This window comes from Xiphophorus couchianus, chromosome 13, assembly GCF_001444195.1.
Source record: "Xiphophorus couchianus chromosome 13, X_couchianus-1.0, whole genome shotgun sequence".
NCBI lineage: Eukaryota > Metazoa > Chordata > Actinopteri > Cyprinodontiformes > Poeciliidae > Xiphophorus > Xiphophorus couchianus.
In genome coordinates, this window is record NC_040240.1 from 5,556,210 (window position 1) to 5,698,744 (window position 142,535).

At 40.7% G+C, this 142,535-nt stretch overlaps 8 protein-coding genes across 17 annotated transcripts in view; 5 read left to right on the forward strand and 3 right to left on the reverse strand.

Annotated features, from left to right (window-relative positions):
- Positions 1–9,338, reverse strand: part of trak1b (trafficking protein, kinesin binding 1b) — a 17,926-nt gene extending 8,588 nt beyond the window's left edge. For 2 of the 3 annotated variants that reach the window (XM_028035127.1, XM_028035126.1), the window contains exons 1-12: positions 9,158–9,338; positions 7,985–8,179; positions 3,986–4,062; positions 2,581–2,697; positions 2,395–2,495; positions 1,850–1,955; positions 1,689–1,767; positions 1,463–1,593; positions 1,301–1,375; positions 1,081–1,218; positions 934–1,010; positions 1–104 (exon numbers count right to left, since the gene is read on the reverse strand). The exon at positions 1–104 is cut by the window's left edge and continues 181 nt beyond it. In XM_028035127.1, coding sequence (XP_027890928.1) covers positions 1–104; positions 934–1,010; positions 1,081–1,218; positions 1,301–1,375; positions 1,463–1,593; positions 1,689–1,767; positions 1,850–1,955; positions 2,395–2,495; positions 2,581–2,697; positions 3,986–4,060 — 1,003 coding nt within the window. In that variant the 5' untranslated portion in view covers positions 4,061–4,062; positions 7,985–8,179; positions 9,158–9,338. The remainder of the gene's footprint in view (positions 105–933; positions 1,011–1,080; positions 1,219–1,300; positions 1,376–1,462; positions 1,594–1,688; positions 1,768–1,849; positions 1,956–2,394; positions 2,496–2,580; positions 2,698–3,985; positions 4,063–7,984; positions 8,180–9,157) is intronic. The other variant, XM_028035128.1, reaches the window with a different exon arrangement.
- A 5,582-nt stretch (positions 9,339–14,920) lies between these two features.
- Positions 14,921–29,859, forward strand: LOC114155308 (solute carrier family 22 member 13). Of its 2 annotated transcripts, XM_028035136.1 has the most exons (10): positions 14,922–16,026; positions 18,138–18,241; positions 20,104–20,258; positions 20,784–20,952; positions 21,067–21,181; positions 22,789–22,895; positions 22,976–23,187; positions 23,797–23,905; positions 23,991–24,203; positions 25,994–29,859. In XM_028035136.1, exons 1-10 carry the CDS (start codon positions 15,691–15,693, stop codon positions 26,064–26,066), a joined length of 1,593 nt encoding a protein of 530 aa, XP_027890937.1. In that variant the 5' UTR covers positions 14,922–15,690; the 3' UTR covers positions 26,067–29,859. The 2 variants fall into 2 exon arrangements, with proteins under 2 accessions (XP_027890938.1, XP_027890937.1); XM_028035137.1 differs by lacking the exon at positions 25,994–29,859 and having other exon boundaries at positions 14,921–16,026; positions 23,797–23,900; positions 23,991–24,188.
- LOC114155306 (digestive cysteine proteinase 1) lies at positions 29,708–37,694 on the reverse strand. Its single transcript, XM_028035134.1, has 11 exons — positions 37,525–37,694; positions 37,084–37,143; positions 36,909–37,001; positions 35,410–35,582; positions 34,572–34,833; positions 34,288–34,483; positions 33,687–33,880; positions 33,513–33,604; positions 31,149–31,310; positions 30,769–30,958; positions 29,708–30,687 (listed from the first exon to the last, which is right to left on the reverse strand). The coding sequence occupies exons 1-11, from the start codon at positions 37,568–37,570 to the stop codon at positions 30,500–30,502; spliced, it is 1,656 nt and encodes a 551-aa protein (XP_027890935.1). The 5' UTR covers positions 37,571–37,694; the 3' UTR covers positions 29,708–30,499.
- Positions 37,695–41,355: 3,661 nt separating this feature from the next.
- Positions 41,356–58,434, reverse strand: LOC114155313 (SH3 domain-binding protein 5-like). 2 transcript variants are annotated; one of them, XM_028035147.1, is made up of 10 exons: positions 58,254–58,434; positions 58,073–58,163; positions 57,784–57,846; positions 52,379–52,507; positions 46,551–46,715; positions 46,308–46,438; positions 45,989–46,031; positions 44,387–44,603; positions 43,914–44,267; positions 41,356–42,440 (listed from the first exon to the last, which is right to left on the reverse strand). In XM_028035147.1, the coding sequence occupies exons 2-10, from the start codon at positions 58,148–58,150 to the stop codon at positions 42,268–42,270; spliced, it is 1,353 nt and encodes a 450-aa protein (XP_027890948.1). In that variant the 5' UTR covers positions 58,151–58,163; positions 58,254–58,434; the 3' UTR covers positions 41,356–42,267. The 2 variants fall into 2 exon arrangements, with proteins under 2 accessions (XP_027890948.1, XP_027890947.1); XM_028035146.1 differs by having other exon boundaries at positions 58,073–58,434.
- Positions 58,435–61,449: 3,015 nt separating this feature from the next.
- On the forward strand, positions 61,450–73,290 carry mturn (maturin, neural progenitor differentiation regulator homolog (Xenopus)). 2 transcript variants are annotated; one of them, XM_028035166.1, is made up of 3 exons: positions 61,450–62,082; positions 68,409–68,531; positions 68,621–70,465. In XM_028035166.1, exons 1-3 carry the CDS (start codon positions 61,924–61,926, stop codon positions 68,660–68,662), a joined length of 324 nt encoding a protein of 107 aa, XP_027890967.1. In that variant the 5' UTR covers positions 61,450–61,923; the 3' UTR covers positions 68,663–70,465. The 2 variants fall into 2 exon arrangements, with proteins under 2 accessions (XP_027890967.1, XP_027890965.1); XM_028035164.1 differs by lacking the exon at positions 68,621–70,465 and adding an exon at positions 70,472–73,290 and having other exon boundaries at positions 61,467–62,082.
- A 1,245-nt stretch (positions 73,291–74,535) lies between these two features.
- Positions 74,536–84,998, forward strand: LOC114155319 (E3 ubiquitin-protein ligase znrf2-like). Its single transcript, XM_028035159.1, has 4 exons — positions 74,536–75,359; positions 79,051–79,146; positions 82,062–82,167; positions 84,010–84,998. The coding sequence occupies exons 1-4, from the start codon at positions 75,041–75,043 to the stop codon at positions 84,065–84,067; spliced, it is 579 nt and encodes a 192-aa protein (XP_027890960.1). The 5' UTR covers positions 74,536–75,040; the 3' UTR covers positions 84,068–84,998.
- A 2,575-nt stretch (positions 84,999–87,573) lies between these two features.
- On the forward strand, positions 87,574–90,204 carry txnl4a (thioredoxin-like 4A). Its single transcript, XM_028035160.1, has 4 exons — positions 87,574–87,735; positions 87,927–88,106; positions 89,468–89,571; positions 89,695–90,204. The coding sequence occupies exons 2-4, from the start codon at positions 87,954–87,956 to the stop codon at positions 89,864–89,866; spliced, it is 429 nt and encodes a 142-aa protein (XP_027890961.1). The 5' UTR covers positions 87,574–87,735; positions 87,927–87,953; the 3' UTR covers positions 89,867–90,204.
- Positions 90,205–102,054: 11,850 nt separating this feature from the next.
- fam49al (family with sequence similarity 49 member A, like) lies at positions 102,055–142,223 on the forward strand. 5 transcript variants are annotated; one of them, XM_028035150.1, is made up of 12 exons: positions 102,055–102,402; positions 117,442–117,535; positions 123,113–123,192; positions 128,107–128,228; positions 130,055–130,160; positions 133,691–133,827; positions 133,933–134,010; positions 134,144–134,260; positions 135,401–135,480; positions 138,049–138,175; positions 139,204–139,274; positions 140,537–142,223. In XM_028035150.1, exons 3-12 carry the CDS (start codon positions 123,120–123,122, stop codon positions 140,598–140,600), a joined length of 975 nt encoding a protein of 324 aa, XP_027890951.1. In that variant the 5' UTR covers positions 102,055–102,402; positions 117,442–117,535; positions 123,113–123,119; the 3' UTR covers positions 140,601–142,223. The 5 variants fall into 5 exon arrangements, with proteins under 5 accessions (XP_027890951.1, XP_027890954.1, XP_027890952.1 ...); XM_028035153.1 differs by lacking the exon at positions 123,113–123,192 and adding an exon at positions 121,209–121,288 and having other exon boundaries at positions 102,056–102,402; XM_028035151.1 differs by lacking the exons at positions 102,055–102,402; positions 117,442–117,535 and adding an exon at positions 117,941–118,787.
- The last annotated feature ends 312 nt before the right edge of the window (positions 142,224–142,535 follow it).

A 142,535-nucleotide genomic window follows, 5' to 3' on the forward strand; every position in this document is an offset into this window, starting at 1 on the left:
TGAGCGAGCGCTGGCGAACGGTTTGGTTCACACTCTTCACCGTCTCAAACACTCGCTTCCGGTGGATCCTGCACACACAAGAGTCTCGCTCTGTATGCTGAAGCCTTCACATGACAACAAAAGCAAGTCGAGTTTATTTGTATAGAACATTTTAGCAACAATGAGGTTCAAAGTGCTTTACCATATAGAAATCTAATACAGTAAGCAATTATAAAACAAGCAATAAACATAATGTTATCATCAAAATCATCAAGCAAATACACATCAACTATATTGATCAATGTTCCCGTTACTAGGAATCAAAGGCAACACAAAGCAAGAAGGGATTTTTAAGGAACTCAGTGTTTTGGCATCTTTGCAGTTATCTGGACATTTGTTCCAGATTTGTGGTGTATAGAAGCTGAATGCTGCTTCTCTATGTTTGGTTCTGGTACTAAGGATGCAGAGCAGACCAGATCCAGAAGACCTGAGTACTCTTGGAGGTTGGTACAACAACAACATATAAATATTTTGACGCTGAGTCGTTCAGTAATTCATAAACCAAAAGAAATATTTTAAAGTCTATTGTCTGAGCTCCAGGGAGTCAGTGTAAGGACTTTAGAACTGGGTGATGTGCTCCATCTTCCTGATTTTAGTGAGAACACAAGCAGTGGCATTCTGGATCAGCTGTCTAATTTATTTTTTTTAGCAAGACCCGTGAAGGCACTATTGCAGTAAACTAAAGATAAACGCATGGATGAGTTTCTGTAGATATTGCAGGGGCATTTCTAGGTCTTTAAAGCCTAGAAATGTTCTTCAGGTGATAGAAGGCCAACTTTGTAACTGTCTCTGAAGATTCAGGTCTGAGTCAATCACCACACCCAGTTACTGGGCCTGATCGCTACCAGCAGAGGGCAGAGAGATCATAGCGGGGAGAGCCCAAATCATACGTACTTCTGCTCTTCACACTCAGGATCGTCCAGACTCAACTCCTTCCTCATCGTTCCTTCGATCTCCGCCGCCAGAGAATCCTGAAAGACGGAGACTCTTTAAGCGAGAGATTCTCCTGTCGTCCGCCAATCTGAAGACGATGCCCCTCACCATTGGGTAGAGTCCCAGCGGGTGGTAGCGTCGGGGAGTTCCTGCAGGGTAGTTCCTGTTCCTCAGGTTCTTAAGCTCCTCCTGGGCTTCATGCAGCATCTCGATACACTCTGAGTATTTCTCCTGCAGCTCCTGCAGCTGTTGCGTTGCAGTTCTCACAATCAATTTTTGCAAGCTCTCTACAATAACTAAATTATGACTGCAAAAACCTGAAAGTTACCTCTGCTGTAAGCTGCCTCTGAGCGTCCTTTGCTGCCACTAGGTGCTGAGATAGCTCCTCATTTTCAACAGCCAGCTGCACGAACAGTTACAGGTTTGACTTGGCTCCACAGGAGTACAGTATTTAGAAAAGTAGTTTTAAACTTGAAACGTGTCTGCTCACAGATTTAGCCTTCTTTTGGAGATCCACTATCTGAGAGAGGAGGTGCGTGATCTCCTCCTGCTGACGGGAGGCATCCTCGGTTTTCCGAGCCAACTCCTCGGCGATAGCAGAGATCTGCAGACTGGACAGCCCTGGTAGGATAAGTTGTTAGAGAGAAAGATTTGTGCACAGAGTTGCAGAGCGGCCGTAACGTGAAAGTGTTACGGGGAGGAGACACAAAACTTACGGAGCTCTTTGACACAGTCACTGACAAGCTGCTGCTCCTTTTCTTCATACGTCTCCGTCTCTGACTTAAGATGGCTGGCCTGCGCAGAATCAGTGACCAGAGAAAGGTTTAGTAGCATATGTTGCATGTCTGTTGTGCAATTAGTGGGCCGTATGCTGCACCTCTGAGCGGAGTGACAGGTTCTCCTCTTCCAGCTCTTTGAGTTTCCTCTGGAGCGTGTCACTAAGAAAGACTCCCGAAGCTGTTTCTGCTTTACTCTTCTTGCCCCTTTTGGAGAAAGAAACAAGTAGACTGATTAATTCATAGGCAATATCCCTCGTTTCTCCTTCTCTTTCTACTTATACTTCTTTAAAACCCTCCTTTTCCCACTCATCCTCCTGAAAACTTGTTTCACTGTCTGTATTCTTCTCTTTATATTTGTTCCTCTTTACAGACATTTCTTTATCACACTCATCCCTCCTTCTGCCATCCTTCATTCCAACCTTCATTCATCCCTTTTTACAATCCTTCTTCATCCCACTCATCCCCTAAAGACCTTTTTCATCGTCTGCAATTCTTCTCTTTACATTTGTTCCCCTTTAGAACTCTTCCATATCCCACTCATCCCTCCTTTATCATCCTTCATTCCTAGTCGTTCATCTTTATAATAAATAGGGTCTAAATTCCTACTGCAGTTAAAAAGGGAAAGCAAATCGTTGATGCTGACGTGGGGGAAGCGGCGGACTCGTCCTCACACTCCTCCACTGCGTTGGTGTAAAACTGAAGCAGCTCGTCCTTCAGGTTGAGCTCATGGTGAAGCTGGGCCACCTGGAGGAGGGAAAATATTCTTCAGACCACTTGGCTCAACCCCATTACAGCTGATAAAGACCAGAGTGAGTTTTTAATACAGGACCTCCTCAGTGATCTGCCCCACTTGCTCCTCCAGGTAGTCATTCTGTTCAGTCAGAGTCCGGTTCTTCTTGAGAAGAGACTGGCCGATCTTTGCAGCCAGTTCCAGGTCTCTCTCTTTCTGTTAGATGGAGGGTAAATGATTTCATAGTTTAAGTCATTAAGTATATAAGCGATACACGATACATCTGCGCTAAGATCGGGTATCGGCCAATGTTAGTAATTTTTTAACATATCGTATCGGTCCGAAAAAACCCCCAAACTGGGCCGATATTAGCGATCAATATTTATTTCCATATTGTTGCTGTTTGTTTCTGAAGAGTAATAGAGGAGGTTGGTCGTATTGTATTTGTTTGGTCATGTGACAGTGATAGTGATGCAGCAAAGGATTATGGGGAGTTTCACTGAGGAAGAAAAGCAGTGGAGAAGTCAGTTTTTTCTAGGTGTTGAAAGGGAAATACACATAACATCGGTAAATATCGGTTATCGGTCACAAAGGAAATATTAATATTGGCCCAGATTTTCATAGCAGTGGATCCCTAAAATATGTCAATTCACAGAATGAAAAGACAAACACATATTTCTCACTGTCTGAAATGATATCAGGCTAAATATGTTCCTTCATAAACTTTTCAGGTTTATGAAAAGTTTTTTTTTCCTTCCAACAAATTGGGAAATGTCGATAATGTAGATACGACTGTGATGCTTTTGAGCAATTTTGGAAAAGCAAGTTCATAATGTCAAGGATTTGAAGGTTCTTATAGCTTACTCCACAACATTTGTGTGGCATCATGGGAAAATAAAATGGAATCATCTCAGATATTGGGAAGAGAACTGGTTTATTCTTAGATACAATTTCCAGATCAGTTAAGGTGCCATTCATCTATTTAAACAATTAAACAATGGTATTTTACAACATATATAAAGGCGTAAAACATTTCTATGCTTCAGAAACATACCGAAATACTAAAGAAAAGAAGCATAAATTTCAGAATTTTGAAAAATCATTATTATTGACCAAAAAGAAACAATTGTGGCAATCCAAACCAATCTGAAATAGGAAAAGAATAACCAGATTTAATGTCCTATTACAACATATTACGGACATTGTAGATAAAAAAAAGGAGTACATTTCTGCCAAAAAACACCAGTTTTTTTGTTTTTAGAAAAAACAAAGCAATTTCTGAGTTTCAAAGGTCAAATATTTTCTACTTTTTAAAATCAGAAATGTTCAAGTTTCCTTCTAGTACATTTTTTTTAGATCAGTGTAAGAATTTCAGAGTTTTTTGGCAGAAATTTACTCTTCCTTTTTGAGAAAAAAGTTATTTTAATACAGTCTGCAGCTCTAACCTTAACTATCAGTGCAACTATGACTCAACCGAGAAGAAGGAAAAAATCTGCTGCATTACCTCCTCCAACAGACGTGTGACAGCATCGATATCATTGTAGGTCTTTGTCATTTGGCCCACTCTGTCTGCGCACATCACTGTGGAGACACAAAACAGTGTGAAAATAACCGCGAACGCAACCGGATGAAAAAGAGCAGGAAGAAGGAGAAAGAAAATAAAACAATCTGCTAACTTCAGGAACATCTCCTCTGACCGCCTACAGTAAGCCAGGCTATGTGACAGGTTGCTCATACGCAGCCTGCTTTACGTAACGCACAAACGCACGAAGGCTGTGACTGATGCGTCATCTATAGGCTACAGCAGCTCCATCAGCTGTTTTATGGACGGGAATCAAAGCTAAAGTGGAGGGAGCTGTTTTCCATGGTGCACACTGCTGGCTGCGCTGCCCTGGGGGCGTCTCATCTTATCGACTCCAGAGCCGAGATCGATAACATGCTGAACAGAGATATTGAATGCATTATGGTAAGCCTCTGTAATACCGTCAGTATTAAATCTAGTTCATGAAAGCAGGTCTAGAAAGTTAAAAAAAATTTTTTTTAAAGAAATTAAAAATAGGAAACAAGGTTTTAAATGAATTCCTTATAAGGGTGGGCATTTATCGTATCGTTTATTATTTATCGCGATAAATTTCCTTTCACAATAAGAATTTAGATTTATCGTGACTCGTGTCCTAAAGAAGCGCACTACGAATGGGAATGTTTTTCAAGAGCAGTATTTGTGTTTGTGGGGCTGTTATTGCCGTGGCACACAGTCACGGCCATACAATTACCTAAACAAATACGTAAGAAATATTTTTTATCATCACTGTTATTGCAATCACAACAGTACAGCAAAATATCATGATAATATTTCAAATCCATATCCCCTAATTCCATGAGTAGTTTTGCTTAAATGAGCCAATGACCTTAAGAAAACCAAGGGTCACAATAGACTTTCGATGGATCTGGATGTCATAAACCATAAGATCCGTTTTACTCTTGCAAGTAAAATTCACACACAAAACTGGGAATATTATTATAAAAATACACTTTACCTTCCTTTTCCTCCTTACAGTACCAGCCCTTCCTTTCACATTCATCTCTAGCTAGTCCCTCTAGCCGGTTCCTGCTATCCAAGTCTTCCATTTGTTTCGCGGTGATCGATGGTGCCGTGACAACTGAGGGTTCAAATCCCATACACTTTCTACGTCTGTCTCAGCCCCAGTGCTCGGAAGCTGCTGTGGTTTCAGATACCCGATTAACCTCCGCCCACATGCGTGGGAGCGAACGTGACGGAGGCGGAGAGATGGCAGAATACAGTCTACTGGGGTCACACAGAGTTAGGCTGTGCTGTGGTGATTAGATGATGTTTTTTAAAGGTTTTATTGGGTCCAGTGGCCTTTGTTTGAAAGTAGTCAGACAGGAAAGTGGATCTACAGGTGTTTGTGTTTTGCTCATTCTCTTGTTGTTTTGTTTATGTTGTATAGGCCTTGTCATATTCAGTTCATTTCTCTGTCTTCATTGTAGTTGTAAAGGTGTTGCCATATACTGTATGTGAATTCCTTCCTGTTTAGTTTCTTAGTTTATTTCTATGTTTTGTTTCTTGTACGTTTGAATTGATCTATCTTAGACTTCTGTCAGGCATTTTCCCTCTTGGTTTTTAGATGTTAGGTTACACAACACGCCTTAATGCTCCAATTCGATTTTTTTCTGCTGAAATCCGATTTTTTTTTGTCGCATGGCCGTTCATACTATGAATTGAACCCAACCGCAATGAGACTTCTTTGAGCAGAAGAAGAATGTAGATGTCACACAGCAGCGCAAAGGCTTTGGAAGTAATATTGGATGGATGGATGTTAATGGATGGATTTTATAATTATTCAGCAACGAGAGCCGACATGTCGTCACAAGATTACAACAAAACAAAGGAAGCTAATAAAAAGAAAGTACAACTAAAGTAGTAGAGCATTGACTTCTACGGAGTCGTTTGGATGCGTACTCAGAGCTAAGAGTGGTGGGATTATAATGTGATGCACTTCAGTGACACAGACTTCTTTCATAATCATAACTTTCAGCCATTGCTTAAGTCCGGATTCACCATTTGGCTTTTCCGGTGAAGAATTACGACGCGTCTCACATCAGCAACATGAATGTCGGATAAAATACAACGTCATGACTGCAGACGCCCAGATGCATATTCAATTTACTCCCACAAACAGAAGTGGCAAAAACTGGATTTTTGTTTGGAGGGTGAATAAGGAATTAGGCCGTTCAGACTCGTGAAAACTCGGTTTATAAGTCATATATGGGCAAAAAAAAGGGATTTGGGTCACATTTGCCTGCTGTGTGAACATTGTCTTACTTCTTACTTTACTTCAGCTCTCTCTGTGCTTATTAGTCGTCTCCCTCGTTCAGTATTTAACTCCCCGTTTTTCATTTTTGGTAACTGATTTTTTCTGTTCACTACCTGCGGATTCCCCTGCAAGTTCATCTTATTTTATTAAAGTAATCTGCTCAGCCGTAGTTTTTGTTTTTTTTTCTCCGTGTTTAAGTTCTTAGTAACTGTCAAACATGACAGTTAGAGGCAGAGGAGCAGCTACATGCTCACTTCAGATTTCAAAACTTGGTTTCTTTTCCTTGAAGGAAAACAAATGCTAATAATTATTAGGGAGTTCAAAACGACATTAAATATTCTCAGAATGTGTCAGGAGAAATCTCTCTTGATGAAGTGGTCATACTGAATTGGTTCAGGCCCTCAGGCAGCTGCTGGAAACAGATACCACTACATATTGGAAATCTGTGCCACATTACTGTCTGTTTTACATTCCGTTAAACGTAAAGATTGTTCCTGGAAACATTCCCTGTTAGAAGTCATAGATGCTCTGTAACAGGGGGAAAACAGAGATCCAGATTTTTAGCGGTGTTGCTTCAACATTAGAATTTTTAAAGAAACAAGTGTATTTTTTATTTATATATATATTTCAACATTATTTTTGTTTATTTTTTAGATGTTCTTCTTTTTCAGTTTAAATGAAGTGGCATATTTTATAAAACTGTAGATAGAGATGGTCATTGGACGATGCTGGTATTGGTACAGATCAGCGGTCTGCAACCTGCAGTAAACATAAAGTTATAAAGATTTTTTTTTTTTTTTTTAATGGAATTAAATTTGAATCTCCACTACAGAATGACACTAAAATGATTTGCAGTCATTTTCTTTCGGTTATATTGGAAACTGTTTTTGTTTTGGTTGTTTGTTTTCCTAAGTTTTTTATAAGTCTCAACATCCCAAAGAAGAAACTGTAAGGCGTTTTATTTTAAAGTCTAAAAAGCGTAATAAAATAGTAGTTACATTGACAAAAGTGACAATAAGAACTGTTTCTTACATGTTTGTTAGGTAACTGTATGGCTGTGACTGGGTGCCACAGCAATAATAGCCCCACAAACACAAATGCTGCTCCTAAAAAACATTCCCATTTGTACTGCACTTCTCTAGGACACGAGTCACATCAGGAAATGTATGATTTTTACTACTAAACTGCACCTGTAACTGTATTTCTGAATTAATTGGTATTTATTGATGCTTTCATTGAACAAACAGTGCAGAAAATAGTAAAATCATCAATCCTGACAGTTTTGGGACTTTTTAAAGAACACTAGTTGGACTTTATTGTGATCTGGAAAGATCCAAAGAAATTTATCAAAAGTAAAGGAATTTATCACGATAAATGATAAACGATACAATAAGACAGCCTCTTATTTAGCTGTCTTTTCTTTAGCATCTGTGGAGCCAATGTATCAGCTGCAAGTACAATCGTTGTCATCTTTACTGTGAGCTGCCAGAAAGAAGGGCTTTGTCTTGAGTTTAAAAATTGTAATTTTCCACAATTCCGATAGATGCTCTACGCCCAGTTCTACTATTTATATCATTTCTCCCGTTCAAGGATATTGTGTCATCAGCCCACCTCTGTAAAACTGCGTCCATGCAGCATGACCTCGGCACACGCTCAGTGAGACTTACAGAAGTATTTGAGTGTCTCTTCGATCTGCTCGGTGGTCAGGTCGAGCCTGGCGTCCGGCGCCACCAGGGGCGTGTGGAGCCAGTCATCGTTGTCGTAGCCGTAGACGGTGTCGGCCCGCAGCCGGTAGACCGGCAGCTGCTCCTCCAGAAGGCTGATGATCTCGAACTCTGGCAGGTCGGTGCTGTTGCAGACATCTGAGCGACACCAAAATCACAAACCGTCGCCTGCTGCGAACCAGATTGCTTTGGATTTCTTTTTCTCATCATAAAAAAATAAAAGCCATCATTACAGAACTGAATGTTCTCAGTAAATCAAACAATCAGTAAATCTCTTATGATATAATAATATAGCGTGTCACGATAACTAATATATTGTCCCAATAATTATTGCGATACACTAATATTGCTGTTTTGAGACCACTTTGAAGTGATATGTTGATAATGGCATAACAATGCAAGTTCGCTCTCTCAGAATCCAATAAACTTCACATTAGAACTAGAAGAGATTTTAAATATCCAAAAATGAAACGCAACCAAAAACAATAAATAAAACAGAAATCAAAATCACTTACAATCAAAACCATTCATAAAATGTATCATGACATCTCTGTAAACAAAATTACCTTTCAAAGAAATATTAAAGGAAATTACTGAGCTCATTTTAACTAATCATCTAATCAAATGACCAGTTGATTAATTACTTATTTTGACAGGCTTATTAGTGACTGGTTAGAATCCATATCATGTTATTACAAACTTTTAATGCATACCAACTTATATTAAAATGGTAAAACATAAGCTCTGACACAACTGGAAACGCTACAACGCAGCGAACTTAATACACCAGCTCAATTCACCGGTGTTATTCTAAACTCTCAAATTCAAAAATATTTTATTAATCCCAAAGGGAAATTAATGTTGTATTTCTGAATATAATTTGAGAGCTTAGAATAATACCAGTGGATTGAGCTTGTATATTAAGTTCAATACATAAAAAACAGATTAAAACCATTATAGTTTCGAGTTAATATTGTATCGGCCAACACATAATATTGGTTATCGTATTGAAAGTGAAACGTTGTATCGGGACACTTCCAGCGCTGACACGATAATCTTTAAACAGCCCATTTTCACCTTGTGTCAGCCTCATGGCCGAGGCGTCACTAAATTCACCTGTGATGGTTTCAGCGTCCCTGCAGGAAGGAGGCGCGGGACCGGCGTCAAGCGGGCTGCACTCGCCCACGCTCACATACTGCTCTTCGTGAGCGAGACGCTCGACGGGCTCCGGGTCCGGATCGGGATCCAGGTCTGGGGCCGGGGTCAGCGGCGCGGCTGCCGGGGAGGCCAGCTTGGCTCAGAGTTGTGGAGGAGCAGGGGCCATGAGCCACTGGAGCCAGAGCCCCACGGGGGTCAGCTGCTCCACCACAGAGGCCGGAGACAAGGGTGGCGAGAGGGAAAGATTTCTGCCAGGGGACGAGCACAAGTAGAGACGTTAAGAGAGCTATTTAATGTACCTCAAAAGTCCACACTTATCCTTGTTTTCACTTGACAGAGTCTTTAATTTAAAGAAGTCTGCTGAGTCGGCAGTAGACCTCCTGCCAGCGTGACGCATCAGCAGCTCTCTGCAGACATCGATTTTTAACGGTTGGGAAACAAACATGGCGGCCAGAGGGAGTTCCGGAGAACCAACACCTTGAAAACATATTCATACCCTGTGGACTTTCCCACGTTTTGTCATGTTATAACCAAACACACCAATGGATTTAACTGGATTTTTATTCAAATTTCAACACACAAAAAAAAACTAAAATACTTTATTAATCTATTTATGTAACGGAACACAAAAATTAGACATGTTGTTCACATCCCTGGCAAGTGACACTCAGGCTACTGAGCAACATAAGCTTACACTCTGATCAGATGAGACCAAAAACTGTTTTTTTTTTTTGAGGGGGTTTTTTTGCCCACAAGCAAAACTTTTGTGGTGGAAAACTGGAAAACTAAAACTGCATAGCAACCTCTGTACACCATTTCTATGGTGAAACATGGTGGTAGATGCATCATACTGTGGGAAGAAGCAACAGAAAAGTAACGACGCTAGAAATCTGAGCAGACATGCAATGCAGGGGTTGAGATCAAAGGATGGTCATGACCTAAATCCAATGGAGAATCTGTGGCAGAACATGAAAATTGATTTCCGCTAATATGCTCCGTCCGATCCGACTGAGCTTGAGCTAGTTTATAAAGAACTGGTCAAAATGTGAGCCTCTAAATTTGCCAATTATTGGACGAAGTGAGCTGCAAGCTTCTGCAGTGTACTAAATCTGTGCAGCTGCAGAAAATTAGTCTAGGATACATTTAAAGGATTTTAAATAGCAATGAAGCTACCTCTGACCTTGCAGCCACCCCAGGAAGCCTCACACATCCACAGTGATATCAGTTTCAGTGACCTTGCAGCTCCGACTGAGTTCTGCAGGAATCACCATGTGGCTGCAGAAGTAAACACACAGTGGGCTGAAATCGTGACATCACTGCTGTGACAGATCAAACATCAAGCCCGCAAGCTTCAAAAACCAGAGGCTAATTTAAGCATCTGTTTATGTGTATGGGTTCTGGCACACCTCGTTGAGCTTGGGGGGCGGGGGGGTATTTTGTGCAGTAGAACAATAGAAACAAAGGTTGAGTTCATGTGTTTTGTAATGCTTAGCTCTGTTTTAGGTACAGCTTTCCTCGTGCAGCACTCTGTAGACTCAGCTTAACATCTCTGTTGTGTTTTCAAAATTATATTTCTATATTTGTTGAAATTTGTTGGGGGGGATAAGCCCACACCATGCAAGTACAAAACTAAGTCCCAAAAACAATGCATGCTAATAAAATACAAAACACATACAATGACATTAGCCCTCTAGTTCAGTGGTCCCCAACCCCCGGGGCCGCGGACCGGTACCGGTCCGTGGACCAATTGGTACCGGGCTGCGCAAGAAATAATTAAATATTTCCGTTTTATGTATTATTTGAGTCTGGAGGACCTTTTATTTTGAAAATCCTTTAGTCGGATTCTCTGGGTTACGTCTTGCGCCAACATTGAGCCACAAGCAGCAAAATGAGTCAGAAACAGATCAGATTCTATGGAAAGTTTCTTTATGAAGGGAAAAGGCCCAGAGAAGAGACAGGAGAATGGATTTATCCCGGTAGGTGATTCCCACAGTCCAAGCTCTGCATGATATGGTGACCGGATGTTAATGAGACAATGAGACCAGGCACCCTGTGCATAAGCAACGCTTCTGGTGTCATTGTCTCTCTTCACTCCCAGATGGACCGTCTGGTTGCAGAGAAACAAGCTCAGGGCTCCCATTAGTTGTTATCGTGAGTTAAAATTTTCATGAACGTAAAACGTTCGTTTTTGTGGCGCATCTGTATCTTATTTTGAAGGGATATGTAAACGTTACCATAGCGACCAGAGTCAGAGAGCGTTATGGCAGTGCTACAGACGAGATGAGTAAAGCTTATGAGTTTTAATTCTGGTTCACACGATACGATTTAAAGATTATCGGCCGATTTTCCAAACCTCTGTGACCACAGAACCGATAAAAGTCCAACAGGTTCGGTCGGTTCGTGTGTCCAGCAACACGGCAGGAGCAACACACCACAGAACCGGTTCCACTCACGAACATCCCAGAAGAAAATCCAGTAAAACCCCCAACATACCAAACATGAATTTAGAATAATCAAACACGGAATGAAGCAGCAGTGATAGTTTGTGGCTCATTTAAGCGATAAAAGACGTAAAAAGAAAAGGCTTTTGATAAAAGATGGCGGAGCAGCCGCTCTATTTGCTGCACTATGATTGGGAGGTGAGTTATGTTTGTTCGTAGTTAACATTTTTAACTGAATAAACATAACCACATATAATAAACATATATAAAAATGACCTTTATATATAGTAATAAACATTTCCACATATCACCTCTGATGTCCACCGGACTCTCAGTTGCCATGTCAACTGTTTGGGATTCCTCTCCGTTCTTACGTCACCGCGTTTTCTGATTGGCTACCTTTCACATTCAACAGGCTGTGTTCTCGCTCCCACTCAGTGAAAACCCCACAGGCTGAGATAATCGGGCCAAGACAATGTTGAATATGCCCGATTTTAGATCGGGCATATTCAACACACCACCACGTAACACAGCACACACTGCAGGAAAAAAAAAACCCCAAAAGGCTTTAGCGGGAACACCAACATGAAGAAGCATTACCTGACGGCCCCCTCACCCTGTCCCCCCGGGGCCGCATCAAAATTGCCAAGTCTTGACCGGTCCGCTGTAATAAAAAGTTTGGGGACCCCTGACCTATAATGTACAATGACTTCAGAAGTAACAACAAACTTCTTAAAAACAAACCAGCATAACATTTCAAACTGTGAAGACATTTATTACAACAAGCTGATATTAACTTTTTTTTTTAAGTTATAAGCTACGACAACTGCGATGTAAGATGTATGATGCATAAATATTTGAGTATGGATGCTAATGTTAGCCTAGCTGTTGTGATTGGTTAATAGGGACCCCTAGCTTGCTGACATTGGCCTTTTTCAAACCCTGTTGGTGTTAAAACCACCCAAACCAGGATTTATTATCAAAAATAACCTAAATTAATTTGTCGGTAGAAATGACAGTATGACACGAATCATGTAGTTAAAGCTGCCTCTGCAGTCGGTGTGGTTAGTGCCAGCAGGGTCCACAGAAACGAAGTTGTTTGAATGCTGTCTGAGGGGCGTGGCTTCACCTCCATCAGCAGGTCGCGTCATGGGTGAAAATCCTCGTTGTTCATGTGGAAATCATGTGTCCTCTCTCTCTCACACACACACAGCGGCACGACGAACGCGACCAGCTGACCTTATGGTGGATGACATTGGCAATAACGTGAGCTGCTCTCTACTTACTCTCCCAATGAAAGGATCCGGGTGTCCCGTCTCAGTGAGACATCCAAGAGGGGAAACTACAGGCAGCCAGGCGGGCCGGGATGATGATGATGATGATGCTGGGGTAATATTCCAGGGATGGGCAGGAACAGAGGCAGGCAGGCAGGCAGGCCGGCCGGGCGGAGCGATGGGAGATCTGGGACTCTGTCTCTCTCTGCGGCGCTGGCAACTCCGACTGGTTTCCAAACGATGCCCGGACCCGGTCCCCTCCTTCGGCCTCTCATCCATACATCGCGCCCCTCCCCCGCCCACCTGTCCGTCCTTTCCAGCGCTTCTCCTCCGAAGCTTGCGCTACATGCAGTCACAGCGTCAGAGGCAGAAACAGGACGACTTCTGGGCTCCGCTTTCAAAATAAAAGCTTCACGCACGAAAACACGAGACAAAAGCAACCGCGGTTGGTGAAGTGTACTGTTCAAAAAATAAATAAATAGACAATCTCAAACAGCATTAACATGCAACACGTTAGGAAAATGATTATTTTAAAGACAAAATATTGTTTGTATGGTATCTGTGACTTCATTTGTGGTCATTTCTGATATGTTTCTCTTTGAAACTGCTTGAAAAACTCCTCTTTTTTTCAATTAGTTCATCCGATTTGCGTAATGCACAAGTAACATCAACATCAAAACATCCACAAAGCATGATGCTGCCGCCACCATGCTCTGCAGTTATTCATGTTCTCAGATCTAGCCTAACTCTATCTTTCTTTGCCAGCTGACCACGAACCTTTCCTATGAACAAACCTATGAATTCAAAGAAAATTAAAAACAAAAAACAACAACAACAACAAAAACACAAACTAATGTTCTCGCTAGGTTTTCTGGCAATTTTGCAAATAGCAATAATTTTTGCAGTTCTAACCTAAAACAAGAGAAGTTTGGTCTGCTTTAACTTCGGAGAGTGAGAAAAAAGAAAGGTGTGTGCGTCTTTTTAATGCAGCGTATGTAAATATCTGGTTCAACTGAAGATATCAGTTGAAAAAATTCTGAACAATTTCTAACTTGTGCAGCCATTTACACAAGTTGTTCCACTCAGGAAAGAAACATTTTTTTTTTTTCAAATGAATAGTTAAAAATATTTAGATTATTCTCAATGGTTTTCTGGTGAGGTAGGAGTTTTTGTTCTGATTTTCGTGTGTCTGTTTTTAAAATTGTGTTTTGTTCTGCAAAGTGTCTCTTTCCTCTCTTTTGCTTTTGGAAATACTAAGCTGGGTTGCTGTGTGCTTTGTTTTTGTCTACTTCTAGAGCTGCGACTTAAAATGTTATTCAGAATTCACATTCTTGTTTTTCTGGATTCAGTGATCCAAGCCGTAATCAATCAATGTGCTTCAGTGCTTCACATTTCAGGACACCAGCATGTATCAGGTAACTCTAAGAAAAGCAGCCATTTCACATTCTGCATCACTGATTCGCCTATAATCTGTTTCACTCTCGAGACAGATCATAGCATTTTTATCTACATTAATGTGTATTTGCACAGTATCATAACAACAAATGTTTATAACAGTCATTGTTGATTAATTACATGCTGTTATGAAAGTTTAGTTGGTTCAGGGGTACATTTTAAATAAAAAGCGCCGAATCAAACAAAATCTTCAAAGGATTTATGGAGTAAAGAAACACACAATCAAAACGGAAAGCAGAAATATATAAACGGTCCATTAAATAAATCAACATGCTTCAAATGCACCACTTCATTTTTCAAAAAAGGACAAGTTTACCTCGTGTTTTATTATTCAATTGAACTTCATATTTATCTTTTCAGTTTAGTTTAAACAAATTATACATTTAAGCACACAAGTTAAATTTTACTGTTTTTGAAAGCATTTTTGAATGTTTTTTTTATTTATAGATGCATTTATGTCTCTTTATTTTTTTTTTATTTCTTAATTACTTAAAAAATATTTGTGAATTCATTTAAAACATTTATTTTAAAAAATTTAATTGATGTAAAATGTTCACATTTGTTCTTTTTACATTTTTCCTCTTATTTTTAATGACGTCAGTTTTGATCCTCCAAATATACAGCAAAAACACACCAGATTTATCTGAAATCTTCCACCGCCTGATCGAACAGCAGATGGCAGCAGAGAGCTGGCGTGAGCCAAAGGCACGCGCTCCACGACCATTTCATGCAAATGAGATGCTTATAAAACGGTAACTGCAATATTGAGTTATGAATTACGACGCGTCCTGTGCATCGTAATTCAGAAACCAAACATATTGAATATTATGTAATAAACGTGCCTTTAAATCAGCGCTTAAAATCCACACATATGGAGCGTGTTGTCTACGATCCTGCCTCGAGTGGGAAACCAGAAGCACGCGTGGGGGGGGGGGGATGCGAGTCTTCTCTCACTTCTTAAAACAACAGTGCCTCTGATTGTGGAGCGTTAATTGCATCCGGTTTCCCGCGCCTCCGGCTGGTGAACCTGGACGCGCTCCCGTGTTGGATTCGGAGAGAGAGAGAGAGAGAGAGAAACTTTCACGCGTGGATCAGGAGAACTCGGCTTTTGGAAAGAGCAAGAGCTCCGCTGCTGGAGGCATGGAGGGGGAAAGATGACCTGGGACTGGAATTGATTCAGATAGTTGCTGTGTTTTTTCCCCCCTGCTGCACATGGAGGAGTAGATACACCTTGTTTACATCCTGGTCTGACCCACTGCCTGGTGCTGCAGAGGAGCCGCTCTTCCACGTTGACCTGTAGATCCCCATAAAGTCCCACCCTATGAATTTCGACCAGATCCTCGCTGCCGTCGGCGGCTTTGGCAAATATCAGAAGATCTTGTACATCTGGATTTGTTTGCCTCAGATCCTTCTCGCCTTCCACATGATGGTGAGCATCTTCACCGGGGCCACGCCGCCCTACCGCTGCCGGGAAAGCTCCAGCCCAGGAGCGGGGAATCAGACTTCGCTCCCCGCAGAGAACGCCAGCCTCTCGGAGTCCTCCTGCTTCTCCTCGGAGGTGATGCTGCGGCCGCAGGGCAACCGGACGGAGCGCGTCCCGTGCGGCCGCGGCTGGGTCTACAGCATGGAGGTTTTCCACAGCACCACTGTGACCGAGGTACCGGAGGATGATGCGATGCGGAAATAAGAGCTCAGCTCAAGAATAAATTCATAAGTTTCGTAGGAACAGAATTTTAAATATATATATTTATAATAAGATAGACCACGTTGCTTAATAAGCAGTGGCGGTTCCTGCGTGAATGGTGTCCTGGGTAATCCCAGAGGGGAGCCCCCTGCACTCCACCACCTTCTGCAGCAGCTTAGCACATAACTATGGTAAAAAAAAAAAATTTAAAAAGGAAAAACATTTTTTTGTACATAGTCTATTTATTGAAACTGTCATTATGTTGTGACAGTATTGTATGAGACAGATAAACTGAAAAAAATCAAGCTCCTCTGCTAGCTAGAAACAACCAATCAGACTCAGGAGGAGGGTCTTAGCACTGTCAATCATGGTTGTATACGCTGCCTCTTCCCCTCTCATCTTGCTCTCTAGCTGCTACTCCACAGCTTCTTCCCGATAGCAGAGCCTCTCGTGGATGCTCAGGCTAGTTAGCATGGCCACCGATGACGGCAGATATTAGTTGTGTTTAGTCAACATAAACTGGTCCCAAAACAGTTTGTGGTGGTATGAGTCCGTTTCCACTTTTAGGGCCTCTCATTCCACGATGCGGAAAGGGCGGATCCGATCTCGGTATTTAGTAAACAAAATGGGATCCACAATAAATCACAGAGTTTCACAGAATTAGCTGACATTGGCTGGAAGGGAAGGCTAGCTGTTGGAAGGGAATAAAAGGAATCACATTTTAACACCTTATAAAACAAATGTTCTGTTGAACCACAGCAGTCTGTTACATCTGTGAAACAAAATAACAGTAAATGTTGGCCTTTAGCTATTGGTTTGTTAATTTTGTTTTATTCACACTTCATACTTCACACTTTTTGGGTTAATAAGGATAAAATGGGGGAAAAAAAGGAATTCAGAAAAATTAGAACGGAAAAAATGGAATTTGGAAAATACTAAAAAGGATTTCATGGGGGCCTACCTATCCTACAACACTTTAGTGTTTGCATTTATTTGTTAGATGAAGCTAGTTTTTTTTTTTTTTTTTTTAGTAATAGTAAACATTTTGAATAACACAAACACAAACACACCCAATTACAGTCGCGGCTCAGTTCCATTGTTTGTCCTGGGTTGGTAAAATAACTCTTGTGTTAAACTCCGGAGCGTACCAGCAGATGATGACATTTATGTTGTGCAGATGTTGTTGTCGAGCGATCTGAGAGTTATGACTAAGTCCTTGCATCGTTCACCTCCAGAGGGATTATCCACTCCCTATGGAACAGGTTTGCAAATAACCAATAGGAAGCTTGTTTCTAGCTGATAGACGCGCTAATGGAGGAGCCCTCTGGTTTGTGAGCCACGCCGAAAACAGCCACAGCTAAGCATTTATTATGGAACTAATTAAAGAGCGGATCATAACATGAGCAAGTCTTTAGGAGGAAAAAACACTTTTGTGTGCGATTCTGACGCACACTTGCACACATCGTGCAGCAGACCTCCTGACAGAGACCAAACAACCACAAACCACACTGATATGATGATTTGTGGTTGTTGTTTTTTCTTTTTCTTTTTGCTTCCATACGTTGGATGGACGTTCTGCTACAAATAGTTTGCAACATTTAGCACATTGTGGTTGTTTTGGCTGTGCTGCTTGTTAGCAGTTTCCTGAGCCTTGTTTTTTTTATTTTTTTTTTATTTTTAAAACACCTAACTGGTGTTTCCTACACAGCAGATGCTTTTGGCTCTAATTGTCGACACATTTACATTTTTCATTTCTTGCACGACCTCTGCGACATTTTGTATCTCCTTTCAGATGTTTTTCAATCTGTTTCTGTGTGTCTCGTCTTTCTTTCTGCGTGAAATCTGAAAAATCATGGGTGCAGAAACGCTCAAGTTAAAAAGAAAGAGACTTGATTAAAAATAAAAACCAAACATTTGTTTTAGCACCTTGAGAGGACTTTAGTAGGAAGCTAGAATATGGTACGTGGCAAAAATGTCAAACAACAAGTAAAAATTGTATCCCGCCTGGAGAAACCCATCTGTAAACGACAGAACAAATAGGATTCAGTAGCAACTTTTAACTATTTCCTTTCTTCTCCTCCCAGTGGGACCTGGTGTGCAGCAAAGCTGGACTGAACAGCCTCGGATCGTCCATCTACATGTTCGGCCTGTTGGTGGGATCTGTGCTGTTTGGAGCCATGGCTGATAGGTAAGGCTGGAATCTCGGACTTTGAGTCAAGACGCCAGACTCGGCCGATCCAGGCTGATCTTCAGCATCAAAGTGTGGTTAAAGGGGCGGGCGCTGCTGGAGGAGTCCTGCTGGCAAGTGGTTGTTATGTGTAAGTAGGGAGGCTGACAAACCGCGGTGAGTTAGTTCAACAGTTAAAAATACACAAGGGGGTTTGACTCAAACTGGTGACCTCTGCTTTGAGGTGGAATTTGTTTCAGACGTATGACATCCTCTGAGAAATGGTGGTGTCCTTCCCCAAGAAAAACAAAACAGAATCCAGGAGAGTTTAAAAGCAGGTGCCTCGGATTTAAAGGCACAGTTCAGTACACCTCGATCAAGAGAAACAAACAAAAAAATATATATATTTACTTTATTCAGCAGTGAAAAAAATATATATATATTTTTGTCGTGTCTTTGATTATTAAGTCTTAGACCTGGAAAGAGTTGCTAGTATAGAACTCTCAGAAGCTCTATTTTAATTATTTTCAGGGAATTAAAAATAATCTGATAAAGCCAAATCCTGGATAAATTATACAACAATAGAACCACCTGAAAATGACAGATGTTTTTGAATCAGTCAGCCTTGATAGTTGAGGATTTTTTAAAAAAAATGCTTACATCACCTTGGAGTTGTTTTGATATATACACAACCCAGTGAACAAATTATCCCTGAATGCACCTTAAAATTTCAGCTCTGGGGTTGAACTCTTCTTATAGGGAATCTTGTTGTGCATTGACATCAGGCTGGTTGAAGGCAGCTACAGACAGCACGACTCATATTTCACTCTGGCCTAGCTAAATATTCAGTTAGGTCTGAGCTAGCTAACTGTTTACAAACTTACTAATTAAATTTCTAGCCAATTAAATATTTTTGCTTCAAGCTAAATGTTTAGTTTGCTTACAAAATATTTGTTTTGGAGCCAAACATTTAGTATGCTAACGTAATACTTAAAGTTGTGTTGGGTGTATGAGTTGTAAATTTATAACATATTTAATAAAAATACTTTTTGTGAAAAAACTGAGCAATGTGAGAATGAAGATGTTCTGCATGGAACAATGGCTGAACCAATCCCAGCTATAGTTTAGCGAATCCCTGCCATAAACCCTTACCTTTAGGACGGAAGCTCGCTGCTTGTTCGCAAACCTTGAGTTGTCCATTAAGTGCAAAGAAAAAAAACAACCACAGCAAGAAACCACAGTGACCATTTTGTGAGTCAGGAATGAAAATGCTGATAATAGAGAAGATTTAATGGGGCAAGCTGTCAAGATTAGGGGCCATGAGGTCAAGCCACGGAGAACGGTAAGATATCAAGCTGCCTGTAATGTCCAGCTTCTTACTGAAATACAAGTCATCAAAAAAGAAATGAACAGCGTATTGATTGGGTGGTTGAGAAAAACTTTGACACTTTTAACAAGATTATTGCAAACATGGAGAAAAGGCGAATAGATTATGGGGAAGGCAACTCAGAAAACATCAGGAGGTAAATCCCAAACATAAAACTAGAAGCCACTTTACAAGTCATTTACAGTATCAATATGAAGCAATAGAAAAAACCTTTAGAGAGGAAAATTTAAATAGTATGACACCGTGGAAGGCACTAAGTTACCATAAGACATTCATGTGCTGAACACCTGCAACCAAGAATGTGTTATACAGTTTATCTTTTATAAAGACAGGTTTTGGTTAGGCTGCCTTATTTTGGAAGATGTCTCTGGTTCAACATTTAAATGTGTTATCCGGGCTGAAAGCTTAACATGAGCCCTAAAAACTACATCTTGAGCCATCTTGGAATTTTATGTGACAGACCATCACTATCTTAAGAGTGCTCTCTTTGTGAAAGGTACGGCCGACGTTTGGTCCTGCTGTTGTCCATCGCGCTGCAGACTGTGTTTGGAGTCGCTGTAGCTTTTGCGCCCAACTTCCCAGTCTACGCGATTCTTCGCTTCGCAGTTGGGACCACCGTATCTGGAGTCATTATCAACGCTTTTGTTCTTGGTACGAACTAAACGATCACACTCAAAGACAAACAAGACAAGGTGAACTATGAACGTTCCAGTTATAACCTCCGACTTCCTGTTTCCCTGTCATCGATGTGACATTGCGTATATTTCCATTCTCTTAAGGTGGATGTGTGTGTTGCTTTACGTTAGTCTGTATCAGAAAATAGCTGCTTGTCTAAACTTGCCCAAATCTACAGTTAGAGCTAGAGCTATAGAGTTAAAAACTGGAGCCAGAACAAACGAGGCTTAATGGGGAACCATATTTCCTTTGTAAAATATTTTTTCTTACTATTTTTTTTCTCTCCTACTGCAATTAAATATAAACTCAGGTTTTTCTGCCTGATGCATTACCGAAAACTATTATTAACGTTTTATTGATTTCCACTTCCACTTGTATGTTATTTTAATATTTTTATTAAAAAATATCAACTGTTTTTTTTGTAACCCTTGCCACTTTATCCTCCACCTCACAGCTCTTGTCCTCTTCTCTCCCAAAACCTCCTCAATCTTCCTACGCCAGGTACTGAGTGGACGTGTACCAAGAGACGCATGCTGGCGGGCATCATCACGGACTACGCCTTCGGCCTGGGATACATGCTGCTTGCAGGGGTGGCCTACCTGATACGAGACTGGAGAAAACTGCAGCTCGCCATATCAGCCCCAGGCTTCCTGCTTATCTTCTACATACGGTGGGAGGTTCAACCGGAAAATTGGATCTATGCGTGTTCATGCTATACAATGAATGCCCTCTGTGTGGCGCTGAGTTCCTCCTCTCCCCTTATATCTGCTGTGTCCTCCATCAGGGTTCTGCCCCAGTCTGCCCGGTGGCTACTGGCCAACGACAGGAGAGAGGAAGCCATCGCACTCCTCCGCAAAGCTGCGCTAGTTAACGGCCGGGTCTTACCTCCCGCTGTCCAGGTCTGCGTCTGTTGCATTCTTCCTTCCATCTGTCCATTCATGTGTCAGTCTGTCGGTCCAATCAACCAAGCCAACCGTTTGACCATTCATCAAGTCATCCATCTACACCAGGGGTGTCAAACTCCAGTCCTCAAGGGCCACTGTCCTGCAGCTTTTAGATGTGCCACAGGTACAAAACACTGGAATGAAATGGCTTAATTAGCTCCTTTTTGTGTAGACAAGTCCTCCAGAGCCTTAATGACCTAATTATTCTGTTCAGGTGTGGTGCAGCAGAGGCACGTCCAAAAGTTTCAGGGCAGTGGCCCTCCAGAACTGGAGTTTGACACCTGTGATCTACACATACAACTAACCAGTCTGTCCTTCCATCCAGGCAGATGGTGTAAAGTAAAAGGATGCCAGTCCAAAATTTAGGGGAATTTCCTGTAACTTAACAGTTTCATCTGTCTGTTCAACTAATCCAGCTGTTGCCGATCTGTCCTCCAGTCCATCCCTCCAAAAATCCATCCATTAATCAGTTCACCTGTCCAACAAATCCATCCGTCCATCTGGGCATCTATCATCTGTCTACCCATCCAGCCACCCTGTCCATCGAACTAACCAGTCAATCTGTCCGTCCATCCGTCTGGCTGTCCAACTAACCAGTGCATCCATCTGTCTAACCTATTGTCCATCCATCCACCAATCCAACCAACAATCGATTTTCATATATAATGCTTGGCCACTCTTAAATATCTCCCACAAAGTTATTGAAAATAAGTGGCCACAAATTTTCAACCCTAGGAATGTATGTTTGGAACAAGAATATAAGAAATTGACAGAAAGGATGTTAGGTTGTCTGTAATGTCCTTCCAACTGTTCCTAAATACAGATATTCCTGTTAGCATAAAACCTGAGTATTGTTCCTGTTCAGACAATCATGCCGGCTTTCAGCTGCTTATTGCACTTACTCAATTTCAGTCAAATTTCTTCTTGTGTTTTAATGTGCTCAGAAAACATTTTGATAATTGTAGACTTTTGATGCTATGAACAGACATTTAGTCATTTGATTGAAATTCAAAACAATCCTTATCACAGTGCTGAAACCAACTCGGCAAGCTTTAGACAAATCAGGAAATGGAACCTCTTTTATGTATTTAGTTCCTCCAGTTTCATAGACTCGAGGTCAACCGGAGAAAATGCATTTTTAAAAACTTCTTTACAGAAATTGGATGTAAACACACGATGGAAGAGGACCAGTCCAAGTCTGAAAGGCTTGGACAATTCCAGATACTATAGTTCTTCTCTGATGATGTTTGGACTGGCCTTTTAGTGCTGAGGATTTAACATGTTGTTTGTTTGTGGGTCTTTTATGTTCAACGTTCATTAAGTATAAAACACTCAGAGTTGCGGTAAGGTTAGATAACTTACTTAGTCATAATAGAACATTGCATTTCCTCGACTGCAGAGGATCTTCTTCAGTCATCTTCCATTTGTGGTGCTTTGCTTTCAGCTGCATACTGCTCCTGCTCTTTTGCTTAAAAACTCGTATGGTAAAACTTATGTGCTGAAGTAATTTTCTACCAACAAGTTTTTTATTTGCTTGTGTGTCGTGTTCATTTACACATCAGGCTGAAAAGTGGGAGTTTTTAGGCGGCTCAAAGCGAAGTCACTCAGCTATGGATCTAATCCGGACACCACAGATGAGAAAGAGAACCATCATTTTGTTCTACATCTGGTATGTTCTGTCTGCCTTTTTCAGCATTCCTCAACGTTATTTCTAGATCTTTCTTGATTCTTCTCTGTTTGCAATCACAGGTTTGTGAACGTGCTAGTGTACTATGGGCTGTCTCTGGGTGTGTCTCGGTTGGGGACGGACCTCTACCTGACCCAGTTTGTGTTTGGGTTGGTTGAGATCCCAGCTCGCTCTCTGGTCCTGGTCGTCCTGCCCTTCAGCCGACGCCTCTCCCAGAGTGGCTTCCTGGCGATTGGGGGTCTTGCCTGCTTGTTGATGCTCGCCGTCCCTGCAGGTATGGAGGATGGAGACCAGGGATTGGTTGCAGTGTCAGAAAATATCTTAAAATGATATGCGCTTTGCAGGATCTCGCAGCTAACTCTCAGGGAGTTGCTACACAGTCTGGAAAAGTTTGAAATTTGACTTAGTTGTCTTCCAAATATAGATAAATATGTAAAAAAGAAGAAAGAACGTGAAAATACGAATCCATCAATTCCACCTATTAATTTGTCCATCCAACTAGCAAGTCAATCCGACTGTCTATCTGTCCAACAAAGCAATCTATTCATCCATTTGTCCATTCATCCATCCAACTAATTCATCCACCCTTCCATCCATTTGTCCAACCAACCAGTCCATCAGTCTATCGTTAGTCTTTCCATACATCTGTCTGTCCACCTGTCCAACCAAACAAATAATCCATCTACTGTATCTATCCACCATTACATAGATGGAGGATAGATAGATGGTGGTTGGTTGACTTAACCAACCAACCAACAATCCTCTTTGTCCAACCAATCACTAATCTCATCCATCGGTCCATCCGACCAACAATTCCATCCATCAGCTACAAATACATATAAAATCTGCTGTCTAAAATGTCGATATTTTTCTTTGTCTGTAGATCATCCCAATGTCCTGACTGGGCTTGCCATGGTTGGGAAGTTTGGTATTACAGCCTCATTTGCTGTCATCTATGTGTACACTGCTGAGATTTTCCCTACTGTGGTAAGGTAGGACTTCTACGTTTTCTGCCAAGTAGTTTAAGGTTTCCTCAGGCATGCAGTCTTGCAGCTTCGGCACTTGGTGTATCTGCAGGCAAACAGGAATAGGCGTGTCCAGCATGTTTGCGAGGATGGGGGGCGTACTGGCGCCCATTATAAACATGCTGCACAACCATAACCCCGTCACGCCGCTTATCATCTTCGGCACTTCCCCGCTTCTGGGAGCCATTCTCGCCTTGGCGCTGCCTGAAACTGCTGACCGACCTCTGCCAGACACGCTGGAGGACGTAGAGAACTGGGACATCAGGTACTGTGGCTAGATAAAGAGCTAGTCCCTGTAAATAAAATCTGTTGCACTGCTGCGTGTTAGCCTAGCCATTGCCTTCCGACGCAATTCTGCTCGATTCTAATCTTGATCTTGGCTTTTTCCCACTGAAGGGGATTTCTCTGATACTCCTTCTGAGTGAGGGACACCAGAGAACAGTCTAGTGGAGGTGTTTTTGACGAATGAAAACCCTGAGGATTTTCTGAAGAAGGGTATGGGGGTACCATCATCAATATCTCCAGAGCCTGTAGACTGTCTGAGTCCACCTAGGGATACTCCTTCTGAGTTAGGGACATCGGAGAGCAGTCCAGGGGAGGTGTTTTTGACAAATAAAATCCTGAGGATTTTTCTGAATAATGGGTGTTAGTGGAACGTTTGCCAATCATTTTAGAGGAAGAACTTTCACCACAGCATTGGAGAGTCTATTCAAATGACCCAGGTGCTGGCGGTGACACGACGGATGACGAGGCTTGGGAACCTGTTTGGATACCTTTTTGGCAAACAAGTTATTATTCAGTCGTGGAAAGCAGCTCGGATTCAGACTCTTTCTCTGACTCAGATTCTGAAACGTCTACCCAGTTGAATGTGGTTAGATATTCCTCTTCCACAACAGAGGAAGTGTTGGTGGAAGAGAAAGATGCGTTTAACAACGAGTATTTGATTATCAAGGCAGCTATTGCAGTTTTAAAAAGAGTTAAAACCTCTGTACTTGGATTAATTGAAAGTTTGATTAATTTAGCTTTTTAAAAATCTACTGCCTTCCAGAGAGTATTGAATCCATGCAACAATACTATTTTGATCAAGTCTGGAGTGCACTTCAAGGACAGTTTGTCTCCAGAGAACGAGATTTTTCACAGGTTAACTAAAAAAGTAAATTGTAAATCAAAAGAGTTGATCTTTCTTTTAGCTGTATATGACCCAGTATCCCGGGAAACACTTGTGGAGTGTTTTAAAAACCACTTAGCTGGCAAATAATGTCCGTCACTGAAGCGGCCATTTCACCCCATGAGAGTAGGGCGACACGGGCCGTGGTGGGCGTCCCTTATTTTAATTTCTGAAAGGTGGGAACCCTAGTCATTGTACTTTTTTCATATTTTAATGTCGCTTTCTTACTTCTCTGGTATCGGACTTTCACTTACTTTTTAAGCTTCACAAGCTTTCTGTCGTAACCCAGGGTAGGAGAAGCGCTTAGAAAATATAACGACTAGCCGGTCTCCTTCCGCCTATTACGTCCGGTTACATTTCAAAATAAGAGCATTACCATAAATCGCATTTTTTTAAAAAAATAATTAAGTGATTTTTCATAGAGGTTTATGAGTAGGGTGGGCTAACTGTTGATACCTGACCATTACATTTAAAACAAAATCCGTTTTGGTTACTGAAGTAATGTGTATGGAAGCCCGTTTCCGCCACTTTGTTAAAAAATAAAATAAAATAATCTCATTATTTTGAGATACTATCTCATTATAATGAGATAATTTTTTTTTTTTTAACAGAGTGACGGAAACGGGCTTCCATAAATATGAAATAAGTAGTTAAAAAACAGTAGTAAAAAATATATTTTTAAATCATTAAAAACATTATGTTAATTAAACTGACCTTGAAATAAATAAATTGCACAATTAATTTCTTGTCTTCTTCTTCTTCTTCTTCAGTGTTTTTACCAGGCTAGCTTCGTTTAGATATATCAAATAAAATGCCAATAAAAGTTCAATTTATATGATTCAAGGTACTGTTAGGAATCGTTACATTTGTATTTTTATCTCTGGCAGGATGGCTCCCATTTTGGAAAACCTTGAGCCGTACCAAGACTTCGAACCACCAGAGAGCAGCTGCAACATCTAGCGAGCCAGAACTCAACATCTGTGTAACAGAGATGAGCCGATTCTGTCAACCAAACGTTTCGCTGCCTCGAAGCTCCGATATCTAACACACTCAATCATCTTCTATGCAACTGCAAGTCACAATGTGATCATGAGCTCTATCCAAGAAAGCAAGACATTCTCCACACACCAAATCAGCACAAGGTGTTCACACACAAACACACACAAAGAAGGCATTCAGCGCTCCTGCCAAGGCCAATGAAAACCTCCCTGTTTAATCAGACGCAGGTGAGAACCAACAGTCAGGAATAGTTGCAGTTTACGCTTCCGTATATCCGTCGTCCAGTTTGTACCTTTAACCCAGTTTTACAAAGCGAATTCATTTAGAGTGTCCTATACATGTAAGGAAGTAGAAAATAACTCACCTTAGGAGTTTGCAGACAATTTTTGCATATTTGTATACCTTTATAAATGTCTATATAAAACTGCCAGTCCAACACTAATGCAGCTTACAGGCCTGATAAACTCCGTAGGGTCTCGTTGAAAAGCAGAAGTACCTTTCAGATCTAGGATTTTATGTATAAGGACATTGAGATAAGTGGTTTAGCAATTTGGAAAGTACACCTCAGATGAACAACACATTTAACAGTTGTCATTATTTATTTATATGATTTACATATATAATATCCTAGCATTTCTGACTCTATGAAGATTTCTTTTCTTCAACGGATCAATTTACTTCAGTTCACCAAAGATTGCAGGCATCCATTTTGTCAACATTGCCAGGTTTGGTGCATCTCTTTCGATTGTTATCAAGTTGCGTGACACAGTTCCATGAACTAGTTTGCTCCCTTATGTTCAAATTAGACTGTTCCAGAAATCCTGCTTCTTTATCGACGCAACTCTGCAAATTTAAAGGTGTGGCATTTCGTACCCGTGTAGACTTTCATGTGTACGAAAAGGAGCTGTCAGTCATGAGGGGGCTTCATGCGCCATCCATACCCACCAGGTGTCCCTTTGGAATCAATAAAGTATTTTTGAACTGAATTGACATCTATGAATCTTACAAATAATACATTTTAGGTCAACTTGGAGTTATTTTGGTTTGATCAGAGGATCATACTCTACCTTATGATAAACTGTCCCTAAAAAGATTTTAGTATTTTGTAATTTCCTGAATAATTCAAAATACTAAATTAACAAGTAAAATAAGCTAATACGCAGTGATTTTTAGTGTACTGGTACAAAATCGCAAAGCTTGGGTAAAGAAATATAGTTGTTAGGGTGATAGTTATGGAGGTCTTAAATGTTTTCATGCCTGACCTCAGACAGGCATTTCTTGGTTGATCTGCAGCTACGTTCAATTGTTCAGTCTTTGTTGCCGCAGAATGATGGATAGTTCAGAAAAGACATCATAAATGACCCAAGTCATTTTGCTGACGACTTTTCACTCAGGATGCACCATCCAATATTGTTGTTCTGGCTGATAAATTCTATTTGCCGATATTATATATATATTTTTCTACCCTTTTGATATTATAAAATGACCACCATGTTGACGTTGCTTCTCCGCTTCAAGGTACACAATCCTTTGCTTCATCACATGACCAAACATTGCCTGCCGATAGCGAAACATAAATAGCAATAAAACGGAAATGAACATTAGTTGTTAACATCGCCATAGTTTTACTTATCGAAACAATCCGATAAAAAATGACCGTCATCGGCCGATACTTATGCGATATACTGGCATTAACATATCTCTACTTTTAAAATTGGAATATTCCATACTCTTTCACATGCTTAGAGCAGTCCACTCAATGTAAAGGTGCTGAGTCCTATGGATGATGACTGCACCTCTAACCCCTTCAACTGGCTTTCAAAGGTCTGCTTTCATTTTGCTACGCATTGCTTCTATCTGTCTTTACCATATGTCGTTCATATGAGTTTCCATCTTCCCAACTTTAAGGCCTTTAGTTTGTTTAAATCTGATACATTTAAACTTCACTGAACTGCAATGACTGTAAATCCTGGACAGGGTTCTTAAGCATTTTTACATTTCATACATTTTTCATACTTTTCCAAAGTATTTCATGTCTCCTGAGTTGTAATGTGAAGCATGATTGCTGTATTTTAATGCTGTTTTTTCAAGTAGCTGCAGCCGAGATTAGTTTGCATGCACTAGTTTCTTTTGTCATGCGCTGTGTAGCTTTTGTATGACTTCTATAGACTTGGTTTTGTATTGAAATCATGGGATGTAACAGATCAGCATGAATCAAGGTGCTCGACTTTAGTATTTTTCGTAGACATATGCTGTTTTGGATGAGTGAAACGTAATCACGTGTGAATCAATATATACTCTATTGAGTTGTATGATCTAGTAGGGTTAAGGACTGTAGTTGCATTTTGTAGAAGAAATGGTTGAGAAAAAGTGCAGGCATCAAGTTGCTGCAGATTTCTGCTGCGAAAAAAATGTTTTTAAAACAAAAATTGTCTACAGCCAAAAAAAAAAAAAGTTTATATAGATTCTTGCATATCTTGATATTCTTCGTATTTTCTTAAAGCACGACCACAAATTCTAGTGGATGTTATTGGGATTTTCTGTGATAGACCAACACAAAGTAGAAGATAATTACAAAGTGAAAGCGTGTTGGTTTGTTACAGGGGTCTGCAACCCGCGGCACTTTAGAAACTTCCACAATAACTTTGGATAAAATGATAAAGAACCACATAACCCTTCTAAATATAAACATAAGGGTGAAGCAGTACGCCTTAAAATGTCATCACAATATTTTGTGGTGTTTATAGCGATACCAATGGCAGTGAAAATACAGTTTTTACAACTCCGTTTGGTAATTTATTTAGGCAACTATTTTCTCTACTGACCGGTCCATTATGGCATCAATAAATATGAAAATATTAATCAGTAATGTGGTAATGTTTTCATATGTTACCACATATATTTCATACATACATATATATACTGTATATCAACATATATATATACATATATATATCAGATATAATTAATGGGATTTTGTAGTTATGATAAATCAAAAAATCTTTTAAGAAACAAGAAATGGATGTGTCCAATAGCTATAACACATTAATGTTTTAGCTGTTTTCTTCATCTCATGGAATAATTACATTGAATTTCCACAAAAGAATGACATCTGAAAGTGTATTTTTTTTGTAGATTAATATTCCTTGTCATGTAGAAAACTTTTTTTTCCCCAAAATATTTTCCACAAATAACATCTGATAGAGGAAAGTGAATCCATTTTGTTTTTCTTGAAGATTTTTGTTTTTCTTTATTTCAAAACTTAAAAACTGAAGTTAAATTGTGGTCATAAGGTGAATATGGCTCAGAAATTATAAGTTAAATTTTTTTCTAAAATGTTGTGTAACATTTGTGGCTCTAAACAAGTTTTATTTAGGTGAACTGCCGGTAAGAATGGCTCTTTGGGTTGCAAAGGTTGCAGACCCCTGCTCTATTTCATAAAAATCAATTTTCAATATTTTCAAGCTTGTGATTTTACCAAATGTTGGTGGGAATACTTCTGCAGGCATCGTGAATGTGGAAAGTTTTGACATTCGGCTGAATGAAGTGAAGAAAGCACGCCTTAGAGCCTGAGATGAAGCAGAAATGTCACTGCAAGCGGAGAACTTCCAGCGTTTTTATTGTCACGATTTTGTCAAATGTGTAACGATCAAGTGGAAATGAATCAAGTGTCATGAAATGTATTTTGTATAACTGAAATGAAGGCGTAGTGCCTTGGTGCCTCCAGCAATAAACATGTTTGAAACGAAACAAACATAAAGACGACATATTTGTGCAACTTTTGCAAAACAATACTTTTGGAGATGCACCGATCCGATATGATCTGTATCGCTTCCGATATTGAAATAAAATTCTAGATCATGAATCAATGGCAACGTGCTTGATCCACAAAGACAGATCTATTCAATACAATTCTATGCTTTGTGCTCTGAGTGATGTCATACTCCAGAATTGCTAGCTGAACTTCCTGAGCCATTCGAATAAATGTTTGCTGAAGTTTAATTTACACATGTTCGACCAAGATAGTCAACCCATTGCCTGTCAGTTTACATTGCCTGCTACACTCCTAATTACACTGACTTAACAAAAAAAGATTTGCAACGCTATTGGTGTTTTTAAGTGTGCTGTAGTGGTACAAAGTCATAAAATAATTTTGTAAGTCAGTACTTCAGTCTGTGTTTTAAAAAAAGAAAGTTCTACGTTAATTCAGCACTGCTTTTCTGTATCGGTATCGGACGATATTAAACCTTAGATATTGTGATTGGAAATGAAAAAAGTGGATCGGTACACCCCTAAATATCTTCAGGCTGCTTAGACGCTCACACCAAACATAAAGTGTCATTCAGACCCAGGCACTGACAACAGCGTAAACATCAACAACAAACAGGAAGTATCTAGGCCAGAGTGACGTATGTAGCGTCTGTAGTGACTCCGCAGTTGTTGTCCTTCATAGACATCAGGATGTAGCCGTCGTTGCCCCAGTACGTGGACCAAGAGTTCTTAACCAGCCAGTACGGCTCCCCGTTCAACGTGCCGTATCCCACCGCGAGCACGGCGTGGTCCAAATCGTCCGTGGTGTTCCCTGAATCGATAACGGAATGGAACGTTAGCTTGCAGACGGGAACAGAGACGTCCGCAACGTCCGGAGAGACGTAAAGCTCACCACAAGCCGGTTCGTAGTAAACGCCGTGGCTGTAAAAGACAAACGATCGGTGCGAGGCGTCGATGCTGACGGCGGCCGGGCCATTCTTGAAGAGGGCCAACCTGAGGGCGTCCGCGTCACCCGATGTCACGTTGGTGTAGCTTTTGACGTGGGCGGTGAGCTGCGACGAGTTCAGATGGCAGAATCCGTTCTGTTCAGGGAGGGGAAAAAAAAAAACCTGACTATGGAAGAATAAAAAAAATGTGACTGACCTCAGAGTGGAAAATCAGTCATCAGTTTTTTTCCCTATAACACCTCTGAACGTGTTTGAGGTTTTTCGGCGATATGAAACACCTCCGCAGCTGTTAAAAACCTCCGAGTTGTGATGAAATTCGGCTCACCATTCCCATGTAGGCGCCGTAGGTTTCTGTGGTGGCGATGCCTCCGTGTTTCATGATCCACTCGTACGCTCGCCACTCCTCCCCACCGTCGCAGCCGTTGTTGCCAAAGCCCCAGGAGCAGTCCACCAGCATCTGCTGGGACAGGACCTGCAGGGAGCCCGTCTGGAAGAACAGGGGTCAAAGGTCAGCTACCTGTTCTCACCACTACGGTTTGAGGGGACGGAAAAAAGGGATTATGCTAAAGATTAAAAACACGCATTTATTGTTGATTCTGTCAATAGAGAGAGAACATTAAGCCACACATTCTCTTCTGTTTTATTAGAGATATTCTAGTAGAACATTTTACATGTTTGATTCAAAGAGTAAAAAAAGTAGCTTGCAGCTGCACCGTTCTGGCTGCTGAACACTTTACTGCATCGCACAGATGAGATTCACCCATTTATTTAGAGACAAACATTTTTTCATTTCAAAGTTCCAGTTTTTTTTCCCAAACTGACATAAAAATTTACTTTATATTCATCTATGAAAGATAAATACAAAAGTTCCCCCATAAGTTTATTACTGTTTAATCAGTACAGACTGCTAAGGAAACATGGAAGGAAACACAGAAGAAAAAAAGGAAATAAACAAAAAAGGGAGGATAACTTCTAGGAAATATGAAATTCTTCAAAAGTTCCTCCTTTCTTATAATCAGTTCTTCAAACACTTCCGTAACGTTTATCCAGGGAAACATTTAAAGGTTGTACATCTGAGCCACTAATTAAGGAAACACACAAATCTGCCTAAAAGACTATGACTTGAGCTGAATGTAGGTAGTGGTGGACATTTCACTAAAAACAACCGTCTCAGCACTAGCTTTAATAATTCATACAAAAAAATCAGACAAAGTGGAAACAATTTCTCACTGAATTTTTTTAACTATCCAGCAACCCTGAACACGTGTTTAACAACCGATTTATAAACTTCTCTAGATAAAGTGAAACCGTCCTCAAACAGACAGAAACTTCCTTGGACCGGCTGTTCTTCCACAGATCTGCAGAGCGATGCTGTGAGACGGTCTGGAAGTGAAGCCGGCTGTGTTTGTGAAGCTGCCGGTGAGGACCGGGGTCACCGCTCTGCGCAGGTCACCGTCCCACTGCGGGAGGGGAGCGCCACATCCTGGCAGATGTACAAAGCCGAAGCCCTGGCGATACACACACACACACACACACACACACACACACACACGGCTCTCCCTCCGAGCCGGAACATTGTGTTCCTGCCACCGCTGCAGAACTATTAGGCAGCACCGACTCTAAGAAGCTCGCTGATCGAGCTCGACATCTGTCGCCCCTCCCACCCCGTTCCCGACACGTCTGATAAATGGGGAGAACTATGAAACAAAACACGTGAACGACTTCAACGTGTTCCGGTCGATAATTTATTACCTTAACTAAAGCGTCCTGAAAAGAAAAGCGCACACAGGCTCCTATGCAAAGCTAATACTGATTAGTCTGATGAAAACAACTGGAAATATAATCTGTAAAATGTGGTGTGCATTTGTATTCCTCCACATTTTACTCCAGTTACCCCTGAATAAAATCCAACAAACAACTAAATTAAATCCTAACAAAATGCATTCAAAATGTGAAAAAAAGGAGAAAAAGTCCAGCAGGTTTGATTACTTGCAAACCATTTGTCCTCTACTGGACCTGGGCCGCGAGACGTGATGGAGAGCGACGTGCGTGCAAGACGGAGTCAAAGAATTTGCTCACTTCGACAGGGTGCCATCAGATCCCATAATAAACTGCTCCCATGTTTGGATCGGTTGCTAGGCGACGCAGGAGAAGGAATGCCTTTGAAAATTGACAGCCTTTAAAGCAGGCACTAAACATACTTTGCATTAAAGCTGCATTTCTTTACAGGTTTGATGTGATATTCTAATGTTAAATGTCATGTTTTTATTAGGGGCAAGTGGAAAATAATCAATATTAACAAAAATAAAGGCTTTCAAACATCCATCTGTGTGTAATTAATCTATATAATGTGCTGGTGATAGAGTTTCTGAAATAAATTAGCTTTTCAATAATATCCTAATTTGTTGAAAGAGTCTGTATGTCACTAAGGACTCAAATAACTTGATCAGTTTTGCTTCCTATATGAAATGTATTTTTATTACTATCATTCGCCCTAAATGCAGTTAATGATAAAGTGATGCCAGTTTTTTCGCTTCACCAGAATTAAGTGCAGTGAAAATAGTGAATAGATGAGGCGTTGTGCTGAACATCTGCATCCTCAAAGAGAATAGGAAATTAGCCCATCAGTGGAAAACACTGGAATGGGGTCACTCGCCATGCTAAAAGCTGCTTCTTAATTCTGCCTCACCTTCAGGAAGAGGGCGCCCTCTACTGCTCCAGTGGTGGCAAAGCTCCAGCAGGAGCCGCAGATGGCTTGGTCCTTCACTGGAGTCACAGCACCTGAAAATGGACACAGGATGAGCAACAAGTAAAGTGCTGACAAATTTGACTTCAGGGGAAAAGATTAGTGTCTCAGGCGTACCGTACAGTCTCCAGTCCAGAGACTCGGGTACTTTCACCCCTTCGTACAGCTTGGTTGGGAAGGGGAGACCCTTGTTTGGGGTCTTGGTTCGTTTTCTCCCCCTCATGGTTGCCAGCTCCGACATGGTGCGGTCCGACAGAGAGTTCAGAGCCAGGGAGAAGGACAGGCCAGCTCTGTTCTTAGAGTGGACATACCTACAGCAACAAGAAAACATTACTGGAGACCTTTTCACGCCATAATGGTTAAAAATCAATAGTTGTAACAATTTTGCATCAAAGTCAAGGTAAGACCTTTTTGTCTCTAGCTAACTAACTTTTTCCATCTATTTAGCTGTTTTGCATCTATATTGCCATCTTTTCTACATCTAACTAGTGAACTTTTTTGCATCAATCTAGCTAGGTTTTTTTGCATCAGCAAGCTAACTTCTTGCATCTCTCTATCTGCAGCTGATGACTTTTCTATATCAAGCTAACTGTTTTGCGTCTAGTTAGCTTTTTTTGTATGTAGCTAGCTAGCTTTTTAAAGGCCTTACATTTTAAGGCCTTAATATTTGATGCATGAATTTAAGACATTTTAAGGATGCGTGGACACCCCGTTTAACCTGAGGTTGTGAAGAAAAGCATGCTCTCTCTTCTCGTGCTCCATGTCGTCGCCATACTGACGCTGGAACTTCTCCTTGAAATGACTGAACATCTTCTGAGAGTGGCCTGAAGCCGAGGTGTGGATGAGTTCTTTCATCGGGTTAGCCAGCAGGTGGTGCTCCGCCCCTGGACCTGGGAATCCCCCGCAAGTCATCCCTTGACGGAAAAGGAAGAAAACGTAACTGCTGTCGTAATCGGATGATTCTAAAATGTTCCCGCTAAATCCGACGGCTCGCCCTCAAACCTTCAGGCAGAGAGAAAACTTTGGGGTCAAAACGGGTGCTGAACTCTTTGTAGTCCACTAGGTACTTGTCATAATGGGACCCCAGCAGAGTGTTGTATCCCATCATCTCGTAGTGTAGGGGTATGGAAGTGCTTTTCTGTCCGTCTGCGCTTTTCTCTGCGTTCGTCACCCACAGTGTGTAGGTGTTCTTCTTGTAGCCCACGGTGGTCACGTTCTGCCAGACTTCGCACAGCGAGCCGCCGTAATACTCCATCCTCAAGAACTACAGAGGAAAACGGCAGGGTGAGAATGAAACGCTAACCTAAGTGGATGATTAGCATTTTTGCTATCGCTGATAACTTTCTACAAAGCAAAGGCAGGCAACTTCAGTATGTTCTGCTGTTTGAACATGTTGTTGGTTGTGAAAACGAGGACAGTCGGGGTGTGTAAACTAAAGCGGCGCCGCTTGTTATTCTAATTACAGTAGTGATATTTTAAAAGTATTGTCGCCAAACTTAAAGCAACATACTGTTAAGCAGCAGGCTGCAGGCTAATATAAACTTGTTGAAATATGAATGATTTCAGATATTCAAGTCTGTTTTGCAGTTAGTAACACAGCTTAGAAGTGTCAAAGCCTTACAAAATCATCCACAAGAACCATCCTATATCTATAATATTGCTAGTTTCTTCATCATTTTAGAGACCCTAGCATAGCTGCTGCTTACATAGTTCTAAGCCATCTATTTCACTGTCAAATTTTAATGCTAGTTTAACTTAAAGAGAAGAAGAGTTTTAAATGTGATCAAACTGATACCCTGAAATGTCGTCATTGGGGTCAGTGTGAAGAACGCAGCCGTACCTGGAAGCCCTGCACGTCCGGCAGCGACGCTTGCGGCTGGACCGCTTCGTCCTTCGTGCCGTTCACCTGAAAGCACTTCATGACGTTTTGCTCCACCTCTGTGGTCTCAGGAGTGATTTTATAGGAAACGCCAAACTCCTGCTGAGCCGCCAACTGGTAAGTGGAGACCTGGCCTGGTGAGAGGGAGTCACAGAGGGAAGCTTAGAGCGACGCAGAAACCACTAAACCGACACCGGTGGTCTGCGTTTACATTATGGATCGAGTTAGCTTCCTCATTTTATGACCGCCTGCGGCAATTTTATGGCTCACATTTCAGTTGGGAAAGAGGCTTTTATACTTCTTCATGTTACAGTCAAAAACATTGCTTTGTTTTTAAAGTTACATCTGATTGAGAAAAACACAAGTGAACCTGCTCTGGTAATCAATTAGTGGCAGGATAAATTAAAATGAGCTTGAAAATTTCCGGTCTGATGATTTATGCATTTTGAAGGGACTTTTGTTTACAGAGATGTTACAGTCCATTTTATTTATTGTTTTGGTTGTCATGTTTTATTTTGGATATTTAAAATGTCTTCCACTTCCAGTATTAAGTGTTCCTTACAAAATGAAAGTATTATTGATGCTTGATAGAGCAACCTTGCATTATTAGGCCATCATTAATATATTACTTGAAAATGGTCTCAAAACAAAAAGGATTATCATTTATCGCAATAATTTCTGGGGCCTAAGCAGAAGGTTGAGCAAAATTGTAATGGAAACAGATACTTTTGTTTCCCCCAAAAAGTGTGGTGTACATTTATATTCCCCAAAGTAAATTCTTCGTGAAGCACTTGATGCAACTAAAGAGTTTGGGGTATTTCTCCATCAGTTTTGCATTTCAAAAGACTGATTTGTCAATTCTTCTGTGCAAAGTAGCTCAAGCTCAGATATATTGACCAGAAACCTCACTTTTCAGATCTGACCACAGACTATCAATCGCCTTTAGGAGTCGAAAAGGATATAGATACAGATAGATATACTGACATTTACAACAAAAGAGCAACAGTCCAAAACATAACATCCACTACAAGAGTTTGAACATGCAATCCTTTAGATTTCAATTTTAATTACATAAAATGCCAATACAACTAACTGAAGGTGGAGACAAATAAAAAATAAAAATCTGAATATGTTAAGAGTGTGCATATTTTTGGAAGTGACTGTCAATTTCCCTTAAAAAAATGCTTGGTCATTATATTTTATATGTCTGAAAAATAAAAATCAGAACTCGGGTTCAATAAAAAAAAACAAAAAACCCTAAAGTGATGTGTGTCACATGAGTTAGCTGGTCAAGTTCTCATTTCTTTTTAACTTCCTGTTCACATATGATGATGCCGCTGAAGTCTGGCTTCTTTTCACTGACACAACAGAATATCGGGTCTGGATCCATTCAGTCCATATATTCCTTTAAAACACAGAATCGGCAGTAAGAGCCTTCTGCCTAAGGTCTATTATCTTACCATGATAATAGTCTATACGGCTGGACTTTGCTGCGAGGTCAAACCAGCCCTCAAATGGCTCCAAAATCTCAGCATAGGGCAGAGAGATCACACCTGCAATGGCAATGAGAAACCTCAAAGTATAAGGATACAGATCCCTGTCATCAGGACTAAAACCTGCCATCATCCAGCTTACCTTTGACGTGATAGGTGTCCCCGAAGTCAGGAAGAGAAGGCACAGCTTTTGCCTGCGTGGCTACAAAATAAGCCCCCCAAAAATAAAACAATGAATGTCACGGATTTGACACGTAATTTAATACAACCAATGTATCAAAATAGCATTTTTCCGCCGCATAAAACACAGAATATAGACACTCCTCGTTGTGAAGTGTTTCAACTCAGCCTATTACCCAAAACAGCTGAGTAATAACAACACATGTCAAGCTTCGTTGTGCGAATTACAGTTCAGCAGCATAAAACGTAACTAAAGCACAAATTATCATTATTATTAGCTGTCAGCTAGCTGGCTAGGAACGTTATTTCAACAGCTGCTACTATGCAGCAATAACGCCTCACGCTAGCTCCTTTAACGGGGTTCACGCAACCTTCGCTGACTGAAAACAGCGTCGTCTCTTACCGCTGGCAGCCCAAAAAAGAACAACGGCAACGTACAAAGGCCGCATTGTGTCTGAACCGGGTTTAAAAAATACGGAGACGGGAAAAAAAAGGAGCCGGACTACAGTAAAGAAACACGACAACACATGACTCCAAATGCTACCCAGTATCTCTCGAAACACTCGATAAATGAACGCGAACCCATTGACGTCCCGTCTCGACCAATCAAATCACAGACAGGAAAGGTGTTGACCAATGAGATATCAGAGGCGGGTTCTAGTGTTTTAATGTCATGTGACATGGGTCATATGACCTAAGGTGATCTCCGGGGTAAGTTGAGCAACTTTCTGCTGTTCTTTGCACATTTCTAACCGACCAAAGGTGCAGTTTTTTTTTGTGTTGATGTTTTGAAAGTTGGCATAGCTTTAGAGGGAAAGTTGGGGAATCACTTGAGACACTTTCCTTGACTGTTGTGTCACTGTAACATTACTGATACCTGTTGTTTGTCCAACTGTCTGCAATCTAAATTTGTTGTAAAATCAACTTGTATATATCCATTGTCTGTATAGCCATTTGTTTGCTGGTGTCTATATCCAGCAGTCGTTTGGTCATGTTTTTGTACTATGGAAAGCTGGAGCACCCAGAGAGTACCCTCACATTTACAGGGAGAGCATTCCAACTCCATTTACAAATAAGTCTCAAAAGTATTAGTCTGCATTAGTATTTAACACCCAATCTGATGCCCTTAAATGAAACCCAGTGCAACCTAATGGCTTTAGATGCTGCTTTAATGGAGTCCTGATCTCGGTGTAAATCCAGCTGTTCTGTAAAACATTAGATGGTTTTTTGTTAGAAGGAAATGAAGACACTGTCCATGTCATTAGAAATTCTTATCTCTAAATTTTAAAGGAATAAAACATATAATAAATAAAAACAATAGCTAAACTGAATATTTTAAAATGTCCAAAAACAGAGTACCTTTTACCACTGCAAACCTAACAAGACTTGACCATTCACCTAAAACTAACAGCATCTTACTGTGGAGATGCTTTTTTCCCCCCAGAAGATATAGGGAGCCAATGAAAGGGTGATTTTGAAAGAAATGCTGTTAGAGGCTTCCAGCAAGACAACAACCATAGCTTTTGTTCAAATACGCTTCCAACAAAGCAAAATTGGAGTAGTTTTGTTTTGCCAAACGCCTCGTAACACTGTGCACTCAAGGCCATTGCTAAAACCTGTATGAAGTCTCAAATTTAAAAGCATTACTGTTAATACATATTGTTCTCTTAGGACAGAATAAAAGTAAAAACTGATTTAAACAAATTTTAAATATACCAAGGAAAAAAACTCGAATGGATAGTGAAACTGGAAATAAAATACAAAGATACATTCTATCACAAACATAATTGTTATTCATGTAAGTATTTTAATTCTGTGTCTTATTTTTCTTGAAATTATTTGCTACCATAGTTGCATAATTTTCCACTTTTTGTGAAATATAACATAAATTAGCTTTAATGGGTGTTGTACCATTTGTTTTATATGAGGAATGTTACAATAATCTTATATGACTGTAATCTCTGTTAACAACAACTAAACATAGACTGAGGGGGAAAACAATATTTCATATTCATATTCCTTTATTTAATCAGGTAAACCCCGTTGAGATCTAGATCTCATTTTCAAGAGGGACCTGAGCAAAAATTTGCAATAAGTCTGATGTATCTTTTAAAACTCTACTTGTGTTCACTATGTGTACATCAACACAAATCCATAACGCAATATCAACACTAGATGTCAGTATATTACAGGGCATGGCTACACGTAATTGGAAATATGTTCCTCATGATCTGAGTCCAGGGTTATTCTGGCACAGATATTGAAACTCTAGATTCTCTGATGTAAGTGAACAGCAGCAGTCTGCAGTCAGGACGGTGTGGCGTTAGACCACGAAAGACGTTATTCTGCGTTTAACTCGGTCAGGTGGGTGTCTGGTCGCCCTGAGTGAAGTCATGAGATGACGGCGTGAACAACTGAGCTGTCAGTGGGACTTACAGCAAGCCATGTTTTATGGAATAGTAACAGAAAACGGGGCAGATAAATGTTCTCTTCAGAGTGGGAGCTCATGTTTGAGTCAGAAAAATCATGAAGTCAAAGAAATCTGTCAGTAAATAACCGTTTGTTTACATTTGCTACTAATTATGGGGTAGTTCAGTGAATGTCACGAGAGCACTGAAAGTAGTCGGAGTGTAATCTGATGACTCAGACTCCGAGTTCTTATGCAAGACCTTTCCCCAAAGAAACCAAACCCCAAAGACAAACAGGAACACCTTTTCACCGCCTCTAAATCAGATCAGTGTGTTTAAACACAAAGATCTTCCTCTTATACACAAGGGATCACTTTCTACTGCAACTAGTGCCTTACAGTTTATGAACTCTCATTTTTACTTTCGGAACTAACAACATGGATTTTCCTGAAAAGCCCGAAGGAAGCAGAATTAATCTAACGTGTCTGAACTTCTACAATTAGGTGTTGATTTGAACTGGAAAAATCGATATTTAGAGTTTTCAGTCACTACATTGACACAGAAGTGTCAAGTCTACCACAATCAGAACTTGGGAGCATGCCTGTTTTCTTGGGTTATGAACATTTGAGTGGAAAAATGGATTTTCTACTTTGTGTCCTAAGGAAACAACAGAAAATAGTGCCTGATAATGAGCTGCAACAGTAAGAAAACATAATTTTGAACATTTCTGTTAACTGCCTAGAAGTGGGGTCCTGACAGCATCTTTGGGAACGTCTGATCTAGAAAACGTCGTTTCTTATCCATCTTATTTGCAGAATAGCTCAACGTCTGTCGGATTAAATAAAAACCTCCCATTAACATCAATTTACATGTCTCACTACAATTTGTCAATTAGATTTAGGTTTAGACTTGGACTGGACCGTCCATCCATTTTCTTATAAATTCAGGCCACCTCCATGTCCCACTCAAGAAGAGAATTTGTTGCATCTCCTACATGGCTTTTGGAAAACTTTGAAAACATTCCTTTTTGCCATTCCTCCATAAAGACCAGATTTGTGAAGTTCACAATTAATGGTTGTCCGGTCATCGTATTGTCCCACCTGAGCTCCTCTAGGCTGGTGGTTGTCCTCCTTCCCAGCCTGTGAGTGTAGCTGGATGACCCTGTCTCCCTAGGCTTTTCTCACTTTCAGATGACAGGAGTAAACAAAGCTTCTTGAGACGTCCAAACGGTGGGATGTACAATAGCTCCCCCAACCATGTTAGAAGTTTCTCTGACATGGCTGGGATGTTCCTTTGTCTATATAAAGCTCCAACTTCACTAATGCTCTGCCTCTGAGGCCTTCGTAGAAAGTTAAACTACTAGGCGACGACTTCTGTTTTACAATAGGGGACTTCTGGAGGCAATTGGTTGCGTTGGATTCTACTTAGAGGCAAGACGCATACCAGTTATTTCCTTCTGTTATCATTTGCTCACAACTCTGTTATTCGGCACTGTGTTTGTCTGTTCCATAAAATCCCATGAATGTACAGAAGCTTGTGTGTGTGATGAGAGAAAATGTGGAGATGTATTTTTTGCCTTAAAATATTTTGAAGAAGTGGGAAACACCACAGCATACATAATACAATTGAACTTTGTCTTAAATTAGGGAAAAAAATCAAAATGAAGAGTAATGTAGCCCTCGGTCATTGATTGAGCTGTTAGAACTGTGGATTTTAAAGTGAAACGTGACATGAAGATAAAAAAATAGACATGCTTTGTATGAAATGATAAAGGTCAGTAATTCTTGACCTTTACAGAAATGCTGCAGAAGAACAATTTCCACTCATTGAAAAGTTACACGAATCCCAAGTTTAATGCTTATCTTGTGCTAAACAATTACAACAGTAACCACAAAACATGTTTCATATACAAGAATACATGAGTATAAATATAGAATATCTCTAACACGGGGTAATAGCCGAACAACTGTCCAAAACACACAACACACACAGTCAAAACAACAACAAACTAAATCATCCACTCAGCGACACAGAGAAACCTCAGAATCCTCTCTGAACTTTTCACTCAGTAAAAACATTCACTCACTCTTTCACAAGTCCAAATGGAAGACTGTTTATGTAGCTAAATGCTAAGTCTATGTAGCTAAAGCTGAAAGTCTCTTTAGTGCTCAGAGTTTCTTCCAGTTGCTTCCTTCACATCGCTCCAAAAAAATCGACACCATACACTTTTCAACATCGAGACCGAAAAATAAATGGCGGCTCGATTTTGTCCCGTCCGTATCTTCAGGTGGTACAATGCCGATCTCTGGTTACAGTAAGGATTAGGTTGGACACGTCACTGCATAGCGTTAGAACATCTAAAAGGAAATCTACATCTCCGTGTTATGGCCCGCAAAGCCTAGAATGGAGGACTCTTTGCGAACATGGAGCAAAGAAAGTCAATTCAACAGGAAACCGTAGGAGTTTCAGGTAGAAACCTTTAATGCTCTTTGATAATACCAGCACTATCACTACAGAAATCCACTCGCTGTCCGATGTCCACCCGCTGATGTTTATCATGTCCACACGGCTTCAGAAAATCCTCGACGAGGGTATAATGATGGTAAAGACACCATCAACACTGATGTGTACACAACACTGAGACGGGGAGTCATGCAGGAGAGCAGCTTCAGCTCTCGCTGTCTCTTTCAGTCCCACTTCAGCGTCCCGCTCTGTCGGTGAGTCCCGAGTTAAGTTCATTAGACGCCGTTCAAGAGCAGGACAGAGGCGGCGGAGCTGGGGGAGGTAAGTTCAGGGTTGATGTAATGCGGATCTTCCTCGTCCTCGGACTCGCCGGGGTTTCGGGAGGCGGTCAAGGCGAGCTTCCTGAGGCCGCCCTCTAAAGAGGCCTCGGCTCCCTCCGCCCTGTCGCCTGCAACGCAGAGGGAAGAGGAAAAACTGGTTCAAAATGTACCTGCTGGAGGCGGGGAAGGCCAACTGTCTACAGAGGACTGTTCACAGCCACTGAATGTTTATTTTTAATTTTGTGTATGATAGACCAACACGAAGCAGCACAGAATCACTAAGTGGAAGTAAACTGATGCGTGGTTTTCCAAATAAATAAAAAAAGCATTTCAGTCTTTGCAGGGGCTTTGTAAGGAAATATGTTTTCAAAACATATAAATCCAGTCATTTCAAGCCAAAAAGCAGTTGTTTTAACCCTCCCATGGTCTTAAGAGATGGGGTGAATTGGACCCTGCAAGATTTTTACTCTGTGCGCAGTCCGATAGGGTCGCACTAACCCCGCGTGTGCTTTTTGTAGTGTGTGTGGTTTTGGGATCTGACGGTCTGACCCCACTCCGTGACTATTACATCTGCATTCGAAATCCTGAGCGTTGCAATAAGACCGGGGGGGGAGTTAAGGTTAAGGTTGGATTTTAGACCTGGTGCAGAGAAATCTGCTTTCTAGAAAACGAGTATCTGACTCAAAACTTAGGAAAATTAGTGTTGACATCTGACTCTCTTTCCGGTGCAGTTTTATTTTGATAATTTATGCACAATATGCTTGCTGCATTAAATTCTAAGCAAACTGTGTATCTGGTTCTGCCTGTGCCAGTTACCGTTGCAGTACTCCTTACAGCATACTCGACAGCAATCTTTGGTTACATATCGGCGTAAGCCAGCTAGCGGTATTCAGCTATTCTGAGATTCTAAGATGTTTCATAATCCTTAAACTTTGCCATCAGGCCTTTACTAAAGTTTAAATTCTTTTTCATGAGGTATCATAAAGTTCCAGGGTTTTTTCTGGCTGTTTGGACAATAGTGGTTTCCTCTACTGCATCCGTTTCTGCAAACCGCTGCTAAGCTAGCAGAGAGAAAAAGCTACTGCTGTTACCAAAGAGGAAGAGAAGTAGTTGATGCCAACCACCTTGCTTAGCTAGCCGTGGGAGGCTGCCTCCATTCCCCAGAATGCTGTGCAGTTCTGGATCGTAGTTCAGTGAAACGATTAATATTCTATCAGACGTATTTTCTATTGATATAAGTCACGTTTCTATTGCGGCCGTTATTGTTGTTGTTTTGTTGCCCAGCCCTAACTGGCATATGGCATTTCACATTTCTGACACAGGAAAGCACATTCCTGAAACCAGTCCCCTGCCCCACCTGTTGCTTTGAGAAATCATAGATATTTTTTTCACCACAAAAAGAAATTGTAGCATTTTAAATTTATAAAATGACAACGGAAAGCATATTCATGAGTACAATACTAATAACTTTCAGTCTCTATACTGAAGGTGTGTAAATGGGAAATACCCAGTAAAAGATAGAAACATGGCGGGCAAGGAAATCATTTCCTACATTTAACGACCTACTGTAATATTTCGTGTGCTGTTATTCTACTACACACCTCTCTCCTGATCGCAGTCTGGAGAGGAAGCTCCACTGCACTGACTGCGAGGCCCCAGGACAGGTGAGACATGACCGGAACTGCACATCAGGTCTGGGCCGTGAGAGGCGCAGAGGGCCTCTGACTCCAGACCTTCAGGACAAGACGAGGAGGAGGAGGAAGAAGCGGCGAGGAAGGAGAAAGGAGGGTAGCTGGACGAGCGGGGCATGCTCATGGGAGTGGAGGCAGAGGTGGAGGGATGGGAGTACGAAGAAGAAGGCGAGGAGGGCGTCGTTCGGCACGAGGAGGTAGTGTGGGTGTCTTCCTCCTCCTCTGAGCTGCGACTGCTCTCTTCATCAACTGAAACTGACACCACTGAAATAAACACGCAACACACACACCATTAAACATGCAGGCCACGAAGGTGCACCAACAAAAAACACAAACGTGGATTGACAAAGAGGGGCGAAAGAGGGACATTTTCAAACACTTACTAGACAGGCCGTCTGACTCCATCTTGAAGTTGGCGATGTCGTCGTGACCTTCGTCGACCTCGGCGCCCACGCCTCGCTCCCTGGTTCCCATGGCGTGGGAGCGCCGGTGCGCGTGGATTTCCTCCGAGATGCTCTCCAGGCTGCGTAGCGCTGCGCGGTACTCGGACTTGGCGAACACGAGCTTGGCCTGACGGTCGTCAACATGCTGCTTCAGTTGCTGTGAAAAACCCAGAATCAAACATCAGGCAAAAAACTGGAGTCAAGTTTATTAATATAGCACATTTCAGTAACAAGGCAGTTCAGAGTGCTTTCACAGTAAAGACATAAGAGTGACCAATTATAACAGAAGCAATACACATTCAATTTCATCAAATGCCATCATCAAAATGAACAAACTAATGTACATTAAATATATTCATGAATGTTGCAGTTATTAATCAAAGGACACTCTAAACACATGATTTCATTTACAGGAACTCAGTGTTTTGGCAGTTTTCTGAAGTTTGTTCTACATTAGTGGAGCATTATAAATAAATGCTGCTTCTTTTAGACATTCAGTGATTTATAAACTAGCAACAGTATTTTAAAGTCTATTCTCTGAGCTATAGGGAGCCAGTGTAGGGACGTTAAAACTGGTGTGTTGTTTTCTATCTTCCTGGTTTTAGTGAGAACGCGAGCAGCAGCGTTCTGGATGAGCTGCAGCTGAAGGGTTGATTTTTTTTAGGCAGGCCTGTGAAGATACTGTTGCAGTAATCAATGCGGCTAAAGATAAACACATGAATGAGTTTCTACAGATCCAGCTGAGACATTAGTCCTCTAATCCTGGAAATGTTCTTTAGGTGATAGAAAGCCGACTTTGTAACTGTCTTTATGTGGCTCTAAAGGCTCAAGTTTGAGTCGCAATGGTATACATACATGGTATACACTTTGCTATGTTTTGACAGAGTGTGGTTTTAACTAGTGGTGGCCCACTCCCCTCCCCTACCTGTTGCTTTGAGATTTCATAGGGATTTTTTCCCACATAAATAAAACAAACAAAAAACCCCAAAGCTATTTAAACATTTTTGTGGGACCAAACAACTCATTATTGCTTATGGTGCGAATGAGACTTGGTGACATAAACAGCTTTCTGCAGGATTTTCACACTACCTTACTACTGTACACGTTACTGTCAGGTAACTATAATAATAATAATAATTTTTACTTTATTCATCCCAGCAGGGAAATTTTTTCGCAGTTACAGCACACGACAGGAGCTGTGTCTGCAGGCAGCCAGCTGAGCCGGCGCCATTTTTTGAAGGAGGACATGCGGCAGAGGTCATCGGGACCGGGAGTCGAACCCGCGACGTCCGCGGGTCTAAGGCCTCCAAACGTGGGGCGTGCTAACCCGCTGCGCCACCACAGCACGCCTTAAATTAATGTAGTTAATTTAGAACCATAACTAAATTAAGAAAGTCATAACGTGCTTTCCATCAACTCTTCAATATGTATACATGTACGTAAATATAATAAATACATTTCTAATACCTAACAATGTTGCGATAGTTCACAGTTGGATGTTTAGAAGTTCAGCTAAAATCGACAAGCTTTCTATATACATACCTCAAGCTGTAGATAATATTTAGCTTTCAGTTCAAAGTACGGTCTGCAAAAGAAGAAAAAGAGAGACAAGGTTGAGAGGGGGAAAAAACTGTCAGAAGAAAAAAAACAGTCTTCTGTTAAAAAGTCACATTCCTTGTCTCTGAAAAAGGGAGCACAACCCAAAGCTGTCCAATCAACACATGGAACATCTGGAGTGCATCAGGTGACGCTTAAAGAGCTCTCTATTTTTCAGCGCGCTTGCATAACACTAAAGAGGCCCAAAGAGGGGCAGTGAAACCTGTCGGCGTCATTTCCAGCCAATCTAAATGGAAGCGCTGACCTGGATTTGTTTATGGAGCGCTTCAGCTTCTTCTCGATCTGCTTCATGTGGCCGATGCTGGAGTTGTAGTTGACTGCTGTCTTTTTGTGTTCGGCTTCGCTCCGCGTTCTCGCTTGCTCCGCCTCCATCACCTGAAAGCCAAATCCGGACAGAGAGTATGCCGGAACTGTTAATAGACGCCGTGGTTTAGCAGGATGTTAGGACGGACCCTCTTTGCGGGTGAGTCGACCCGGGCGTACTTACTCTCTGGGTGGCGTGGTTGAGCATTTCCTGCCAGGCGGAGTCAAACTGACGGGTGTCCTCCTCCAGAAGCTTCTCCTCAGCCAGGGCGATGGTCTCCTTCGCTGCCCGCAGGATCTCCACCGCCCGCTGGAATTCTTGGGTTGCTTTTTGGGCTTCGACCTGGGCCTGTGGCGCCAAAACAGGAAGTCACGGTTACAACTCACTGGAAACAAAGAGTCCCACTCAGAGACGTGTAGAGATAGACTTTTTTCCTGTGGACCAAAAAAAGTGTGCCCTTCTGAAGTTTTTTTTAATTTTTTTTTACATCATATAATGTGTTTATTGCTTGTGCCTATTGCAATAAGCAATAAATCAATTAATTGCATCATAAACTAAAGTGAGCTCAATAATTTTTATTTGCATGATTTATTGCCTTTTTCTTTTCTCTCTTTCTACCAAAACACTTGATGAGAAAAGTTTTCAGTCTGTGTACACCACTGGTCCCTCTCAGTGACACTATTCAGCCTAGACCTGCACATATTTTAGCAAGAGAGCTGTAATTTCAACTTAAAGATAGATTAGAATCCCATATAAAGAATACTTCTTACATTATTATTATGATTTAGCGTTTCATTGCGGTCTAATGAGCAGTTTTTATGGTGAAGTACTGTTTTACGAAGAGGTTTTAGGTACTCCAGAGCAGTTGTATAGTGCATATGAACATTTCCACATGTTGTCATGTTACTTCATTATTTTTAGGTGAGTACAACAGATGGCATCGTAGAAAAAGGTGATATTACAAAGTAGGGGTCGGCGATACTTACTTAAAGTTTTATCACAATATTTTACAGTGTTATTGTGATAATGATAAAACTGACAATAAGAATTATTTATTACTATTTTTTTAGGTAACTTTAAATGACTGAATGGCACAGCAACCACAGCTCCACAAACACAACTACTGCTCTTGAAAAACAATGCAATATACTTCCTTTGGACAACAGTCTCATAAAAAATATGATTTGTATCACTAAATTGCTCTCTGTAGCTACCTTTAATTATATTTTGTAATTTATTGATACACTCAATGAAAAAACAGTGGAAACAAATAGTAAAGTTAACCATCCAAACAATAGAGACAGTTTGAGGTGATTTAAAACACTACCTGAAATATATTGTGAGAACGGTAAATCAAAATTCTTATGATAATGAATTTATTGCAATAAATGATAAACGATGCAATATGATACGATAAGTGCCCACCCTACAACAAGGCATTAAATCCACAGTGAATGAATACGAACGCATCCCACGTTTGTGCATTAAAAAAATAAAGAATTTAAAGCCAAATATATATTTTTCTTCCACTAAAAACTACACTCTGCTTTCTGTTGGTCTATCAAATAAAATCCTGATAACATACATTCAAGTTCACATTAAAGGAGACCAAATGTGAAGCAGTACAGCCTGCGCTGTCTGCTGCTCATAAAACTTCTTTTAGTTGGTCGGATATAAACAGACCCAGGGGGGAAAAAGCTACTTTATTCGTTTTTAGCATGCTGGGAACCACTTCTGAGGAAAAACACGCTCCACATTGTTTACAGGAATCCAGCTCATTCCCATCACTTTCCCTGACCCAAACTGCTGCATAGACTCCGTACTGCAAAGTTACTCTTGGTATGCATAAAAAACCCCCCAAATAGCATGTTGTTACAAGTTTGTAAGTGACATTGAGATATGAAAATGTTTCTCCATATAGAGTATTCTTCTTCTGCTCCTGTGGGCATGTTTGTCATTTCTATGCATGCTTTGAAGGATCCGTGGAGGATTTTTTTTGACAGCCAATGAGAAACTAAGAGGACTTACCACGGCACACACACTCATTCAGAAAGACAAGCGCGCCTTGATCCAGCAGACAAACAGACACTTTGTCTCTGAGGGGCTCTGACATGCTGTCAGTGGCCTCTGCTTGCCCACTGCCACAGTCAATAGGGAGATTATCGCCAAGCCCCCCCCTCCAGTACATATCTGGACGCACTCGCGTCAGATGAATAAGCTAAAGGTCATCGTGATTCTGTTACGGAAACTATTGGATTAGATGACTTTGCATGAGGTAAAAATAATTTTTGCAAAGTTGTGCGTTTAAAATCTAACGGTGAAGATGGAAAAATGACAAAAGTGAGTTGGCAGTGATTTCAGAACATTCAGGAAAGGTTCCTCTTTGCAGCATGGGTGTTACTTTTCCTATCATGCACTACTTTCGAACTTATTACTTTGGTGTGAAATAACAGTACCGTCCAAACTAAATTGAAAACGGAGGTAAAGCTGGAATGCAAAACCTGGAAACAAGAGACACCGTGACAGCATCTCAGTCAATTTCAAGATTATTATTGCAGCTGTAACTACAGACTTATGATAGTAGACAATAGATTTTATTTCAAATATTTAGATGTCGTATTCAGCAGTTTACCAAAAATAAGAATAAGGAATATGTAACAAAATGATCAAATACATACATACATACATACATACATACATACATACATACATACATACATACATACATACATACAGTGTATAGGAGAAGCAACAGAACAAAGGTATGGTGAGTACTCATTATTATTGTATTATTTATGTTTGAAATTATTTCATTATAAATTGTAAACATTTTCCTCAAGACTAGCTTGAGTGCTATTGGTCTGTAATAAATAAAGCTTCAGGACGTTCAAGCAGGTCTGGTAAGCTTCCAGAACCATCTCCTACTTAGACTTCGCCATCATGTTGTTACCAGAGGCACAACGCCGTAAGGTAAAAACTTACGGAGAACAGCTTAGGAACAAGAAGATTAGCATAGAAGCCACTGCCAAGGACATACTGAAATTCTTCAGGAAGAAGAAGGAGGGGCAGCAGAAGATCAGTGCAAAGTTATATTTTCTAAAGAGTGTTTTTGCTTGTTTCTTACATATGGAAAATCATTTGTTTAAATTAGAAAAGGTAAAAGCTTCTGCGACCCTTGTGTTGTGCAAACAGAGAAGCATCCAGATACATGGGTGGGGTTGCTTCTCATTAAAGTGAGTTGACTGACTAACTATTCTACCCAAGAAGACCTTTGTAAAAAAAACATGGGATAGTGTTACATGGGACTTAAAATGCAGTGAAATGTGGTGAAGGAAGAAAACTAAATTGGGAATAGGACACAAAAACTAATTACATGTACCACATGCTGGTTTTATTTATTATGAAAAAAGATAAAAGCTGGCACCTTTTTAAATTAATAATAATTATTATGAGAAATGCAGCTACAAAAAGGAATCCTTTGCCTTTTCCTCTCTGCATGACCCATTTCCCAGGGTGTAAAAGAGGACAACAGACGGAGGATGATGGATATTTGATGAGGTGAAACTGCGTGGCACAAACAGAAGATGAACTAAGACTCTGAAGCTCCGTCCATCATTGCTGTTTTTATGTCAAAGTGAAGATCAAAGCTAAGACAAATCTTTTTCTCAGACAAAATTGATGTCTTTTCCTTGCTGCCACCCAGGCAAACAACCCAGGCTGTGGTCTATGACCAAACTTGCTAAATATGTGCTTCCTCCCTTCTTTGCTCTTGCAAAAAGAAGTAAACATGGACACCCTCCATCCCATAATGTGCAAAAATTTCGGTCTCTAGTTGAGCAAAGCTGGTAGAGACATACGTACTTCAGAAGTTAATGTGATAGATGGTTCCACATGGTTCTGACTCAATGGGCTGCAAATGCATACCACGTTTTACCCTTATACTTAAAGAAATTGGGAAAACAATTTATCTTTCACTTCAAAATTATGTTGTGCTAAGAAGACAAAATCTGATGGAACGTGATGAATCAGTTATTGAAATAATCATGAACTAATATAGTAATTTATTTATTGCTAACTGGAGAAGACAAACTCAAAAAAGACCATTTGATAAAAGAATATATACTCAGAGCAGTAATTCAGCCAAAACTGCACTAAAATATATATGTTTTGCATTTAAGATAAAAAAAAAAACTTTGTCTGGAAATATATTCCACCCAGAAGAAAAAGCACTGCCTTAACTTTCCGTAAAAATAATTTACATTTATTTTCTTATTTAAAAAAGGAATTGAATTATTTATTTGCATTTTTATGTATTTCTAATATTCTAATATTGTATAAAATAAGTCTGAGGTTAAACAAAAAATCTGAAGAATGTGGAATTTTTTTCCCAGATTAAACAATTAATCATCAGAATAATTGACAGACTAATCAATTACTAAAATAACCATTATGTACTACTTTGTGTTTATTTTCTTTAATAAAATAAGTTTATGGTTGATAAAATATGAACTCAATTTACCTTCAGTTAAAGGTAAATTTGCTTCAACCTTTGTTAGGATTTCATAATAAAATTAATATTTGGTGCTTTTCAAAAGAACGTTCCATATTTGCTCTGTAAAACCAACACATTGTAACCTCGTGACATTTTTCCATGATCTCTCATCCCACCCTACATGCTTCTCATGTCTGGTGTGTCACTCTCCAGCTGATTCATTTCAGTTTTTTTCCATCTAGTCTAGCGCCTCCAGATGTGTGTCCTGTTTGTTGCTTCTAATAGAGTCTGGGGACAAAGGGTGGGGTTGGCACAAGTGGATGAGGGTTGCAAGTGAGGGCAGAGACATTCGTGCTGACAGCCAGTGAGACTGAGGAGAATGCTGGGTGAAAAGGACAAAAGATAGAGCGGACTGGGCAAATTCCTACACTCTCCCCCTCAGCCTCAGTCTGCTGGAATGTAAGGGGGTTAACATGGGGAGGATGAGATTGGCAGATGAAAGGGGGTCGGGGAACCACTGTTGACATTTCTTTTGCTGTAGGGTCAGTGAGGACATATCTGAATCCTTTGGAAATGGGTCATATATTAAATATTAATCCATCAATTGTGCCCACACAATTTTTCTGTTTGACCTCAGGCCTTTATTGGCTTTGGTCTATTTACCAGCTACATTTATACCTAACGCAAACATTAACCCTAAGAATAGGGGTCAGCTGAATTAAGATCTGGCTTCGGTCCCCATAAACCCCATTGGTCTTCTTTTGTACCAGCAAGGTCCTACTAAATCCTAAAAACAAGTACACATACAGACACACATATATATACTTAAACGCCTAAAGATGGATTTTGTCACGTGAGTACGAGTCCCATCACCATTCAAATCCTCCCGGTTTATCCCTCACGTGCTGACATCAGAACTAATGCTGCTCACATCAGTATTATCTCATTACCTTACAAACAGACACAAGCAAGGACACACACACACCAAAATCCTCAAGTCTATTTCAGCACAGCTATGACACACAAATGTCAGCCGTCTGAAGTCTGACTCAGAAGATCCCAATTCCTTGGCCAAGACATGGAGGCGATGGATTTCACAATTCCTTATTGTATTCAATCAGACTGAAGCCTCAACATTAGCTTTAAAGATTAGCTGGTAAAGTATTCTGCAAACGAGAAAAGCAAAGTTTGGGTTTTAAACCACACAGGAAGTTGTTCTACCCACCTGCAGCAGTGCAGGAAGCACTAAAAAAACTATAAAAGAAAATGAGCAAGAACATGAAATTTGTTGCAAGTCTATCAGTAGTTTGTAAATGTATACTTATGCTAAGTTAGCTCAAGGAAGCAAAAATAGCCCTCGTGTGATGGCTCCCTTTAAGTAGATATAAGTAGAGTGCTTTAAACTTGCCAGTAATCCTCAGTAAACTCGACGTTGGTGTCTGTCAGCTTCAGAGTCAATCCAGCTTGACTGTACTCTGTGTGTGTGCATGTGGGGGTGTGTGTACGTGTGTATGTGTACCCGTCTTGCCACTTTGCGGGCCTCCCAGTAAGGTTTGGAGTCGTCCACAGCCCGTCCGATTTTCTTCAACACTTCGTCCAGCTTCACTGTCGCTTCCACCAGCACCGCTCGGAACCTCTGGCGGAAGTCCTGCACATGTGATGACATAAAGAAGGCAGCATATATAAGCTTATCAAATCCTGCATGGTAAACATTGTTTGTTGAGTGGTCAGGTACTTTTTAATTATAACCAGAAACCAGGCAAGGGTCACCTTTGAGGTCATAATTGAAGTTGGCCTCTGTTGTGCCTTTTTATAAATCAAGATTTCATTGCTCTATTTACAAACGCACAACTCCAACTCAGAAAATGTTCCAATGTTTCCATTATGCTATTCCAGGTCCTTTATCTCCAAGACATTTAATTATCGTGAATCTCTCCTGGGCTGTTTGTCGTGTGCATTTAAACTACCAGCACTAAGTGTGTTTTTACTTATGCGGATGCTGAAAATGTTTTATTTAAAACCCCAAAATATCACTTGATCAGAGAAATATATGCCTACACATATATCTAAAATCACAAGTCTGTTACTTAAAATCTATTAGTTACAAGTAGCATAAAACATGAAATATAGAAGAGTCTAAACAGTGAACGGATGCTGAAAATCATCTTCCAAAGAGAAGTGAGTCGCACCCAAGTGACTAATTTGATGACATCTGGGGGTCCCTTCTGATCAGGTTTTCAACTTTAGCCCCACTTTCTGATTAGAGCTGCACAATAAATGTGGCAGGCCATTGTGAGGTTACAGATCATGTTGCTGGGATTGCTGAATCAAAAGGGAGTAGCTTACAATTGTCACCTTTCCTCTGCAGGGGATCTTCGCTATGGGATTTCCCCAGGGCTGAGCTTTGCATCACTTACCCTTTAAGTGTTGCCCAATAAGATTCAATGCCATGATTACGAGCAAAGGTATTGTGCAACATCAATAGTCAGTAATTATCTTCATCAGATTTTGCAATTTTTAAGATTGGATGAACATGGACTATGATGTGTAAACTGTTTGCTAAGTGGTAATATGAGGTAATATGAGATTCCAGAGCGTTACTCGGGTTCTGTAATCCTGTACTATCCCCTATAACTCATAGTTAGGCCTGTCACAATAAAAAAAATACTGGATGATAAATTGTCTCAGAAATTAATGCTATAAAGAAAAATATTTTTGTTCTTAAGACCATTTTTAAGTCGTATATTGATAATGCAAGTTCGCCCTGTCTAAGACATATAAACACTTTGCACTGGACCTGGAAGATATCTTAAATATCCTAAATAAAACATGATGGCCCAAAACAATAAATAAAACATAAATAAACACCATAAACAATCAAGTTCAGCAAACAGTGCATGTTGCTACGATGGCACAGAATTGACTGTTTCCTAGCGTGGCTCCCTAACAACCAGTTGACATGTTGAAATTGTCTGGCGGCTGTTATGGGAACATGGTGACCCCAAATCACTCAGCCCTTGCATGTGGAAAACCTTCGCTAGAGACTACAATATTCATCACAATTTAAAACTTCATAGTGCAAAAATGAAGCCTTGTGTGTAATTTTGCGGAGAGGAGATATAAGAACAGTGCAGGCATCTGGAATCTGCATTTCTGACCGTTTTTAGGTTGCACACTCCAAACCAAAGCTAAAACTCCTTCAGTAATCACAGCCTCTCTGGCAGTCTAGGGTTGTGTCAACATTTTCCTACTTTCTAGATGGTCTCTTGTGCAGAAACACTCATGCTATTTTTTATTGTGACGAATAAAAACCATGACCACAGAGAGAAGAGAGAGTCAGGTTACTGGATTGAACTGCCTTCATTCATGACCTGTCAGCAATGTGTGTGAAGAATTTTAAAAACGTAATCCTCTGGTATCCTCAGAGCTTCGGTGAGGATAATGCGCGAGTGGAAACCCAAACAAATGCTGTGTATTCGAAGATTTGCATTTTTACGCAATTGAAAGGTAATTTGCTACCTGTTTGCATATCAGTGTTTGTGTTTTGTGTGCGTGTGTGAGATGCTGCCTCTGGTGGTCAGGGGAGGCTGTAATTTGGAGAAGCCGGGCATGAAAAGGCAACACCTGCATCCTGTTCATCAAGCTGACCAAGCAGCAAATGAGAGGTTAACGAAGGAAAACGGAGAGGGCGTCGCAGGAAGCGCACTTCCTGTGACATCATAGCACTTCCTGACGAGCCATTCCTGTACTGAGATAATGATGCAGCTTTTGAATCCAGGAGGTAAATCCTGTGTACAGCTGCACATACAGCAAACTTTACAGGTGAAGATCTTAAAAGAAAAGCATTGAAAGGAGTTCATATTTTATAAACACCAAATTTCAAAATGAGTAATTTAGGGAAATCAAACATTTAATACACACATTTAATCAGTGAGAAAATCTCGTGTTGAAAAATAAAATCACTGGTGGCATAATTATTGGAACATATAACAACCATCTATGTATCCATAGTGTGTACCCACATGTATCCCTGCAGGGTTAGGGGAGACCTAGAAGTATGGGGGCACCGATTCCAGTTTTTAAGCTGATCACTGATTTTTAAAAAGCCCAACATGCCGATTCTGATTTTGGCTGTGTTTGGCAAAAAAACTTTTCAGACATTTTTTGTCTGAAAAGTTGTTAAATATAGCGAGAAATTTGCTAAATTGACAACAGTGCAGTGACTATTGTTAACTGAGCATCAGCAAACATGACATGGTTGGTGGGTCCTTCAGTTAGCCGTCACTCTTGACAGAGAGAAAGGAGACAGTGGTTGATTTTCAGACCTTTGTACAGGTAGATAAGATCGATATTACATTAAAGTATTAATCAATTGCCGATCTCTTAAAATTAAAGCCGATTTTTCAGTGCACACCTAGCTGGCAGTCCGATTTTTGGACTATGAGACGAATCTAGAGTACCCAGAAAAAACCCATGCTTGCATGAGGAGAACATGCATCCTCCTGGGATTCAAACCCCAGACTTTTTGCTGCAAGGCAACAATAGCTGCGTTTCCACTGACCATATAATTGCGCAATTTGACATTTTGAAAATAAATTAGGTTTGAAAATAAATTAGATGAACACGGCAATTGTGAAAAATCTCTCGGTTTTCAATAAGGTTTTGATACCAGCATGTGCTGGTTTTCTTGGCAAGATCAAAATCGGTTTATTTCGCAAAAACACGAAGACGTTGATGGCAGGAAGCAGTTGGAGGATTATGGCGCGGAATGTTTTTTAATGACTTATCACGTGAGCAAACTTATTCATGTGTGATTCTAATTGTGTTTCGTATTTAATGGAAACACCGCAATTGCAAATTTGTGTTTTTTCCAACATTAGCGGAAAAATGTGGTTGGCAAAGCACATTTGTAATGGCAAAGCGGCTAGTGTTACCAACTACACCAACATAACATAATAATTTCTATAAATCATATAAGATAGAAGCATTTCTTCAAGTTATCTATTATCTTTTTAAGTTGATCAGTGTCTGTTCTCTCTGCTAGTCTTACACAAATACCAGTTTCGTTGGGGTATAAATATAACATTACCCATTTCTCTAAACCATTCTTCAAAGTGAGAGAGAAAAGAGAATATTTACTTCGAATAAGGTAGATTTGTTTTGATCTTCTTAAACAGGAAACGGCTAAGAAAAGCTTATCTCAGTGTCGCTAAGTTTCTATATCAGGTGTAAGATTGTAAGATGACATGGCGGACGCTGGGGTTTTTCCTTGAGTAATTCATCAAAACATACGGCCCAGTGGGCAGCAAAGTAGCTCAACAACAACAAGAAAACTAATCCCATAAAGGTTGGATTGTTTTAATTTTTATTCAGCGTGAGGCTATTCTGCTCCAAAAAAAGCTGAATTTATTTTACACATTTCTACCAGGGTTTTTTGTATTTATTATCCTTCCTGTAGCACGCACACACACACACACACACACACACACACACACACACACACACACACACACACACACACACACACACACACACACACACACACACACAGTTCTACTTGTGGGAGCAAAAAAAGAGCTTTATAACTGTGTCAGAAGAGTCGCACACAGTTTGAGCAAGGATTTAACTTCACTGTCTGATTTTTTTTCCCCCAAATCCTGTAGATCTACAGCACATCTTGCTTAATCGTGTGCTGGCAGTGCAGGGAAGCAGCCTGGCTGTTGAACGTTTAGCCTCAGGATGTTGCTAAATGTCACAGTTGCGAGTCGTCGTTCCAAAACATGGGATTCTTGGTGCGTTACAAATGAAGAGAGAATCTTTTTTCTCTTTGTATTACAGAACAGGAAACAGAAAGTAAAAAAGGAGGCTAATCCCACCCTCTCTTGATGAGGAACAGAAGAGGCCTACTTTTAGGATAAGAAAACCTGTGGCCTCGCTCTGGAATGTTTAGGTTGTATCTGAACGCAAGCCAGAGCAATGGAAAAAAATCCCATCTACTAACAATCAATCTTTTGAGAGTTTATAGCTTTCTTTCTCTTTAAAAGCATTTCATTTCTGCCTTCACAATCAGGGGAAGGGAGTTGCAGTTCAATAGCGAGAGCAACGACCGGTCTCTAAGTTGCCACAGAGGTGCTATTAAGCAGCTGTTCCATTTTTTTTCTATAGAAAGAGGCCAGAATTTTCCATCTTTCTGAGGCTCTTGAGCCGTTTTAAAGCCAAAACACTGTTGCTAAGGAAAGCGTCAAGCACCTAGCAACAGCTTTCATGTGATTTTGTCATATTAAAAATCACAAACTTTTATTTATTTTACTGGGGATTTCTATAATAGACCAACACAACAGTGCATAGTAATAATGTAAAACTGCAAAACTATATGAAAAAAAAAAAGCATTTTATTTTTAAAATTAAAAAAAAGTTAAATTAATTGAGTCAAACTGGGTTTGATTTATAAATGCAGCTAAAAGTAGCACTACGCCTGACCCCGAACACACCATTCCCACTGTGGAACACGGTGGTGGCAGAATAGTGATGTGTTTGAGCAGGGAAAAGCCCAAGATTCAACAGAAGGTTTCAAATAAATAGCATAAACATGCTATAACGGCCCAGTCAAAGTCCCGGCCGAAATCTTATTGAGAATCTGCTGGGGGAAAAAAACACAGTATTGACACAGAAGATACATTTTTTCATGTTTTGAAACCCAGCTGTTGTTTTCCTTCCACTTAACTATACAGGAGGGACGTGGACATACTGGTGTTTTTGGTATTAACTCGACAAAATGAGGGAAGAAAGGATTCAAAACGACCAGAACTGCAACTGAAAGAGGAATGCTCCTGTGTTTAAACGAAAACATCTCAAGCTGTTAACCCCCGGCAGGAGAGACCCAGTAGTGATACAGATCATCTTTATTCGATTGTATTTTCTTACCTCCAGCTCGCTCTCCAAGCGGTTGATGTCATCCGTGGACTGGTTCAACTTCTCCAGCTCTCCCTGTTTACAGAAAACACGGCAGGGACAAAGAGAGGCAGACCGTTAGATCAGAATGGAGGCGACGCGCAGTGACTTCTGTTTAGTCAAATTACCAGCTCTGTGTCCCTGCATTTGACCCCCAAAAAAACACGTTAAAAGAGACACATGGATTCAATGTACTCTAAATAATACATCAATCAATTATTCACAAGAATGTTTCATCAACACTTTTCCAGACATCTCTCACCTGGATTCTTGGATCTACTTCTTCCTCCTCCTCGGCACACAGAGCGTCGTCCTCGCAGATATTCCCGTCGCGCTCCATCCTCGGGGAATAGCTACACACACAAAAAAAGGAAGAAGCGAGGGTCTCCAGCGCAGACAGTGGGGGGTTGCTGGGCGTCTGGCAGCGGTCCGCCCTGTTTAACCTTCACGCAGAGCGCCCGGCAGCCTGCATCGCTCTCGGCGGGCTCGCAGGGTCTACTGGGCGGACGGGAGGCGAGGTGACCGCGGGGTCCGCAGAGCGCCGCGTCCGGCCGCAGCGACGTCCACAGGCAGCCCGCGGAGGACCATAACTTCGGCTCGCGAACGAACTGCAAAGAAGAAGAAATTTACCTACGCTGATCGATAGGAGTGTTTCCGGTTTGGGGCCTTCAAAATAAAAATAAAACTGAAGCGGAAGCTTCATTTGTTTTCGAATGAAAACATTTCAAGTTAGAAGGTAAATTTGGAAAAATGCTGCCAAATATGGCGGCAATTTTTTATTTATTAATTTTTTTTTTTTTTGGGGGGGGGGACATTTTCACTAGATGTCCCATATGTTACTGCTTTAAATTAACTGTCAGCGATTAATTAATTAAAATTATATTTCAATAAATTTTAGGGGGGCTTGGTGTGACACCGAAAGATACTTAAACTAGTGTCTTTTAAAAATTATGCTTGACCTACCATTTCAATTCTCTCTATTTTGTAATGTTGCATCTACCGTTGTCAATATATCCCCCAGCATGATGCTGCCGCCACCATATATTAGGTGTAAGATACTGCATATTTTGGTATTGATTCATTAACAAATAAATACATGACCACTATCACCAATATCAGATCTGATATTGATACCAATACCAATATTTTTTTATTATTCAGATTTGAAATATCATCAAACTTCTCACCTTCAGGTGTTTTTGTGAATTTTTCTTTGGTATTGTTTTATTTTTATTTTGTCGTTGTTAAAATCTGGGACAGAATTTGGACCGCATTTTAAATGTGTCTACAAAATACTTTAATAACATATTAAGAAGACAAATTTTTATATACATATATACACACACACACACATATATATATGCATTTTATATATATTTTTATATAAGCTGCACAGTGGCGCAGTTGGTAGCACTGTTGCCTTGCAGCAAAAAGGTCCTGGGTTCGATTCCCAGGGTCCCTCTGAAAATGATTTGAGAACTAATCAAAACAAATTTCCGAAAATACAAAAATACCACAAAATCTTTGGAAATGGATCTGCATTTGGAGGGTTTGTTCTCTAAAATAACAAGTATGACTAAACCTTTACTTTGGTAAAAGCATTGTGATGAGACTTGAACTGAAATATGTCCAGCTTGTTGGAACTCTGCGACAATACGGACTTTTCGGTTGTTCCTCTCCGCCATCTGGTGGCCAGGACTCCGGGGTGGGACTGGAAGTGTCTGGATTCCTGTAAACAGAGCTTTTTCTCCAGCAGTGGCTCCCAGCATGCTAGATCCCGTTAAAGTGCGTTTGTCTGCATCTGTCTATTTCTAGGAAACTGAGAAATACTGTTTACTGCCAGTGGCGGGTTGCAGCCTGTCCAGTCACATAGAAAATCTTTTGTAACACAAGGTACTGCATGATTGTGAAGTGGCCTAACGTAAGTCAAAGTGGATGGAAAGAATCTGCGAACATAAAAATTTCAATTATTGCCACATATTCTCAGACGATTTAGGTCTGTACTTTGACTGGGCCATTCTAACACTGGAATATATTTTGATCTTCTAAACCAACAGTGTCCTGAGGTCCAAAACGGGCGATTTTAAACTACTCATAAGCCACAACATTCCTTCAATAAAAACAACACTTTTTTGTTTGTTTTTTATTTTTGACTACTTGACAATAAACAAAATATTAACAAAATCTATAACTCAATATAGGTCCAAAACATAAAAAAAAAGAAAAGAAAAAGCTTTGGACTTTTGCTTTATTTAAAAGAAACATTTCCAAATATTTTGGGTCGTCAATTGTTTTCTATTTTGTTGGTAAAGTTATGGTTCCACCTGTGGTCTGGGGCCGAACAAAATCATTTCAAGAGCCACAAGTGACCCACGGGCCACAGTTTGGCCTCCCCTGGTCTAAATCCTTGCATTTTAACTCTAGACGTATGTTTAGCATCAATTTCCTGCTGAAAGGTGAAACTCCACTTCAGTCTCAAACTTTGACATGTTTCACCTCTGTTCTCTTCTCATCCATGCCCCTGTCGGAGAAAAACATCCCCGCAGCATGATGCTTCCACTACTATGTTTCAATGTGGGGATAGTGTACGCAGGGTAATGTGTGATTTATCTCCCATGAAGTGCAGCAAACTCAAACTCAGTGCCTTGGATGTGCTGATTAGGTTGTTGTTGTTCCCCGATGCTGTTTATTCGCTAATGTTCTCCAGTAAAACTCTCTGTTCCTGATCAGCTGGACTTAAATGACTCTCAGACCCTATTCAGTACCCGTAGGACACATGTGGTTAGTTGCACTGGATTCGATTCAAAGCTACTAAAATGAAAAGCGGTTGCATAAACATTGGATTTTTATTTTCTTCCTTCACAGCTATGCAGAAATGGTTGTTGCTCCATTGCATGCATCTAATAAAGGCTATGGCGTAAAAAGAAGTGAAAAAGTTCAAGGGGTACGAAAAGGCTTTTTTAATGATAGGGGCACACGAATTGAACTTTTCTAACTGATCACCCATTTTAAAAAGCCAATTTTGGCTAATCCCTGTTTTTTTTTTTTCTTTCAGAGTCCATACGGAGATAAAGTTGCCGACTTAGCAACAATTAAGAACAATTTAGAGGGATCAATTAACCGAACAGTAAAGGTGCACCAAAAGCCAGTTTGGCCAATATTGATTAAGTTTGTCTTAAAAGTTGTCAAATGTAGCGACACCTTACTTGCAAACAGTGGGGGGACTATTATCAACGTGACCCGGCGGGCAGGTCTCTCTGTCAGCCCCTTTTCACAGCAGAGCACCACAGGATAGTGGCTGATTTTCAGACATTTGCAGAGTTAAATAAGATCGGTGGATAAAATCGATGTCACTTAAGTATCGGCCAATGGCCGATCAATCGGTGCACCCCTAGTTTTGTTGCATTCAAATGTATCATCAATCATGCTTGAATTGTTATTTAACTTTAAGTAATTATTTGTTTTGTCGAAAAAAAAAACGTATGAAATTATGCATAACAATTTTGCGGAGCCGACTTTTGTTAAAAAAAAAAAAAAAAAAGAAGAGAAAAAAGAAAGGGGGGGCCTCATCCTGAAGGATACATCCAGTGACGTAATCTTTTATGTTTTTTTTATATATGATCCCTTGTTTCACGCGGCGTCAGCAGGTTAAATGTCAGTCTAACTCACTAATGTAGCCGACAGATTGCAGTGGACGGCTGGGCCGCTTAGCCGTTCGTCATCGCCTCTCTCTCTCTCTTCTTCTTTTTTTTTTTTTTTTTATCCCAGCGTCTCTGCTGCGTACGCATATATGCGACGGACGGTCTGATTTCATAACGCGGTGAGGAGGAAGAGAGGAATGGGGCTGTGAGAGGCGGATGAACATCAACCCCATCGGTCGGCTCACCGTGCAGAGCAGCAGCAGCTGCAGCCGCCGTCTCCACCCCGCTGCTGTTCGCCGCCGGTGCCGCGCAGAAGAGATGCGCTATAGCGGAGGCTGCTGCTGATGCTGATGCTGCTGATCTTTGCGTCTTGAGCATCATCGACGCGACGGCCAGAGGGTGGGCACGGGGTGGTGGTGGGGGGAAATCGATCTCCGGAGCCAGGGACACACGGTAGACAGGACAGCAGAGGATGGAGTTCAAGCATCTGGTGGAGGCGGCGGAGAAGTGGTGCTCCGGGAACCCGTTCGACTTGATCTTCGCCGAGGAAAACGACGAGCGGCGGCTGGACTTCTACGCAGAGCCCGGCGTCTCTTTCTATGTGCTGTGTCCCGGCGGCACCGACACCTTTGTAAGTGGGCTTCTGCAGGGCCTTAACTTAGCTAATGTGTGTGCGTGTGTGTGTGTACGCGCTTGTAGGAGTATATGGGCTGGGTAAAGGAGGTGATGGAAGCGGGATAAGAGGGGAGGGTGAGCAGCATGATGTCATTTCAGTCTGCCTTCACACCTCTTCTCTCAGATGTGTTTAATATTGTCCCTCCTCTTGTTTTATTTTTCTTTGTTGCTATTAATTATTTCAGCATGGCTATCCATTCAGGGCGGCATCGCCTTGGGGGTGGCTAGAGCGCTAACATTTTTCTTTAGCTGTTTTGAAAGGAAGAGGTCACCATCTTGTGTTTTGTACTGGACAGAAAATCAGTATTTAAATATTAGCATTATCAATAAAAAAAGAGAAGATTTTTGACATCTTTAGCGTATCTGCTACAAATGAACACAAGAAGTATGCTACAGTGACCTTCTACACTTTTACAACTTTGCTGAAAGTGAAAAGCAGCAGCTTGCTCTGCACACCGGAGGGCTAGTTTTAAAACTAGCTAAATGCTGTTAGTTTCTGAATAGGAATGCAATTGTATCCCAATTGCATTCCTATTGGGATGCAACAAGAATTAATTTGCACCCCAAAACATTTACTTTGTGTGAGGCTCTATATTCAACCACTCATTCATATCAGTGTTTAAGTATTTTCCATGCATTGACCATACAGGGATTTGTAGTTACTATATGTAGTTGATTCGTTGATATTAAGAGTGTTTGATCAAATCTCAATTGTTCAAATGGTAAACAAAAAGAGTGAACTCTTTTATATCAGTTTTTTTTTCTAAAAATATATTGTGAATTCATTCCATTTAATTGGTGTCTGTTTTTTGTTTTAAATTCTCTCATTTATATATATATATATATATATATATATATATATATATATATATATATATATATATATATATATTGTATCAATTCTTTAATTTATTTACTCTGCACTTTAGTATTTGCTTTTTTGCTTTTGCATTTTTCAGCCGCCGCACATAACTGTAGTCAGGAATCATTTGATATTGGCTAGCATCATATTCTGGAATTGTTTGTTATTCCAAAATGTTCATTCTAACGATGCTGCAAATTATTGTAATATGGCAAATTTTGATTAAGTTTAGCATTCGTTTGGGGAAGACGGATCAGTCAACCGGCCGACCAATCGATCTGCCCCGATTTTCTTAATTTTGGATGACCGGCGATCATCCCAACACTTACATGTGAAACCAATTTATCCACTAATATCTACCTCCAGGACTGACGTGACCTGTCTCTGCCTTCGGTATCTGCTAAAATCAAAATCTCCAGAAAACTGCAATCAGTGCGGTTGAAAGCACAGTGACTGCAGTGCAGAAAACTGCAATTTGGTATAAGATGATTTTGTTAGTCTATGCTAATTTCTAGACAATAAGACAAGTATTAACGTAACACAATACTTGGATTTCATTCACAGTTTAATATTTATTATTAATCCGTCCGTCCGTCCATCATGTTTCTTGTCTTTCAGAGTCATTCAGATTAGCGTTAATTTGATGTGAAGAGTGATAATAACTGGCCGAAACTCTAAATTGGCCTATGTCAAACATCACTTCAAATCAATACTGATCTTCAAATGCTTTATCACTGTTTGCACCCTTCCTTTTTGCAGCAGAAACATTTCTAATAGTTCCAAATAATAATAATAATAATAATAAATAGTCAAAGTCTTATTATGGTGGGCATAATAACTGCAGATTTGTTAATCTACAAATTGCAACCAAATTATTCTACCTTCTACTGTTATTATAATTTTTGTTTTTCCCATAGCACACATGTAAAGGCCTTAATGGTGGAATCGGCCTTCAAAATTCAGCCAGGTCAGCCAGATGCACCAAACTAGGCATCCTAATGGTGGACGCAGCGCAGCCACAAACTGTTTCCTCAGAGCTGACTGTACGTCCTGCGGCCATGTGATGCAGTGCTGGAGTTATGAGTCCAAAAGTCCCAGAAGCCCGATCTGCCCCTCCTCCCCCCACCGCTCAGTGACACGGGCCAAGAGGGCGGGGGAGCAGATGGAGATGACCCAGGAGCCGGGGCGTCTGTTCAGTCAATAACACATTATGTCACACGGACCGTGCCTCTGTTGTGTTTGCACGCCTCGTCTGAACGTCGGAGCAGCGCCACGGTGGGGCGTTTAGATAGCTGCTGATGAAATTTAGTCCTGCGCCTGTGGCCATGCTCTCCCTTAAGAAGCAGATTCTAATCAAAGCAAGCAAACAAGACAACAGCGGATTCTTTCTGCGATCTGTTGTCTCTCAACAGAACCAGTTTGCTCCCTAGTCCTTATGTTCTCCCTCCCTGCTCGCAGCTTCCTCCTGCTCTGTAATCTAATCCATGTCAGATGTCTTTGCAGCGCGTCCTCTCATGTACTCATCTCCGGCTACATGCACAGACAGTCAGAGTTCACTGCTGCGCAGCCTCAAACCCGCTGCAACAACACTACAGGCTGCAATCATAATTCTCTTAATATTTTATGTGGAGATATTCACAATCACACCATATACCATGGAGTTAAAATAAATATAATTAAAATAGAGTGTGCCATTAGTCAAACATTTGTGTAATTGTGTGTAGTAGAATTGCATTTGATCAAGACTCAAATTCATAAACAACTGCCAAATATTGTCTAATTATTTTTAAAATAAGACATTTTACACAATTGCACTTCAAAAAACTCAAATTAATTTGCACAACTGTTATAAAAAGTCCCAACATACTAGCTTGCATGCAGTAACTACATTTCAAGCAAGACATAGGCTAACTGCAAAACTGTTTACTAGTCTGGCAGCTCGTGCCGCCCAAGAGGAGAAGCCGCCCTGGACATCTGCCCACTTAATCATTTTCAGAAAGCGCTACTTCATTTATTGACGCTCATCAAACCTCCACTAAACCCAGTGCAAATGCTGCCTTGTTATATTTTCAATAACAGATTCAAAAAATCAAAGTTTAAAATAAAAAAAAGTGTTAAAGGTAGAAGCATGCAGTTCAGATTAGACCAACCCACGTATTTCTGAATTTGATCTAGAGAATATTAAAGCACTGAAGCAGCCCTTTACTTTAGCATTCATTGGACGTTATTTTTTTTTGAGGGGTTAACTTTAGCATTACTAGCCGCTAACAGTTAGCTAGCTGCAATTCCATCTTCGTAATCTTTTTATGTTGCTTGTAACTGTTTCTTTTTTCTACTGACTACCTACCATTCAACCACATGAACAATTTAAAATGGTGGTGGGGTTTTTGTAATGCTAATGCAGTTAGCTGTTGTCCGTCAGACCGACAACAACATCATTACAAGCCTAGTCTTCCATGTTTGAATATTTTTGCATTGTAAATCTTACATTATGAAAATTATGGTTAACAACTAAAAATAGAACCATTAAAAATACATTTGTAGTAGCGTATTTACTGACTCTGCAACCACATTTGTGTTGTATAAATATTTGCTATTAGAACTTCAGATAAGTTTTCTCCTTTCATGTTTGAACATGTTAGAATAGCCAGTTAAACTGAAACGTTTTCATACCTCTGCCAGATTTAGATTTAAATACTTATTTTAATTTTACCATTATGTTTCTAATGGTAAACATAATGATAGACTGAACGTACTAACATGTTGATAGTGGCCCAGAAGAAGTGAAGAGCCATTGCTTGGGAACTGAGTGGCTGAATTACCTCCTCAACATGTCGTCACGTTCTGCGGGCAGCTTCTTCTTCTTCTTGTTTTATGGCGGTTGGCAAACAACTTACAGGTGCATTACCGCCACCTTCCAGGTTGGAGTATGGATCACACGCTTATACCCTCCCCATAATACCCGTTCTTCTTAGAAATCTAAAAATACTCTCAAATATTATATCTCCTGATGATTTCTGACATATTTCTTCTAAATCTAATTTACAATTATTCAACTCAGTAACCAACATCTCTCTCTCCCTTACATACTTATTGCATTCTAAAAATACATGCTGTATTGTTTCCATCTCTCCACAATATTTACAACAACCTGTACTGTGTTTATTAATTAACTTAAGAGTACTATTTAACCTTGTGTGCCCAAATCTGATTCTGCAGGCAGCTGGTAAAAAGCCATACATTTGACTGAAACAGGAAGTTGCAGGACAGTGGCTCTTGAGGGCCATAATTGTAGACATTTGCTGTAGAGAATCTGTGGAGGAAGCCCAAGATTACAGTGATGGCAACCTTAGAAACTTTGAGCTAATGAAAAGAGGTGAATGTTTAAAAATATTTGTAGACACAAGCAAGAATGTCAATAGTTCTTTTCTTATTGATCACTGAGAAGGTTGTAAATTATTTTCAAATGCTATTTTTATTACTATCTATATATATTACACCATAAACACCGTCTTATTATTCAAACTTCTTTTCTGGTTCATAAAGTTTGCTTAAAAAACGTTGTCAAATGATAACTAAACCTAACTCCGACCTAGTCTTGATCTTATTCTTAAATATATGAATCCATATATTTATGGACTTATGTGATCCATAAATATAAGGAACGTTTGATGACCTATAGAGGGATTATGATAACAACAAACTGCTGTCTCCAGCTCTTTAACCTCCTCCTAATACGTTCTAATAGATATTTTGTTTAATTATTGAGCTGTATCATCAGAGATAAACATTACCAAAAAGTCCGATAATAACTAATACACAGTCACAAATTACAATATGCTTTGTTTTAATTTTACAAATGATAATAGTTGTTAGATACAAGTTGAAGCATTTGGGGGTTTTTTTATATATAGTTTGTAATAATAATCTACGATTAAAAAACATTTCCCAGAAGAACATGTCAGGTCTCCCTACTGACCTAAATCAGATAAGCCTAAAATAACACTTCAGACGTCATAATTTTCAATATGGGGTAACCCGCGGCACAGTTCCTACCTCAAGCTTGACTGGACACCAATAATGCCGTTGACTAATACATAACCTAACAGTGTGACCTTTAGACTCTGATTGAAGGGACGTTAAGTACACAAAGCATCATAGCTGCAGTGGTCTATCACACGCAGCTGTTTCCATGAAATCCTTGACCAACTTCTTCAGGAACGTCTTGCCTCTGATATCAGCCTATCTCTAGTCAGTGCTGATTCATTGTGTGTATTGAAAGAGGTCACATATCTCAATAAGCAGACTCGGTTGCCGTCCATTGCAGCACATCTAGCAGCAATTTTTTTTTTCGGTGCAAAATATCTTGAGTTGGACGACATTTTCACGTCTTCCTTTGCAGCTCTGGCTGTATGTTCTGGAAGGTGAACCTCCGTCCCAATCTTAACTCTTTTTCGGCCTTTTGCAAGTTTCTTTCCAGGATTGCCCTCTATGCTATGCTTCACTCAGCTTCCCATCAACTCGGACTTGCTTTCCAGTCCATGCGTGCCTAAAAGTTACATTTTGGTTTCGTCTGATCCGAGCTCCTTCCTCCACGTTTCTTGTGATCCCTACTTGAAACAAACATGAAACAAGACTTATTAGAGCGTATTTTTTCCAGCCCTGTTTGAAATTTCTTCACAAAACAGAATGTAACACACATATATGTATTTGACAGAGGCAATTCTTTACTAGATTTTATTTAGTGGCATGAAGAGTACCATTTTCGTCACACTTAGATTTTTACTCTTGAAAAGAAAAATGAAACCTTGAATTCTTTACTTTTCACTTCACAGTTATGCACAGCTTTGTTGCTCAAACGCATCAAATCTGAATAAAATATATTGCAGTTTGTGATGTTTACGTGACAAAATGTTTTAAAGGTGTTTTAATGCTTTTAAAATCCACTGTAAATAGATTAGGGGAAAAATAACTTGTAGATTTCTAGCATGATAAAAGTTGGCTTTAATGCTGAAAAACTAAATGAAACCACAAAGTAAACCAGATCCTTCTTTTTGAATAAAATCAACAAACGGGTGGGGGGGCTGTTATGAGTTAATGGTGTATTTCATAATACTATCAGATGCTGCTAATTTTTCAAAAAGTGCTGTAATTACAGATTTATGATTTACAAGATTGCTTAATTGTTTTACCCTGAGAATGTATTTTATTAAATAACATTGAATATCCCTTGTTTTTGTTTCACTTAAGTGTCATATTTTTATTTTTTGTGCCAGTGTTTTTGTTGCTTTTGGAACGAATGATTGTGTCTTCAAAGTTTCTGTCTCCTTTGCCAGCGCTTGGTTGAAAATATGTTGTTAACCAGAGTTTGCATGTGTGTGTGTATGTGTGTGGGGGTGTGTGGGGGTGTGTTTGTGCAGCATGTTTGGAGTGAGAGCGAGGACTGCCTTCCGTTTCTGCAGCTGGCACAGGACTACATTTCCTCCTGCGGGAAAAAGACTCTGCTGGAGGTGTTGGAGAAGGTCTTCACGTCCTTCAGGCCTGTAAGGAAACTAAAAGCATGCAACTCACTGTGTCAGTTTGCTTCCTAACACATTGTCACAGCAAAGTAACTTCTGTTCGCTGAGTCTAGGTCGATTACAGACTTGATACATTCTGTTCTCTCTGCCCATAAAAGACACCATGCTGAACTAAACTCAAGAAACACTTTCAGGTATTTATTGGTAGCTTTAAATGAACCGTTTTTCAAATGTTTTCAACACCTGTGTGTCGAGATGTTCATTGCTGTGGCAGAGGGTAGAATAAAACTTAAGTTTTTAATGTTTTGAAAGTGCAGGGTAAATATAAAACTAGGCTGGTAAACTCTGCCGAATGTGTTATGATCTCAGTCCATCCAATAATTACCCACAACCTTATTACTTCCTGCAATTTAGAGGTTACAAGAAAACACAATGTCGTTCAAACCTGGTAAATACATAATATCTTAAGACATTAGTAAGCCACACCTGCAAACATACCAGACTGGACTGAATAACATATTTTTAAAAAGCAACACTCTTCAATAGGGAAGACGCCTGCCGATGTTGACGCTTTAAATGAGCCTTTAGGGTTGGTAGTAGCAGTCCTTGCACTGAGTTTTGGGTAAAGTCTCTTAAAAACTGTTTTAGAATTAGTTCAACAAGCAAAATAATGGTTTTGGAGAGGCTTTAGGAGAATTTTAGACAGTTTTTTAAAAAGCCTAGCTAAAGCTTTTTACCTCATTATAATTTGATGTTAAGCTAAACTAAGCTAATCCTCAGTCTGACAGCTTCATAGTTACTGTTTCATAGAGACAAGATAGTTACATTCTAAATTACCTATCTGGAATTAACCAAAGCTAATATTTTTTACCAGATGCTAAACTATGTTTACATTTTGGGCCTATATATTCGGAAAGAGAGATACTGTTGGCATTCTTGTCCACAACTGAGACATCGGAGCATTTGGGATATTAGTGGATGATGCCTTCAAGTGTTGTTTTCTCTTGTTAAAGATTTACCATCTGTGGATAAAGCTTTTGAATCAAACAATAAATGACCTCAATTATATTTTGACAGACATTTTATTTGACCTGATCTTATCTTGTCTTTTTTCACCACCCAAATTGTTTCTGGAATGTTGGTGAAGTTACTGAAGCTCTTAAAAAGAAAATTGAAATTTCTAATTTGCATCCCCTTTATAAACTTGTCTGTATTTTCATACATTATGGAGATAAATGATAAGAATGTAGAAATCTCCAGTATATTCACAGTGAATTGTGTATAATTTTCTCCAGAGTTAAATGCATTACGTTGTATTTCCAGTGTTTGCGGCTGTTTTTGCGATTTGGACAAACTGTCTCCTATAAAGTATGAGATATCATGACTGTCCTCCTTTCAGTAGATATAATTTATTGAAGTCACATAACCTCATTTTCATACAGTAAGTACAGCACAAGAGTTAGATTTTGGAAAACATCAGATGTTTATGTGTGCATGAGAAGTTGCCAATCAAAGTATGAACGCATAGTCAATACAAAATATTCCACTGAAGATGCCTGTTTTTCACATTAAAAACAATTCAGGTACAAAAAGAGACTAAAATGGCAAAATTCAAAAGATCCACTACCACACACCATTCTTAAATTTTGACTACAATATAAAAATACATCAATGTTAATATTTTTTTTTACCCTGTCTCTCTATTGTTGGTATTTACAAATGCCTAACTTTATACTCTACCATTACTACAAGTGGACTTAAAAACAAATGTCCTGCCAAAGCTATCTGCTCCAAAGAAGGGAATATATGGAAAACAAAAAACAGTCTTGGTAAAAAAAAAAAAGACAAGCTTTCTGCACATTCAAACATTGTTTATCATCAAAATTTATGTTAATTATATGAATTTCTCATACTGGCTCATCCCTACTGCTAACACTCTACTGCCCCTCTCGTTGGTCTTTTAGCTGCTAGGTCTTCCAGACATTGAAGATGACAGCTTTGAGCACTACCATGCAGACATGGAGGGGGAGCCTGGGTCTGACCACCAGCAGATGGGGGTCAGCCAGCAGTGATGACCCGCCGAGAGGACCCCCGAGCCTGGACACGATTGCTCCTGAAGACTTGGGCCTTGATACCTTAGCTCACTTAACAGCACACACTCTTGCAAACTTATAGTTGACATGCTGAACTATCACCACCTTGTTCTTGAATGTTTCAGTGGCTTTGCTTTCCAAAGACTGCACTTTGTTGCCCTCCCTCACCCTGTCCTTTTCTAAAAGACACACACAGAAGTTTGCATTTTCACATGTTAGGACTTTGTATTGACTTCCATTCATTTTAGTATAATGACATTTATGCCTAGCCTTACCAACAACCCTTACCCTGGCAATTACCAGTATATTTGCAACCCTAAACCCAACCAAAACTGGATTCACACCATACCTCTAAACCTAACTCCTAACTCTAAAAATGGGGCCCCACCCCACACGTAACTCCCCAAAGACTTTTGGCAACATTGGTCCCCTTGAGTCCTTTTTGGGTTTATGGAAACAAAGACTTATGGGGGCTTGAGAGGACATTGGTCCCCATGAGTATTTTTTGGAGTTATGTGGACTTATGGGGACATTGGTCTCCTTTAGTCTTGTTTTGGAGTTATGGGGACACATGGGGATGTTGTTCCCCCTGAGTCTCTTTAGGAGTTATGGGGACTTATAGAGACTTTGGTCCCCCTGAGTCTTTTTTGGAGTTATGGAGACTTATAGAGACTTTGGTCCCCATTAGTCTTGTTTTGGAGTTATGGAGGCTTTGGTACCCATGAATCTTGTTTTGGAGTTATGGGGATACATGAGGATGTTGGTCCCCATTAATCTCTTTTGGAGTTATGGGGACTTATGTTGACAAAGACTTATGGGGACATTAGTGCTCATAAATGTTTGTTTTATGGGGACATAGGTTTAATTGTACCAAAAGATCCTAATTCGGCTACACGACCAAGTACAAATACAAACATACATACACAAACATATATACACACCACTCTTATGCTTTGGGGTTATGTGAGCTGTAGCCATGTACAAGTTATAATCATTCACAGTCCGGTTAGTTAAAGTTACACATCACAGCAATATTATATCAGCTTTGTTATGCAGAAAAACATTCAGATGTTACGGCAATACGCACCCCAGCCTCCACGCCAACCCCGACCTGTGGAGGCGAATGTGGGAGATTGCTAACTTTTTCAGCCAGTCTGACATAAATGACGCACAAATAACCAACAACAGGGGAAAAACTGACAGTTTGTGGCTATGTGAAAGCAAAGGTCTAGCAGGTGCAGGAAAGAGAAAGGGAAGTGAGGAAATAACATGCAGTTAGTCGTGACACAGATTCACGCTAGCAACATCTAACATAAATGCAGTCAAATAGGTTAAGGTGATTCCCTCGATGCAATCGCTCCTTTGTGTGGATTAGAAAACTCTACAGCTTTCCCAGTAGCATGGATCATTTTGAAGTGTTTGTTAATGTTTGTAAAGCTGTGTATGGAAAATCAGTTACAAGTTGAAGATCTTTTTGACCACTGTTGCTATCTTATGACTGTCACAATAATAGCCTGTGCTGCAGCTTTAATCCTTCCTTATTTGGGTGTCTTGATGCCATGCAACACCCAGCCTCTTGAATGCTGTAGTCTTCCTGTTGATCCAAGGTGTGCCTCTCTTCCTGGGCACCACCTGAGGAGATAACCCTTGTAAAGCTTCCCAAAATCCTACTCTTTTTCATGAAATGTTTTCAATCTGTTGTCTCAATTATGGTTTCTTCAGAATAGGTTTACAAAGGACACACCCACACACCCCTGGACAGCACGGGAGGAAGGGGTAACTAGATACTGTTGACCACCCGTTTTGTGTGGAACGCTATCAGGCCAAAAACTTGTGACTTTCATGTGTCTTCAATGTTTCTACGTCATTTACTGGATTTAAGAGGTTGTGTAAACTACAGAAAATGTGGTGTGCCCTACCATAATAACAACAGATTAATGGTGTGCATCACCTGCAAGGTTTTTAAGCTTTCAAGAGTTTCCAAAAATTATCTTTGTACAAATTTCTTAAAAGTTTCTAACTCATCCAGCATGTCAGGTATGGATGTGGAGATGTGATAAAAGCAAGTTAGTTACGTCTGACATGCATGGAGTTGAGATTACATTAGCAATGGGGGCCATGACGTTGGTGCGTCATAATTTCCTACACGAATAATGATTATATTATACATCAATCAATTTTATAGGTTGATGTATAATCTATAAAAAACAAAATGACAACATATTGTTTTTTTGAAATTCATTAAAATAAAAGCTTGGGGCTCCTGAATTTTCCTTGTTTCTTAAGTTTATCCAAAGTCAATTATGTTTCTTGACTGGTTGGTTGAAGGCAAATGTTGTTGATGTGTGCTTAATACACAGACAATGTGCAAGCACGTTGTTTCACGCAAACAACACATATTTAACGTATGAGTCACATGAAAGGTTATGCGTTTTTGACCCCTCTGGCCTTCCATACACAACTTTCAGTTCAAATCTCAGTCAACGCGCTGCAAGACTTCCTTTCGCTTTCTACAACTAGGGCAACACAAAGGACTAGCGGCTCCTCTGCCAAGTTACTTTGACTCGTAAATGTTTTATTATTACTTTCATCATCATCATCATCATTTGGCTGTTTGAATGTTTTCCATGCAGTATATCCTCTGTCCTCTGACGTGTGTGACACTGGTCAATAAACGGTGTGAACTGAGAGCCTCTCGCCGGTGTGTTTGAGTGTTATTGGGACCAAAACGGACACGAAGGGACTCTTCAGGTTCCAGTTGTGGACCCTCGACCTACTGCTCTGCTAACAGCCTGCTAATGTTATGGAGCTGACGTCACGTGGCACCTGACGCGCATCCTCGTAAAGCTGCGTCAAGGTGGAGGAGTAACCGGATTTCAAGGTTGGCTTTCAAAATAAAGGCATAAAGGTTGGAAAGAGTGCTCACAGTAGTCCGATTTCCATTATTTTCCTACAGTTTTTACACAGATCCAAATTTTCCAAACATCACATGATAAGCATTTTACATAATTGCCACATTGCACAAGAAGCCATCAGTCATGATAAAGAAAACAAAGCCCACAACACAATAATATTTTTTACTAAATTTGGGGCTCTGTATGGCTACCTTTAAATGGAATAACATCCTTCTGTTATATATTCAAACAGTTTTCTTTTATTTGCAAGTTGCCATGCTTCATTTAATAGTATCTGACCAACTTTGATTGCCCCTTGCAGCATGCAGGGTGTAGTTTGTAAAGTTACAGGCAATGTTTCAATTTTTTAAAATCAGAATTTCATCGTGTTTGTAATGCATTTATAAATGTCACAGTTTCGAAATAATATTTATTTAGCAAGCTAAATATTTAGTTTGCAAACTAAATAATTCTAATATCTCTAAATATTTAATTTTAATATAAAATTAAATATTTAGCTAGCAAGTCACAGCTTCAAACTAAATATCTAGTTAGCAATTTATTTCAAATAATTTCCTAATTAAATATTTAGACAAGGTAAATATTTATCCTCCAACTTCGCTTAAAAATATTTAGTTAACAAGCAGAATTTCTAGCTTTTAGTTAGCACAAAATATTTAGCTTGAAGCGAAATATTTATTTAGCAAGCTATTATTTTTGCTTTAAACTAAGTTTAGTTTGAAGCAAAAATATTTAAACTAAACTAAATTTAATTTGAAGCTAAATAACAGCTTGCTGGCTAAATATTTAGTTTCAAGCTAAATATCTAGTTTGAGGCTAAATATTTAGCTCGCTAACTAAATATTAACATCTGGAGGAACTACAGGGGTCCAGAACTCCAGAGAGAAAATTCTCAGTTTAGGACAAGATTTAAACTGCCAAGCCTTCACTTTACTGCTCACGTTTCCATATTTAACGCTTTTATTTTTGAAAGGCGGACCTTGTTTATTTGACTTCTATGAGTATGCTTGACTTGAGCGCCCCGCCACAGAAGGTGGTGGAGGAGGGCAATCCCTGCTTTTATTTTTCCTTCCCGACGGCCGCAGTTAAGCTCAAAAACAAACTTGGACCAGACGAGCTTTACGCAAACATTTGCGTTCCTGCGTTCGGCTGCGGCGCAGGTAGAGGAGGCGTGGGGCTCATCAGAGCTTTTTTTCTTCTTTCCTTCTTCATTTCTTCTTTGTTGAGAAAAGGGGAAGGGCTCCGCTTACTGGGGAGAAAAACAGAACAATTGAATATCAAGTTTAGGACGCTGAGAGTGCGCACTTTACGCACGGAGCGCACCGCAGGAAAAAACTCCTGAGATGTTGGATCACCTCGACGGTCTCGCCCTGCTCCAGCGTGTCTATTAATTCCTTTGTTAGTGTCAGCTCTTCTGAACTCACCGTGAACATGTGTCGTGGCTGAAATACGCCAAACTTTCCAGCGCAAAACAACAACAACAACAGCAGCAGCAGCAGCAACAAAACCTGTAAAAGAGACAGGCATGGGGGCCAAGCAGAGCAGCCCCGCTTTGGACAGCAGAACTCGGGCTTACTCCAGCTCAGACCTCCCGTCTGGAAACTCAGCCGCGGCGGACGGGTTCGCGGGGTTTAGGTACACAAACGGACCCGACGGCCCGCGGATCCGGTACACGGGCGGAGGGCCCACCAACTCCGGGATGAGGATCCCGACCGGCAGAAGGTCGGGGTCACACCATCAGGGTCTGGATGGCCCAGACGGGGATGAGGGCCAGCTGCCCCCAGAGGCGCACCGGCTGTTCATAGGGTCCTTACCGTCTCACCTGTCCCCTCGCCTGCTGGGAGGTAAGGTCCCCGAGCACAGATTGCACAACCATAACAAAAACAATCTCTGGAAGACATAGACGGAATCTCACCTATATAGGGGAACTGAATGTGTATCTGTCTGGTACGTCGTTTTACGTGAATTATTTGATCTTTTTCACTCTAATCTGTACTTTGAGCAACCATACCTCACAGCACAGTTTTTTTTTATTTCATGGAGTTCAACTGCATTTACTTCCTGTCTTTATAATGGGCTCAACACATTATAGCAGATGTTTTGACACTCTAGCGGCCAACAGGAGATTCACGATGCTTAAAGATTTGAAACAAAGTGCTTGGAGCATCGTTACCTCTTAATAGAAGTGATCCGTGATGCTTCATTAGTTTCTCACACAAATATTTCCAAACTGCTGAATTTGACTTCCTATTAAGGGAGAGAAAAGGGCTAACTTTGTTTCAGCCAGCTGACCTGCTGAGTGGAAGGCAACAGGTGGAGGGGGCAGTGCTGTGTTTAGTAACTCTAGCGTCACATTAAAATAATTTTAAACCATAGGAAAACCATTTTTGTGTTGGGGGGGGGGGGGAGGTAATCATAGGTAATTCTTGAGATCTTGAGTTGTTCTGTTCACATAATGATCATCAATACTTGTTTAAAACACATTGAAGAAGTCCTCATCAGTTTGATGAGCCCAACATCAGGCTGGGCTTTGGTATCTATGACAACTTGGGGTGCACTGATTGCAATTTTTTGACCGATCACCAATTTTTAAGAAGTCTAAACTGACAATTCTGATTTCGATCAATGCACTCTTTGTTTTTGTCTTGAAAGTTGCTAAATGTAGAGACAGAGTTGCGAAGTTAGCAGCAGTGGGGTGACTTGCTGACCGAACACGTGCGGACATGAGCTGGTGGGCGGAGACTGTCAGTCAGCCTCTCTCACAACACAGCAAATAGACAGCAGCTGATTTCCAGACTGCTGCAGAGGAACATTAGATTGATTTCGGCCGATCGTCCAAAATTAAAGAAATTGAGGCCAATTTATCAGTGCACCCAAATTTACAAGATAACATATATTTTGATCCAAACTATATATAAAAAAAGGAAATTAAAATAAAGAAACTCAACTGATAAAAATGTGTTTCAAAAATTGCAAAACACTCGAGTAAAAAGCACGGTTTTTAACTTAACCAAAATATTATAAAGCTTATTGTGTTGCTGGACCTGTTTGTGGTAGAAGTCTGAAATTGGCTTATACAGTAGATCAGAGAAAAACTGAACCACGTTCTTTTTTTTTAAAAACCACCAGACCATGCTACTAATATTAGCATTGATTCTTCTTCTGGGAAATGGCCAACATCTCCCCTGTGACTGGCTGTTTTTGTGGCTTCATGTGAAGCCCACGTACTTCCCGCTTAACCACATGTTGTCTCTCATATGGATTGCTAAAGCATATTTTAATTTATTCCTTATTCAAATACTGAGGTCATTTTATTACCCGACACTAGCCATGGAAAAAGAGTAAAGGGAAAAAATCTTCAAAGGGAAAATTTGAGATACAACACAAAATCTCTTTTATTTAAAGACTTTTTTTGCATTCATATTATTTCTGTAGTAGGTAGTACCTCAAAGGTTAACCACCCTTTTACTCAAAAGCAGATTTGTGTGAAGAAATTTCTTAAGCTTTGCTAAATAGCAGTTTTTTGTTGTTGTTGTTGTTTGAGGAAACATTGACCTACGACCCACTGAGTCAAACTGTAGCTTCTATTTAAATAAGGTAAAAGTCAGAGATCTTCTTTTTGTCTTTCTGAAAGTATTTGCAGATATAGTTTCCTAAACTAGTGAGACTTTTTCTACTTTTCTCTTCTTTGTGAAGTCTTCGGGACCCTGGATTTGGATTGGGCCAAATTATTCAGCACTGTTGTTAAAACGTGATTGACAAGAGTCTTTGTTTACCCCAAAACATGGCTAAAAAATTTCTTTTCATCTCGTGAACTCGCTATCTTGTGACCTCTTACTCATAATCATTAGATGTTACGGTTGCAGTCCCAACTGCTTGGTATTTTTCCATTTGACATTCGATACCTGGATCCGTTTAAAAGCCGTATGATGACTGAACCCTTTGTTTAGCCCTCCTGCACATTTATCGTAGCCACAGGTGGCTCTGCCGCCGCTGCGCCGCGTTGCCCTTTGTCGTCCTTCTTCTGCTTCTCCTCTGTTGTGCAAAACAGGCCTGCGCTTTTTTTTTTTTTGTGTGTTGCTCTGAGAGGGAAGAGAGCACTATGTAGGTCAACAGATAAGCGCTTCCTGCTGGTTACACATTGCCTGACACGGACACACATAAACACGGAGTGAAACTCGCAGGACGCACTCAAACTTCCTGAATCGGCAGGTTTAGCCGTTTCTCCTGAACGAGTGGGAGTCTCCGGATCCCAGCACAACGAAGCGGGAGCGGGGGAGGAAGGCGAGGGAGCTCGCTCTGTAAGGGTCATGGAGCTGAAAGAGGAAACCCTGCTACACTTTTACAAACGAGATCCATAAAAATCCAACTGATCTCTCTCTCTCTCTGCACTTTTTTTCGTCTGAAGTTACTGGTAGAGGTAATGAGGAAGTCTAATCTCTGATAAACTCATTTGTAACCTTTGCACCCACCCATGAGAACCATGTGACTTATCGAGTCTCACGCTGACTTTACAGAGTCCCTTATAAACACATGACACATGCATGAGGCAGACACCAGGCGCAGTGACGGCGGGACAGACGCTGCGTTTCTTGTTCTTCTAAAAAGAGGCCAGTCTGTCTCAGGTTGAGCGGCTGTTGGCTTAATAATCTTTGCCTGGAGCAGAACATGGAGGATCGGTCATGATCCGAAAAGATATCTGATATGTCCTGTACAGTAACTTTTCGACTGGCAGACATTTTGCTACATGTTAATGTATCTTAAGTGAAAACCCCTAAATAAAATTGGATAGAATTTTGATAAGAAAACAAACTTCGGACAACTCACATTATTTAATTTTGTCTAATGTTGCTATGTATTTTAATGGATTTGCTGTACTTTTTGTGTCATTTATGATGTTGGCATAATATATTTTTTCCACTGTGTAACATTTGTTTAAAAGTGCTAAACCACGTATTATTATTATTATTATTATTATCAGTAGTAGTGGTAGTATTGGTAGATGTGGAAGAGGAGGATCTGGTCAGTTGAGACCAAATTTGTTTGGGTTTTTTTTTTGCGTCAATGGAAAACACTAAATATTGGTTACCATTAAAGCAGGATAACATAGACGGAAAGACAGATGGATGAAAACACAGGATCATCTTGGAAGAAATCCTACTAAAGACTTCAAGCAGTGGACGGCGTCCCTAAGTCTAGAGCCAGAATATAAGTTGTTTATTTTAATTTTATTTTTGTTTGTTTATGTATTTCATTGTCCAAGTCATAGATCTAACACTTGCTAAATGTTGCACATCAATTTATAGATAGAGCTACAAACCTGAGCATGCTCCTTAGCAGACTGTCATACAACAACAAATCGTCTTCAGCCAGAGGATAAATAAGATGTGCTGTAACACAGACTGCTGCTGGAGACAGCTCCTGTCGTCACCATCAGTAGTGACTCTTTGAAGAGACTTCTATGTTCCTTAGAGGTTATTAAAGTTTTTTTTTTTAATGTTAATTATGGGTCCTAATGTTCTTTTGTACTTTCAGGGTTCCACTGTCCAGTTTGCTCCAAGTTTATGGCAGCAGATGAAATAGAGAAGCACCTGCTCATGTGCTTCAGCAAAACACGCCTTACCTACAACAGTAAGTTCTGGCGCGGGGGAAGGGAGCAGTTCTGAAAGTTGTTTTCTGTTATGATACAGCAGACGTGACGAGTTTTTTTTTTTATCTTCCCCTTTCTGCTTTAGAGAGGCGCAGAACAATATGTAAGCTGACTTTACTTTTAATCAATGTTTGAGTTTTCTTTAACAGCATCAAAATATTTTCTTCAGCATTTGAAGAAACTGATTACTTCTGATTTTGCTTGCATAAGTAACCAGTGCGAGCAAATCAAGGGGTTGAGTTACATCCTGACCGTGTTATCGAGTTCTGCTGAGACTTGATAAGGAGCCATTCATTTGATTCAAGTAACCAATAAGGCACATATATATATTTACTCCCCCACCTCAGACCCGTGAAGGTCCAACTTCGCTTTGCTGTAGTTGTTCATATTTATGTTGAAGTGTCAAAAACAACAACTAGAGGGAACAGCGGGGAACCCAGGCCGTAGGGAACTATAAAAAAAGCAGAAGGTGGTTGCAAAAATTATAAAGAAGCATACTGTTTGTGTGATATTAATATTTTGGCTATGAAGAATAGCAGCTGCATCTCTGTAGGTACCATTAGAGGCCCATAAAACAATCGTTATGATTATCCGGTCAAATTACCACTAGATAAAAGGTTAGTTGCGCTAAACCTAAAGCAGTAATTATCAATAAATGCTAAAGCACTAATTTCAATTCAAATTTGATCTGCCCTTCCAAGACTAAAACCCTTGCGTACCAATTTAATTTTTATGCTATAATTGACCTTTTCTATAAAGCCCTTAGATTTTGTATTTGTGTTTATACTTGTTCTCTTTTGAAAACATGAGCATTAATATCGATGTCGTCTTACTGTTTGAAGTATTCTTAACAGTCGATGACCAAAACCTTAATACCGGTGTCGGCTAGCTGTTAGAGAACACTAATACGATTTATTCATTTAGGGGAAGCGAAGTGCGCTAAACGTTTTTTTTAAAACTAGCAAAAGCACTAAACGTATAACTAGCTCCTCTACTAGCGGGTTAGTGGAAGTGTGCCCACCACTAGGTATTACACTACCTAGTGCTCACTGGCATGTTACTCATAGAAAGATTTTTATATGAATTTCCAAAGACACTCACAAGCAGCCCCCCACATGCATCCAGAATGCAAAGCACCGCCAAAAATCCACAGACTCAATTGCACTAATCAACCCTTAAAAGCCAGCTGTCTCTGGATGTAGCCACTAGCTAAAACTGAAATTTCATTTTGTTTAGTCGGTGTCTAGACAACACGGTTTCATTTAGGCAAAAAGTCAACCCAGTGTTGACGCATACAGTTGGATGGTGTGCATGATTGTCGACGAAGAACTTTCCCCCCTCTACTCCCTTTCTCTCTTTGAAGATATTTTTTCATTGCAAACCCGGTTTGTGGCCTCCGGCTCTTGCAGGCTGGAACTCTGTACCAGTCCTTTGTAGGATGTCAATGGTCCTTAAGACCAGAGCGGATCGTCATCTGGAATTTGCACAATACAAACTCAGTCCGTGGAAAAACTCAACAGACAACGCTACGTTTTGACTCGCACATCTAGACACGCTCAAAATCCAGGTAGCCATCGCTTTGCGTTTGTGGCTTGACACGATTGAAATCGTCAAGAAATTTTACTCTTTGCGTTTTTGCCAACCCACAAGAAAGAGATGAAAGAGGAAACTAATACAAACGCGTGACGCAGCTGAATGCCTAAGCAGCGTGAGCAGCACCTGCACGAAGCGACGCACAGGAAAGACGTTTAGAAAACATCAGAAGCAGACGGTTGCCATGTGCAGCGTGAGGTGCGGGCCTCTTTCGTCGGCTCGTCGCTGTTTGCCTGAATGCCAGCGGCGGTGGATTCCTCTTTTGTTTTGCGGCGCTGCATTTGCTTATTCGCGCGCACACACACACACACACCCACGGCGGTGTCGGTGTGCATGTTGCTGATAAATGTGCAAATCCGGAGCAACTGCTGAACGGCGTCAATCAGCTTAAAGCAGCCATGCAGATGTGGAGGATGTGCACAACTGCTGCTTCATTCTTTACCTGCGCTAGACTTCGTACGTAAGAAGAACGTTTTGATGGAGCCTGCCTTTTGTTTCACTCTGATGAAGCCCACATGCAGTTTGAAAACCTTTTCCTTTTGTATTCTCTGAAAGATAAATCCAAGCTTATTTACAGAATCAGTTACATTTAAATTTATAAAGGAATGGAAGAGTTTTATATTAAAAATACTACAATATGCTTAGTAGTTGTGTACCTTTGTACATAAATAGGAGAAAAAAAGGACATGAGATGATCAGAGGATATTTTTACTTTTAAGCTGACTGAGAAAATTAAGAATAAAAAAAATTAATACTACAATGTGAAGTAAAGCTCAATTTTGTACATGATGGAGCCTGTTTAGAGTCCTTAAAACGATCAGATACAGGCTGTTGCCAAAGTATTGACCTTCATTTCAAATTCTGCAAATACACATGAAAAAAGTCGGACACTGAATTATAGCTTCATCTCTTTCAGAAGAGCTGCTCTTATTATCAATACTATTTTTAAAATTGTATTAAAAAACAAAAAGGATTGATGGCAGTTAAACTCCAAAACTCAGATTTGTTTTCATGAAACAAAAATATCTAACAAGGTTTATTCTGACTCATTTGATCCGAGATGTGCACTTGGACTAGGCCATTCCGAGACATTTATCTGTTCCCTTGCTGTTTTTGGAACTGCTCACATCCTCTTTAAGCTCTAAGGAGACGAAATGTGAACGCCAAGAGGTTGATTTGTGTGTTTTTTTTATGATGCAAAGTACTTGATTGATTGATTGATTGATTGATTGATTTTTAGTTTTTGCTCTTTGGTGCGTTGTGTAGCTCTGTGCTCAGTTTGCGCGTTTTGTCTCTTTCTCAGAGGACATCCTATCGAGAGACTCCGGCGAATGTACAATCTGCTTAGACGAGCTGGAGCAGGGAGACACCATTGCCAGGCTGCCCTGCCTCTGCATCTACCACAAGGGGTAAAATCACTCAAATATGTGGAAGTGAAAAGAGAGAAAGTGAGTTTGTTTATTGCAGTGCTCAGTGACTGCATGTTATTAACAGAAAACTGAAGGCCTGGTCCTCTGCTCTTGAATCGAATTCAAAATACTTTCTTAATCTCAAAGGGAAATTAGACATATCTTGTTAGTGTGCCACCCAGTATGCTAACACTTGCGATAGACCATAGTTATCTGGAGCGAGACTCCACTCAACCATACAGACACCCTTTCACTCTATTACTCATTTACCAATACTGCAAATCAGCTGCTGACTGAATCTAATTAAAGTGACAAAGATTTCCCCAAAACTGATAAATGATTGACGCCTTACGTTTGGTCCCTTTGGACTCCTTTCAAGATTCTCATTCGACTGTCAGATACCCAACAGAGTCCGGGTCCGTACTGCTTTCACTTACTGTTCCAGGATGAGAATGAGCTGCCCGAAAAAGATCTGCTAATTATGAGGAAAGAAGAAAAAGAACGCGCCAGAGATCCTCCATGTTGGTGATCAGAATCAGACCGCCTGTTTTGTCATCTTTCTAATCTTTCATGCTAAGATGGATCGTAAAAGAATGGGAGTGACAACGACATAATTCCCTAGCAACCAAAGCAGTTACTCTGGAGTTTTCAATCACAAGATCCAGAATCGGCCTCTGAAGTAAGAGTCTCCTTATGAACTAGTTTTGTTTCATCTGAACAAGATCAAACACATGCTGCAGTGAGTGGGAGAAAAAAAAACCTTTCTTGCTGCATAAAATTGGAAGTACATACGTACAATGCCTTTAACATTACAGTTGCAAATTTCTGTGTACTTTATTGGGATTCTATACAGTAGGAAACGGAAATCTAATGTAAGCTTGTGAACTGAAAAAAAACCATGTTGGTAAAAATTAAAAGATTACTTTAAAGCTAAATTTGCCGGGGGTAAGGATCATTTTGGACATAGACTCTGAAGAGTGTTTAGATTATCCTAGACATGTTTGTGCTTCACGCACTACAAACAGATATTTTTAAGGTAGCCTTTCAATAATTACTTACTTATTGCTTTTGTTAAAGCATAAATAAATAAATAAATACAATGTTAAATTCCTCCATCAAGTTCACTTCACTTGTTCTATCATATTTGTGGTAGCATAGGCAGAAGATGTGAGAAAAACAACAAATTTTAGGTGTATGATTATTGTTACAAGTGTGTATTAGTGAAGTAAAATGTAAGGACTGAGGACTGGATGTCAGTAATGTTCTTTACTGGTAGCTGACGCTGTGCTCCAGTTACCCTGGTCAGAGAAGGCTGCACTTCAATACGGCGACGTCCATAGACATTGTTGGTGGTACTTGTTACGAACATCATTTTAAGCTTTATTTTCCATAAGCAAACAGAACGTTCAATATGTTCAGTTGAGAGCTGCAGAAGCTACGTGTAACATTGATTTTAGACGCACTCCTACATGCCTGTCTCGTAAGATAAACATGCTTCCACTGAAGCTTGCTGTTGTTGATGTGTGGAGCGGCCATAGTGAAACGGCTTTACAAGTTGTAAGTGGCGACAGTTGGAGTCGCTCTCAGTTTCTTTTGTGGTAAATTTGATTCTGGAGTCTTGTTCCAGGTGAATTTGTCCAAGCATTACTCAGGCTAGCTAACTAGCTAACTAACCTGAACTGCTAGCAAGGCCTTTCAGGAGTTGAGGAGCAGTTTAGTGTCTATGTAAAGAGATTCTTAAAGCAAAAGGAATGGCTCGGTTTGTAATTCCAATTTTTATTTTTCATTAGGGACAAGATATTAATTACCTCTTCTTTTTTTATATTGTTTTTTTTCCCCCAGGTGCATAGACGAGTGGTTTCAGGTGAATCGCTCCTGTCCGGAGCATCCCGCCGACTAGGAGCTGCAGAAAGCGCAGCTTCATTCAGCAGTTCATCGCCGAGGCCGACTGTGCACCCTGACCTTATCCCAACAGCTGCCTGGTCCAGTGAAACGGCACACTTTTCCTCAGGGTCTGCGGGACGTTACGACACGCAGGATTCCTCTTATTGCCTCACCGAACACCGATGGACTTTGGATGTGTTTCTCTACTATGCTGCGATGTTGCAAGAGCCACAATCGGAGACGTCTTCTTCTTCTTCTTCTTCTTCTTCTCTCCGATTTCCGTGAATTTTCCTAATCGCCATCTGCCGGCCTGAAGTGGATGAGCGCAAGCTGGGTTCTGATCCAGACAGTTGTATGGGTCAGGGTGCGGCTTTGCAGCAGTGGACCTGGATCCAACGGGGTGGAAGGAGGTTTCGGCTTAGTGGCAGAATGTTGATGTTGTGCAATATGAAAATTAGCCAAACAGAATTTCAAGCGAAGCGTATATATGCTTTAAGGGATTGATTGCTGTGTTGATGCTAGTCAGTGAGTAGGTCCAATTTATTATTATTGTTTGGCTACCGGTGTCCTTTGTTAAACAATCATGTCTCCTAAACCAAATTGTCTAACATGAGATTGTTGCGCTCCATTAATCATGTGACCATTTGGTAGCACAGTGATGTGACTGTGTAGTTGTAGTGTTGAAGCTAAAGAACGGTTCGGACATATCTAATGGTGATTTATACTGGCTCTAAGGAGTGCCATAATGTGCTGCTATGTCATAGACTGGAAAGTTTTCTTTAACCTTTGAGCCTGTCTGTTATCTGTCGTTCTCTCCTGTTTGTACTGTAATGAATCGCACAACAATAAATGTTTTTATGTTTGTGTCTTTTTTCTGGTGAAAGAACTGTTTTAGGTTTCCGTGTACCATATGCGTTGAATAAAATAAGCCCTTGATTAAAAGACAACGCGGGAGCAAAGGTTCTTTGTCTTTTGAGAGAAGATTTCAAACAGGGTAAAATAATTTAGATACTACAATGTATTGGCACAGGTACATTTCCTGGCACCACTGCCTGATAAGACCTAAAAATGACTTCAACGTGTAATCTCACAACAAAATTTTAAGTAAGGTGGAAGAAAACCTATTGCACCTTTTTTACTTTTTAGTCTTTTTAGAGTCCATATTATGAGGAAATGTAAGAAGTATCAAGACATTTAAATGATAATTATGCCACCAGTGATTTTATTTAGGGCTGTTGTAAACGAATATTTTAGTAATCGAGTAATCTATCAATTATTCTTACGATTAATCGAGTAATCGGATAATAAAAATTTATAAAATAAACTATTGGCAAATCTGCAATAACACCAGTTAATCCAGATCAGTCCAATATCTCCTTTTTGAGCATCCCTAACAGTTAAATGTTTGTAGTTTAGAAAGTTTACTTGTAACAGTAGTTTGCTTCAACCTGAAGAAAAGTTATACTAAGATATTAAATTATATTCAAATAATAAAGTGGCAGGCTCACAAATATGCTTATAAAAATGTCTATACTCCAGCTTTTAGTTTATGTATTTATCTTCAGTGAGTAATACACATACACGTAAAAGAACTAAGTAAACAACTCATTTTAACTCTAACATTTTATTGATAATAACGCAATAACATTAAACCTCCAGTAAAGTTTCAAATCAGTAGTACAGCAAATCTCTTGCCTTTTTGTTCTAAAGTTCAAACAGAAAAGATAAATAAAGAAAATACTTGATTTAAAAATAAAACAAGTTTAGACAAAATAGTAAATACTGCATTTTATACAATATATTTTAAGTCTAAGGTGCAACAAATTCCTTGCTTTTTTCAGTGCTAACACAAAAGAGTAAAACAATATTCATTAGCTTTAAATAGAAAAGTTAAGGCAAACCAGGGAATACAGCGGTCGCATGTCTGTGATGATCATATTTAAAATGCTGTTTGTGAACTCAGCTGCTTGAACAACCGAACATCCTGGAACCCTTTGAACAAAGCTGTCCAACGTATGACTCTTCGGTTCACTGAAAAGAAGCACAATGTAATGATTATATGTTTATTCCTTGTTAGGAATTAAATATATTTCAAGTGCACTAATTTGGATATTATAACATTTAATATTATTAAGTTGGAATCTGCACTGACAGCTCATCTGCCATGATAGCAGCTTTAGTTTCAGTTTTATTTTATTTATGGATTTAAGGCTTTCATTTATGTGTGAGTTTTGAGGATGCTTTAATTAAAAGCATTATTTTTAACCATCACAGAAAAATCTAAATGCAGTGAAATGTTTTTTTTATGTATTGGAAAACAGAATGTAATCTATATGTTAGGAAAAAAATAAACTTACTCAAAATGTAAAGGTTTGAGTTTGTACAGAGTTCTGCAGCCTTAACTAGTCATGATAAAATGCAAAAATGTTGCTATTTTTATTAAAACGATGCTATTATTTATTCTTGATTGCTTAGGTATAAACAAATATAGAATTACTACAAAAAAATATTAATCAAAAATGTCTAATTCATACATAACAGTAGCAAGAAGAAAAGACTGTAACTTTTCAGGATGGAAAGACACCAATAAATAAATGCTTTTCAGCTCATGCCTGTAATCTGTTGCTGCGTATTTTTATTAACAAACTTACATTAAGTCCTGCATAATTTCTCTCAGTTCCACCCTCGCATACAATTTACACTACACCCGGTTAAGTAACCGCTATGTTTAGATGTAACGTTAGCAAAATAATGTTAAAATAAAAAATGCCCAATTATTTACCCCCCAACAAAAAAAGATTGTTTCAACTAAATGTTGGATTTGACCAAAAAAGTATTCCTGTTATTGCTAATAAAAGCTGACTTTACTTGAAGTTTTTTTTTAAACCTTAAATTTTTACATTTTAAATTGGTTCTATTGCCCAATTTTTAAATATACATCTGTACTGTTTCTTAAATATGCAAAGGTGGGTTTTATCCAGCTGTTTACAGTTTGCCTTACATTAAATTTGAGTGATTTATGTATAATTTGAAAATTTGCCAAAAAATAATATTACAACCAATCACAACTTAGAACAGTGTGATCCACATTGAAATTTGAATGTACAGGTTAAGCAGAGTTAAAGTATTCCTGAATGAGTCTATCTTTATATTTATATTATTGATTAATGTTTTTTTTTTGCAGCATTTAGATGGAACCGAAATGTTTTTTTCTACGCCAGTGCTGGCGTTTTACAATTTATAACTTACTGAAACATTGCTCGTTAAACCTCAATTTAAAAAAAAAAATAAAAACGGTTCAACAACTGTTATTAAAATTGTTTTAATAAGAACAATTGTTAATTAAAAAACTGTTTAATAAAACCCTTTTCTGAGTTTGAAAGGGTAAAAATTTGTTATATATATATATATATATATATATATATATATATATATATACATATATATATATATATATATATATATATATATATATTTAAAAAAACGTGACGTACATAAGTCGCGGCTACCTTGTCGCTAGTTTTATGACGTCATGGCTAGTCCTGGGACGTTTGTTTGACGCGACGAGACGTCCAAGACAGGCAACATTCAACAACAAATAGCTTTTTGAAAAACATTACTGTGTTACTTTACTCGGTAGTTGGGCATTTATTTCGATACATAACACGCACTTGTTAATTTAAGGTGAGTTTTTATATTAATTTGGTCAGAGTTGTGCTTCCTCTAGGGTTTCTTTTCTGTTTCTTCCAGATTTTTCCTCAGCTAACATTACCCAGCGCTAGCTACGTTTAGCTACTCGGACCAGTGCATTGTGTTTGTTTCATGTCCGTCTGTCTCCCCCCTCAACCTTAAAACTCGGATGTACTGACCTGCAGGTTGGAAGCCGCTTTCTTTGAGTCAAGATGTCGTACATGTTGCCACATCTCCACAATGGCTGGCAGGTGGACCAAGCCATCCTGTCTGAGGAGGACCGAGTCCTGGTCATCCGCTTCGGACACGACTGGGACCCGACGTGTATGAAAATGGACGAGGTTCTTTACAGCATCGCTGAAAAGGTTTGATTAGTTCGTTGACGAGTTTGCCCTCGTCGGAGCGGCATCCAAAGTTTGCTCCCTAGAATAACCTGCTGCTTTATTGGGTTTTGAAACGGATTTAACTTCGTGTTGTCAGGTCAAACCCGCTGTTCATTGAACTACTGTACACATATTTATGTGAAACATTTCAGTTATTGCTAAATTTAGACGGTTTTTTTTTTGTAACGAGACCCAGTATCACCAGCAGAGGTCGCTGTTTCTTACGTGTTTCTGATTAATAACTTTGGTACTCATCACGTAGTTAACAGCTTACTAGAGATACGCCAGTCAATGTTTTGTGGCCATTTTCTAGTCAATTAATTTGTAAACTGGTTTGTTTATAAGTACCATTCTTACACAAGGCAATCAACCTCTATTTAAAAGAAACTAAAGGGAAGATGAGATACACAAACTACTAAATCTTTGCTTAGAGGCCATGCTAAACATTTAAAAGTGTTGCGTCAAATAGATAAATGTTACAGTATATTTTTCATATAAGATTTCTACAGAAGAAAACAGAAAAATTCTTTGCTCGGGAATTCCTGTGCTTTGTAAGAGTAACAGTTATCAGTTTTTATTAAATGAGATTCTATGATTGAAAGCTGCCGTAAACAATTTCACTTCAAGCCAAATGTGCAAATTGTTTCTTCACAACTCAAGCCTTCAGGAAGTCCTTTCAGCAAAAGGAGCCAATACATTTCTGCATAATTAATATGTATGTGGCGTCTAGGAAACAAGCTGAACATGTGACATATTATGTGTCGCATGAAGTCTTGCAGAAAGGGTAAAACTCTTATTGACTCATTTCTTAGACCCATTACTCTGTAATAATTGACCCTAGCTGATTAATTGCACCACATTTCTCAAATATTTAAATTATAAGCACATTTCACATTTAGAGCAAGTTGTTATTAGGGCTGTTTGAGAATAATGAATAAGGATCTCTAGTTGTTTTTACACCTCAGGTGAAAATATTTAGGTTAATGTACAACCAGATGTAAGAACCTTCATCCATTTGATTCGGGCATTTATTGAATCGTGTGTTCATTTCTTTGTATTTAGATTTAACGGGCAAACATTCATTGAGTTTTGATTAGAGATGCACCGATTGCAGTTTTCTGGCTGAAGTTGCTAAAGATCTTTGCAGCGTTAGATAGGATCAGTTTCTCAGGTTTTTTGCGATCTCCTTAAATTGAGGAAATTCGGACAGACTTGTCAGTGCACCCCTAGTTTTTTAACACCGTCATAGTTGACTTTTGCTTTGTGGCTTGTCTTTTTCTTTCTACCGTTCTGCTGGTTTTGTTGGACACAGTTTGCAATAAACGTTCCTTTCTTTCGCCCAGGTCAAAAACTTTGCCGTCATTTACCTGGTGGACATCACAGAAGTGCCCGATTTTAACAAAATGTACGAGTTGTACGACCCGTGCACCATCATGTTCTTCTTCAGGTAGGTCACTGTCTGGGGGTCAGCGTTCGTGACGGGACGGTTGAATGGACGGATGGTGCGCGGCAACCACGGACACAGATTCCGTCTCCTGGTGTTAAACGATGACGTTTCTGTGTTTCCCAGGAACAAACACATCATGATTGATCTGGGCACCGGTAACAACAACAAGATCAACTGGATCATAGAGGACAAGCAGGAGATGATAGACATTGTTGAAACAGTGTACCGAGGAGCGCGGAAAGGAAGAGGTTTAGTGGTGTCTCCCAAGGATTATTCCACTAAATACAGATATTGATTTTATTTATTTTTTTCCTTTGCCTGCCTCTTTTGTTCAGTGTTTGCCTTTTCCCATTTGATAGTTTGACAACAGGGAGACAGTAAGTAACGGAAAGCAAAACAAAATTGATTTTATTTTTGCTTTGTCGATGAAGGAGGAGAGGATCCTCATCTAGGGTTTTGTTACTGTTTGTTTCATGTTTTTCCACCATTTCATGAATATTAGGTTGTGTCCTGTGTTTTTCGAAATCTTATTTCTGTGAAATAAGAGTAAAACAGATCAGACGCGTTGTATATGGCCTCTTATTTGACTGTTGTAAAAAATATGAATTTCTACTTTAAAACACTTTCAGTCTGCTGATTTTTTATTTGCTTAAAATGAGTTTAAAACTGCAGTATGTAGATTGGAATATGATGTCAGAGAAGCAAATGGAAAGGGTTTCAGAGCAGGTCTTAAGTTTTTATAAGATTTAAAGTTATGCTAATTAAAGAGAAATGGACAGATGTAACTTTAAAGGATAGAATCATGCACATTCTGCTTTCATACTACTCACTTTGACTTTATTTCCTTTTTTATCTTACAGACATAAGTTTTTTTGTATTGTTTCACAGGTAAGTCTCAATAAATTAGAATACAATTTAGAAGTTTATTTCAATTTTTCATTTTGAAAGTGTAACTTTTATAGCTTCAATACACACACAGTGATATATTTCTAATATTTCATTTTTTTTAGATTCAGAGATGAGGCCAAAGTTCAGTTTCTCAAAAAATTAGTTACACTAGACAATTATGAGAATATCTAACACAGAGATGTTGGTGTATTGAATTGTATGACCGTGTATTAAATTGCCTGCATAAATTTCCATAAAATAATAAAACTAGCTAATAGTTTTCAGCCTTGTGATATAAAAGGACTGAATAAAAAAGTATCACCAGTGTCACCAGTTTCTTTCTGTTTTCAGAAAGCAGATATTGCATTAGAACAAAGAAAATAACTTTCAGAACTAATAGCTTCTATTGCCTTTACATTATTAAAACGCATATTTCAGTGCATTTATCTGAGCACAACCATGTTGCCTTTTACAAATGTATCTCAACAGAAATACTTAGGAGCTTTGAAACACGTGCTCAAAAAGTCACCACTAGATGGAGCCAGAGTACTGAACAGTCTGTAGATTTGATCTAAGACGGTCGCTTAATGCTGATAAATGAACCAATCTGGCTTTTCTTGATCGGTGAGGATTTCTGTTTTTCTTCGAGGTCTGTTCTGCCGATTTCGATTTTTGAAAGATTCTCTTTCTATATTTTACCGTTCCAGGTTCGTTAATGGAGGTTGCTTGGATTCTTTTGGAAGATGCGAGACCTTCCCCATTTATGGTTAAAACACTTTTCGCGTAACCTAAGTTACAGAAATTAAGTCTATCTTCTACTCCATGAGAAACAACTAGAGAAAACAACCATAGTTCCTCCCTCAGACAAATTAGGAGGTATAAGATGTAAAAGTCACTGTTTGCGTCTTCACTTTGAGGCTTAGACAAAGTACACTGACCAATGGCCTCAATGAGGAGGTGCTGAGGTGGCTGCAGCTACCAGCTGGCAACTGAACAGCGTTTGAGCAGAGAAAAAGAGGCAACCAACTGTTCTGGCTGCTGCAATAACTTGGCTGTAGGCACACCAAGAGACAGCCGCAGCTACAACATGACCTGATTGCTCTAAAGTCTGCACTCTGACCGTCAGAAACATGACTGTAGTAGAAAACAAGCTCGTATTCTCATGTTTGTCTGTCTGTACGCCATGTTGAGGGCCCACAACAACCCCCTCCAGGCGTCCTGCGTCCTTTCCAGTTACATTAACCCGGAGTCTGGCATGGCTTTGTCTGGCCCGTCCCTGCAGGACTCATGCACACCATTCCAAAGCCGCTGTTTTCGTATGGAGCATGGGGCAAAAGGCCGCCGCCATTGGTCCATTATAATTCACATTATCATGCATTGTTATTCCCTATTAGAGTTAATCAGCTCAGCCTCAGGGGAAGCAAGTCCAGACAACTAAGGGATGGTGACTAACTCCAGTCTAGACATGAGAAGAGGTGAGGTGGGACGTACAGTAAAACACAGCAAGAGGTAAAGACAGACAGAAGAAGAAGCAGCTTTTCCTATGGACAATATGGGGAATATGCACGCTCATATGTTGTAAAGCCGTTTAATCCGTAATCTGGTTTCAACTGATAGTGTTTGAATGAGGGGAGATGATCCGGGCGCCAGGGGGAAGACACACTGGCATCCTGCCATCCCCTGTGTGTCTCTTGCTTTCCAGGTCTGTCACTATCCATGTGGATACTCAGTAAGGGGCGGGGGAAGGGAACAGGACATTTGCCAGTTTCTGGGACACTGTACCCCCCTTACCTCCCTGCCGACTTCCATACTGGCACTCACACGGATGCATACACAAATAAAGCTTTGACGTTTTGTTTCTACCCAGCAACTGTTTGCTCGGTCTGATCTTAACATACATTAAACATGCTGACTGGTACATATTCACTGCTAGCATCATTGATTTTTGTCATCTTTCAATCTCCGTTCAGTGCGCCATTTCGGCCTCCTCCCATTAAAGTGGATTTCTCTGGTAGAATTTGGGCCAATCAGCGAACAGAAGGAGAAGTTGTGAACAATGACGCTAATTTTCGGCACCATTTTAGAGTTGTAGTCTCCCTGTAGTTTTAGCAATGGCAGCGGAGGAAGTAAACGAAGCCCTTTCAATTTGCGTCGGCAGGCTGTTTCCGGTAAGTTTCAAAGTGTCGGACTGGCGCCCAAACGTTGGCAATTGAGTAAAATTTTAAACTTCAACAGAGTCCACCCAAGCAATCGTTTCCCAAAAGCCGAGGGTCCAGACCTTCTGCACGAATCAAAACGGAGAACAAGTGGCTGGATTTTACCAGACTACGTCTCCAGGGACGAGGCTTTACCCGATTATGCCCCAGTCAGACCCGGCCACATTCTTCTCCATTTGCAGATCCTACCCAGTTCTTCCTCGTTTTTTGGAACCACCTCGGGGTTTGTACAAGCCGGACCCAGCCACGTATTACGCACAAGTTGAGATGTGGTTGATTGGCCTGTCAACAACACCTCAACCACCATTTTCAATCCACAATGAGAGTTGGTGAGGTAGCAAACTGTATATTGATAATACTACGGTCAAACCTCGAAGTCCAAACCTCTTCATCAATTATGTGGGAAGAGCGCATACAGCGTCAACTGGACACAGAAACTCACAATGAACAAATATACTGAGAGATTTCTAAGAAACTGGTCCCAGAAGGGTACACGATTATGACGCCATGCTAACCATCAAGTGTGACCAAGAATCATCCTGATACATGATTGTGAGAATAAGTACATTTTCATAATTGTCACCAAGTTTGCATTCTAGGCTCTCTGAGAATCTCTTTCAGATTGAAGACAGATTAAATATAACATTTTATTTAGTGAGCCATGATTTTCTTTATACATACCGACACTACCCATGCATGTGAAGAAGCTTTGATGACACATTATCCCTTTAAACTACTACAGCCACTGCAGTAGTTTGGTGATTTAGCTCAAATGGGACACAGACCAATAGTTTTCCTGGTACGTGACCGATGAGCTGGATGAGAGAAAGTGGAAGTAGATGCTGCGTCCCGAACACACACCCACACCCACACTGTCTGTTAGCTATAAATAACTTAGATGGAACGACGCAGAACACCCTGAAGCTATGGGTCATCCGGCGCATCTAGAAGAGGCCATTAAAGTACGCTGAAATGCTCCGTATGTGAAAGGAAAGGCTGAGATTCTGTGAGGCATGTCACACGACTCGGTGCTCCGCTGAGCGTTTTTAGTAATGAGGACGATGTTGCGCTCATAAAGTGGATTACAGGCTTTTAAAGTCCTATAGAAACATTCTCAACGCTAAATTCAACAGACAGACTGCTTCTATTTTCAATCAAATGAGGAGGGAGGCACTGTTTAATGGCAAATATGGAGGCTCATGAGGCCTGGCGTTGTTTTACTGACCTTCCACTGGGTCATTTTTGTGAAGCCCCTTCAACGTTTTCACATTTAATCATATTATAACCACAAAGTTCGCTGTATTTTATTGAAATTTTAGTTGTAAGACTAAGTGAAGTTTTAACCCGAGTGGCTCAAACAAAGACTGAAAGGGGAGCTTCTATTAACAGCAACTCTGATTTAGCTCTGGACTTTGACTGGACCAAAATTGTCAAGTACAAAGTACTTGGAAATAAAAATGACTAAAATCAAGCAATATATATTTTTTAAATTGATTTATTTTACTGTTGTTGTTTTTGTTGCGTTTTTTTTTTTTTTTGGAAGAAAATTCATTGTAGATCCAAAACTTATAAAGGATTTTGCACATTTTCTGTACTAAAAGTGTTCAAAATATTTTGGACTCGATGGAGCTAATCTGTTTTCAGTTCTAAGAACAGTTTTAATGAATTCAATTAAGTTTAATAAGTTAAAATAAAGCTAATTTGGTTGCAGCAAAGCCAGTTATCTAGTAAAAGTCTCTGGATAGCGGTGACTCTACTTATTGTTGGTTATAAAAACATGAATACTTTGTGTTGTACTTTAGATTTTCCATTGTAAAAAAGTAAAGTTGATCATTTTACCCAGATTACAAATTATAGTTCTCTATCTGCATCTGCTGGAAGGGCCAAATTTGTATCATTCTTGAATGAGAGTTGGGGGCCGCACATCATCAATCCAAGGGTCACAATGGGAAACCTCAGGTATAGCCTCATAAGTGGGCAGTGAGAAGTTTATTTTTAAGCTTTTCAGGCGTTGGACAGACAGAATGTGAAATAGGATATTTACAGTAAATTGCTGCTTCCTGCACTTCTTCTTCTCTGTTCTTGTATCTGTGCACAGAGATCCTGTCAGAGGCGCTACCATCAACGTAAAGTGCTGACCTCATTCCTGCACGGCCTACAACTTCAACTCTTCTTGCGGGTCACATCACAGCCTCTTTACGTAACCGACTCCGCCGGGAGCGACATCAAGCCTCGTTCCTGTCTCTTGGCTTTCTGATTACTCCAAGGCGAATGTCAGCTAATAGATTTAGGGATGAGATAGGAGGAGGTGGCTCAGTTTTAGCGTGGAGCTTATCGCCGAATCACTTCTGAATCGAGACGATCTCGGGATTCCACGATGGACTCGTTGGCTGCAGGGCGGGTTTGAGTGAAGAAATCAGAGTAAACAAACCGTCGCCTACAGGCTGGCAGAGATTAGGAAGCAGGGATGTTTGAGGGTGATAATATCCTGAACTAAACACACACACAAACCCTCTGCTTTTAAACCACTCCTCCTTCTCTTCCTCCTCCTCCTCCTCCATACATGCTGAGCAACTTACCAGCTGGGTGGTATGTTTGCTTTCACACCCTGCCCACCCCCCTCCACCAAGTTTTGAGTCCTTCTTGGGGATTTGTGACTAAACGGATTTGCATTCCCAAAAAAGAAAAAAAACAAAACGATGCCATTCCTCTATAAGCAGTGGAAGCTGAGGGTCTGCCGAGAGAGTCACCAGAACTCAGTGGGGAGGCTGAGGTAAGGAGAGGGGGGCTCCCCGACGTGCTGTACTAACACACGTCACACGAAGGGCCCCTCGCGCCTCGCATTCAGCTGCATCTGAGGTTCGGCTCCTCCATTCAGAAGCTTCAGAGCCAATTAGCACCTTTCCTGTACTCCCAGGCGGGACGGCCCTCCCGCTACAGGGAAGGTGTGATGCTGAGAAATGCTGCAGCTGAACCAACACAGCCAGCGTGCACAGACTCTCATGAATGTAGAAGTGGAAAACTGCATTTTGTCTTGTTTTATTTATTTTTTTGTTCCTTATGAAATATGTTTGAACCTTGTAGACGGAGATGGCTGGTCCTTGAAATCTTGCTTCTAGTTTGAAGTGACAATCCAAACCTTGATCACATCTGGCTCACCAGTGTCTTTTTAAAAAATCCTCTTAAAATCCTCATGTGGTGTTTTGCAAGCAATTTAAACACATAAACTTAAAAAAGAAACATTTACAAAATGCATACAGTCATAGTCAGTAAATTAGAATATATGACTACGTCTCCTTTGTCAGCACAAATTTCTTCCTTTGTCCTAAAGCAAGTTAGTACAAAAAACAAAACACCTAACATAACAATATAAAAACAGGATACAAGACCCTCCCAACTGGTGTGGAGACACCATGGAAGTATCTCCACACCATGGCACTCCCACCACCAGGCCTCACCAGTAATGTGAAGTTCTAGTTTTCTCCACAGTCACCATTGCCCTGTTGACCACTTCTCTGATTAACACTCTCTGTGTCAGTGTAGGTGGACTTTTATGTCTTCGTGTGGATTCTAGGTTGGGATGGTAGAGCGACTGGTTTGAAATTCAGTTCTCTTTCCCACCTAAACCCGCTGCTCCCTGACCTGACTGCTGTATTCTTTGGTCTTTGTGAAGCTTTTCGTTTCCCAATGTTCCCAAACAAACCTCCCAAGACCTTCGCTGACCACGTAGATTCATGCTGAGATTAGATTTTCTCACGACGCTGGTCACACCGCACCGTACAGCCCTCCGCACCGAGTCCCACACTCTCACTTCACGAGTCTCGCCAACCTTAACGTTAGGCTTTGTGTATGTAGATGAGCATGTGGGCAGCTGCTGAGCTCAGTGTGAACACCGACGGCATTTGAATTTATGTTTTCAGTGTGGTGTGTTTGGTGTTTGTTAGAGGTATTCGGTTTCTTAAGATCTCAACGTTACATTATGTCAAATGTATCCACCTGCTTCTCATCATCTCAGGTCCCTACATAGTCTTTAAGGGGGGGCGTCCGCTGACAGAAGAGTGGTCGCTCATCTCTCCTCTCTGCCCTTTTCCCCCACTCTTCCTCCCACTTCACCCTGCTGTTCCTGTCGATGTGGTCTCCCCGACCCTGCAACACCCCTGCCGAGCTCGCGCCGTTAGTACAGTCTGCCTGTACTCTCTCCTTATAAGGGCAAAACACATTGACAGAGGCAGAGAGAGGGGGCCATGCCTCCTCAGGCAGGCAGGTAGGGGGACAGTGGATCAAGCAGGAAGAAAACAAGACGTGATGAAGTAGAAGAAGAAGAAGCAGCGACGAAGAAGAAATGATATAGCTGATGGAGTGCAGTGTCAGTAAGCTGGATTAACTCCTGAGAACAAAGAGGATGTTTTATAGGAAAAGGCCAACACTTCATCATCTTTATAGAAAACATAAAAAAAAAAAACCCTTTTAGAAGCAGGGACCCCAAAGCTGTAATATTTTAATGCACAGTATAGATACATCACATGTTAAAAAGCATGTAGTGCTTACAAATCCCTCAAAAAAGAATCCGTAGCATGATAGTAAAAGTATATTCGCAACGTTATTGTTTTGAATGGCAGTACTGCAAACACACAGTTGATGGTTACAGTGGATATATCTAAATACATTGCCAGCCTGACAAAATTGATGCATACACAGTATTACAGAAAACTTGAAATTGGGGGGGGATGTTCACTTTCCAACAGAACAAAGACCCCCTGAACATAAGGCTGGAGCTACAATGGAACGTTTTTTTACAACATGTTTACTAATGACTAACGGCTTAGTCAAAGTCTTGACCTGAAAATTGATATTTACAGATGCTCTCTGTCTTCTGACTCAGTTTGATGCTTTTGATGATGTAAAATGGGAAAAAGTGCTGTAATTGGAGAGAAAAAAAGTGGTTTTCAAAGTAACGATTCAGGAGGGGGAGTACATCCTGCAAGCAAAAATGTTCCGATATTTATCTGAAAAGTGTTGAGGATGGTCCATCTAGTCCAATCCCAATAAAAAACGTTTCCGTTTCTGATTGTTATATAACACTTTTGCAAGGTACTGTACCTGTAACATCCTCACTGAAGACATTTAACCACAGTAGGTGACTGAGGGCAAGAAAGCTTAGAATATTTGGTAACTACAGCATGTTAGAGATGGATACCTCATACTTCTTTATGCATGTTAGAAATTGCTTGTTTCAGCTTCTGCCCATTGAGAACAAATTTCGGTACTTGGGTCTTTCAGGTTTACTGGCTTCCTGAAAAAGGCACAGAATGTGGTTTTACTTTGACAGTACCTGCAGTCAAAGCAAAAGAGCAAACCACTGTGCACTGGCCACTAGCTTCCTTTCACAAAGGCACTGCCAAAAACTTTTAAAATATCTATTTTAAAAAGTATTTAAAAAGAGTACGTTTGTCAAAGATGTACACTGGACACGTTGCTTTCCCCAATGACCAGCAACCAGGTGTGGATAATAGAAATGACCTTTCTTTACCACAATTATGGAGAAGCATTTTATGAAAAAAATATCTATTTTACTATGAGAGCTGCAAGGTATAACAGATGTTAGCTCAGTTTACTTGCAGCAGAAATGCTCCCAGTTCCAATCCCAGCCTTAATGTCTGTAGTCACCTGCATGACTTTGCTGTTCATTTGTGGTTCCAGAAATAGATATATTAAGTTGACGGGCCAATCTAAATCAACACTATATGTGTGTAAAGAGTAGTCTTGAGGTGTCACCTGATCAGAGAGTACCCTATGTCTCTCCCATTCTCCACCTGAGGCAGGCACCCGGCTCATTACGGGTATAGTAAGTGAATGATTGGATGTTTCACAATGTCCTTTTCCTCTCCATAGTACCGACTGTAAATATCTATTTCTGCACAGATGGAGGACGCCAATTAGTCCTGAGAAAACTGATTCACCTCTATTAAAATGTTGAGGAGGAAAACACTGTGAGTTCTTGGTTTTACACTGCTTCAGCATTCTTGGCCAGGGTCAGCATTCATCTTCTACTAAATAGATAGCTAAAACAAAGTGCTAACCAAAACGTTGGTCAGCTTTTTTGTGCTCACAGTCACAAGTATCAACTGCATCTGACATCTCTTCATAATTCATAAAGCATGACTTGGCTCATTAAAATGAGACACACTAACGCCACCGACAAGTCTCTGCTTTTCACAAAATGGACACCAGCCCGAGGAGACGGGCCTAAAGCAAATCATAGACACTTTATAAATAACACAAGGTTCTTCACCTTTCACTGGTTGGCAATTCTGTCCAGGTATTAATATTTCAGCTACACTTTTCTATATTTCTATATGGCTCTCAAAAATTATCTTGACCTCATTCCCTATGACCAGATAGAACCAGATACCAAGATACTTAGTGAGGCAGAGAATGATCCTTGACCTGAAAAAGGCGGCAAAAGTGAAAGCAGCTAAGACTCGAGGACTAGAATGAAGCAAAACCACAGAAAATGGGTGAACGTCGTTCAGACTAGAAAGGCTGGGCTAACCTCGCCAGTGAGTGCCTTGGTGATCTAGCCTCAGCTTGGCTGGGCTCAATCTGAAATACATGTGTGGTGGGTTATTGAGATTGGGTCCAATGGCTTAGACTTGGGTGTAATTTAAATCCATATCCATAAAACCACTTCTAAACTCTGAAAGAGTACTTCTGATGACTGCTTTTTGGACAAAGCCTTTCCAAGAAGACCTCTCTGGTTTGTATGTTTTATGACATGAAAACAGACACAACGGGATGACTCCACCTTCAAGAGTATCCTCAGCCGGTGACATCTGAGCAATGTATCTGTTAACCACATTCAGGATGATTCAACACAAGGTACTTGGTCAAGCCCCAAAGCCCCCGCCACACACACACACACACACACCCACACACACGCCAGTGCATCAAAGACATTTATTAACACACAACAGACAAAACTGCCCCCAACCTCTCTTTTCTTCTCAAGAACATCTGCTTGGTGTTGTGGTTGTGTCGGGGGTGGTGCTGTTTGGCGAGAAACTGTGAAACTGTGAATGTTCTGTTGTCTAAACACCTTATGAACTCTATTTCCCATTAAATTAGCAAAGCACCCCAATTGAACTGTCTCATTCTTACATTTTGGAAAGTACTCCCAGAGGCCGAAGAGCCGTCTGCTGTTTAGGCAATTGCTAACTCGTTGTCTGTTCCTATGGCTTTATGAGAGCGATGTTAACTGGCTAGAATACATCAAATTACTTGTGAAAATGTCAAAGACCGGCCCATGATTTCCTCCCATCTTTTGTGTACAAAGTGTTGATGTGAGTGGCGGTGTGAAATAAGGATGAAGTAAGACAGAAACGTTTGTAAGGCTTGCGTGAGATTACCAGCTGCTTATGTGCTCTTGGTTGAGCAATCTTGGACACTGTTTGGTGATGTGAAAGTATCAGTCAGAAAGTCCACTTCTCAGACACAACCACAAAAACAGGAAGAGCTGAGTGTGAAGTTGGACATCTGACTGTCCCTCTGTTCTACATTTAGCTCTCCCTCCTATGTCAGGCTTCAGTAGGTCTGAATTAATTAATAAGTGATGTCTTTTGTATAGTGCCTCTCCCACATTTTGTCAAGAGAGCTATTAAAAGACAGCCATAAGAAATTTGTCACGAGCCATGTTGGGGATAGACACATAGAAGAAGAAGCTCACATTAGATGAGGCCATTTTTATCACATAAAATCCCAATGAAAGACATTGACCTTTTTGATTCTTAACAATAACAAAAGGTAAAAGTGGTTTACAAGAACACAGTCATGAACACTGAGCTCTGCTTTGTCTTTAAGCTTAAAGCAAAAGTGGAGGCCTCTTTAAAGTCATCCAGCATCTGACAGCAAGATGGTGTCCTCTTTTACCCATCAGCCTATTCAAATATTAACAATGACCACAGTGGGAAGACTTCATCAACTGGACTGCCCCAAGAGTCACTCCCATGACCTGACCATAAAAGGGCACCACGTCTTTGTAACCCCAGCTGTGGCACCGTAATAAACTGTGGTGAAGCATTGCACAGTAACATTTGGTCTTGAGCTCCTCTACCATGTCCCTGTCCCCCCGGGTGGGCTGCCACAAGCGTTGGTCTGGGCAGAAGACCTCTAAACAATAGACTCTCTGTTCCCCCAAACATATACAAACACAGATAAAGTGACAATTCAGGCATGGCTCATTTAATGCTGCCCTTTTGTCCAGGCTTCGACCCCGAAGTAGGTGTCCCTAACGGACAATTTGATGTTCACGAAAGTATTCAGACCCTTTGAAATGTTATAACCACAAAGTTCGGTCTGTTTTGTTGGGTTTTATGCTTGCAACAAAGTTGTGCATATTTTGAAGTGGAGGAGAAGTGATAAATGATTGTGCACTTTGTTGACCCTACCTCAGGCACTGGTGACGTGCAAGTCTTTTGGGGTGTGTCTTTATTTGCTTTGCACATCTAGAGACAGAAATATTTGCCTTTCTTCTTTGCAAAACTTCAAGCTCAGAGTGAACATCAATCAGAAAGGATTCCCCACAACATGAACCACCCACCTCCATGTGGAGTGTGTGATGCTTTTTGTCCACTAATGTTCTCTGACAAACCTCAGAGGCCTTGGACGAAAAGTTTTAGTTATATGACATTAGACTATATACACATTAGCTAGAGACCATCAATCACTCTTGATTTCATTTAGGGGTGTCACAGTAAAGCGGCGTGGCTGCAAATGCATTCGACACTTTCCAGAACTGACAAACAAGGGAAACGTTCAAAGGTTACGGATTCTTTAGCAACGCATGGCAAGATGAGGACAGATGCGCACATAACCAAGCGAAGGCGCATCAGGAGCAAAGTTTGGTAAAGTACCGTTTCTCTTTCGAGTTCAGTCTAACCAGTAAATGCTCACGCCTACACCTCTGATAACCACAGAACATAAAAAGCCATAACATTTCCTTCCCCTTAACAGCACAGTGGCAAATGATGCTCAACAATCACCCACACACTTTGCAAAAAATACACCGATGCGCATCCCTGCCCCTCCATGATTCACTTTCACACCGTGCGGACACAAAAAGTCACTCTGCCGCTGAAACAATGTCAAACACAATGCGACCCTGAATCCATATGCACACAGATATGTGTAAGTCAGGGCACACAGAGTCTCACTGCCAGCAGGCCAGTGAGAGATGTTAGTCAAAAGAGGAGGGGGTGAGGACACGCTAGATGTGTCTGTGTGTGTGTGTGTGTGTGTGATGGGGGTCTTTGTGAGCGAGCGAGGTAGGAGGAAAGGGGGAGAGGGCGGGGGACACAGTGTTCTATTTCTCATAGAGCAGCAGCTGCCGTCTTTAGTGCGGAGACAGAGAGCGGGAGAGGGAGGGCTGCGTGGCGTGAGGCAGTGCGTACTCGCGATGTTTAGGTGAATCTACAGCCTTCTGCCTCACAACCGTAAAGCAGCCTCACTGAGTGCATGCACGGCGGCAACACGGAGACCTCTTCCTCCTCCTGCTGTCCGCTTCCTCTCTCTCTTTCTCCTCGTTTCATCCAGCTGCCGGCGTCTCTACGCCTGTTGGTGTCCGTCCTCCTCTTTTGTTTTTCTCTCCTTCATCCGTCTCGGCCCCGGAAAGAAGGAAGGAGCATCGGAGTTGAGAGGCATATCGTCCTCCCTCGTCCTGCATGCCCAGCCGGTAAGCTGCGACATCTTTACTTCTCAGCGTTGGTAGAAAGAGCGGAGCTGGATAGTCCCGCCCTGCAGCATCAGTATCAGGGAGAGGATGCTGAGAGATGCGGGTCAGGATGGGGGGAGGTAGAGGCGGCAGGTGAATGGTGGGTATAACTTCCGCTTGGATGGTGGATAGATGGAAGTGTAGGTATCAAATGTAAACCTCTCAGGGCTGGTCAATCAATTTTTATTATTTTTTTTACTGCATTTTCCAGGTGGGCTAGGGTCGTCACAAACTCACACACATCTGCCCACTTAGCAAACGTCTATACATCAAACCAATAAGGCAAACATGAAGTTTCTGTGGATTTTTACCTCCCAGTAATGTAGGACATACCAAGAACCACCGTAGCACATGTCACATAAAAATGAGACACATTAGTCAGGCATGTCAGCCGCCCACCCTTCACCTTTCCAGCTTCACCACGTCTCGTGCAGCATACCGAGAGTTAGCTGGGGTCGACAAAACAAGCTAGCTAAAAGCAACGTAGCCCCAACGGCGAAAGCCGAACAGCATCAGGCGGGAGAGAGAGAGAGAGAGGTGAGCTAAAAAAACTGAATGGAGGAGACAAATGAATGAGAGCGATGGCTTTCCAGGAGAGTTTTGCTCTGGCAATTGTGGGAAAGACTAAATAAATAAATAAATAAATCAAGAGAGGGTGAAAAAAGCTCGCGAGCTGCCTTGTGACTCTGCAGGTCTTTGTGTGTGAAGGAGCCAAGAGAAGCAGAAGTAGAGATGCTAAAGAATCTTTATTATATAGCTATGACATGCCTTGTATAGTGATAAATTACATTGAATAGTTAATAGATACACGATTAGTAGTATAACCTATCATGATAGTAGTAATAATAATAGTAATAATAATAATATTAAATTAATGACAGTTAAAGTGTGTTGACAATAAGCATAAAAATGTAGAAACATATAGACAGAAAGGGAAAGGAAGTAATCAGCATGTAATTAAAAGTTCGGATCTGTGTCTGTTCCTCTGGTTATCTACACACTGGTTTTATATATATATATATATATATATGTATATAGCCCATTGATAATCACTGATGTGTGTCTGCACAACTACAGCTATCTTTAAATAGAGCACCAGTCTTTGAATCATGTGTGACTGCCTATAGGTTGTTTTTTTTATTATTATTCCCCCTCAGCTGCTGCTATGGTATTTACTCCGCTGTTGCTAGGACACTCCCTTTGAACATCTTAACCGAGCCTTTCCATTGGCCCGCCGCAGTGATGCAAGATTCCCTCACCCCAAATCTGTCCTGAGCCCCCGTGGAAACATGCCCGTCTGCGTTTCCTCCTCGCTCCTTTCCTCGCTGTCACTCTTTTGTCTCACGCCCTCCCCTCCTCTCCTCTCTTCCTCCTTTCGTACTCCTCCTCTTCGCTCTCCTTTTTTCCTCTCTCTCCTCCAGTCCATTCCCCCTACTCTTCTCGCCCCTCCGTTATTGCCCCCCCACAATATATAATTAATTCTCGCTTTCTGTAATCCTCGGCTCGCATCGGTCTTGATGAACTCTGTGTCACTTTTCTTCCCCTCATAAAGTCTAATTGCCCGCTGCTAAATCGCATCAGCAGCATGTGGGAATGCACAATCATTCTCTCCTGCTGTCTCCGCGGAGGATTGCTGGTTTTGTGCGTCCCACAATGCCCCACTTCCTGCATCCATATGGGGCATCTGATTAGCCCTTCTTACCATGAGTCAGGGGGAGCAGGTTTGACAGGGCAGAAGACAGGGATGGGGGTTGGTGTGTCACAGAGGAGGAAACTCCGGTTACAATCACTAACTTGTATGGATTTCGTTAGAATCTATGAGTGAGAGACCAGCTCTGGAGTAATTGATAAATGTGAAGTGGAAGGAGAACGAAACACGTTTTTTTTTTGTTTTTAGAAAGTTAAACCACAGAAAAGTGGCTCAAGCTCCGGCGGATTAGAAGGAGGTTGTCTGTCTGTTTCAATTTCAAAGTTTTGCAACAGATTCTCAAACGGATTGGGATCAGGACTTTGACTAGGCCTTTATAACACATTAGCGCGCTTTGATCCGAGCCAGTTCACCGTGTCTCTGGTTGTATATTTAGGGCTGTTGTGCTGTCTGCTGTCATCTTCCTCATTAAACATACAACTGGCGCTACTAGGCGGATGTTTTACAACAATAACATTCCCACAGGATGATGCTCCCTCCACCATGTTCCAGTATGTGCATCTTAATTGGCATATAGGCCAGGTGTCGTGTTTTCTAACTGGAACATGCTCTTCCACATGTTTGCTGTGTCGCCAGCGTTGGTGCAGCAGCTAGCCTCGTTGCTTTTTATTAGCTGGAGGGAAACCAGAGAGCTGTGGCTGTGGACGGATTTTCAGTAAACAGGTTTTCTTCAAGGACTCGCCTGTATTAAGCTCCAACGATTACCAATTAGATTACATCAGAGCTCAAATGGTTGCGCGTAGTTTTTATTAAAATTTGTATCAAAATGAAAGGGGTGTGTCACAAGTTTCAGATTTTTATTTGTAAAAATTTGTTGAAAACCTTAAATCGTTTTCCTTCCAATTCACAATCGTGCTTCATTGTGTCGATCAGTCATAACAATCCCAATAAAATACGTTGATAATTCAATAGAGTGGAACAGAAGAGAAGTTTAGGTGTAACAGGAGCGTTAGGTATAAAGGTTCATGCACAAAAAAGTTCTTAAAGTGTTAAAAACAATACATAAAAAACAAGATTAACAATAATAATAATAACAATGAGATACTGTACAAGGCTGTAACAAAAAAAAAAAAAAGACTGCTCAGTTATCAGAAATAAAAATATCAGTCTCACAATCCTGGGAATGTCCATTGGAGTCTTATCACTTTTCCAAAAAATGCACATCATTTTTATCTGTGCTGAACACTGAAAAAGATGGACTATTTACAACATCTTCTATTCCTTTTATGATTGTCACACGACAAAATGTGAATGCAGGTGGTATGAGTACTTTTGAAAGGCCCCCCTTTGTGCACGTCATGCTGTAGGGACCAGAAGACGGGTTTGTCTGGGGTTAAGTCTTCAGATGCGTTGTCTAGAATCATAGTAAAATGATGTGAAATCATGTCGACTGTTTACCAAGCGAGGCACGGTGGAGGCTGTCGATGAAAACATGCGGCGCCAAATCCAGCTGTGACTACTCGTGCCTGAAATCTATTGAATCCTCCACTTTTACCAATCATTTAAATACGAGAAGAACATCAAACACGTCTGCCCACACAGCTGCTAATAGATCGTTTTATCTCCAACTTTGAAAAGTGGTTGTTAAATTCCCCCTAACAAAATAAAACTATGGAATAAACTGTTGTTTTCCCCTTTTTTTTGATGCACACTCCATGTGCTACTCCTTCAGTGAAATACGGCACCCTCTCCATAAGTCAGTGGGAAACATCTGTCATTCGGGGCTTTTCCTCACAAGCTAGATCAGTTACAGAGCCTGAAATAATACCGGAACCCGAAATGTGATCCGTCTGCACCTGGTAATTGTGTGCGCATGAGTGTGTGTTTTCAATCCAGCGCTGTCAGGATTTAGGGATTACGTCCTCAGAGCTGCGATGATCCCGTTAAAGGGGCCACAGGCTGGAGCGCAGCGAGAACCACAAACAGAAAGCTGGAGATTTTATTTGCCGCAAACAAAAAAGGACAGTAAAATGTTTAATACTTGCAGCTAAAGTAACGGGGTTGGAAAGAAACATTGACTCACATGCAAACTTTTATAGACAACACTCACGTCTTTACAAATATGTTTATTTGGTTTCAGGATGAAGGGTAACAGTGAAGTGATCGATTCAGATGGAAACGACTTTAGAGTCAATCTGACAGAAGCAGGTCAGTTCATGTAGCTCAGAGGCTGAATAAGGAAGAAAACAAACACTCTAATCTCAGTTTAATAATAATTGATGCTTGGTGAGAAATCTGTTAATGACAAATTTTTTTCTCTAGAGGAAGCCAGCAGCAAGGCATTACTTAGAGGGATTTACTCGTTTAAGTGAACTTGAAATATCAATCTCACTGTCCTGTCATCTATTAAATATATACAGCATTTAATACATGCATGTAAATCAAAAGATAAAGCCTTTTAAAGATTCTTGCAATGACAAAAGTCATGTAGAGTTGTTTGATCTGTTCTACACGAGACAAATAAAACAGAAAACAAACACTGAGCCGCTTCCTAACACCGAATTTAATCGGTTTGTTCTCATTTTATTTTAAAGATGATAGTACATGTCGGAAGGGCATATTATTTCTCTGTGATAGTGTCAAAGTAGATTACATAATGTTCCAAAACACAACATAGATACACATCGCTTTACAATAAAATCGTAAATCTTAACAGCTTGAAAGCAGGAGCTTTGCAGGAGTCTGTTGTTTCTGATTTTAATGTTGCAGCGCTGCTTGTCAGATGGGAACAGTTCATAAAGTTCATGGAAAGGCTGTGAGGAGCCTGACAACGTCCAGAGTCCTGTTCCTGTAGGCAACGTAAAGCACATCCTGGAAGAAAGTCGGGATGCTGCAGTGACACTTTCAGCTCCCGTCACTGTTCTTTGCATGGACCTTTTCATTTACGTTCATGCGGCTGATGCTTTCATCCAGCTCCAGCTGTCGGCCTGAATTCAAAATTTTACTTCTGAAATAACTTAAGATTAAATTTAAACCCATATTCCTTGAAACCACAGGAGCTTTGTTCAATTTTTGTAAACAATTAACAACCAATTTTAACATTAAAGCTATATTTGCAAGTTGAAAAACCAGAGAGACGCTTCAGTTGCTATGACGTCTCTCACAGGTCCATAATATTATTTTTCTGAATGTGTACACCAAAGGAACATGGCAGTTATAGAGTAGCCTAGTGTGTGCACCACTGCTTTTACAAGACACCACTGCCAGAAGAGAAAATAAATACTTTCTCTAAACTTTATGTGTGGAAGCCATATTGGTTCCAGAAGTTGACTTTTTAAAGCCAGATTTCCAACTGCAAGAGGCGATCTTGTTATATTTCCAATATGTAACTACAGTAGGTCAAGTTTGACTTCCCAATACAAACAGAACAAGCTATTTTACTCTGCATCAAAGGTCAAGTGGTCTTGGGAGCCTCCTGCTGGCCAGGAGGCCTTAAACAGTGGCTTAATTTACTTACTTTATGCACTGATCTATATGAAACTTATGAACCATGAGTCATGAACTTAACAATTAACTGATAATAAATTTTCATATTGAATATTCTTAACAGGAAATTGAACTCATATATGCATTTGAGTTTACGATACAGAAATGGTAATGCTAACAATGAAAAATGTTTCGATGAGTGTTTGGCAAAATCCATTGTATAGAAGTAGCGTTTTTGTTGTTGAAGGGAAGGGTAAAGATTAATGTCTATAAAATGAAGAACTCCACTTCATATGCTTCAATGCTTTACAACTAGAATCATTTAACGGACCAAAACATTGGCATACTTTCACTGGTTTGAAGAGAAAAAAGTTATAAAAGAATGAAGAAATTTAAGAAAAATCTTTGAATCTATTTGATTCTGAGAACTGAAAGTTTCAAGATCTGATCAATCTTCAATGATTGCGTTCACCTCTAAATGAAACAGACTAAGGTGGATCCATTCCAGCCTGTAACCAAGCTTAACTTAAGCAACAAAACTTTCTCTTTAGTATTGAATGAAGGCAGAAGTGGGCAAATTTCTGAGAGTAATCAGTTTACTCAGATCTGCCCCCGCGGGACTTCCGACAGCGTCGGGGCCTGCAATTTGTCGATGAGATCAATCGCTGTCCGCTAACGTTGACAGATAGTCCAAATGTTCACCCTCTGGACATATTTGAGATCAATGCCACCAGGTCTAGGGAAGCTGGAGCCAACGGGACCAAGTGGGAGGCTGAAGTGAGGAGAGTGGGAGGAGAGAGGACCGTTTATTGTTCTGCTGCTAGATTTCAGTGAGTGAGAGGGAAAATCATCTCTCAATGTCTACAGCGTGGGAAACAAGTATATGGATTTACATGGCAGCATCATTTTAATGTGAAGAGACGGCATATCAAATAAATATCCAGAAGGAATTTGTTATATAAACGTTGTAAACTGATTTGCATGTCTACAAGCGAAAGACGTACTTGCTCCTCTGCACTGCAGTAGAAAATCTGACACAAGATTGGATAAGCAGTCATTTGGCACATAAATCTGTCAGCTACTAAATACACGTGTCCATAGATTCATGTTCTTTCCCAACCTAACCACTAACGTGTACGACCCAAGAGCGGCCAAAGAACCGCAGGGCCAGGATTGGACCTCTGTCAAAGGCTGGAGGGGTCTACAAGAACATCAGCTACATGCTAAGTGTGTTTATTTGGAACTAGATGAAAAGACAGTCAATGGCCCTCAGTCTGAAGATCCATGCAGGATGTAGTCTTTGTGTGGATGATCAACAGAAATATGAGGAATCAGATTTGAAAGCAGTACTGACTACAGTCACCAAAAACACTACCTTTGTAGCATGCTCTGCTGAATTGAAATCGTGGACCTTCCTTATATTCTTGAGGAAGATTTCCTTGATCAGATGAGACTGGAGTCATTGATATCAGCTTGACCCATTTGATTTGGAAGAAGGGAAAGGCTGATGAATATGACTGGAAGTACGCTTTCTACACGGTCAAGCATAGAGGTGGAACTGTCATGCTTTGTGGCTGCTTGTTTGATAAAGGTTCAGGAGGAGCTAATGCACGGTACCACGTATCGCAAACTCTGGAGAAGAACAGGAGCTTTATTTCCTCCATCAGAACACGGAGAATCACCCAAAACATGTCACCAAGACAACGAAAAGGTTAAAGAAGAAGACATCTGAGCTTCTGAAAATCTGTGAAGGGAATTGACATTTTGGGTTACAGAGATGCAGCAAAGAACCCCGGAGGATTTCTGTAACGACCGGTGGGCCAGAATCTCTCCTGAGCTAAAAACAAACCTGGTAACCAATTACTGAAAATGCTTCTGCTCTGTGCTCACTAGTAAATGTTTCTCAAACATGTTCTAAATACTGCTTTGCTGATTGTCAAATAACTATTTCATGTAGTACAAATGGGTTTTTAACTTATCACAAAACGAGAGACTCAAGCCCCATCTCCATTGTCAAGTCTCACTCTGGACGGTTAATGTCCAGTTCCGTTCTAGCCAAGCTGGGTGTTCCTCCACTGGCAGTGCATTCCACACTATGAGGACATGACTATCGATGCTCTGATGATGTAATTTTGTGTGCGTACCCTTGGGCGCACAGTTTCTCTGAAATTTGTTGATATATCTTTATTCATTGTGGGTTGCCCTGTATAGTTGACCCTGTGTGTATTCTTCCACCACAATTGATGAAAAGGTTCGGATCGCAAGGTTTGACCACGGAGTTACCGATTTGCAGCTCGCCACCTCAAAACTACTACAGTATCGTCAATTGAAAATGGTAGTTGAGATCTTGTTGTTGACGTAAATCCACGCGCCAGTCAACGAAGGCACTCTGCTGCCAATCAAGAAGCCTCTTGCGCCCAATACCTGGCTAGGTCTGGCTAGTGCCACTCCTGATGTGGATCCAGAAAACAGCAAAGAACCACAGAAGATCTCCAAATGGAGACAAATCTGACTGGGGAAGAACCGGTTAACGACATGCCTGTGGAGAAGAGGCTTAAGTCCCTTAAATTTAGGGTCTGCAGGTTGTTGATGTAAAATCTGAGATCAGATTAAATTTCTTCTTTTTTGCTTGACCAAGGCAAAAATCTGCAGTCATTTTCTATTTTTAGTGCAGCAAATTGGGTTTATAGCTCAGTAAGCAACAGCTGAAATATTTTAAGATTGCATCATAGCAGAAATACTCATTATTCTTCATCCAATGCAGGTTTGCAGAATTATATTTTAGAACAACACAGGCTGTCTGATTTCCAGATCTTTTCGTCGTTATAGAGAATTTTACAGCAGTCCAAAACCAAAACCCTGCATCCATGTTCTATATTTGTTTGGTCAGATGGACTTTTACCTGGAATCATTCAATCTGGTGAACTGTTTTCATCATTGTGAATCGTGCACAAGTTTTCAGTCACCTTATGGAAGCTCATTAGTGGTAGAACAGAGAGTACGACAGCGTACTACCGTGGTATCAGTTCTCCTTACAGCTTTTTTTAAATCAGTACCTCTGTAAGTGTCAGTATGTGTCGGCGTGTGTGTGCGTGTGTGTGTGAAAGTGGCTTTGAAACCCATTTTCTTAATGGTTCGACTCTATGAAGTTAAAACAACAGGGAGTGTTTGTGTGTTTGCTCATGTGTTTATGCCAGATCCTAGCATGCCACGGACACACCAGGACGCTGGCAGCCCCGGTTTTATTTCATGTTTGATCAGGCTTGTGAGACAATACGAACACAGTTTTTTAATGTTTGTTTTTTTCACACACGCCCCCTCTCCCCCCTCAAATCAATAGGTTCTCATCTAGTTAGCTCCCATTGCTATTTTTCATCAAAACAACCAAAAAAAACACAAACCCCCAAACACAACAGGGATAGAAAATATCCCATTAGACAGGAATAAACCTGAAAAACGGCCAAGATCTCACGCTTTCACACCGGGGATTGACCGCATCCATTTTTAGTCCACTCTCTTCCTACTCCATCAATCCCACCCCCCACTGCCCCTTCCTTGCGCTGAAGCCAATTTCCGGTGTTTGAAGGTGCTGCTGCTGCTGCTATTCTTCTCCTCCCAGCGGAGCGGGGAAGAGTGTAGCGCTGCATCGTCTGCCATGTGAGACGCGCTGCAGCACTCTGTGAAGGAGCATCGCCTCCGTCAAGGACGGGCCCAGTCGCTCCAGCCGGCTTCGGTGCACCGAGCTCAATATAGACTGCCGGTTGCACAGGGGGTCATGGGTCAATTCGTTCCTCCTCTGTGGTCATGAGCCGCTGGCTGTGGATTTAAACACAATAGGACCCGGTTCTGCACTTTATTGGATTCGCTCTTCTTTTCCCTGCATTATGTTTAAATTTTAGTTCATTCATGATGGCGGTTTTGCTTTTTTGCCCTTGTTGGAGCAGCCAATGTTTTTCCACAGAACGTGCACCCGGTACAATTTTACTTCCTCGTTCCATTCTTCATTCCTGATGACTTTTGAGGTGGACATATTTGGATCCAACGCCGAAAGATAATCACTGGCATTGCACTGTGGATTTTTAGTGAAGTTATTACTCCTTTTATTTGACGTCAAACCTGGGAATGACATCACAATGTCTTATATGGGCAGCCATATTGGATTTTGAAGCTATTCACTGACGTCCAACTTTTTTAGTCAGACATCCGACTTTAGTGGGAGTTCTTGTTGTGTTTTTGACTGAAAAACATAGGAATAAAACTCAACTAAGTTGGTTTTGCTGTTTTAAAATTGTAACTTTATAAAACTTTGGTACAAAGCAAAAACGTTCAGCGCTGTTCCTGCGCTTTAAGATCCAGAGAAGGTGCCAAAATGACTGAAGTTTTCCCTTGCACACATTGTGTACCTGTGTAACCTGCACACAATCAGTGAGCTGGCTGAAAGAAAGCCGACAATGCTTACGGGGAAAAGTAATCGGCAACTACGGACTGGTCAGGTCATGAAAAATAAAGACAATCCTGGAAGCTAACGGAGTGTCACCCATCTCTTCTACATACAGCAACAATCAGAGATTCGACTTTTAGTGTTTAGACACTAAAAGTTTTACCATTAGTAACCCTGAAGTGGCTGACCGCAGACTGACTCCACAGTAATATAACCCAACTTATTAACCCGCTGATATCTACTCAATAAAGAGGAGAATGGCCAAAAAAATAATAATATTCTGAACAATATTCATTTAGAATCAACTACTTTACATATATTTTTGCTGAAGTCTGTTTCTGAAATACAAATAAATCATAACATACAACATTTTTGTAACAGTACTAATCAATATTTGTATATTATGTGGATTTTTTTCATGAATACTAAACACGTTTCACATAAAATTTTACATAAAACTGTCTTGATCATAAAAAAACCCAACTCATTCCAACTTAATGCACATATACGCAAACCATCATTAATGTAAAATTCCAATTGGCCTAAATTTGAGTTAAATCAGACACAATTTGTCCCTTCAAATCAACTCAAACGTCCTTTTGTTTTCCACCCCCCATTGAACGCAACCCGGCCTATAACAGCCCCCCCAGGCATGCGGGCGTCTCCTGACCCGCAGGGAAGCAACGTGTGAGCCTCCCGCCGAGGACAAAGAGCAGCTCGCCTGTCTTTGTTTACAGATAGCGGGGCTTCTGGGAAACGGCGTTTAACGACTACATACAGCACGGCCGCATCATCAGAGCCCTGAAAGAGCCAGGTGTGTGTTCTCGCTTCGACAGGCGCTGGTGAAACGTCCCACTTCTCAAATAAATGTAGGCGCTCCAGTAGATCCGGATACCACTAAGCCTGAAATGCTTCTGCTTTTCTGCCGTTGTAAAAGCCCCGACGCCTTATCGTGGTATTCATATTAATATTCATGGCTACGTTAAGTATAAAACACAGTCTCCTGGTGTGGAAAAATAAAAAAAGATTAGAAAGTAATAAACTTCATTTTCTCAAAAAATGGTCTGTGGCTGAAAGGAAAAAGATCATCAAAAAATACAAACATGTGGATTAGTAATTTAAAGAAGGGATCTGTGCTTGCAGGGTTACCATATATTTAGCTTTTTTGTAGTTTAATTGAAAAAGGACTGCAGATCAATATGTTTTTGCATTTAAACATGCCATAACATCGCTCTCCGTCAATCAAAGCATCCTCTACGCTTTTCTCTGTCAGCTTCGCAGCACAGGCTCACAATGCTCATTTGCAATCGCCCTCTAAGGAGGGCATGGCTTTGGACCGGGCATGTGTATGCATGTGTGTGTGTGTGTGTGTGTGTGGGCGTGTGTGTGTGGGGGGGTGTGTGTGTGTGGCACAGAGGAAGGGAGAATAAAGGGGGAGGGGCCGTGCAGGAGCGTCACAGGCTTCGCTTTTTAGTTTCCATCTCTGACATTCTCTTTTCCTTAATGAGAAACAGTTACATTTATTGTTGCCTTTCAAAATAAAGCGTATCGATACTCTTCAGAATAAATCAAATCATGTTGGTGATGGCCATAGCAGACGGTTTGAAATAGCTAAATGCAGAGTTACTGCTTTGGATTTTCAGACTGAAGTTTAGGCTCGCTTCAAAATAAAAGTTTATAAGTCCGATTAATGCAAAAGCAAGTTCCAGATTACCAACAGAACTAAACCGGATGTGAAAAAAAGTTGTTCTAATAAATCTCGCAATTTTTAAAATGAGAGGCTCGCTCTTTTATTTGTTGACTTACTTTGAGTAGCTTTGAAATATCTCACAGGATTTTCATAATAATTATGGATATTCTTGCAAATGTAACGCCTCATGTTTCATAAATGAGTTTATAATAAAATGATGTTTCACATTGCTAAAGAAAGTACGACAAAGGTCCTTTTTAATTTGCCTTTCCTCTAGATTAGCAATTTGGAAAACCAGGTTGAGGTTTCTATGAGTACTCTTCAAAATAAAAGCCTCCATATTTAATAGAGCAGATTATTGAAAAGATCAAATCCACAAGGCAATGGGGAGCTAAAACTGGCATGAAATAAACTGATTCGGTCGACCCTTTAAATGATTCATGTTGTATAATCTTCAATGTTGGTCTTCAGCAAGAGTGGGCTTCAAATTCCTAATGGGCCTAAAACCAATTGAGTTACAAATTGGGATTTTCAGAATACAAATGTGGAAATACTGCAGTAATAAATGCCTTAAGATTAGCAATGGAAAACACAAGAAAAAAAAATGCAATGAAAATGAGAAAAATCGCCTCTAGTTCGGGTATCACTTGAACTTTTGAGATACTAATCAGCTCCCCGATGTGAAAATACTTTACTGCGACAGCTACGCGTCATAGCAACTGTCCAAAAGTCACATTTCTGCAGCTCAAATCTTATGATGGTGGCTTCCATATTCCATTTAAAGACAAAAGCATCTGTCGTTGGGTCTAAATCAGATTGGAAAGGCACTTTGGTGGCACGCGGTGCTACAGGATAAGTGGCAGCCATCACCAACCTTTCCTGAGGATTTTTATTTTAGTTTCCTTTCAGTGCATCAAGTGTATCTGTGGCCTGAGGCCAGTTGGCTGTAGGAATCCATTAGCACTGATGTTCTAGCTGCATTTGACAGAGTTAGCTCCCACTTTATTCCGGAAAGTCACTCTTTGTCACATATGCTGGGTTTGTTTCGTATTTTCTCTCTCCTTTCTGTCCTTAAATAACCCGATCGTTCTGATGTGATCTAAAAATTAGACTTGCATTGGTTTACGTGAGGCTGAAAAGGCCGTCTGATTCCTCGCTCTTCGAAGGCACAGCCACAGCCTCCTGCTCTCATCGCTATCTTTAGATATGCTGACAAAGGCAGAGAATCAAAAGAACAAGTCAAACAGGTGTGTGAGAAGAAAGGTGCATCAAGCAGAAGGCATCAAAGAACAGCCTTTATGGATGGAGAGAGCGAAAAAGTCAGACAGATCGGATTAAAAAAAGCATTTCCTGCTGACTTTTTTTTTATCTTATCAAAGAAGCATCTTTTTCAGCAAGTTGTACAAGCGAGTCTTTCTATGCGAGCAGTTTTTGAGAAATCTATGACAAGAGAGAAAAAAAGGAGTAAATTTCCACCAGAAAACTCTGAAATTTTGAGACTTGTCCAATTTTTTGACTTTTAAAAGTCTGAAATTTCCTCGTTTTTTTCTACAGATTCATCTTAGCATTTCCGAATATTTTTGTAGCAATGTTTTTGCTTTTTGAAACTCTGACGTTTCTATTTTTTTTTTCTAGAAAAAGCCCTGAGATTAATCTCAACATTTCTGAGTATTTCATTGGAAATGTACTCCTTTTGACGATGGCCCTGATACGCTGCTGCTGGACGGTTAAAGCTCTCCAGACCCTTCTGATCGTGTCTGCTCTCTGGAGAAGGCAGAGCAGGCTAATATTTGATTAACGGGACACTGAATCATGGTGACGCTCATAAGTGCAGTGTCAATATCAAAGTCTTCCGGGATTCAGGCTGATTAGGTGCAGCCTCCTTCAGAAATACACACTAACCTTATGTACTGCGGCTCTACCACACACATTGTTTTCATTTTTGATATGCTGCTCAGACAAACAGCACGGTGTACTGAATTACGTGATGCACTGCAAAAAATGTCAAATATTACCAAGTATTTTTGGTCTAGTTTAGTTTCTAGGTCAAATTTCTTTGTAGACTTGAAATAAGTGGGCGTTAATACCACTTAAACCCAACATTTTTGACTTATTTTGCAGACGTTTTGCAGAAAACTCAAGAGAAAATGTGGGGATCTATTGATTCAGAACAGAAGAAACTGATTGATGTAATTTGACAGTGTACAGGTACAAAACTGCTTTGGTTTGTTAAAATAATATTTGAGCACACAGCTGTTATCCACCTCTGGAATCCAGAGGGCCACCTAAAGAGTTATGACGGGCCGGATTTGGCCCCCGGGCCTTGAGTTTGGCCCATATGCTCCAGATAGTTAGTTGCAACTATTCTGCTCTTGGAGTATGAAAATGTACAGGGGAGAACGATGATATAAAGCATTAAGATTTTAAGCTCGCGGTTAAATTTAAAAAGTGCTGAGAAAGCAAACAGAAGGTTTGGAACTCAAACAGCAAACGGAAGCGCTAAGCTAATTAGCAGAACTGAAAATAGTAATCCATCAGCGCAATAAGAGCCCTGGGCTTAGGATAAAATTGGAAACTTGCACACATTTAGATATACTTTAATACTTTAACACAAAAGGCAACAGCTCTGATAGGTTTAGCGTATTGTAAGGTAATGAGATTTTGTGTATTTCTTTAAATACCTCTTACTAACAAAGCTGAACACAATAGAACAGATAAATCTCACTTAACAGACAATGTTCCCCTACGTTATGTCCACAGGTGTGAATTTGACCTATGCACAGGGGCGATCAGCAGTCATTGACCCTTTGATCTGGGTCAGTTTGGTCAACTTCCCACAGTAGATCACTGGATGTGGAAGCTCCACAAGAGCAAAATGTTTCATGGACGAATCTGGAAACACAGGAAATAGTGAACCGAGTACGGGCCGCCGTTATCCAACCGACGAGCCGTGCTGAAAACGCCAAGCCATGCCTGAGTGTGTGTTGCCATGAGAATGAGAGGCTGTGTTTCCCTAGCAACCACTCTGCAAATATGCCGCCTTCCTCCAGTCTGCACTCTCTCCTGATGAGATTCGATGATGCAAGGGCGGCAGCAGCGGTGTTAATAGTTGCACCAGTCAGCAGGTCAGACGTGGCCCAGGCTGCATAAGAAGCACAATAATGAGATTAATTTGATGAGCTTTAAAGTACAGAAGAAAATGCGACATGTGCGTTCAGCTTTCCAGGTGTTGTTTTTACAGGTAGTTTTGAAACTAAGTTAGCAAGTTTATGTTGCTAACTTAACTTAGCGATAGCTTTAACATTGCTCCTTTAAGAAGGCTCCTTGTGTAAGCCCGTGACACCAGAAGACTGGATGTTTTAGCCCCGCATTGCAGGTTTTAAGGCTCAATTCCAATTTTTTTGCTAAAGTAAAATTTTTGCGTGGTGGTTCACATTTCCAAATGTATGCGACCTGAATGTGTGAACTGCAAACAAACTAAAAGTGTCCCGCATGCGCAGTAGAGGACGCAATAACGTCACAGGTATCAAACATGCTAAAGTATTTGTGCATATTAGCTGATCACCATCCTCAAACCCAACGAATACCGCAAGCCTGTAGTATTTGATGTTTTTCAGCCACAAAGCCGAAAAGAAAGATTTTTCTTCACTTACTGCCTGGTCAAGCCCCAGCCATTTTGCTGTGGTGTGCAGAGTTTGATGATGATCCTCTTTCCTTTCTGTCCGTCTTTTCCAGGTGTTGGGTGCTGATGCTGTAACCAGCGCGAGGAGCTGAGAAGCCCCGGTTGATGCAGTGAAGTGTTCCAGTGGGATAAACACAAGCAAAGAAGGTAGGGAAACAAAAGACAGTGAGAAAAAAAACGCATTACTTTTTCGAGCGCTGGCTCACTCTGCGCAGCTGCTGAGCGGGTTTGACCCGCAGGCCAGTGAGCGTCCCGTCACTCAAGGGCAGTTTGTGGTTTCCAGAAAGACTCTCAGAGGGTATAGAGGAAGCTCGAATTGGTGAGTTAATAGAAGTTGGACTTGGCAAAGAGAGCGAGTGCTGCTGTGTCTTTGCTCAGCTGCTGAGCTGTAACAGGAGGATTCTTTCAGTGGGAGCTGAAAGGAGCCAGGAAGACTTAGCTCAGCTGCTTGGCTCCCGGTCTAAACCAGGTTTGCTTTTCATGCCCATGTGGTCGCAGAGATGTGTCTTCATTGAGACTCAAGGAGGCCCCTCGGCTTGGTTCCTCCTCTTTGCTCCCTGGTTGCGTAAGAGGAATTATTTGCTCCACTTTCACTCTGGTTATCTAGAGGTTGTGTCTGTTTGCATGTATGAGAAACTACTTCGACCAGAAGCCAGCGATCGCACTTCCCGATTCCAAAAATGTCGTGCCTCAATGCTCCAACAGTCAGTGATCTAATGACTATTATGCAATGCGTGGCCCCTATTGCCTCCCGCCTCGCTCTTAGACGTCTTTGCACCCAAGGGCCACCAGCAAGAGCGAGTGGCCCCCTGACGGAGATGTCCTGTGACAAAAGGAGGCCAAAAAGTCAGGAGAGTGCTGCTCAGTGGTGAAATGGAGAAGTGAGGCAGAAAGGAGAGCTGCAGGGAATATTTTTTGAGGAACCCATCGTGGTGTCAGAAACTAAAAGAGAAAATGAGCTTTTCAGTGCAACAGAAACGTGAGCAGCGACAGAGAGGCATCAGAAAGAGGCAGAAATTAACAGAGCCTCGGGTCTGCGGCGAAAACCTCGACGCTGCACAGCATCGCCCTCTGAACAAGGTGTGAACAAAGAAAGAAAGAACTGAGCAGCATCCGGGTCGAAGCTAATAGAGAAAACCACAGGGCTTTAAATAGACGTCGAAAAGAGAAGTGCGAAGTGGACTTCACACTCAAACAGAGGGAGGAAGAGAGACACGAGTACGAGTTTACATCCGTCTCCAGAGAGGCGGCGAGTGGCAAACCAGAGCCGCTGCAGGACTCTGAGCTGGAATAACTGGGGGATTTACTCGCGGCGACGCTTTCAGAAGGCACAACGAGAAAGTAAGACAGGAGGAGAGAGTTGGAAGAGGAAGAGGAGCATCACTGAGAGGAAAAGAGGGTAAGACGACAGAGAGTCTGTGAGATTCTTTTGTAATTTCCTCTGTCTGAAGCTCGACATGCAGTGCCCTGGTGATTGCCACGAGAGAGGTGCAGTTTAATTTTAAAGACACGCATCACAGGTGGTACAACAGCGACTGTTTGTGCAAGCTTCACACCGTTTTCCCCTCCATCCTCGGCCGCGGCGAGCAGACGGCATTGCCAGGCCAACAGTATCCTGGCAACCATGCGCCGAGCGCTGCTCTGGGGATGGACCTCCTGCTGCTCCAGTCTAAGCTTCTCATGTGTGTGCTGATATGTGTGTGGATACCTCTGACAAAGGGAAACATTGCGTCACCTGGTTTTAGTCACTTGTGGTCGAGGATGTGGTTCGAATCTTCTCGACTCGACATCACGGCCCCTCATTAAGTCTCCTGTTCATGTATTCTCCAAGGCTATAAGGCAAAGTTAGATAAAGTGTGGGCTAAACTTGTGTGTTAGAGCAATGACTCAGCATGCAGACGTACTTCTTTGCTGATGCAGATGCAGAAGGATATTTGAGGAGGCATGGGTATCATCGGAGATGACGCAGGACGTCAATACCGTCCGGCTGTGTCTCGGTGCTGCATTGCGACCCTCGCTCTCGTTGAGTGGTAATGAAAAGACTGGGCCTTGTTCTTTTTCTACACGAGGGACGGTGGCATCTCATAAACATGCTAATGCTGGCTGTAAATCCTTCCTCCATGGACCGATAGGCCTCTCCCGAGTGCTAACATAGCACATAAAGTCAGCAGGGGAAGTAAAGCCTTGGCTTCTGTCACCATAGTCCTCCCGTTGTACAACAAGAAACACAGATTTTACATCACAGAGCTTTGTGTCTGTTTTTGCCGTACATGTCCCTGTTTGGTTTAAACTTTCTGGTAGTGAATGCTCCTGTTCCTCTACCTGCTCTAAAGACGCTCGGAAAGACTTTGAAACTCAGCAGTGTGATACCTTACCTTCAGTGCCTTGCAAAACTGTGCATGACCTTTGAACTTTTTCACATTTTGACATGTCACAATGACAAACCTCGATGTATTTTACTGGGCTTTTATGACATAGACCAAAACTAAGTAAATTGTGAAGAGTGCGGTGCTGTTTTCTTCTGATACCCAGACTCAGATGCCATGTAATCAGTGAATAAGATCTGCCTGTAGTAGTTTAATGCGGCAGAATGAATTTGGCTCAGTGCTTAGAGGAACTAACAGCATCACAAGGACCAGGATGAAGGTGTGTGAGGTTTAAAGCAAGATTACAGGACAACTGTTAGTCATGCAGTCCACATCTCTGCTATTGTTTAATACGAATAAACAAGTTGGTTAGACTTGATGAGAGGACAGATGAAGCTAAATCTGTCCATGAAGCTAAATCCAACTTCCACACCTTCCCAACTCAGCTCCTTCAGACTAGCCATCAGCAATTAGCAAACATATGATTGACCTGCGCTTCTGATGAGCTCATCATGGAAACTATTTCTCAGTCCAGTGTTCCTAAGAACTGCTGTAAACAGAATAATAGAAAGGTGTTGTTATGATGACGTGCTTAAGGCGCCGTGTCAAAAAGAGGAGGAGCTTCTTAAAGAGACAGAGGCCCAATTTCAAGGCCTCAAATTGAAAAGTCCAATTTCTTTTCATTTATGTTTGATATATACAGTATTTTTATAACAGCTGAAGGTAACATAGTTACTTATCTGTGCTATAAAGTTGTACTATGTATCCAGAAAATAAGTAATACTGTACCTTTAAATATAATTCAGAATCTTTGTGAAAACTTTAAAATGAATGATCACATTCACGTTTAGTTTATTACTTCACAATAAAGACTACATTTTGTCCGTCTACTCTTGAAATCCCAATGAAATTCATCCTTATGAATATAATGTTGCAAAATGCACATGGATACTTTTGCAAAGCACTGTACTTCTCATGCTATGTGTGTTTTTTTGAGCTCTGGCATCTACCACGTTGGTTCAAAGGTAAAACAAAAAAAATCTCTGCAAAGCATCTATAGACCACACTGCCTATAAAAGCCATTAGATGGGAGCAGTCTGTATACGGCAGGTTTTTATTGGGTTACTATAGCAATGTAAACGGATTAAGACCACTGCCCAGCTCTAGTGACTCTCAGTAAGTGAGCTAAATGATTCGGCGCTGGATTTAGACCACGATGTAAGTGGATACAGCATATTGGACATAAACTGTGATCAGTGTCACTGATGGCTGGAACGTCTGCTTCCGCTCTGGAGATGCTGCCTCAACAGAAGGACGGAGAAGACGAGGAACAAGGCAGAAATGCAGACTGGTTAGACGAACCCGAGGTGTTCTCCATGTCTCTGCTGTGTGTTGGTGTGTTTTCTTGCGCGCTGCCAGGTCCTGTATGCATTTTGTTGTTTCCTCCCGTCCAGGTCGCTGGCCATGGGGAACCTCATTAAGGTCCTTGGCAAGGATTTAGAGAACTGTCCGCATTTTTTCCTGGACTTTGAAAGTAAGTGAGCGCCAGGGTGTGTGTGCACGTGTCCATGTGCTTGAATTGTGAGTGTGGAGCGGAAGGTGGCGCCGTGGGAGGTCGGTGGCCGGGTACCGAAGGGAGGGCAGGGAGGGGAATGTTCGGGTGTGAGCTGCTGAGTCGGTGATGGAGTGTTGTTGAGGGTGTTGTTTCTCATTATCAGATGCTCTTCAGTCCCACTCTCACTCAGATAATTGTGTAGATACCATTATTAGACATCAGCATTTCTGGGAATCAGAACAGAATCACCGGCAGCAGACAAGGCCTGGGCTGGCATGACATTCTAATGCCCTAAACAGAAACACCTTGATTTCATGGTAATACAGCATTCACAAAAAATAAAGTGCTATAATCAGCTTTGCTTAAAATACACATAATGCTTTTTTGGGGTTGTTGGGACAGTAGGAGTACCCAGAGAAATCTCATGCGTTCCCTAAAGCCAGGACCAGGAAGCTACATTTTATTTGTATAATTTTTCAGGCTGGAGTTAGCAATTATTTTAGTGATCATTTATCCCATCAAATATTCTGACAATTAGTCAAGTAATCCAAAAATAAATGGGCACACTATGGATATAGTCATTTAAACACTTACAATATTCAAAATACATAAAATAGGCAAATAAACAATTCAGTTACTTTTCTAGATAAGAACAGAAAAAATATATTGCTTAAGTTACAATAAAATTGCATTGCTTAAGTTTAGTGCACATGATTATTTGGTTAGTAAATTAGTTGTCGAGTATTACACTCGACAACTAATTGTTTCAGCCCTAATCAGTTTTAGCTATTCACATTTTGAGACAAATACAAAAATGTGTAAAAAGTATTAAAAACTTACCAATTGCTTGTTGCTAGGCTGCCAGCACCTCCTTTGGACTGAATATGAATTCACAGGCGTCTACGTTAGTTGTTGCCATTCAGTGGACTGTGTCTGTATGGATATTTAGTAGGTAAAGATTGTGTAGATTTTTTTTTAAGCTCAAGAAAGAAATATGAATTTAGCCTTTTTAAGTAGTGAGTTAGCTAGCTCATCAGGGAGCTAGCAGGCTACATCTGTTTAGGGCTACACCTTAAACAGATGTACAGAGTGGTGAAAAAGACAAAATAAAAGCAAATAATGACCAATAAAATTTTTCTAAACACCTAAAGTAGTTTTGCTTGTTACACCTGATGTCAGGAGCTTGACAAGGCCATGTTAGCTAACTACTTTAGCCACTTAGCTACCAACATGATTAGCTTCACTTGTTTCATAAAGTTAAAGGGAATTTTCTTCCTTTTACCTTCATACACACCTAACTGACAGCTTGCAGCTTCAGGTGAGAGGTGGGGAAGCAGAAAACTGGACATTTGAAGACAATGATATACCTTAAAACCAGCCTTTGCCTATCATAGAAAAGTATACAAGCTTTATATTTTGGAGGATTAGATATGTGTTTGATGTCTTCAGTTTTTTTGTTTTTTTTTGTCACCACAAACTAGTGTACTCCAGGGATTTAGCCATGCAGTTATTGTTTCCATGCAGGTTTCTATGCCGCGTTGGTGAGCAACATGAGAGCGGGACTGAAGATGCTCTGTTGTCAGTGTTGCCATGCATCACCCAGGCCTTACTCCCACCATGCCATTCCAACAAACCGCTCTCTCATCCGGTCGACCACCTCCACCACGCCGCCTCCTGCACGCCACACACATATGCGGCTCACACACACACATATCCATACACCCGTGTGCGCACAACCCCCCCTCCACCCTGACACGGCCATCCCCTCATCACCCACAGACTTCTCCCCTCTCTCTGTTCCAGGGGGCTCATGGGAAACCTCCTGAAAGTGCTGGCTTGCGCCGAACTTGAGCATGGGCCAATAGTTTTCCTTGACTTTGAACGTGAGACCATCAGCTTCTTATTTTGAGTTATCCCTTTCTCTTTGTTGCCTTTCCCTTTTATTTCAACACCATTCCATCCGCCTTAGCTAACCATCGTACCATCTCTACTTCCTGGTTCCCCCCCCCTCTTCCTCTGTTCTGTTTCCCCTCACTCTTTATCTTTTCCTTTCACGGACTGGCATTTTTGAATCATTTGGCTTCTTTTGAGAGAATCCCTCAAAAGAAGGGACTGCTATAAGATGGTAAGCAATACGCTTTGATCGTCACAGACAGAAAGATGAGAACAATTAAACAGCAAATGTCAGTCCTGCGTGGGTTTTTTGTTGCTCGCCGATGACAATGTTACACACAATCTTTCGTCATCCGAGTACATCCTCCTCATCTCCTGCTGGATGTCGGGTCTTCCTGCGTGTTTGCTTTCCACTAATGCGGGTGTATGAGAGTGTGATGAAGAGGCTGAGAAAGAGAGAATGACTGTGGAGAAAACTGTTGTGAATACAATCACTCGTGCTCCTTCTTCCCCCACTTTAGAGGCTGCAGTGCAAAAATCATCCATCCTAACAAGATCTTTGACGCCTTAAAGTTGATTGAAATCAAACGAACTGCAAAGTTATTTCCATTCTCACTGATCAAATATCAGTTTTCTTCTTTATTAGTTATTACTTATGTTACCTGCTAGAAACTTGACGAGACCAAAGAGCCTGTTAGGATGTAGATGCACAGGGTGGTAAAAGTATTTCCCTCCTTAAAGATTGTATCTGTTTTTGATTTTTTTTTTTTTTGGTCACATTTAAATGTTTCAGATCAAGCCAGTTTTAATATCATGAAAAGCTCGGTAATGCAGTTTTCAAACGAGGTATTTCATTTGTTACGGGGAGTAAAGCTAGCCAATCTGTGAAACCACGTGAAAGTATATTTGCTCACTTTGGTAAACCATCAACTAGCTGTGATTTACCACAGTTTGTGTCATTAGTCAAACCCAAGTCTGTAGAAGCAAGAAACAGAACCTGTCTGACAACATGAAGTAGGCTAACACGCTCCAGTCTGCCAAGACTCCAGGAAACCAGAACGAGAACAATTAGAGAAGAAATAAAACAGTGATGAACCTTCTCAGGACTGGCCAGCCTCCCATTGTTGCTCCAAGATGAAAAAGACAAGAGTTAACAACTGAACAAAGACAAAGAAACTGGGCAAAATGGTTTTGGTGGCTAAAACTGCTGTTTACCAAAATAAAACCCCCCAAACACAAAGACCAGTCTCATGTTTATTTTATTCATATTGGAGGGTTTAAGAGGATGGACAGCATGTTTAAGGAATTGGCTCAGCATCTTACTGGGATTTATGGGCATTCTTTGAGTAGGCCACTCCAAAACCTTTTCTTAGTGTCTTGTTTTTCCAAACCATTTAGACGCAGACTGGCTGGCGGGCTTTGGATCATTGCTCTGCTGAAAAACCCAAGTCCGCATGCACTTACGGTCACAGACTGATGGCCAGGCGTTCTGATTCAGGATTTTTCTGCTAGAGAGCTGCATTTATGGTTCCATCAATCACAGCAGGTTCTCCAGAAACCGAAGCAGCAGAGCAGCCATGGACCTCGTTTGACTGTCGGAATGATGTTCTCTGAAATGCTGTTAGCTTTGAACACAACTTCCAGAAGGTTCAGCTTTTGTCTCATCAGTCCACAGAATATTTTTCTGAAGGATTTTGGGGATCACCAAGATGTATTTTTGTGCCAAATAAGTCTGGAAAGTTTTGGCCAAAATCCCTCGAAAGAGGCATAAAAGACTCAATGCCTGTTGTCACTTGATAGCAGTTGTTACCACCGAAGGCCGCGTAACAACTTATAGGTTTTTCACACAGGTTCAGGTTGGTTTGGCTAGCTTTCTTCCTCATTTACTCAGATTTTCCTCGCCTGATATTGAAATTTATTTGACCTGAAACGCTGCAAGTACGTCATAGTGTTGGGGCGAGGGGGAGGCAAATACTTTCTCACAACGCTGTATTTGCACTGTGTCCGTTCGTATCCTGCCCTTTCTTTGCCACCTTCCCCCCTTTAACAGCTGTCTTCCTCCTTCTCCTCCTCCCTCGCCAGCTGTACGTTAGAGCAGGAGCCGGGGGAGTGCACTGCTGCTGGCGTGAGACGTCAAACTGTCAAATAGGCTGAATTCCTCCCCCCGTTTCATTATGCATGTGATTCACTCGACTTCAAAAGCAAAAATGAATGAGTCAGAGTAGGGAATGGCAGCTTTAGAAGACCCCAATCCCTCCTCATCCACCTCTGTGCCATCTGTGAGCTCTCTCTCTCTCTCTTTCTCTCTCTTGTGTTTCTTTCTCTCTCTCAAATCGGGGGAGGCACTCACCTCTGTCACACAAGTCTGGTTTGAGCCGACCTTTGCTTGAAAAGTTAACCACAAGGCTGTGTTTGAATGGCTGCAGGCGACATTTTGTGGACAGCTTTTTAAAAGTTTTAATCATGACAACATCATGCTTAAAAATGAACATTTTAGAAAAAGTTTTACCATAACGATGCACAAAACTGGGTTTTTAAAGCCACAACATTGGGTAGAGAGATTAGCGTTTACATGTGAATTTAAAATTACACACAAAAAAACATTTTGCACAATAAAATAATTTCAGGAGTAAACTCTCTGTTTCTTGGTAACACACAGCCAATCACATGGCAGCAGCTTACCTACACCTCCAAAACAGATACCTGCACATCATCACAAATCACGACTGGATTTTTCCAGCATCAGCTCCATCGATCCACTGCTGCAACCTCTAAGGTTTCTGAGCTACTACAAGTTTGGGGATTTCTCTTTTTTCCCCCCCTGTTAAATTAATAACAAACAAATAAAATCATGACAGGAACAGGATTATTCCGATCCGTCACACTGGATGAAAGAGAACGAAACTTTCTGGTGGACGACACCGAGCAGCTGGGTCCGTTCAGATGACGATATCCTAAACGTGGTTATCCGATGGAAAGAATAAAATGGAGCTTTATGGTGCAACAAATTGATGAGTAGAGAGAGGAGCGAGCCTGCAGGGAGCGCAGTCAGGCTACTTGTTGTTTCCTCCTGTTTTATCTCAGCTAAACTAACGAACACACTTCGCTTACAAGAGGGATTCCTGCTCCTCCCGTTTAGGTCTTCAGATTGGTTTGTTATCGCTCCCTAATTAACACCTAGTTAAGACGGCGTGTTGTTTATCCGGAGAATAAAGGAGGCTGTAATGAGGCGTTATAAAAATAGTCAAGGTTGCAGCGCTTAATAGGGCGGCCGATGTGTGCATGAGGACAGGGCACATTTCCCCTGACTGCTGGCTCTCGGCAGGGCGGCTGCCATCATCATCGGCGGCGCTGCGGCCCGGGAAAACACTCCCTCACGTTCCACCTGAGTCACACACACAGGCAAGAAACCCAAACGGTACCATGACTCAAAGAGAGCACGTCCTGATCTTTACGTCCACTCACCATTAAAATAAATGCTAGAGTGATTCTGGTCTTTTAATGATTCACTTGAAACCTTTTTTTTATAAATATATATATAGGTGGGTGTGATCGCACGACTCACATGTACGCAGCTGTTTTCAGTCTCTGCTAGTAACAGGTCGCCTATTTATTAACTACACACACACTCAAACACACTCGCCGGACCTGATTGCAGTTCGTGTTTTGCAGCTTTTGGGCCTGGAGAGGACCCACGCACTCGGGGGAAGGCCAGGATTTGTGTTCAGCACACACAAGCAAAATTCAAATAATTGTGTAAGCAACAATTAGGAGGGAAAATTTGGAGAGTTTGGTTTTCTCTAATCCACACAGGTTCAAAAATTAAACGTATAGTCAAATTTAATACTTGGATACATATCCTTCGACAAGTTGCAGAGAAATCCTTTTTGCCTCTATACCCACCAATCGGCTTCTGGCATATCTCTGGAGAATATTTTGTTATTATTATTATTTTAGTAGGTAGGTCTCCAGATACAGACATTTTGACACAGGCTGTACATTATTAATGGGGATTAAGCAGAAGCTTAATCTGCCATTATTCATTCCAAAACACATTTTAATGCGCTAGGTATCAGGAGCTGCGTTTCCATTCATTCTAAAATGGAATTGTATATCTTTATTTGAGGCAAACTTGTAAAAACTGCATGATGAATTCAAACTTGTGCACCTGATTCTTATTCCTAAAATTCACCCAAGTAGTTCATTTGAACAGAAAAGTTCATTTTCTGTTCAAAGCAAAGTTCATTTTCTGTTCAAAGCCCCAAATGAATAGGAAATTTAAGCGAACGATGAGGCTCTGTGCCAAAGCGTACAAGAACAGAGCCGGTCTGGATATTTTCTTCCTTTAGCAACTAACTTTAAAGACAAAAAAGTAAAAAAACAAAATAAATCTGCATCAGTCCACAAAATTGTTGGATAGCTATAAAAGTGGTAAAAAAAAAAAAAAAAAAGAAGAAGTATAAGATAATTACATGGATTAGAGGAATGGACAGTTGAGACATATTTTCAATCCAGCCTCCCAGAAACTATAACTCAGATAAATCAGTGTGATTTACTCCATTTGGTTTGCAGTGTGTAGTCAGACCTGCTGTGTGACGGAGGGCCTCCCAAACTAACCTGTTGACACAGTTTTAGTAAGAAGTCAGTGAGTGACTCTTTAACTCCCAGCCCAGATATAAACCTCGATTTGATGAAGTTCTGCAGCCTCAGAGAGAGGAAGAGAGAGAAAACTCAGGGGGGGGTTTCTCGACCTTCTAGGATAATTTTCGCTCTTTCTTCCTTATTAACCTCCTTCTCTCCTCTTTTTTTTACCCCCTTCTCTCGCTCTTGGACTTCTTTCTGTGAATACGCTCATCCCTCCTGTTCGCCTTACATCACCTTCCTTCCCCCTTCCCCCCGATCAGATGCCCAGCCCACCGAGGCGGAGACGGCCGTGTGGAACCAAGTCAGCGCCGTGCTGGAGGAGGCTCACGGGATCCTGGCCGAGCTGCAGTCCTACAACGGCGCGGGGCAGGAGATACGAGAGGTGCGGCGCGGCACACACACACACACACACACACACACACACACACACAGAAACAACAGAACGATTTGGACTGAGAGCGTCACATATGGAGATGACAGATACAAATATCCGAGTGACCGTGTTTAAAAAACATCAAGAACACAAAAGGTTTTGAACTTTTGTGTTCTGCTCTAACAAGAAGGACAAAGTTTGTCCTTCTTTGTCCTCAAAGGAGGACCAACTTTGAGGTGTTTTGTTGGGATTTTATGCAAAGTCAGGGTTTCCCACAGAGTGTCATAAGCCTGGCGGGCCGCCTGGCTAAGTTTATTTACTTTAGTTTTCTTTTTCCTGTTTGCCTTTATGCGGACTTTATAGGTGGTCTGTAGGTATTGTTAATAATGTCTTCCAACTACACATAATTATTCAGTGATATTTTAAAAAATGTTTTCAACTTTAAACATTTCTGAACTCCAAAATACAGCAGGCCGCTGGATGACTGTCCTAGCGCCCCCTACCTCCAGGCTTAGCCAGTTTTCTTTGCAGTGGGAAACTGTGAAAGTGAATCAACATTACTTTGTAAAATCACTCATCGCTGCGAATAATAATAATATTTGGGGAATCTCTCTACCGGCTTTGCTCATTCAGCACGTTCTGCGTTGCAAACTGTGGAAATCTCAGGCAAACTGGATGGACGGCCTGGTTGAACACTGATTTGAAATCTTGCCACAGATTCTCAAATGCATTTTGGTCTGAAATTAAACTAAACCGTTACCTGTGGTTTAGACTGTAACTGTTGCCATAAAGCTAGCTCAATATTTTTCTGTTTTGAATCTGAAAAAAAGGTTCATATATATATATCTATATATATTTTTATATTTATATATATACGTTCAGGGTTTATTCTCAGTTTTTGGTCCACAAATGCTACATGAAGGCCAAAAAGATCAATTTCGGTCTCGTCTGACCGAACACCTTTTCCCATGTGTTCTGTATCCTCTTGGAGTATCTTTTACAACCCAACCCACTTTCATCTTCACGACCTTTAACTGTCGTGTTCCTCGGTCTTCTTGATGTTATTTTTCGTTCACTGATGTTCATCCGAAAATCTACACACAAGTGGGCTGCAGACGCTTTTAAATAAATGAAATATTTTCCTTCCACTTCCCAACTATTCTTATATGAGATACACTGAATTTTGCTGCAACATGAAATAAATGTAGAGCGGTTTTATGGGGTGCGATTGCCTCTGGTGGAAACTGAACATCAGGCATTAACGTCTATCAAACATTTTCTGCTGATAACTTTCTTCTTCTAACTTCAGCTACGAACGCTGAATCATTTCTGCTCTTTGCTGACACTGAGACTTTGGAGGAATACTTTTAACCACAAAAATCCATCAGTCCGTGTTTCGCCGGGGCCTGGTCGCTTTGTCATATTGCATCTTCAGTCAGCAAAGTGTAGCAGCGGCAGGGCTGCTGCTACATACAAACACAGTTAGAACAATACAAAAATAATTATTTTAGATTAAAATAGTTGTGTACTTCTTATGAGAAATGGACTTACGTATCACCTTGTAGCCAAAATAGCTCAAGGATTTCCCTGGAATTTGATTGGTTTAGTGCAGCAAACTCAGTTATTTAGCTGGATTCGTTGGGAGTCTCCCAACACCGCTGCATCTCAGTGGTGTTGCAACCTTCATTCGCATCCTGTTAGAACTTAATATGTGATGCTGTGCTAATTGCCCCAAAGGCAGAACAGAAAGATGTTTCTTTTACGTGAAACCCGGCTTGAGGGTGTAGATGTGAAGGAGTTGAAGCGGCTTCTGTTTTCCTGCTGCCGTCCTGCAGGCCATCCAGAACCCGGGCGACCTCGCTCTGCAGGAGAAGGCCTGGAACGCCGTCTGCCCCCTGGTGGCCAAGCTGAAGAGGTTCTACGAGTTCTCCCTCCGATTGGGTGAGACGCTTATTTTCTGCTTGGAAGAAAAAGAAAAAGAAAGAAAGAAAAATCATCTCAGAGGGTCGCAGAACACCACAAAGTAGATTTATGAAACATACAAGGAGGGAGCTTTTATAGCTTATTTTAGTACTAGTACATGTTACTTACAAATCTAAATTAGCAAACTAATAATAAGGTTTTTATTAAAACCTCCACTTTTCTTATTGCTGCTTTTCTAACTTGCTGCTGCACCTGGCTGTGCTGCAGTTTTACCTCTATCATGTAAATAAACAGGAACAAAGGTTGAGTTTCACTCTTAGCTCCTGCAAAAGTTTACATCTACATTCATGTTACAAAACTTAGGACACTCTACATCAGCGTGTGTGTTTTTCTAATATACTTGGACGACATATGGATGTTTAAGAACAACTGCAAACAATATCGCACAGAAATATAAACAGGAGGAAATACTTTTGAAATGTTCTCTTTTTATGGAATAAAAAGTTAATTTCTATGCGAGACATAAATCAGAACACATTTACTCCAACTTCAAAAAGACCAAAGTTGCGATGTTTAGCTTCAGCTGCGTGCAAAGTTTAAACCTTGAGCGTCGGCAGATCGAAAAAGTCGTCTGAAAGAAGAATGTGGAAGGGTGTAAGTCTGGCAAGTAGGTCTCAAAATCAATGGAAATAAGCCACTCCGATGTCTGTAAAATAGTCTACAAGCAGAACACATCCAGAAGAGCAGCCTGAGAGGAGACGGCAAGAGGCTGAATGAAGACTCCAAAAAACCCAGAATGTCCTCATGGAACCTGCAGCAGAATCTACCGGATTTCAGCACAATCAGAAAAAGGCTGCACAAGTTGAATTTTAATGGCAAAAGTGTGCAAACAAATGTGAAACCAGCTGTAAAAAAAAAAAAAGAAAAGAAAAGTTAAAGCAAAAGCAGAACTGATACCTTTGACATTTAAATGACCTGAAACGTACCAGCAAGTCCACCGAGAAGAGGCTGGAAACTAAGGAATGGAAGGTGTTGGTCCGAATCAACGTCTGGGTCTGACTGGAAATGGGGATTTACATGCAGATGAAAATAAAAAACAACCCTCAAACATGTGAGAGCTGAAAGTGAGGAGCTAGTTGAGCTTTCCTTGGTTTAGGGTAAATGAATACAAACACTGCAAAAACAGAAAAACGTTCAAAGGTTTTTTTTTTCTCCTAGTTTCTAGTGTAAATATCTTCCTACACTTGGGATAAGACAAAACTAACTCATTAAGTAGCTTTTCAGAGAGATACAGGAGCTTGTTGTAAGTATACAATTCCTTAGAATTGATGAGAAAGTTCTAGTTACACACTTACAAATTTTCATCAATAATAAAGAAGTATTTACTTAAAACAAGCTCCTGTATCTTGCTGAAAAGTTATTTGTAAGTTAGTTTTGTCTTATATCAAGCGCACTAAGATGTTTCAACTGCAAACTAGACCAAAAATACTTGCTAAGATTGTGTTTTTGCAGTGAAATTGGTCAGTTTTGGGTGCAAAGTTGGAGGGGAAAACGACAAAACGGGAGAAATGAGATGCAAGAACCGCATTCATACAAACACACAATATAACTGACTGATGCTTGAACAATGTTTCCCCTTGTAGACCTGACGTCTCCCGGGGGGGGGTCGGGAGCCTTCAGGTTTTAGACCCGTCCGCTCTCCACCATATATACTCCATGTCACATTTGTTTGAAATGCCAGGTCCGTTTAAGGAGAGGAACATCTAAAACTCACAGGAAACAGAGAATCAAGCTTCCACCAAAAGACAAAGTAGTCAAATGTCAGAACCGCCATGCAAAATTTAAATTTACTTTTATGTTTTAGTCCGACAGTATTCCTATAAGCACTCGCCAGGATCTCCGCAGCATCCTGCCCGAGCCGCCAGGCAGCCGTTGCTAGGGAAACAGCTCTACACGGCCGTCCGGTGCTGAAAGAGACGGGGAGAGCGAAGCAGAGTTCAGCCGCCGCCTCTGCTCTGCCTTCCAATAATACCTCCATTTCAGGGACTCGCTGTTCTCAGCTTACCATAAAGCGAAGGCCTGGCTAATAATTGATGAGGCTGTTATCAGACCTCAACCTCCGCCAGGACGGAGAGGGAAGCGGCCTGGATCGTTCAGCGATCCGGAGGGTCCGCCTCTCGCTTTCTGCATCCTGAGCTGATTTTCTCTTTATTCTCCACCTTTTGGTTCCGTTGTGCAAAGCAAAGCGACGCTTCACGCAGGACGGAGAGCAGGGGCTTCGTGGGTTTCTGCCCCCGGCCCTTTAGATTAAACACTGCTCTGCCGTATTTATAGAAGGCCCTCATGCATTTTTAATGCGGCGGAAGGAGGCTTCGCTTTCGACCCGTCCCCACAGCAGGCGGCCTGCGAGGTCAGGCTCTGCGGTCACATTTGCTACTGGCAGCAACACCTGAGAAAGGGCGAGACGAACGCCGTTCATTCAGTCACCGACCCGACAGGGAGAGGGACGCCGAGGAACACACACAGCGTCGGCTTTTTATCGCTTTTTGTCTCACACCTTGATGGGTTGTTTTTTTTAAATTGTGTTTTCTGTAACACGTCAACACCAAGTAGCGCATAATAATGAAGTAGAAGGAAAACTCTACAGTGAAACATTGGTTTCATTTTTCTGCAAAGACTAATCTGAAAAGTGTGGCCTGCATTTGCATTCAGCCCCTCTGGGTCGGTGGTTTTGCGGAACCAACCTCTTTTCTTTTTTTTTCAAAATCACTTTATTTGTAAAGACTTTCAAGTACATTTATACCTGAGGACACAAAACCAATAAGGAGATAAACAAAAACAATCCCCCCCAAAAAAATAAAATAAAATTGTAATCCTACACAAGTAGACAAATTGTAAATAGATAAATTAATAAAAGGTTCGTATTTGTGTCACCTGCTCAGACTTAAGACTTTAAAGTGAGCATCATTGCTCATTCACATGATTTAACTTCAGAATGGTACCAGAAAGTTCCTGTCTCAGTCTTTCAATCGGTACCAATATCGATGCCGATACTTTGTGTTATTCAAGTTTGACATATGATCAGGATTTCTCACCTCTAAGTGTTTTTGTGGGTTTGTCTTTAGATTATTTTGTTAAAAACCTGGGACAGAATTTGGACAAAGTTTTGTTTTTGCAAAACGCTCTAATAACATATTAACATGATTTTTAAAAAAGCAGAAAAAGAAAAACAAAACAAATGTGTGCATTTTTTCCCTAACCAAACAAAATGAAAAACATAAATCATAATTTGAGAGCAAATCAAAACGAAATCTTTTTTCTGAAGTACAATATCAAAATAAAATAAAACTTCAAGATGGAATTTCAAACTAAAGCATCATGCTAGTTTCGATCCGATACCGATACCGATATCGACTTATGCCGTATAGTGAACATCCCACTTTGTAAAACTGTTTATGTCTTTGTTTTAAAGTGAAATGAACAGAATTTCAAGACTGAGTTTGAAAGGTCTACTTTGGAGTTTCTGAGCTGTGGCTTCACTTTTGCAGAGAACGCCCTGCGCAGCCTGCTGGAGGCGCTGACGAGCCCGCCCTACGCTCCCATGCAGCACCTGGAGCGAGAGCAGGCGCTGGCCAAACAGTTTGCAGAGATCCTTCATTTCACGCTCAGCTTCGACGAACTAAAGGTCGGAAAGAGCCGCTTTTAGAATGAGCTCCACGGCAGAAATCTGACGCGCGTTTCGATTTAGTGACACCTTGAAATCGATTCCGTCCCATTTCCTGTCGTGCAGATGACAAACCCGGCCATTCAGAACGACTTCAGCTACTACAGGAGGACTATAAGCAGGAACAGGCTGAATAACCAGCAGGTGAGATCAGGACAAAGCCCACCGAGGCAGAATGGGTTTGCTTTATTAATAAGTCAATATTCCATCTGAGAACTCAGTAGTAGTAACGGAGTCACAATCGTAACCTGTCACCAAACTGTTGCATTTCTTCCAGCTGGATGCAGAGAACGAGGTAAACAACGAGATGGCCAATCGGATGTCTCTGTTCTACGCCGAGGCGACACCGATGCTGAAGACTTTGAGTAACGCCACCACCAAGTTTGTTTCAGAGGTACGGTCCATCACAGGTCAAAGTTTAAGTGACAAAGCCCCCCCACCCAAAAAAAAAAACACAAGTAAAGTGATTAACAATGTTTCTGGTTTTGTTTTGTTTTTAATAAAACATGTAGTGACCAGTGAAAAGTTTAGGGGAACACAGCCAACAAAACAAAATTAAAAAAAGAAAATTATTTCTTTATTATTTTGTATTTATTTATTTGGTTTTACATCTTCATTGAAGAAGATGACTCTTTATGTCTTTTTATGACATTAACTAGACTCTCAGCATTTTTCAGGAGGGGGCCATGGCCTCCCCTGGCCCACCTCTGAGGGCCGCCACTGGAAAAATGGACCAAGTATTGCGAAAACCAAACAGGTTTTATGGACTTTCAGGGCCTGATCACGTAATCACTCAGTCAATTACGTTTATTGGCACATTTCAGCAACAAGGCAGTTTGAAGTGCTTCACGTCATAAAAGCACAACAGGAGTCATAAAAACAAAATACATTAAACAATTGAGAAACCAGTGATAAATATTACATTTTGTCGAGTGCCATCATCAAGATCATCAATATACATCAAATATGTTGATCAATTTTCTATTCATTATGGTTCGAAACAGTCTTAATCGTCTACACTAGATTTAGTCTAGATTTAAGGCTAAAGAACGCTGTCCCTAATAAAAGCAGTCTCATTGTGACCTTGTTTTTAACCCAGTGTGATTCTGTTTCTGTGTTTGTTGTACATTATTCTTGATAAATGTTTAATTTGCTGATCTGGAAAACATTTCCAAACATGTTTTGAAGTATTATCCTCCTCTCGTAACAGAGAGGTTTTCTCTCTGATTGTCTTTTTCTTTAAAAAAAAAAAAATAATAATAATAATAATAATAATAACAATAATATCCCGTTATCTTAAAAAGCTGCAGAGTCAGTTTCCTGATGGGAGACGCTGCTGAGCCTCATCCAAAATGCAGACAGGCTGCTCACCCACGTCTCTGCCAAGTCGCTTTCCACTTTATATTTTACTTTTTTGTGCGCTCTGTCTCCCCCTAGTGGTCAGCCTTTTCCGGATTTTTTTTTTCTTTTACTCCTGTTCTACACATTAAAGGTCCTGAAGTTAATAATGTGCTCTCTGGCTGTCTGTGCGCAGAACAAGACCCTGCCGATAGAGGACACCACAGACTGCCTGAGCACCATGGCGTGTGTGTGTCGTGTCATGCTGGAGACTCCGTGAGTGATTTTTTTTTTTTTTTTTTTTTCTTGATGCCACAGATCTAATTTCTAATTAACAGCCTTTCAAAGTGAATAAGATAGACTCTCCGAACTATGAGAAGCTAATCCAGTAGTTTCACTCTAGTACGCACGGATTCTAGATGTGAAACTCTTGTGTAATTGGATTTGTCTTTTGGTCTCTTGTCATCTGGAGCCTCATGCATAAAAGAGTGCGCAGTTTTCACACTAAAACCTGGCGTACTGAAAAATGTAGAGAAGTGAGGCGCACAAAAAAAAAAAATCGGATGTATAAAGCCGTGCGCACGCACGTGGCCGCGCAATTTTCCTTTATAAGTCCTAATTTGCGGGAAACAGCGCAGCTGCTGGTCCGCCCAGTCGCCACCCATAAATACATATATAAATTAGTATAAATACCCGGAAGTCTGCCACCACGTGGAGCAATAACCATGGCAACGTCCTTGTTTGAAGCAGTATAAGTATTTAGAATAATAATACTTATATAGTTTATTTTATTTTAAAGGTGCTTTGAGGACACATAGTGTCACCTCACACAAATAAAAATACATTTTAAAGAAAAAAAAAATCCAAATTAAAAAAATAAATAAATAATGAGATCCTGCAAATGCCTGTTTGAACAGCAGCGCGATTTAAAGACAGACAGCGAGTCAGAGAGTCATTGAGTGGGGAATGTGGACGTTTATTCTAAATACTAGATGCTTCATGTCCACAAGGCGTGTTCGCAAACCGGGCGGCTGGACTGGAGGATGACTGCAGCTGGATCGGTACCGGTACCGGTACCGCACGGCTCTTTAAGTTTTGCTCAGAGCTCCAGGATGATCAGTCTGGATTAATCTGAAATCTCATAAACCATCATCAACATTTCCCAGCAGATCAATATGATCTCTGATCAATCGCTCCCTCTGAATCCTTCCATTGGCGACGTTCTCCATCTGAGCCAAAGCGCTCCACAGTTACGCGGCTCACCTTTGCGCAGCTACTTATATACATGTGATTGCATCCACACCTTGATCACCTTAAAAACAATCAAACCTGCTGATTATTTTTAATCAGCATGTTTGAGTTAATCTGCTGATCCAACCCTGTTTTCTTCCGTTAGTGAGAATGAAATGACCCCATAGATGCATTTCATGCGCTTCGGCGCACGGACCGATGCGTCACATCTTTATGAGACAAAAACTGAGAAAAAGTACTATTTACATTAAAGCGAGGTTTTCACGTACTTTTATTTTTATTTCCTTTATTTTGTCTGCGTGTTAGCTTATTGTCTGAGGATAAATGCGGTTCAGTTTCGTCGTTTACGTTTAAACAATAAAATATTAAAATCATGAAAAACACCGGATGATTCTTGGTCTGAATGACACCGAATGTCGTCAGATTTCAGTGTATTTAGGTGAGTTTTGACGCTTTGTAGTTTGATATCGTCCAGCGAAAAAGTCTGCGTGTATTTACGCAAACTTTGACGCAAAGTAAATTTTTATTCATGTCGACTTGTGCGTAAAATATGGCGGCGCACATTTGTTGTGCGCAGCACGCTTTATGCATGAGGCCCCAGGTCACCTTGGTTCTACACTGTAAAATATTGCTCACTCAACTTGACTCAGACTAGTTGTTAAGGTAAGTTGTATCAACTTTGAAGTTCAAAACATAATGTTTCCTCTTTTTGTTGGCCAAGTCATTCCTGTGAAAGATTTTCTTTCATCTAGTTAAATAAAGTTTTGATAAAATAAATAAAAAAGCGTTTGCTACAACTTCAGTTGACTTAACTAAATTTAGCAAAAATAATTAACTAAAAATGTAATTAAAAAAAAAAGTTGTCCCAACTTAATTACTTGAGTTTTTACACCATTTCAAGTTGACTTAACAGAAAATTAACTCTATTTTTATTACTCTTTTCTAAGTTAAGTCAGCTCAGTTCATGTTTTGATTCAGATTTTTTTATTTATTTCTACTTTAAAATTGTTATTGACATAAAATAATTTATACAACATTTAAGTGTTTACAAATTTCCGCCAAAAAACAGAAACAAAAATCCTTTTCCAACTTTTGAAAAATGCACGCGTTTGGATATGTTTACATTTTTCTGAATGAAAAAAAGTATAACCAGCAACGTGTCCTTTTCTGCTCTTTAATCTGAATGCAGGATTTCTTTTCGCACTGCAAAAGCACAAAACCTCACCAAGTGTTTTTATCCAGTTTCTAGTGCAAATATCTTAGCACACCAGAAATAAGACAAAACTAACTTAAAACTGACTTACAGGTAACTTTTCAACACAATGTAGGAGCTTGTTATAAGTCAATAATTCCTTACTATTGATTAAAAAACGATTTCAACTGGCACATTATTTCACTCGTGAAAAATGTCGCTATAAGTGAAATAATCAGCCAGTGGAACTTGCACTTTTTCATCAATATTAAGGAATTTTAAAAAAGCTGAAAAGTTACCTGTATGTTAGTTTTGTGTCATTTCACTAGAAACTAGACCAACAAGCCGTTGCTAGATGTCGTGTTTTTGCAGTGCGGAAGCTGAGCCTCTCTGTGTTGCAGGGAGTACCGCTGCCGGTTCACCAACACAGACACCATGCTGTTCTGCATGAGGGTGATGGTGGGCGTCATCATCCTCTACGACCACGTCCATCCCGTCGGAGCCTTCGCCAAGACCTCCAAAATTGACGTGAGTGCGGTCAAGTACGCGCCCGGAGAGTCGCGCGTGCAAAGTTAGCGAAAACGTTGCACATTGTTGTTGCATTAGGGGTTAAACTGGGATCAAGGAACAACACCCAACACCTTCGCTTCTTTCACCTTCATGTGAAAGAAGTGAAGGTGTTCAACGCAGATATCTCAGTACACCTGAAATAAGACAAACCTGACTTCAGTGAGATATAGGAGCTTGTTCTAAGTCAGTAATTCCTTAATATTCATGAAAAGTACTAGTACCATTGGCAGATTATTTCACTTAAAATAAGTGTGAACTAATCTGCCAATGGGAGTAGTTACTTTTCATCAATATTAAGAATTTAATTACTTAAAAAAAGTTTCCATATCTTGCTGAAAATGTACTTGTAAGTTCGTTTTTTTCTTATTTCTAGATGTCTGCACCAGAAATTAGACCGAAAATACTCGGTAAGATTTAGTGTGTTTGCAGTGTGACTGATCATGTTATGTTTAATCCTTCATCTTAAAATAGAAGGACTGGCCGGACGAGACCCAGAGGTCTACAATTTACAAATCTGACTGGATCGTGACTAAAAATAAACGTTTCTGCTAACATATCAATAAAACATGTCACTAACATGCTGACACGTCAGCAGGCGTGTTTGAAGAGTGGAAAGAATTTAAATATTTGCTCCAACTAGTGGAAAACCCGCCGTCTGCCATCTTGTGTAAGAACTGCCTTCCACATGATGGCCCGCAGTACTTGTTGCTATGGGAACGCCTCCCTAGATGTGAAAGAAATGTCCGAAAAGGGAGGCAAAAATGACTGGAAATACCCAAATGAACGGACTAAAATTTGAAACAAACAAGAAAATATTAAAATCACAGAAATGCAACAACAAAACAAATCCCATAAAGAAAAAGCAGTTTAGTCGTCCTCACATTTCCACAGATTGTAGACGCGTAGACACGGGGTGAGGTTGAGCCCAGGTTGTTGACCTTTAACCTGCTGTGCCCTGACGCTGTGTCGTCTCTGTTGGCTGGCAGATGAAGGGCTGCATCAAGGTGCTGAAAGAGCAGCCGTCCAACAGCGTGGAGGGGCTTCTGAACGCACTGCGGTGAGTACGGAGGCTGGAATGGACACACTTAATGTCTCACTGCAGTAGGATAATCTGAGACGGGGGGGGGGGGAATAGAAGAGAAATGTTGTGTTCCATTTGAATAAAACGTTGGGGTTGTTTTTTTGCTGTGTTTTTTTTTGTTGTTGTAACAAAATCCTCTGTTCCACACTTATTCACACACTCTATCAGTGTAATTAAAATCTGAAAATAGAAAACGTCCGGTACACCGCAAAGGATCCACAACTCATTAACCACGTTTACTGCTTAACTTGTGCTCTATGGTAAATAAAACCTCCATCCTCCACTGGCTGTAAGTCCACAGCAGACTTCGGCTGCACCTATTCGTTAAATTTAAACGGTTTCAAGGCAACAAAAAACTGACCCGTATTTTCTTTCTTTCTTTCTTTCTTTTTTTGTTGAGAATACACTAAAAATCAAAGACGTAGAAACAACTGATTGGGGAAAAACAATTTGGAAATTGTATGTATTCCTTTTAGTACGGCAAACGCAGAAAAATATTTTTTCATCCTTTGGATCTACAATAATCTAATCTTCCCTCCAAAATATTTCCTGACTTTATCGATCTGCACGTTTTGAACTATTTTCCTGCTGAAAGACCCAGAGGCCACTAATATTGAGATGTTTTTTTATTATTAATATTAATTATTATTATTATTATTATTATTATCATCATATGAAATGTCAAGAAATTTTTAAAAAATTCATGACGACATCCACCAAGTTTCTCTGGGCCTTTGTAAAAGAAATGAGCCCTCAGCATGACAGATCCTCAACCGTACCTAAAGGTGTTTGTTTCATCTGGAGTCAGGTTTGTTGTGTTGACAAAAAACTCAAAACTATAATAGAACAAAAACGGTTTCAGTTACACTTATTAATAATTATTACCATTAATTACTGCCGCTTATGGAAAATATAAAATTAAAAGCCGATACTCTAATTTTCTTGTGCGTGAGGTTACGCTAACAGCGCTGCCATTTCAATTAGATGTTTTTTATGGGTATTTCTTGCTTTTTATAATTGCTAACTTGTACCATTATGAACCATTTCTCGTCATTTCTGTGTTTGGCAGTGTGTGTGTGTGTCAGCTGTTTTTGTTTATTTCTGTAATCCTGCCAGGGGACCACAGATGCTAATTAGCCCTTGTGGCTACATCTAGCATATCTACGCGGCCGTTTTACTGTTCTCACGTTGGTTAATGTGCTCTGACCTGTTTTTGTTTCTCTCTCTCTCTTCTTTAGGTATACGACACGACATCTAAACGATGACAGCACCTCCAAACAAATCAGAGCCCTGCTGCAATGAAGGAACGCCAGAGGGGAGGGAGGAACGTCGGAGCGCACCTGAAGACGGAGAGAGGAGGGGAAACAGACGTCAGAGGCTGAAAAAGCTGTTTGTTTACAATAGACGAAGAGAAGCATCTCTGGGTCTGGAGCAACCTGAAGAGAAGAAGAAGAAGAAGAATTTAATTCTATATATTATCAGCCGTCCATCATTCTGTCTCTCATTTTGTAAAGTAAGAAAAGAGAAGAAAAGAAGAAGAAGAAACCAGAAATGAAGATTATAGATATTTATTAAAAGAAGTGAAACAGTAAGCAGGATTACAGAAGAAGCTCTATTGGGGGGGGGGGGTAAAATTTAAAGGTCAGAACCGAAATGTGACAATAGCTAGAGATACATGTTCCTGCTGTTAGTCAGACAAGTTTTGCACACTCCCCTTTCGAGAAAACAGCATCCGTCTTCTTACTGGAAGCCTCCCCCCGTCGCCGCGGGAACCGTGGCTCGGCCCCTGGGTTATCCCTCAGCTGCACTGATCAGGCGAAACGAAGCAATGTGATGGATCCACTCCGGAGATTTGCTTCTTGCCTCCCTTCTGTCCCCCCATCACCACATCAGTACAGCTGTGGGCTACCGGATGAAAGGACCTACATTTTTTGTTTCCCCCTCCCTGAATTGCTTCCTATCCATCCATCCATCCGATTTGTAGTTTTCCTTTTGGCACGACATCCACCCTTGTAACGTTCCAGCACACACAAAAAAAAAAAAACCCTTATTAGGCTGTCTTCTCTCCATGGTGCTAATGTTGCTAAAGCTATCTCAACAATGAAGCAAAACCAACATGCTTCATTATGGAATCACATCCAGCTTTTTCTGCTGGAAAAAACAAACAAACAAACAAACAAACGATCAAACAGTTAGCAGATCAAACCTACGCACCAATCCTACAGCACACTTCTTCACCTAGTGCCAAAAAAGCTGAGTCGTTTACACTCCTGTTGCGTCGCCACGCTGGCTGCCGGGGACGAGTTTTGTAGTCCTGACGTGTCGCTGATCATCTTTAAAAAAACGAAAAGAAGAGATGACAGGCAGAGATCTTTTAAAAAAAGAGAGATGTGAGCCTTACGGTGTAAATAAGCGAAGCTTCTCCTGTCCGACACGCTCCTCTTGAACTCTCAGCCCACATTCCCACTTATTCCGCCCAACCAGAGTTCTTTCTTTTAGTGCGAAAAGGCCGAGGGCCAGCCAGTCGGAAATAAAACTTTTAACAACAACAAAAATATTAATAAAGGAGTGCTGTAATTTGGTTGTCCATAGACCTTAGTCTGATTTAATTTATAATATATTTTCTATACAGGGATGTGTGCCCAATACATACATACATAGATGGCATGTTGTAAAAGTTCTGACAAGAGTGTGTAAATAAGGTGTTTTTATTCATTTTTAATTGTTCAGTGACGCTGAATTCGGGTATGTGTTGTCTCTCAGAATTACCATGCGTTTGGCTTGGACCATCGGACTTGCCGTAGTCATAGGTTTCAGAAATTCAGCTTCATTAAGGCGAATGAACCAGAGGGGAGGGGCTCTCCATTTGCTTGTTCTTTTTGTATATTTTGTGCAACAATAAACTTGTCATTTATTACATTCAAATGCTGACGTTGTGCGTTTGTGTGTCATATCTGGGACATGACTGACTTTAGGTCATCGGTATTTCAACTTCCCTTCTAGCCACCATGTTTGTCAAATTTCAATTTCAGAGCCAAATGACATGTTTCTGTGAGAAGCTACAAACATTTACAGATTTTGTGTGGCATGATAAACTGTGTCCCTGATATATTGTTTAAACATCTACATTAGTGTAGTGTGGTTAAACTTTAGCAAGTAAAACGTCTATGAAAGCCGGACTTCAAGCTGCCTCCATTCTCTGCTGCTTTCTCTTTACTATTACTTGTAAGAGCTACT

Bases quoted from the DNA above. Each gene is read 5' to 3' on its own strand.
- LOC114155308 (XM_028035136.1), top strand. From the start codon at position 15,691: ATGAATTTCGACCAGATCCTCGCTGCCGTCGGCGGCTTTGGCAAATAT. The intron at 20,259-20,783 runs GTACGAACTAAA...TTCCTACGCCAG, and splicing joins TATCAACGCTTTTGTTCTTG to GTACTGAGTGGACGTGTACC. The intron at 23,906-23,990 runs GTAGGACTTCTA...GTGTATCTGCAG, and splicing joins ATTTTCCCTACTGTGGTAAG to GCAAACAGGAATAGGCGTGT.
- LOC114155306 (XM_028035134.1), bottom strand. From the start codon at position 37,570: ATGCGGCCTTTGTACGTTGCCGTTGTTCTTTTTTGGGCTGCCAGCG. The intron at 37,144-37,524 runs GTAAGAGACGAC...CTTATTTTGTAG, and splicing joins TCTTTTTTGGGCTGCCAGCG to CCACGCAGGCAAAAGCTGTG. The intron at 30,959-31,148 runs GTGAGCCGAATT...CTCCCTGAACAG, and splicing joins ACGGCGCCTACATGGGAATG to AACGGATTCTGCCATCTGAA.
- LOC114155313 (XM_028035147.1), bottom strand. From the start codon at position 58,150: ATGGAGCGCGACGGGAATATCTGCGAGGACGACGCTCTGTGTGCCGAG. The intron at 57,847-58,072 runs GTGAGAGATGTC...TTCTGTAAACAG, and splicing joins AAGTAGATCCAAGAATCCAG to GGAGAGCTGGAGAAGTTGAA. The intron at 52,508-57,783 runs GTAAGAAAATAC...TCACATGTGCAG, and splicing joins GCTTGGAGAGCGAGCTGGAG to GACTTCCGCCAGAGGTTCCG.
- mturn (XM_028035164.1), top strand. From the start codon at position 61,924: ATGGAGTTCAAGCATCTGGTGGAGGCGGCGGAGAAGTGGTGCTCCGGG. The intron at 62,083-68,408 runs GTAAGTGGGCTT...GTGTTTGTGCAG, and splicing joins CCGGCGGCACCGACACCTTT to CATGTTTGGAGTGAGAGCGA. The intron at 68,532-70,471 runs GTAAGGAAACTA...TTGGTCTTTTAG, and splicing joins TCTTCACGTCCTTCAGGCCT to CTGCTAGGTCTTCCAGACAT.
- LOC114155319 (XM_028035159.1), top strand. From the start codon at position 75,041: ATGGGGGCCAAGCAGAGCAGCCCCGCTTTGGACAGCAGAACTCGGGCT. The intron at 79,147-82,061 runs GTAAGTTCTGGC...TCTCTTTCTCAG, and splicing joins AACACGCCTTACCTACAACA to AGGACATCCTATCGAGAGAC. The intron at 82,168-84,009 runs GTAAAATCACTC...TTTTTCCCCCAG, and splicing joins CTCTGCATCTACCACAAGGG to GTGCATAGACGAGTGGTTTC.
- txnl4a (XM_028035160.1), top strand. From the start codon at position 87,954: ATGTCGTACATGTTGCCACATCTCCACAATGGCTGGCAGGTGGACCAA. The intron at 88,107-89,467 runs GTTTGATTAGTT...TCTTTCGCCCAG, and splicing joins TTTACAGCATCGCTGAAAAG to GTCAAAAACTTTGCCGTCAT. The intron at 89,572-89,694 runs GTAGGTCACTGT...TGTGTTTCCCAG, and splicing joins ACCATCATGTTCTTCTTCAG to GAACAAACACATCATGATTG.
- fam49al (XM_028035150.1), top strand. From the start codon at position 123,120: ATGGGAAACCTCCTGAAAGTGCTGGCTTGCGCCGAACTTGAGCATGGG. The intron at 123,193-128,106 runs GTGAGACCATCA...CCCCCCGATCAG, and splicing joins AGTTTTCCTTGACTTTGAAC to ATGCCCAGCCCACCGAGGCG. The intron at 134,261-135,400 runs GTACGGTCCATC...GTCTGTGCGCAG, and splicing joins CCACCAAGTTTGTTTCAGAG to AACAAGACCCTGCCGATAGA.